The sequence below is a fragment of the Cervus canadensis genome, chromosome 17 (genome assembly GCF_019320065.1).
Source record: "Cervus canadensis isolate Bull #8, Minnesota chromosome 17, ASM1932006v1, whole genome shotgun sequence".
NCBI classification, from domain to species: domain Eukaryota; kingdom Metazoa; phylum Chordata; class Mammalia; order Artiodactyla; family Cervidae; genus Cervus; species Cervus canadensis.
In genome coordinates this window covers 38,845,568-38,986,190 of record NC_057402.1, presented here as the reverse complement: position 1 = coordinate 38,986,190, position 140,623 = coordinate 38,845,568, and the positions used below count along the sequence as shown (strand labels likewise).

Here is a 140,623-nt window from a genome sequence, read left to right as displayed (position 1 = left end):
CTTCACAGTGAAGCTTCGCCCACACTCCCTGAAAACATAGGGCTTCTCCCCTGTGTGTGCCCTCTGGTGTCTACTTAGATTTGACTTCACACTGAAGCTTCCTCACACTTCTGCAAACATAGGCCTTATCCCCTGTGTGTGCCCTCTGTTGTCTACTTAGGTTTGACTTGACACTGAAGCTTCGCCCACACTCCCTGCAAACATAGGGCTGCTCCGGTGTGTGCCCTCTGTTGTCTACTTAGATTTGACTTCACACTGAAGCTTCGCCCACACTCCCTGCAAACATAGGGCTGCTCCGCTGTGTGCCCTCTGTTGTCTACTTAGATTTGACTTCACACTGAAGCTTCGCCCACACTCCCTGCAACATAGGGCTTCTATATCTTTGTGCCTTCTGTTGTCTACTTAGATTTGACTTCACACTGAAGCTTCCTCACACTTCTGCAAACATAGGCCTTCTCCCCTGTGTGTGCCCTCTGATGTCTACTTAGATTTGACTCCACACTGAAGATTCGCCCACACTCCCAGCAAACATAGGGCTGCTCCGCTGTGTGCCCTCTGTTGTCTACTTAGATTTGACTTCACACTGAAGCTTCGCCCACACTCCCTGCAATCATAGGGCTTGTCCCCTGTGTGTGCCCTCTGTTGTCTACTTAGATTTGACTTCACACTGAAGCTTCGCCCACACTCCTGGCAAACATAGGGATTCTCCCCTGTGTGTGCCCTCTATTGTCTACTTAGATTTGATTTCAAAATGAACCTTCGCCCACACTCCCGGCAAACATAGGGCTTCTCCCCTGTGTGTGCCCTCTGGTGTCTACTTAGATTTGACTTCACACTGAAGCTTCGCCCACACTCCCTGCAAATATAGGGCTTCTCCCCTGTGTGTGCCCTCTCGTGTCTACTTAGATTTGATTTCACACTGAAGCTTGGCCCACACTCCCTGCAAATATAGGGCTTCACCCCTGTGTGTGCCCTCTGGTGTCTACTTAGATTTGACTTCACACTGAAGCTTCGCCCACACTGCCTGCAAAAATAGGGCTTCCTCCCTGTGTGTGCCCTCTGGTGTCTACTTAGATTTGACTTCACACTGAAGCTTCGCCCACACTCCCTGCAAACATACGGCTTCACCCCTGTGTGTGCCCTCTGTTGTCTACTTAGATTTGACTTGACACTGAAGCTTCGCCCACACTCCCTGCAAACATAGCACTTCTCCCCTGTGTGTGCACTCTCTTGTCTACTTAGATTTGATTTCACACTGAAGCTTGGCCCACACTCCCTGCAAATATAGGGCTTCAACCCTGTGTGTGCCCTCTGGTGTCTACTTAGATTTGACTTCACACTGAAGCTTCACTCACTCCTTGCAAACTTCTTGCTTCTCCCCTGTGTGTGCCCTCTGTTGTCTACTTAGATTTGACTTCACACTGAAGCTTCGCCCACACTCCCTGCAACATAGGGCTTCTATATCTTTGTGCCTTCTGGTGTCTACTTAGATTTGACTTCACACTGAAGCTTCGCCCACACTCTCTGCAAACATAGGCCTTCTCCCTCTGTGTGCCCTCTGTTGTCTACTTAGATTTGACTTCACACTGAAGCTTCGCTCACACTCCCTGCAAACATAGGGCTTCCCTGTGTGTGCCCTCTGTTGTCTACTTAGATTTGACTTCACACTGAAGCTTCCTCACATTTCTGCAAACATAGGCCTTCTCCCCTGTGTGTGCCCTCTGATGTCTACTTAGATTTGACTTCACACTGAAGCTTCGCCCACACTCCCTGCAAACATAGGCCTTCTCCCCTGTGTGTGCCCTCTGATGTCTACTTAGATTTGACTTCACACTGAAGATTCGCCCACACTCCCTGCAAACATAGGGCTGCTCCGCTGTGTGCCCTCTGTTGTCTACTTACATTTGACTTCACACTGAAGCTTCGCCGACACTCCCTGCAACATAGGGCTTCTCCTCTGTGTGCCATCTGGGGTATGATTCGATTTGAGTTCACACTGAAGCTTCGCCCACACTCCCTGCAAACATAGGGATTCTCCCCTGTGTGTGCCCTCTCTTGTCTGCTTAGATTTGACTTCACACTGAAGCTTGGCCCACACTCCCTGCAAATATAGGGCTTCTCCCCTGTGTGTGCCCTCTGGTGTCTACTTAGATTTGACTTCACACTGAAGCTTCGCCCACACTGCCTGCAAACATAGGGCTTCACCCCTGTGTCTGCCCTCTGTTGTCTACTTAGTTGTGACTTCACACTGAAGCTTCGCTCACACTCCCTGAAAACATAGGCCTTCTCCCCTGTGTGTGCCCTCTGTTGTTTAGTTAGATTTGACTTCACACTGAAGCTTCGCCCACACTCCCTGCAAACATAGCGCTTCTCCCCTGTGTGTGCACTCTCTTGTCTACTTAGATTTGATTTCACACTGAAGCTTAGCCCACACTCCCTGCAAATATAGGGCTTCACCCCTGTGTGTGCCCTCTGGTGTCTACTTAGACTTGACTTCACACTGAAGCTTCACTCACACTCCTTGCAAACTTCTTGCTTCGCCCCTGTGTGTGCCCTCTGTTGTCTACTTAGATTTGACTTCACAGTGAATCATTGCCCACATTCCGTGCAAGCACAGGGCTTGTACCTCGTGTCTGCCATCTGTTGTCTACTTAGATTTGACTTCACACTGAAGCTTTGCCCACACTCCCTGCACTCATAGGGATTCTCGCCTGTGTGTGCCTTCTGGTGTCTACTTAGATTTGACTTCACACTGAAAGTTCGCCCATACTCCCGGCAAACTTATTGCTTCTCCCCTGTGTGTGCCCTCTGTTGTCTACTTAGATTTGACTTCACACTGAAGCTTCGCCCATATTCCGTGCAATCACAGGGCTTCTCCCATGTGTGCCATCTGGTGTATGATTCGATTTGAGTTCACACTGAAGCTTCGCAATGAAGCTTCGCCCAGATCCATGCAAACATAGGGCTTCTCCCCTGTGTGTGGCCTCTGGTGTCTGAATCGATTTGACTTCACACTGATGCTTCGCCCACATACCTGCAAACATAGGGCTTCTCCCCTGTGTGTGCCCTCTGTTGTCTACTTACATTTGACTTCACAATGAATCTTCGCCGACACTCTGTACAAACATAGGGCTTTTCCTCTGTGTGTGCCCTCTGGTGTCTACTTAGATTTGACTTCACACTGAAGCATCGTCCACACTCCCTGCAAACATAGGGCTTCTCCCCTGTGTGTGCCCTCTAGTGTCGTGTTCGATTTGATTTAAGCTTCGCCCAAACTCCCTGCAAACATAGAGCTTCTCCCCTGTGTGTGCCCTCTGGGGTCTACTTAGATTTGACTTCACACTGAAGCTTTGCCCACACTCCATACAATCATAGGGCTTCTTCCCTGTCTGTGCTCTCTGTTGTCTCCTTAGATGTACTTCACACTGAAACTTCGCCCACACTCGCTGCAAACATACGGGATTCTCCCCTCTGTGTGCCCTCTGTTATCTACTTAGATTTGACTTCACAATGAAGCTTCGCCCACATTCCCTGAAAACAGAGTGCTTCTCCCCTGTGTGTGCCCTCTGGTGTCTACTTAGATATGACTTCACACTGAATCATCGCCAACACTCCCTGCAAACATAGGGCTTCTCCCCTGTGTGCCCTCTAGTGTCGCATTCGATTTGACTTCACAGTGAAGCTTCGCCCACACTCCCTGCAAACTTAGGGCTTCTCCCCTGTGTGCGCCCTTTTGTGTCTACTTAGATTTGACTTCACACTGAAGCTTCGCCCAGACTGCATGCAAACATAGGGCTTCTCCTCTGTGTGCCGTCTTGTGTCTGCTTAGATTTGACTTCACACTGAAGCTTCGCCCACACTCCCTGCAACATAGGGCTCCTCCCCACTGTGCCATCTGGTGTCTGATTAAATTTGAGTTCACACTTAAGCTTTGCCCACACTCCCTTCAAACATAGACCTTTTCCCCTGTGTGTGCCCTAAGTTGTCTACTTAGATTTGTCTTCACCTGAAGCTTCGCCCACACTCCCGGCAAACATACGGCTTCTCCCTTGCATCTGCCCTCCGTTGTCTACTTAGATTTGACTTCACAGTGAAGCTTAGCCCACACTCCCTGTAAACAGGGTTTCTCCCCTGTGTGTGCCCTCTGGTGTCTACTTAGATTTGACTTCACACTTAAGCTTCACCCACACTCCTTGCAGACATAGGGCTTCTCCCCTGTGTGTGCCCTCTATTGTCTACTTAGATTAGATTTCACACTGAAGCTTCGCCCACACGCCCTGCAATCACAGGGCTTCCCCCCTGTGTGTGCCCTCTGGTACTGCTTAGATTTCACTTCACACTGAAGGTTCGCCAACACTCCCTGCAAACATAGGGCTTCTCCCCTGTGTGTGCCTTCTGGTGTCTACTACGATTTGACTTCACACTGAACTTTCGCCCACATCCCTGCAAACATAGGGCTTCTCCCCTGTGTGCCCTCTGGTGTCGGATTCGATTTGAGTTCACACTGAAGCTTCGCCCACACTCCCTGCAACTAGGGCTCCTCCCCTATGTGCCATCTGATGTCTGATTCGATTTGAGTTCACACTTAAGCTTTGCCCACACTCCCTTCAAACATAGACCTTCTCCCCTGTGTGTGCCCTCTGTTGTCTACTTAGATTTGACTTCATACTGAAGCTTCGCCCCCATTCCCGGCAAACATACGGCTTCTCCCCTGTGTCTGCCCTCTGTTGTCTATTTAGATTTGACTTCACAGTGAAGCTTGGCCCACACTTCCTGTAAACATAGGGTTTCTCCACTTTGCGTGCCCTCTGGTGTCTACTTAGATTTGACTTCACAGTGAGCCTCGCCCACACTCCCTGTAAACATAGGACTTCTACCCTGTGTGTGCCCTCTCTTGTCTACTTAGATTTGACTTCACACTGAAGCTTTGCCCACACCCCGTGCAATCATAGGGCTTCTTCCCTGTGTGTGCCCTCTGTTATCTACTTAGATTTGAGTTCACACTAAAGCTTTGCCCATATTCCCTGCAAACATAAGGCTTCTCCCCTGTGTGTGCCCTCTGGTGTCTACTTAGATTTGACTTCACACTTAAGCTTCACCCACAATCCTTGCAAACATAGGGCTTCTCCCCTGTGTGTGCCCTCTATTGTCTACTTAGATTTGACTTCACACTGAAGCTTCGCCCACACGCCCTGCAATCACAGGGCTTGTACCCTGTGTGTGCCCTCTGTCGTCTACTTAGATTTGACTTCACAAGGAAGCTTAGCCCACATTCCCTGTAAACATAGGGCTTCTCCCCTTTGTGCACCCTCTGTTTTCTACTTAGATTTGACGTCACACTGACGCTTCACCCACACTCCCTGCAAACATAGGGCTTCTCCTCTGTGTGCCTTCTAGTGTCGAATTTGATTTCATCTCACAGTGAAGCTTGGCCCACACTCCCTGCAAACATAGGGCTTCTCCCCTGTGTGTGCGCTCTGGTGTCTGAGTCTATTTGACTTCACACTGAAGCTTCGCCAAAACTCCCTGCAAACATAGGCCTTCTCCCCTGTGTGTGCCCTCTGGTGTCTACTTAGCTTTGACTTCACAATGAAGCTTCGCCCACACTCCCAGCAAACATGGGGCTTCTCCCATGTGTGTGCCCTCTGTTGTCTACTTAGATTTGACTTCACACTGAAGCTTATACCACATTCCCTGTAAACATAGGGCTTCCCCGCTGTGTGCGCCCTCTTTGTCTACGTAGATTTGACTTCACACTGACGCTTCGCCCACACTCCCTGCAAACATAGGGCTTCACCCCTGTGTGTGCCCTCTAGTGTCTACTTAGGTTTGACTTCACACTGAAGCTTGGCCCACACTCCCTGCAAACATAGGGCTTCTCCCCTTTGTCTGTCCTCTGTTGTCTACTTAGATTTGACTTCACACTGAAGCTTGGCCCACACTCCCTGCAAACATAGGGCTTCTCCCCTTTGTCTGTCCTCTGTTGTCTACTTAGATTTGACTTCACACTGAAGCTTATCCCACATTCCCTGTAAACATAGGGCTTCCCCGCTGTGTGCGCCCTCTGTTGTCTACGTAGATTTGACTTCACACTGACGCTTCGCCCACACTCCCTGCAAACATAGGGCTTCTCCCCTGTCTGTGCCCTCTAGTGTCTACTTAGGTTTGACTTCACACTGAAGCTTTGCCCACACTCCCTGCAAATATAGGGCTTCTCCCCTGTGTGTGCCCTCTGGTGTCTACTTAGATTTGACTTCACACTGAAACTTCGCCCACACTCCCTGCAAACTTCTTGCTTCTCCCCTGTGTGTGCCCTCTGTTGTCTACTTAGATTTGACTTCACACTGAAGCTTTGCCCACACTCCCTGACTCATAGGGATTCTCCCCTGTGTGTGCCTTCTGGTGTTTACTTAGTTTTGACTTCACACTGAAACTTCGCCCACACTCCCCGCAAACTTATTGCTTCTCCACTGTGTGTGCCCTCTGTTGTATACTTAGCTTTGTCTTCACACTGAAGCATTACCCGCATTCCGTGCAATCACAGGGCTTCTACCCCGTGTCTGACATCTGTAGTCTACTTAGATTTGACTTCACACTGAAGCTTCGCTCCCACTCCCTGCAAACATAGGGCTTCTCCCGTGTGCGTATCCTCTGGTGTCTACTTAGATTTGACTTCACGCTGAAGCTTCGCCCACACTCCCTGCAAACATAGGGCTGCTCCGCTGTGTGCCCTCTGTTGTCTACTTAGATTTGACTTCACACTGAAGCTTCGCCCACACTCCCTGCAACATAGGGCTTCTATATCTTTGTGCCTTCTGTTGTCTACTTAGATTTGACTTCACACTGAAGCTTCCTCACACTTCTGCAAACATAGGCCTTCTCCCCTGTGTGTGCCCTCTGATGTCTACTTAGATTTGACTCCACACTGAAGATTCGCCCACACTCCCAGCAAACATAGGGCTGCTCCGCTGTGTGCCCTCTGTTGTCTACTTAGATTTGACTTCACACTGAAGCTTCGCCCACACTCCCTGCAATCATAGGGCTTGTCCCCTGTGTGTGCCCTCTGTTGTCTACTTAGATTTGACTTCACACTGAAGCTTCGCCCACACTCCTGGCAAACATAGGGATTCTCCCCTGTGTGTGCCCTCTATTGTCTACTTAGATTTGATTTCAAAATGAACCTTCGCCCACACTCCCGGCAAACATAGGGCTTCTCCCCTGTGTGTGCCCTCTGGTGTCTACTTAGATTTGACTTCACACTGAAGCTTCGCCCACACTCCCTGCAAATATAGGGCTTCTCCCCTGTGTGTGCCCTCTCGTGTCTACTTAGATTTGATTTCACACTGAAGCTTGGCCCACACTCCCTGCAAATATAGGGCTTCACCCCTGTGTGTGCCCTCTGGTGTCTACTTAGATTTGACTTCACACTGACGCTTCGCCCACACTCCCTGCAAACATAGGGCTTCTCCCCTGTGTGTGCCCTCTGTTGTCTACTTAGTTGTGACTTCACACTGAAGCTTCGCACACACTCCTGCAATCATAGGGTATCTCCCCTGTGTGCCATCTGGGGTCTGATTCGATTTGACTTCACAGTGAAGCTTCGCGCACAGTACTGCAACATAGGGCTTCTCCCCTGTTGTGCCCTCTAGTGTCAAATTCAATTTCACTTCACACTGAAGCTTCGCCCACACTCCCTGCAAACACAGGGCTTCTCCCCTGTGTGTGCCCTCTGTTGTCTACTTAGATATGACTTCACACTGAAGCTTCTCCCACATTCCCTGCAATCATAGGGCTTCTCCCCTGTGTGGCATCTGTTGTCTACTTAGATTTGACTTCACCCTGAAGCTTCACCCACAGTCCCTGCAAACATAGGGCTTCTCCCCTGTGTGTGCCCTCTGTTGTCTACTTAGTTTTGACTTCACACTGAAGCTTCGCCCAGACTCCCTGAAAACATACAGCTTCTCCCGTGAATATGCCCCCTGTTGTCTACTTAGATTTGACTTCACAAGGAAGCTCGCCCACACTCCCTGCTAAAATACGGTTGTTCCCCTGTGTGTACCCTCTTGTTTCTACTTAGATTTGACTTCACACTGAACCTTCGCCCACACTCCCTGCAAACATAGGGCTTCACCCCTGTGTGTGCCTTCTGTTGTCTACTTAGATTTGACTTCACAATGAAGCTTCGCCCACACTCCCTGCAAACATAGGCCCTCTCCCCTGTGTGTGCCCTCTGGTGTCTACTTAGATTTGACTTCACACTGAAGCTTGGCCCACACTCCCTGAAAACATAGGGCCTCTCACCTGTGTGTGCCTTCTGCTGTCTACTTCAATTTGACTTCACACTGAACTTTCTCCCACACTCCCTGCAAAGATAGGTCTTCTCCTCTGAGTGCCCTCTGGTGTCTGATTCGATTTGACTTCACACTGAAGCTTCGCCCACACTCCCTGCAAACATAGGGATTCTCCCCTGTGTGCGCCCTCTGGTGTCTGATTCGATTTGAATTTACACTGAGGCTTTGCCCACACTCCCTGCAAAATAGGGCTTCACCCTTTCTGTCCCCTCTGGTGTCTACTTAGATTTGACTTCACACTGAGAGTTCGCCCACACTCCCTGCAAACGTAGGGCTTCTCCCCTGTGTGCCCTCTAGAGTCTAATTCGTTTTGACTTCATAGTGAAGCTTCACCCACACTGCCTGCAAACATACGGCTTCTCCCCTGTGTGTGCCCTGTGGTGTCTACTTAGGTTTGACTTCGCACTGAAGCTTCGCCCACAGTCCATTTAAACATAGGGCTTCTTTCCTGAGTGCCATCTTGTGTCTACTTAGATTTGACTTCACACTGAAGCTTCGGCCACACCCGGCAAACATAGGGCTTCTCCCCTGTGTCTGCCCTCTGTTGTCTACTTAGGTTTGACTTCACAGTGAAGCCTGGCCTGTAATCCCTGTAAACATAGGGCCTCTCCCCTGTGTGTGCCCTCTGGTGTTTACTTAGATTTCACTTCACACTGAAGCTTCGCCCACACTCCCTGTAAACATAGAGCTTCTCCCCTGTGTATGCCCTCTGGTGTCTGAGTCTCTTTGACTTCACAGTGTAGCTTCGCCCATACTCCCTGCAAATATAGGCTTTCTCCCCAGTGTGAGCCCTCTGGTGTCTACTTAGATTTGACTTCACAGAAGCTTCGCCCACAGTCCCTGCAAACATAGGGCTTCTCCCCTGTGTGTGCCCTCTGTTGTCTACTTAGATTTGACTTCACACTGAAGCTTATCCCACACTCTCTGGAAATATAGGGCTTCACCCCTGTGTGTGCCCTCTGGTGTCTACTTAGATTTGACTTCACACTGAAGCTTCACCCACACTCCCTGCAAACATAGGGCTTCACCCCTGTGTGTGCCCTCTTGTGTCTACTTAGATTTGAGTTCAGACTGAAGCTTCACCCACACTCCATGCAAACATAGGGCTTCACCCCTGTGTGTGCCCTCTTGTGTCTACTTAGATTTGACTTCAGAGTGAAGCTTCGCCCACACTCCCTGTAAACATAGGGCTTCACCCCTGTGTTTCCTCTTGTGTCTATTTAGATTTGACTTCAGACTGAACCTTCGCCCACACTCCCGGCAAACATAGGGCGTCTCCCCAGTCTGTGCCCTCTGGTGTCTACTTAGTTTTGACTTCACACTGAAACTTCACCCACACTCCCTGCAAACTTATTGCTTCTCCCCTGTGTGTGCCCTCTGTTGTGTACTTAGCTTTGACTTCACACTGAAGCATTGCCCACATTCCGTGCAAGCCTAGGGTTTCTACCCTGTGTGTGCCATCTGTTGTCTACCTAGATTTGACTTCACACTGAGGCTTCGCCCACACTCCCTGCAAACATAGGCCTTCTCACCTGTGTGTGCCCTCTGGTGTCTACTTAGATTTGACTTCAGACTGAAGCTTCGCCCATACTCCCTGCAAACATGCGCCTTCTCCCCTGTGTGTGCCCTCTGGTGTCTACGTAGATTTGACTTCACACTGAAGCTTCGCCCACATTCCCTGCAAACATAGGGCTTCTCCCCTGTGTGTGCCCTCCTATGTCTGCTTAGATTTGATTCACAGTGAAGCTTCGCCCACATTCCCTGCAAACATAGGGATTCTCCCCTGCGTGTGCCCTCTGCTGTCTACTTAGATTTGACTTCACACTGAGGCTTTGCCCACACTCCTTGCAAACAAAGTGATTCTCCCCTGTGTGCCTTCTAGTGTCGAATTCGATTTGACTTCACACTGAAGCTTCACCATCACTCCCGGCAAACACAGGGCTTCTCCCCTGTGTGTGCCCTCTTGTGTCTACTTAGATTCGACTTCACACTGAAGCTTCGCCCACACTCCCTGCAAACATAGGGCTTCTCCCCTGTGTGCCATCTGTTGTCTACTTAGATTTGACTTCACACTGAAGCTTCACCCACAGTCCCTGCAATCATAGGGCTTCTCCCCTGTGTGTGCCCTCTGTTGTCTACTTAGTTTTGACTTCACACTGAAGCTTCGCCCAGACTCCCTGAAAACATACAGCTTCTCCCGTGAATGTGCCCCCTGTTGTCTACTTAGATTTGACTTCACAAGGAAGGTTCGCCCACACTCCCTGCTAAAATACGGTTGTTCCCCTGTGTGTACCCTCTTGTTTCTACTTAGATTTGACTTCACACTGAACCTTCGCCCACACTCCCTGCAAACATAGGGCTTCACCCCTGTGTGTGCCCTCTGTTGTCTACTTAGATTTGACTTCACAATGAAGCTTCGGCCACACTCCCTGCAAATATAGGGTTTCTCCCCTGTGTGTGCCCTCTGGTGTCTACTTAGATTTGACTTCACACTGAAATTCGCCCACACTCCCTGCAAACATAGGGCTTCTCCCCTGTGTGTGCCCTCTGGTGTCTACTTCGATTTGACTTCACAATGAAGCTTCCCCCACACTCCCTGCAAACATAGGGCTTCTCCCCTGTGTGCCTTCTATTGTCGAATTCGATTTGACTTCACAGTGAATCTTCGCCCACACTCCCTGCAAACATAGGCCTTCTCCCCTGTGTGTGCCCTCTGGTGTCTACTTAGATTTGACTTCACACTGAAGCTTCACCCACACTCCCTGCAAATATAGGTTTTCTCCCCTGTGTGCCATCTGGTGTCTCATTCGATTTGACTTCACACTGAAGCATCTACGACACTGCCTGCAAACATAGGGCTTCTCCCCTGTGTGTGTCCTCTGATGTCTACTTAGATTTGACTTCACACTGACGCTTCGCCCACACTCCCTGCAAACATAGGGCTCCTCCCCTGTGTGTGCCCTCTGTTGTCTACTTAGTTGTGACTTCACACTGAAGCTTCGCACACACTCCTGCAATCATAGGGTATCTCCCCTGTGTGCCATCTGGGGTCTGATTCGATTTGACTTCACAGTGAAGCTTCGCGCACAGTACTGCAACATAGGGCTTCTCCCCTGTTGTGCCCTCTAGTGTCAAATTCAATTTCACTTCACACTGAAGCTTCGCCCACACTCCCTGCAAACACAGGGCTTCTCCCCTGTGTGTGCCCTCTGTTGTCTACTTAGATATGACTTCACACTGAAGCTTCTCCCACATTCCCTGCAATCATAGGGCTTCTCCCCTGTGTGCCATCTGTTGTCTACTTAGATTTGACTTCACCCTGAAGCTTCGCCCACAGTCCCTGCAAACATAGGGCTTCTCCCCTGTGTGTGCCCTCTGTTGTCTACTTAGTTTTGACTTCACACTGAAGCTTCGCCCAGACTCCCTGAAAACATACAGCTTCTCCCGTGAATATGCCCCCTGTTGTCTACTTAGATTTGACTTCACAAGGAAGCTCGCCCACACTCCCTGCTGAAATACGGTTGTTCCCCTGTGTGTACCCTCTTGTTTCTACTTAGATTTGACTTCACACTGAACCTTCGCCCACACTCCCTGCAAACATAGGGCTTCACCCCTGTGTGTGCCTTCTGTTGTCTACTTAGATTTGACTTCACAATGAAGCTTCGCCCACACTCCCTGCAAACATAGGGCTTCTCCCCTGTGTGTGCATTCTGGTGTCTACTTCGATTTGACTTCACCATGAAGCTTCGCCCACACTCCCTGCAAACATAGGGCTTGTCCCCTGTGTGTTCCCTTTGTTGTCTACCTAGATTTGACTTCACGGTGAAGCTTGCCCACACTCCCTGCAAACATAGGGCTTCTTCTCTGTGTGTGTTCTGGTGTGATGAGACTTGATCTCTCCTTGGAGTCTTGCCCACACTCTGCATGCTTAACTCATAACTTTAAGACTCCTGCCCCTATGCATAATTTGCCTGTGTCCTCTGTATTCACCTTCTGGCCTGTGCTTGGCTTTTCCATCATTCTCTCACATACTCAGGAATCCCACATTTGTCATTTGGGTGAGTAGCAAGAGGCCCTTGATACCCTTCTAAGCCTTATGCTTTTCAGTAAAGGTTGGTTCATTTCCTTGACTTCGCAATCCTCAGATTTGTCACTTCAGCTGTGTGGATCAGAATTTTGCTGCTGTTGATTTTAATTGCCTGGGCAGGTATCCTTTGGTTGGAGGCGGTCTCTTGTAGGTGTTCTTAGGATGATCTGAGAGAGATGATTGCATTCAACATGTTGGCTGAGGAATTTCTGACTGGAGAAGGCCAGGGAGCAGGAGGCAGATGGGTGGATTTTGGGCTTTGGTTCTGCTGAAAGAGGAAACTTTTGGTCAGGTAGCTGGTTTGTCATGGTAAGGCCTGCCCCACTAACCATCTTAGTGCTGACATTGCAAGATCTGTCAACCACCAAGTGTGCCCTTCCAGTCCACTTTCCCACTCCATTCTTATGCTCTGCATCTTCTACAGACATCCAGGAAGCCTGTGTCAAGGACCTTTTCTACATATTGCCCAGACTAGGGACCTTCCAGTAGCATCAGAGGCAGTGTCTCTCCTGATAGAGGTGGACCTGCAGGGACCTTTCCTTGCATATAAGTATCTGAAAATTCATGTCACCGTGGTCACAGGTATTTTATCCTACTGAGAGATAAGACTCTTGATGACTTAGGTGGAATCATCCTGAGCGGCTCCCTGTGAGGGGAAAAGGTCTATTAAGTTAGGGGTGCCCAGCCTAGAAGTCTCTGAATATGGCAGGCAGCACAGGGGGTGATGCTCTAGTATGTGCAAGTAAAGCTGAATTTGAGGGTCCTCATTCAAAGAGCAGCCTTTGTGTCTGGGTCTCTGCCCAAAGTGGGATTCAGACGGGATGAGACCGAGTGGCCAAGGTCCTATGGACTAGAGGTCTCTGATTCCTGCTGCCCCCATTGGTTCATGAATTACTTCTCTCTGTTTCCCATAAATCATAAAATGAAGATGTGTTCTTTCTCAAGCCTCACAAGTATTCATACGTCATTTATTTCATTCAGTCTAGTCCATTTAAAATGCACTCGGAAGTCCTGTTTAAAAATACATCTCTATCCAGACTCTTCACACCCTGCTGCTGCTAACTCGCTTCAGTTGTCTCTGACTCTCTGTGACCCCATAGACGGCAGCCCACCAGGCTCCGCCGTCCCTGGGATTCTCCAGGCAAGAACGCTGGAGTGGGTTGCCATTTCCTTCTCCAATGCATGGAAGTGAAAAGTGAAAGTGAAGACTCTCAGTCGTGTCCGACTTTTAGCAACCCCATGGACTGCAGCCTACCAGGCTCCACCGCGCCTAGGATTTTCCAGGCAAGAGTACTGGAATGGGTTGCCATTCTTCACACCCTGACTCGCATGCATCTTTAACCAGCCCACTGTCCCCTCTCATCTGGCGATGAAATGACCTCTGAAGGGATTCGCCACTGCTGTCTCTTCCCAAAAATGAACCGAAGCATCGTCTTGGAACAGAGAACATGCCACTTGGAGCTGAAAGCTGCACGGTTGTTCCGTGTCACCCTGGGAGATTCCAGGTGCCTGCACATGGACATGGGCCCTGAGGCTCCCATGGTCCGTCCATCCATCCTTCATCTCCCTCTGTGCTTCCGCCTACAACCACTGGCATGGCTTCTCTTCCCAGCCCTGGGGCTATGGCACTGGCTGCTCCCCTGCCTTGAATCCTTTCCCACAAGTGTTACCTCTGGAGAGACCCTGCCCCACCATCCTCCACCACACCCCACCCTCTGTTCACACTGATCCAAGGCCCTTTTCCTGGACTGGTTTTCCTCATAGCACCAGCCCCTGTCTGGTATTAAGCACATGTTGCCCCAGAAGGTGGTTCTATTTCAGGGCATGGAGCCCAGTCTGGTACAGAGTAGAAACTTACATGACAATGAACTGAAACAGTGACTGACTGCAAATCAGTGTACACATGTCATTTAGAAATGTGGAGGAAATGAGGAAGAAATAGCTAAAGGTGAGAGAGCTGGTAGGTGCTAGAAAATTTGCTTTTGGCCTCTAAGCCTTTCAGCAGAAGGTGATGTCATATATTTTTTGCATAAAATATTAAAAATTAGAACAAAAATGTTTAATATAATTTTTTCCTAAAAGTCACATGGTACAAATCAATTTTTGAGGCATTTTAATTGAGACTTGACTGACTTTACACTGGATTGTACTGTGCTTCAGAGCCAGACCAGGGAAGCTCCCTAGGATGGGGTGGGGTGCTTGAAGAGCAGTAGCGCTCACCTCTGCTGGCAGTGAGCTCATTCTTCCACCTGCTGCCACACTTGATGCCAAGCTCCTAGCTGTACTTGTCCCCATAACAGACCAGCAGCTTGTAGCCCAGCCTGACCACCTGGCAGGTTCAGTAGAAGATCTGCCTGTGATTCAGGAGGGCTACCAGGTTCTGCTCCTTGTCGTCCCGGGCACAGTTCACATAAGTGGGGTTGAGGCCGGGAAAGGGAAGGAAACCACAAATGATGAGTCCCCTCCACCTGTCAGACCCAATCCCAGCTCCTAGCCTTCAGTCTCTGAGGCCACCACAGCCCGCACCACCCCTCCTGGGGACTTTCTGTTCACACTTTTGACCACACCATGTGAATTCCTATTTCCAGATCCTATTTCCAGTCCTCTTCCTGGCTGGAACGCTTTTCTCTCCTTACCTAATTAGCCATTTTCCAGAGCCCAGTTCCACATTTGTCTCCACCTGGACTGACCATAAGACTGGTGACGTCTAGCTCCTCTAAACTCAAAGTTCTCATTCCACAGAACTTGGTACGTCTAGGCTAGCATGCACTCCTTAGCTCTCACCCCAACCTGAATTCTTGTCCAAGGCCTTTCTCCAGTCTCCCCACTTGTATCCAGGGGTCCCATTCACTTGCTGACCCCTTCCCATGGAAACTTGGAGAGTGCTCTGACTTAGCTCAAGACACAGAACAGTAATATTCACTTTCTGCCTCCTCTGATGAAAGGCCCTCAGAGAAAGGTCCTGTCCCCCACTCCTTCCCAGGCCTCAGGGCCCACTTCTCACTGGAGCTTAGCCTGGGGAGGTTGCTGCCCTCATGGGCTCAAGGTCCCTCATGTTAGGTTATCCTGGTACAATTCTTCAAAAGTAGAAAAATTAAGGTTACATATTCCTAAAACCAGTTGGTTAATTTCTATCTGAAGTACGTCCTCCAAAAGGACACGGGTTGTGTGATCTGCTTCAGTAATGAATTCTACTGTCTAAACTGGAACACAGAAAGTGGTTGGTAAGGGTCAGTTAGGTGAGTTAAAGTGTCCCTGGTGAACCTACACTCCTCAAGTTGTTTTCAAGTACCCCAGTTTTGTTGAGCATAGAGACTTATATTTTGAGGGCATATACTACATTTTTACTTCTTTCATTCTATTGTCTTTTGAAATGAACATAGTATGATAGAAAAAGAGGAAAGATGTGAAATCTATTGAAGGAGGCTGGTTGAGAAGGAAAGGGGTGTGGGCTTGAGAGGAGCAACCTTTATAACTTGCAGACTCACTGCACTCATCTCATCCAGTTGGCCCAAGATATGTCCTTTCCGTCCACATACTCAAAGCAGTTTTTCCCTTTGGTGATCTGAGTGCCAAAAAAAGGGTTATAAACTTCTCTTTTTCTTTTTTGGTGGGAGGTAATAGAAGAGTTATTTCCCTCTGCTATCATCAGTGCTCTTCAGCCTGCATGAATTCAATTGCCAGTCGTGACCACGTGGTAAGCTCCTTAATCATCACCTCCATGTCTGAGTCTGTTGATGCACTCAGGGCAAGGACTCCACACGGGAGGAGCCACTTCTGTGTGCCTGTACCACTGTGCTTCCACCTCTTCTCTGGTCTTTAGATAGAAGTCCCGTGTTCATGCACAGTGCACAGAGTATACAGGGCTGACCATGTTATCCTCATCCACGTCCTCACATGTAGACGTGAGGTCCCCCGCCACATGCACAAGTGATTGGGGGTCAGAGGACAGGGGAAGAGGGGTGTTCTCACAAGCCAGGAGTATCCACTGTTGGCAGTCTCTTCATCATCTGTGATCTAGCCTTTGTAGAGCCAAAGTGCAGGCCCAGCGGCAGATCAGACACCTCGTTCCACACTCCAAGCCCAGCCTCGGGGATGCATGATGGTCTGATACTTAACCCAGAGGGAAGACTGAGGGCTGAGTGATTGGCATGCACTTTTTCCACTGCTGAGTCATTTATGAAAGTTGGGAGCCCATGAACAGCACAGCTGTCAATGAAGTTCTGACACTTCTCACAATCTGGAGGCGAGAGCAACGGGGATAAGGGGAGGTACAGTGATGTTGCTGGTCATAAAGAACTTCAGAATGAAGCGGGGTGCTCACGGCATTTGGCCTTGATCCTGTACCCCAAATCATAGAGCAAAGGGATGATTAGGGGACCAAATGGTGAGGTTATATTATTGTGCCAAGGCCTCATAACCCCTTCTCCGTGAATGGGCCCATGGGGTCACTCACACAGGTAGTTGTCGTCTTGGGGCTCGCTGACCTCTTGGTACACATGGCTCGCTCTTTTTCATAGGCTGTACATCTTCACTTCAGTCTCCTTTCGAATGGGCCCATGGGGTCACTCACAGAGGTAGTCGTCATCCTGGAGCTCGCTGACCTCTTGGTACACATGGCTTGCTCTTTCTCGTAGGCTGTACATCTTCACTTCAGTCTCCTTTCTTCTGAGTTCTGAGTTGGAGAAGAGAAGCTGAGCAAGGCTAGTGGGGTCTGGAGAGTTAGATCCTGTTTGATCAGAAACTGTGGTATCACCCACCTGTCGATCTATATACTTTGTTAAAAATTTTTTTACATTTATTTTTTAAAAATTTTATTTATGTATTTTTATTCGTTAATGTTATATTATTTATTTATTGGCCGCACTGCATGGCATGTGGGATCTTAGTTCCCTGACCCGGAACGGAACCCAGCATACTGCAGTGGAAGCACGGAGTCTTAAACCACTTAACCACCAGGAAAGTCACTTCTCTATACTTTGTTTTTTTCTCCCTTTAACTATTGGTTCAGAGAGACTGACACTACACACTGACTAAAGATGCCCAGTTTAATGTTAGCATCCTGTACTTCCTGTTAGTAGGTTTAATTTCCCAACCTTCTTATTTAGAAAATAGTTCACGACACATCTACTCAGAAAATATATGTTGAGGGCACATTACAGATAAGGCATTGTGCAGAAGCCTGGGCATAAACACTAACAAAACATAGCCCTATTATCACAGCTGGACTTATTAAACAACTTCAATGTGTCAACACTTTTATATTTAATTTAATGCTTTCAAACAGTTTACAGTGTGTTTGATGCTTTCAAACACTTTACAGTGTGTTTGAAAGCAATAAAAAGATTGCTTATCTTCACTTTACAGATGAGCAATCAGAACCTCAGAAAATTTGTAAGATTTTCCTTTCCAAAGGCCACAGTGCTAACTTCAGGTCTCAGATCAGTCCAGCTTAAACCCACACCTACCAAAAGTCTACCCTACATACCTGGGCCATAGTTATTAGCCTTTCCAGAGGAATTAGAGGAAGTGAAGTACCCAAATTATTTCCTCTTACCCACTTTTTGTCTGGGGTGCTGTTCAGAGGTACTTGCTTCTCTGGGAGGGGGCACTGGTATCCGGGCCTGCTTGGGGCCACTTGTCTTCAGCAATTTTGCTGCTCCTGGCAATTCCTTCTGGTCTAGATTCGTTTCTTACTAGTGCCCTGGACATTCCCTTCTGTGTGAGAGTCACATGGTAAAAAAGAACACACATTTCTTTAGTTCTTTAGGACTTTATGAAGTGTTTTCCCAAGCATGATTTTAGTTAATACTTTGACAATTCTTGGAAATATCCAGTGTTGCAGGCGGTGGAGGAGCGGAGAGGGGGTCTGAACACTGGAGTGTAAATAAAGGACCTAAGTGGGTAGTGAATCAAAACTAGAACTCATATCTTAAGGTTCTTTCCCTTCAACTTTCTCCATAAAAGAGCAAGGCAGGGAGAATAGCTGGAGAATCAACAAGGTCAGGAAAGAAGAGGGTAAGGGCTCAGAGAAAACCAGGGTAGGGGGTGGGATTTCTATTAAATAGTGCCCTTTGATGAATGAGGAAGTGTGGAAAATTACTGAGGGGAAAAAAACACATCTGGAAAATGAGGTGACAAAGCAGTGAGATTGGGAAGACAAAAGACGACTGGCAGAAACATATATAGACAAAGAAAATAAGCTGAAACTTGCAGATTGCCATGTTCTAAAGACAATGTTTGGAATTAAAGTAGCTGGTCCCATCAATTCTTCTTGAATAAGGTTGTACAACTAGCTGGTTTTCCTGAGTTTGCTGATCCATAAATTGGTATACATGCTAATTCTTAAATGTTATAGTGGACATGAAATTTAATAACATTCAACAAAATGTTCTGTTGTTATAGCTACACTTTCTGGGAAACAAACTCACTCAGAAGGACAATGCAGATAATGGAGTGCAGTTTATTACACTGGCGCCCAAGGCAGAGTCTCCTCTTAGCCAAGGACCCCGACCAGCATTTGGCCTCAGATGGAGTCCAGGCCCTATGAATTCCGTCTTCACTGTGAGCTATTTAATACAGTATGAATGTGAGAGTCCATCCCTACTATCAGTTTACCCCCTCAGCTGTCTGTATTTGAAGTCGTGCTCACAGATACTATCTTCAGCATTCCCAGCATTCCTTGACCTTCTTCCTACTAGATGAATGTTTAAATGTGGAGTCACTCATTCAGAAAACATTCAGGGGGCCCTCAGGGGCTTTTAGCTGGGACTGAGCTTCTAAGAATTAACAGATACGGGCTAGGCTCTCAAAGCTCACAACACAGGGGCAGGCTAAACAAATGATTCTGTTAGGTAGTTAGAATAGGAAAAAGGAGTCCAGAATGGCGGTGACTAAAAGACACGGAAGGGAAAAGCCCGTGAAAACAGAACAAACGAAGGTCCAAGGACTGGAGTGAGGACCAACACTCCTGGCTAGCCCAATTTACATAGGGTAGGCCTAGGGGGAGGAATCAACATGTAAAAAGAGGAGCTAAAGGGCTGGGGGTCTCTCTCTCCCCCAAGCGCTCGTTCTCTCTCTCTCTTTCTCTTTTCTTCGGTCTTTGGGTTGGTATGCCCTCACGCTTCGAGGATGTATTTTCCTCTTATTTTCTAAATAAAACTGAGCTGTAACATATAGCTATAACGCTGATGTGTCCAAGAACTATAACACGGTCTGTTCGAGACCCGAGACGTATAACATGGTCTGTCTGAGAGCTGTGACGTGCCGAAGCCTTAACGTCCATCGCTTCAAATTTTTGTTGAGATGAGACAGAACCAAGTCTCCTTGGTAATCTCTTACACTCCCCTGACATTTATGGTGCCGTGACTTGGGTTTAATCTGGCTGAAACAACCTGAGTGCAGTCCCCTTCAAGGAGGAGGCCAAGCACAGCAGGAGCCCAACTTGGTGAAAGCTCCTGAGGTAGAAGCAGAATGCGAAGAAAACCCAGCACAGGGGAAGTGACAAGAGACCCATCGTGCTGGAAACTGGGACAGGGAAAAACGAACTCAGCAGAAAGCTCACGCGACTCAGTCTCAGATTCCAGAAGACCTCCAGTTAAGGTAGGAGGTCCTCGCTCCTATGGCTGGAGGGACACATGCCTAACAAAATCTTAATTCCTTTACAGTCTCAACCCCCTGGAAACAGGTGGGTGGCAGTGGGTGCAGTTGAGGGACTCTGGAGAGGCTACTCTTCGGTATGTCCCAAAGGCACTACCTGCTGAGCCCCAGTAGCTATTACCCAAGCCGGTGGGGGTTCTTCTGTCCTTAATCTTCTTTGTGCCAAGGATCAGGCCAATGAAAGCTGGGAGCACAGGTCAGCTATTTAGCAGATTTTCCGGCAGGCTATGAAGGGGATTCCTTGGCACATTTTCCCCACTGCTTTTTCCTCTTGTCCTTTAGCTCTCTCTCCCGGGACTCAGAACCCAGCGAAAACCCAGGATGCCTGACTTCAGGACCTAATGAAGCTCAGGCTCTGATGTCTCATTGCAAAAATTCAGTGAGAGACACAGTGATAGGTAAGAGGTGGATTTGTTAGGATCCAGAGAGAAGCACACTGCAGGGTGTGGGCTATTGCAGAGGGCTCTGGACACGAATGAGGCCTGGCTAGGTTTTGCCAGCTGAGTGAATTAATATGTTGATGAGTGGGAGGATCATCCCAGCCATTGGGGAACCACCCACTCCTCTGTCTTTTGACAGTGCCTTGGAGCTGTCCTGCCAACTCTGGATGTGTCATTTAGCTTACAGATTGGGGATTAAGGTTTACTTGAATTTTACTTGTCATCTTGGACCCAATTGATTTTAACCAGTTTATGTTATGCTCTTGTGCTATGTCATTCTTTCAAAGGTTGTGTCCTGCCCCCTTCCCTCCTGTTTCATGCTTTTTTCCTGAGGCCCATCCAGGCCCACAGTGTGCCTCTACAATCTTCTGGAGGGAAAACTAGAAAATAGCTAACTCTTGGGAGGGAAATGCTGTATAGTATCCAATCCTTCTAGATATTCAGCACTTCATCTTCCATGTTTCCTACAACATGTGCAACATCAGCATCTCTCAGTGAACCTGCTGGGGTGGGAGACAGACACACAATGCCTGCTAGAAGTTCATCAGTTGGCATCCCTTCAAAGGCAATTGGGTTTCCAGGGATAATGTTTGCCACTTTGGGAGTTAGCCTTGCAGGCTGTTTGGGCCCAAACCCTTACCACCCTTCTCCTAAAGTTATAAACATACCACTGGATCAAATCTCTACTCCACTTTTATGGAACATCTGGTATGTTGCCTCTTAACAAATTTGTTCTTAAGCCAATTACTAACTCCTACAATCAAGATCCTGCCCCCTTGTAGGCAACCCTGCCCCCTTGTTGCTCCACCTAATCTATTATTAAAACACCTTAATGCCCCCTAATAAGGCCAGATAACCCACTCCTTTGTCATTACTTCTTTTAGTAAAGTGGGTCTATGACAACAATGCTTACAAGGGGAGACACCCTAACCTGCTCTTATGGAGGACTAAGGGAAGAAATCAATGACTTAAAGGACTAAGGGAAGAAATCAATGACTTAAATCCATTAGAGTAGTAAGAGGATAAGGCTTATGACTGTTTCACTGTTTCCCAGTCTCAGGGCATAGGCTTGGATTGCTTTACATCATGATACCTAGTCCCATCTGAACAAAATGAGTTAAAATTACAACCCCTTAATTCTACCCAGCACTGGTCATGCTGGAGACCTTGGGGACGCCCAACTTCAGTCCGTGGGTCCCAGGAGGTCGACCTGCCTAGGGATCTGGTCCTCGAAAGATTGTCATGCCTCAACCTGCTTGGGGTCCGCCAGTCCAGGGGTCCCAGGAGGTCGTCACACCTTGATCTGCCCAGGGACCCAATTCTCGGGAGGCCAACCTGCCTTGACCTGCCTGGGGATTCAATCTCCAGGAGACTGTCATGCCTGAGCCTGCCTGGGGATCTGCACCCTGACCCGGGGACGCCTGGCTGTCAGGTTGCAACAGTTCTGGGTAAGATAAGCTTCAGAAAGACTCACCCCTAAGGAAGTCCACCCATGGAAATAGAAGGAAGCCTATTACTTGTGGGACTGTGCCCAGTCTCAGCAATAAGTCAGGAGCCCAACGAAACCCTGTTGCCTTTCTGGAAAGACTAAAAGAGGCCCTCCAAAAGTTTACCAATCTGGACTTAGACTCTTAGGAGGGACAGGTGATTTTTAAAGGACATGTTCCTGTCCCAGTGTGCCATCAGATATCAGAATAAAATTACAACAGCTACAGCAGCAGGACCCTGCTTCCTCTTTAGATGAGATGGTCCAGACAGCCAGCAATACCTTTTATAACAGAGAACAGGAGAAGGAGGCCAAGGCCCAGGAGAGGGAGAGAAGGAAAGAGACAAGGCATGCCCAGATGCTGGCTGCCCTCCAGGGAAGCCCTGTGGCAAACCCTGAGTCCTTAAAGGACAAGGCATGAGGCAAATGCCTAATCTGTAGACAGGCGGGGCATTGGGCCAAAGAGTGTCCAAACCTGTACAAGTCTCCTAAAATGGCTTGCTACAAATGCCATCAACTGGGACATTGGGCGGCACTCTGCCCTTGGGACCCAAGAGCCTCAAGGTCAAGTGCCAAGCCTTCCCTCATGATGTTCAACAGGACTGAAGCGGCCCACTGCAGCCAGCCCACCTGTCATAGATAACCATCACAGGGCTAGAGCCAAGGGTGCAACTGGATGTGGCAGGTAGGTCTGAGAATTTCTTGGTTGACACGGGGGCTACCTACTCTCTCTTGATCTCCTACTCCAGAGCCTTCTCCTCCAAAACCTGTACCATTTTGGGTGCTACAGGAAAAACAACTACTAAAAGAGTCACCTGAGCACTTCGTTGTTGCTGGGATGGACAAATATTTTCCCACCAGTTTCTGGTGGTCCCTGAGTGCACTACTCCCTTATTGGGAAGAGAGATACTCACTAAGCTGGGGACCACCCTTGTGATGGGAAGCTTTTCAGCCTCTAGAGCCCTACAGCTTCTGGTTACTACTGAAGAACCCATTACACCCTCTCCAATAGAGAGGGACCAAAAACTATGAGAGGACAAAATTAACCCCCAGGTGTGGGACGAGGGGACTCCTGGATGAGCCCACCAAGCTGAACCGGTTATCATTGTCCTCCGAGATCTCACTCGGTTTCCCAACCAGAAACAATATTCCCTCAGAAGAGAGGCTCAGGAGGGACTACAGTCTTTAATAAATAAATTCCTTGCTTGTGGGTTATTGGTACCCACCAATCTGCCATGTAACACCCCAGTCCTCTCAGTAAAGAAGAAAGGTGGAACCTGGCGAATGGTTCAATATCTCCGAATCATAAATTAAGCTGTAGTCCCCCTCCATCCCACAGTATCCAATCTGTGTAATCTTGGGAGAAATCCCACCCAGTGCCAAGTTGTTTACAGTCTTGGATCTCAAAGATGCATTTTTTTTTTTTTATGCATACCACTGGCTAAAGAAGCCCAATATCTTTTTGCCTTTGAGAGACCCCAGGAGAAAAAACACCAACAGATGACTTGGACAGTATTACCTCAGGGGTTCAGAGATAGCTCCCACCTGTTTGGACAGGCCCTTAGCCAGGGTCTCCTAGATCTGGACCTGGGACCTAATGGGAAAATATTACAACACGTAAATGATCTACTAATCTGCTCTCCAGATGAGAAAAATGCCCAACAACATGCAATTCAGGTTTTAAACTTTTTGGCAGAGGATATAAAATCTCCCGTGCTAAGGCACAGATGGTCAAGACAAAAGTTGCTTACCTGGGAGTTCAGATTACACAGGGGTCCAGGAGGCTGTCATCTGATCGGGTACAAGGAATCCTCCAGTTGCCCTCCCCCACAACTCGAAAACAATTGCAATCTTTCCTGGGGCTAACTGGGTATTGTAGAATCTGGATTCCCAACTATGGGGTAATTGCCCAGCTTAAAGGGACAGGATGATTCAATCCCACTGATGTGGGGAACTCCTCAAAAGAAGGCAGAGGCTACACTAAAAGAAGCCTTAACTCAGGCACCTGCCTTGAGGTTGCCAGACCCAGAAAAAGCATTCCAACTTTATGTCCATGAAAGAAAGGGAATATCCTTGGGAGTATTAACTCGAAGGTTGGGATCTGAGCTCCAGCCTGTAGCTTACTTATCCAAGAGGCTCGACCCAACTGCTCGAGGCTGGCCCCCCTGCCTGCAAAATCTTGTAGCTATTGCAATCCTGATAGAAGATGCTTTAAAACTCTCTTTTGGGGGCAAACTATTTTTACCAGCCACCAAGTGAAACAACTCCTAAATAGGAGAGGCCATTATGGATGTCTGATCAAAGAATCCTCAGATACCAAGTAGTGCTAATGGAAAATCCAGGTCTCACTATATCCCCTTGTGAGGTTCTTAACCCAGCCACCCTCCTGCCTACCCCCGAGGGCTCTCTCCACGTTCACTTTTGCCTAGAAACCTTGGACCACTGGACAAAACCCCGAGAGGGATTGTTGGAAGATCCTCTGACCAATCCTGAGGAAATCTGGTTAACTGATGGAAGCAGCTTTGTCTTGGATGGAAAAAGAAGAGTCGGATATGCAGAAGTCTCCAGTTTTGAGACCGTAGAGGCTAAGCCTCTGCCACCAGGTACTTCAGCCCAATCAACTGAGCTCATAGCCCTGACTTGAGCTTTAGAACTGGGAAAAGGAAAAAGAGTAGCCATTTACACTGACTCCAAGTATGCCTTTCTGGTGCTACATGCACATGCTGCTGTTTGGAAAGAAAGGGGCCATTTGACCCACCCGAGGGTTCCCAATCAAATATGGTGATCAAATTCTTAGACTCTTGGAGGCAGTCCATCTGCCCACTGAGGTTTCAGTCTCCCACTTTAAAGGACACCAAAAAGGGAGCACAGAAGTGGCACGAGGAAACCAAGCAGTTGATCAGGCAGCGAAGAGAGCAGCATTACAGAACAATGACCTAATATGGGTTGCCACCTTAGTGCCACAGACTAAATTGCCAGAAACTCCTTCATATACTGAAGGTGAGACTCTTAAAGCTAAGAGTGAGGGCTTTCAAGAAGGTCATATGGGGTGGTTCCAAAAGGAGAGACTCTATTTCTGCCTGGAAACCTCCAATGGAAGTTGGTTAACTCTTACATGCCACCACTCATTTAAGGGAAAAGGCCCTCCAAAGATTACTAGAAAGGTCCTTCAGAGGAACAGACTTCCAAACAACTATAAGGCAAGTGGTCTCCTCTTATCTCACTTGTCAATTAAACAACCCCCAAGGAGCTTGAAGACCACAGCTGGCCCAGCCCATCTGACAACATGGGGCCTACCCAGGAGAGGACTGGCAGATGGACTTCACCCAGATGCCAGTTTCTCAAGGGTATAAATACTATTAGTTATGATAGATGCATTCACAGGATGGATTGAAGGCTTTCCTACCCATACTGAGAAGGCTGAAGAGGTGGTAAAAAGAAAAAAAAAAACTGCTCCATGAAATCATTCCATGATTTGATCTGCCCAGGTCATTACAAAGTGACAATGGGACATCATTTACTTCTAAGGTCACCCAAGGGGTCTCTAAAGCATTGAGCATTACTTATTATCTCCATTGTGCCTGGAGGCCTCAGTCTTCAGGAAAAGTAGAAAGAGCCAACCAATTCTTAAAATCAGTGATAAAAAAGATAACCCAGGAGACCTCCCTGGGATGGAAGCAATTTACCAATAGCTCTCCTCCACACCCGTATTACCATTAAGGAACAGGTTGGTCTTAGTCCTTATGAGATGCTATATGGGAGACCTTTTGTTTATGTCAATGACCTCTTTCTAGATCCAGAGGCTCAGACCCTCCAGTCTTATACCATGGCCATTGGGCAATTCCAACAGGATATACGCTCGTGGGGTGTGAACTCCAAAAGATTCTAAGGATTCACCACTATATGCTCCAGGGATTCACGTCCTAATTAAAGTCTGGAAAAATGGGTCCCCAAAGGCTCAACTCCAGCCACATGGATGGGCCCCTACCCAGTAATACTTTCTACCCCCACAGCAGCCAGGGTACCAGGACATGACTCCTGGATTCACTACTCACGAGTCAAGCTGTGGAAGAAAACAGAAGAGGACACTCAATACACCTGTGAGCCCCTGGGAGATCTCAGACACCTATTCAGAACTATAAATGAGTGCCATTCTAATGAACACCCCAAAATCTAGTTTCTGGGGATAAGATTTCTCAGGATAGCTCTAAAGAGCCAACACAGCTTGCCAGGGGTTGTACTCCAAAACAGACAGGAGATAGATCTTCTGATCCCTGAACAAGGAGGGACTTGAGCCATCCTGGCAATGTGAATTTGGAATTGGCTAATGCCCCTACTAGTCCTTGTTATGCCATATTGATGTTGCTTATGATTGTCCGTGTATTATCAATTGTCTAACCTGTTCTGTCTCTGCCCAGGTCAACAAGCTACAACATGCAGTGCCAGTTCAACAAAGATACAAAACCACAGCCGACCATGGAAAATATCACTCACCCTTAGATGGACACCGCTATAAGGACTCTGAGGGCTGAGACTAGCAAGAGGGGGAGGCCCAATACCCCTCGCCGTCCCAGTTCAGCAGGAAGTAGCCAGAAAGACCTCGACGCCCCTATTCCCAAAGAATTGGGCCTCCCATCTCTTGAGGGGGTAATGTTAGGTAGTTAGAATAGGAAAAAGGAGTCCAGAATGGTGGTGGTTAAAAGACAAGGAAGGGAAAAGCCTGCAAAAACAGAACAAAGGAAGGTCCAAGGACGAGAGTGAGGACCTTGGGTAGAACAAACAGCACTCCTGGCTAGCCCAATTTACATAGGGTAGGCCCAGGGGGAGGAAACAACATATAAAAAGAGGAGCCAAAGGGCCGGGGGTCCCTCTCTCCCTCGCGCGCTCATTCTCTCTCCTCTTCGCGTTTTTGGGTTGGCATGGCCTCACGCCTCAAGGATGTATTTTCCTGTTATTTTCTAAATAAAACTTGAGCTGTAACACAGAGCTGTAACGCTGATGTGTCCAAGAGTCATAACACGGTCTGTTCGAGACCTGAGAGCTATAACATGGTCTGTCTGAGAGCTGTGACACGCCGAGGGCTTTTATGTCTGTCACTTCAAATTTTTGTTGAGATGAGATGGAACCGAGGAGACTTAACTCCCCTGACAATTTCATGTATAAGAGTTGCCTAATCAGAGCTCAGAGGAAGGAGTTGTTACGTCCTTCTACAAGAATGAGCATTTGAAATCAGTTCCAGGTGATGTTTCTACTTCTACCTGTGTGAAATCCTTCAGTTATTTTCTTATATGTTGTTTTTCGGTCATAAAATCCGAGACTTGTCAGAGTTGGGAGTTGATTCCTCTTTCTTACTGAAGTAGGAGGCTCTGAGTTTGGGGATCCTGTCTCCTTCATCTTGGACCATCTGCTCTATAAATTTCACAATGTAAATGTAAGCTTCCCTTAGTTGGATATCTTAGTATATCCCTCACTTTAGCACAGCACAAAAGAACTGAGGTTGAAACCATCCCTCAAATGAATGATATAAAGATGTATGAATAAGACAGTGTAAACTTTATAGAGTTATGGATGTTTTAAGCAGCTGGTAAGGGGTTTAGAGAAGGTGCTTTGGATTAGATTGCATGCACTACCAGTGATACTGTGATCTCAGGCATATAGTCAAAACATTTCTTTACCACAGTTTCTTGATGTATAAATGGTGATAGTTATAGTATCTACCAATAAGTACTGTAGGATTGTTTTAAGGTTTAAGTAAGTGTATTCAAGTAAAATGCTTAAAGTTTGAAATACTGTGAAAATAATGTAACAGTGGACAGCCAATTATTGTTGCTATTCTTACTAACTATAAAAATGGTGATGATATCAGACATTGTGCAAAAGACACAGCACAGGGAGGCAGCAGTCTCTAGGATTTCTGTGTATTCTCCTATTCTTACCTGTGATTGGATCCATGAGGAAGATTTTCTTGTCAACAGGATTTGGGAAATACTCACCTTCTGGTGTTTACTGTGCTTCACTCTGAAGGTCATCCAAGAAGGTTTACCTTAAAAAATGATGAGAATCAGTGTTTTGGTTGGTAAATGTTTCCAAATTCTGGGCATTCTAATTAAGAACACAGAATTCTGAGCCAGAGAGTGACAAGGACAAGGATTACCAAAGGAGGATAGTAAGTGATTTCTGCACCATCAACTACTGAGACAGTTGGTTCCTAGGCAGGTTGATAAGAAGTCTAGGGGTCCCCATGGAGAGAGGGGTTTGGAATTCTCAAGGAGGAAGAAAGGACAAACTTTTTTCCCTCTACATTCCTTAGGATTATATAACAATAATGTATCAATAATATAACAATAATGCTTGAGGACAGTCTCTGGAAAAAACCTTCTGGCTAATTCTGTTATCTCAAAATGTAAATCATGGGAGTAGGTCTGGTGAGGTCTTTACAACCTCTAGACATTCTTTTGATTCACTGTAATAACTAATTTGAGAGTATATAATTCCAGTGCTAAGGCTAGCAAGGGGGTACTCTTTCTACCCCCTTCTGATGTCTATGTCAGAAGCTTTCTCTATCTCCTTTATACTTTAATAAAACTTTATTGCACAAAAGCTCTGAGTGATCCAGCCTTGTCTCTGGCCCCAGATTGAATTCTTCTCCTCCGGAGGCCAAGAACCCCGGCGTCTTCGTGTGATTCAGAAACAACCTTTCACTACTATGGTTCCACTAGGCGCATCACATAATTTTCTTAAAGTTAAAAAAGACAGAACTTCATCTGTGCTTCATCTGATGTTCATAAAGTATCTAATAAATTTACTAGCCTTTCATGACAAAAATACTCAACAAAGTAGGAATAGAAGGAAGTGACCACAATATAATAAAAGTCATATATGAAGAGTCTACATTCATCAGTGAAAAGCTGAAAACTTCTAAGATCAATAAAAAAGGCAAGGATGCCCATGCTCAACAATATTCAACATAATATTAGCAATCCTAGCCAGGGCATTAGATTAGAAAAGGAAACAAAATGCTTCCAATTTGGAAAGAAAGAAAGAAAATTACATCTGTTCACAGAGGACATGACTTTATGTGTAGGAAAGTTTAAAATTCCACAAAACACTTGCACAGAAAGTTGCAGGGTACAAAGTCAACATTCAAATATCTTTCCATGCATATTTGAATGGAAAATTCATTGTTCATTGACCATTCCAAATGGAAAATAAGCAAACAGTCCTATTTAATTTTTTTTAAAGCTATAGTCAAGAGCTAAGTTTAAATTTTTTTAAAAAAAAATTATTTTTATTTATTTATTTGTGCCAGGTCTTCATTGTGACATGTGGGGTCTTTAGTTGTGGCATGTGGGATCTAATTCTGTGACCAGGGATTGAACCCAGGTGCTCTGCATTGGGAGTGTGGAGTTTTAACCACTGGACCACCAGGGAAGTCTCAACAATCTTCTTTATAATGGCATCAAAAAGATGAAATAATTAGGGGCAAACTTAAGGAGATGACTTACTGAAAACTACAAAGTGTTGCTGAAAGAAATCTGACACAACTAAATAGAAAGGCATCCCATGTTTATGGATTTGGAGACTTAATGTTATTATTAAGCTGTTCATACTACCCAAAGAAATTTAAAGATTCAATATAATTCCTATAAAAATCCCAATGGATTTTTTTTTCAGATATAGATAAATCCATCCTACAGTTAATATGGAATCTCAGAGGACCCCCAGATAACCAAAACAATCTTAGAAAGAACAGCAAAGCTGGAGGCTGCTGATTTCAGAGCATATTACAAAGGTTCAGTAATCAAAAGAGTGTAGCAGTGGCATAATGTGTGTGCTAAGTTGTTCAGTCATGTCCAACTCTTTGTGACCCTTTGGACTGTAGCCCACCAGGCTTCTTTGTCCATGGTATTTTTCAGGCAGGAATACTGGAGTGGGTTGCCATTTCCTTCTCCAGAAGATCTTCCTAGCTCACAGATGGAATCTGTGTCTCCTGCATTGAAGGTGGATTCTTTACCTGCTGAGCCACTGGGGAAGCCCACTGGCATAAAGACAGACTTATCTATCAATGGAATGGAAGAGACAGCTGGAAGTAAATAAACTCTTGGATACATGATCTAATGATCTTCATCAAGGGTGTGAAGACAATGGGGAAAGCTTAATCCCTGTAATGAATGGCGCTGGGAAACAAAATATCCACATGTAAATAATGAAGCTCTTACATCATGTAGAAAAATCAACTCAAAAGTGTAAGACTTGATAAGACTCTTAGAAGAAAACAAGAGTGAAACGTCATGAATTTAATCAGTAATGATTTCTTAAATATGATACTAAGTGCACATGTATTAATAACAGTAAAATTAGACAAATGGACCTCATTTAACTTAAAACTTCTGTGCAGCAAAGGGGACGATGAACAGAGTGAAAAGGATGGCAGAAAATATTTGTAAAATATATATCTGATAAGGGGTTAATAAGCACATACCTATATCAAGGCTGCCTATGAGCCAGGAAGAGAACTTGATTAACCATGATGGCACCCTGAGATCAAACTTTCATGCTCCAGAATTTAAGAAAACAAATTGCTGCAGTTTAAGCCACGTGGTCTGTTTTGTTATGGCAGCCTGAGCTGACTAACACAGTGGGAGAAGGAATTAAATAGACATTTCTCCAAAGAAGATTTGCAAATGGCCAAAAAACATATGAAAATATGCTCAATATTACTAATCAATAGGGAAATACAGAATAAAAGTACAATGGAGATTACCTCATACAGTTTATGATGGCCAGTATGAAAAAAAAAAATAGCAAGTTTGGTAAGGATATGGAGAAATTTACACACTAACACACTATTGTTGGAAATGCAAAATGTTGCAACCTTTATAGAAAACAGTATGGAGTTTCCTCTGAATATTAGAAACAGAACTGCTATATGATCTAGCAATCCAACACCTGAGTATATATTTATAAAAAATTGAAAACGAGATCTTAAATAAAATATATGCACATCTATGGTCATTGCAGCATTATTCACAATTGGCAAGAAAACCTATACACATCCACCTTCATTCAGACTTACGTCAATACTCTGCCACAACCACTTCAGGTCTTTTAATTTCTATTTCAGAATTCAAAAATAAGATAAAAAAAAAACAAAAACCTAACCAACACACAGTGAAGCCACCTGCCAGCCCTTACTCCTCTGGTACTGAATTTGGTACTTCTTATTCACATTTAGATTTTTAAATATTTTCCATTTTTAATGTCTAAATAAGTATATATACATATGTCTATATATATAAAATTTGTTTCAAGAAAAGGTCTCATTTATTACTGAGCCAAAGCACCAGTGCAGAAACACTGACACAAAGAGAAATCATTTTTTCAGTGAAACAAATGGATGCATTAATGATGTTTTCAGAGTGATATGGTAAGATGCAAGTGACCTTGACAGCACAAATATGTGTGCCACTTCATGTGTGGCTCCTTATAGACCTATAGCTTTGTTTTTCTGCAGTGTCTTAGAGTTGTATCTGGTTTTATTACCAGTTTTCATTAGAATCCATTAGGGAATGGGATGATTGTGCTTTTGTTTCTTGGTCAGGTATCACTTGATCCTGAAAGTCTTGTGAGAAGACATGGTAAGGAGCAGAGTCAACTGCACATAAGATGGCAGAGAAGGGGAGGCTAGTTATTTTACATATTTAAAAACTTCATATGGATAGTCTCTTCCTGTATAATATACTGTTCGGCATCTTGCTAGTTTTCTGAAAATTATGTTTTCTTTGCTAATGCCTGAGATACAGCTAAGACATAAACCCAGGTTGGTTTCAGAAAGACACCTCTAAATCCTCCTGGCCCCTCACCTTGCTGCCTTGGTGTCCATTTTTCATCAGACTCCTCAATGTCATCTACCTGGGGTTTGATGACCTGCCTGCAGTGAAGCATGAATGCTGGTCGAGGGGCTCTGAGACCCAGAAAGAAGCAAAATTTTTGCTCTAAGAAGGAAGAACAATGCATAGAGGCAATGCCCCACTCCACCCCACCTGTTCCAGACAGGGCCAGGCACTCCCATCCTGTGTATATTCAGAGAAGTTCACTCAGCAGTGCGGGCAAGCAGTCTGCAGTCCTTAAGGGACCAGCTCTGCCTCCTTCCTGTAGACCTGGCTTAGAGCCTGGCTTTGCCACCTCACCTCTCACCATGGGCTTCCACTCTGTTCTCCCAGCATCTCCCTCAGTGCTCTCCTCTGGGGATCTGTAGGGGTTCATGGCCCTGGGTGCCTGTGCAAGAAGATGCTGAGATAGCCCAGACCACTGTCCAGAGCCAGGCCTGTCTTCCTTGGATGGAGTGTTCAGGGAAGGAAGGTGTGGGGAAAGTCAAAGTGGGGGGTCTTGGTGGGATCGATGAATTCTGACAGGCTGTGACAGACCTGCTTAAAGTGAGCTGGATTTGGTTTCTTTGATTCCCCTACAACTTGGCCTCTCTGAGGAAAGGCACCAGGAGAGACGTGTCTGTGGGTGACGGAGGGAGTCCTGAGGAGACCTGGAAGCCCCTAACTGCTGGACTGGCATCAGGCTGAAATCAGGGCTCTGTTCAGTGCAGGAGAGGGAATATTTTTCCAAGAAGGGTTTTGGTGACTCTTTGCCTGGGGACTCTGGGAAAATCTGAGCATAATGTGTCTTCTATGTCTAAGGGACAAATTGCTTGACTGGAGATCAGGGTCACAGGGTTGGGGTAACTGGGGTTCCTCAAAGGGGATTGGGGGGTCTTTTGGCTGATGTAGAATGTGCAGGTTGAGAGAACTTGGGATCTCTGAGGCTGAGGAAATCGGGGGTTTCTCATTAAGGAGCTTTAGGTTTCCCTCCTACAGGACAGTTGGGGTCTTGAGGATGAAGGGATTAAGAGTTCCCAGGCTGAGGTATTCATGGTCTCTGAGGTTAGGGAAATTTGGTCTCTCTGTGGGTGCTATTTTAAGGGTGCCTCAGGCTGAGGGGAATTGGGGTTACTTCAGGTATTTAGGGATCTCAGCACTAGGGCAGTTCTTGTTTCTGTGGGTGAAGGAACTTGTCACTGAAGCAGATGAAATGCGAGCTCCCTTCAGGTTAGGACCTGGGCTCCTCAAAGCTGATGGGATTTGGGGCCTTCAGCCTGGAATTTGAAGACGTCAGGCTAAGTGTTTACGAGGGTTTCACAGGGCGCGTTCCTGTCAGTCTCCCCGCTTTCCTCCGGCGCTGCCCACCCCGGTCTGGCGAGAGCTGGCCGATAGGCAGGGTTCAGTCCTCCCCGGCTGAGGCAAAGCGAAGGGTGAGCTGCTGGCTTGTACAGCCGCGTCAGGCACAAGCCACCAATCGGCGATGTGACCGAAGCAGTCCAGCCAATAGGAGCTGGGAGGGTGCGGAGCGCACAGAAGGTCCCGCCCCACCGGTAGGGGATTGGCTGCTCTGGGTCTCGCCCTTGTCTCCCGAGACCTTCAGCGTGCAGGCGCATCTTGGCAGGTTTCATAGCTTGTTTTCAGGCAATGCGTTTTATTTTTTTTTTTTTTTCCCATTTATTTTTATTCGTTGGAGGCTAATTACTTTACAGTATTGTAGTGGTTTTTGCTATACCTTGACATGAATCAGCCATGGATTTACATGTGTTCCCCATCCCGATCCCCCCTCCCGCCTCCCTCTCCATCCCATCCCTCTGGGTCTTCCCAGTGCACCAGCCCCGAGCACCCGTCTCCTGCATCTAACCTGGGCTGGTGATCTGTTTCACCCTTGATAGTATACTTGTTTCAATGCTGTTCTCTCTGAACATCCCACCCTCGCCTTCTCCCATAGAGTCTAAAAATTCTGTTCTGTACATCTGTGTCTCTTTTTCTGTTTTGCATATAGGGTTATCGTTACCATCTTTTAAAATTCCATATATATGTGTTAGTATGCTGTAATGTTCTTTATCTTTCTGGCTTACTTCACTCTGTATAATGGGCTCCAGTTTCATCCATCTCATTAGAACTGATTCAAATGAATTCTTTTTAATGGCTGAGTAATATTCCATAGTGTATATGTACCGCAGCTTCCTTATCCATTCGTCTGCTGATGGGCATCTAGGTTGCTTCCATGTCCTGGCTATTATAAACAGTGCTGCGATGAACATCAGGCAATGTGTTTTAATCTTGCACTTCAAGTGGGTGGTGCATCCTCAGGGTGGATGTTTTCGTCCAGTGCCCTGAATTAGAATCTTGGCTCCAGCAGACGGTAGTCGTGCTCCTGAACTTTCTCCTGGCCCACCTGTGCCCTGCCTTATAAAATCCAGTTTTGGCAAGAACTATATGTGATGAGTACTGCTTTATTCAGGCAACTGTGTAATTAACTAAATTCTGATGAAACACGAGAAAAACAGCATTTGGTCAAAGATTTAAACACAACGAATGGAATGGTAAGTATATTACAAAAAATTTGGAGGATTTTTAACCTCAAAGTAGAAGTGGCACTGATTAGTAATCTGTATGTTTAATGTAGGTATTAAAAGGCTTCAGAAATGAGATATAAATAAAACCCCAAAGCCCTGCCAGTGTTTACTATAGAACAAGGCATTGAATTGGATCTACAGAGGTGAGTTTGCTTGAGACCTACTGGCTTCAGAAGATAAAATAGGGACACTGTTTCTGGCCCTTACATATCTTTGCTCACAGAAAAATAACATGATTTCCATGTATTGGAAGCAAGATGACTGACTAGAAATTATCAAGTGGGGCTGTTGCAGGTAGGGGGACCACTTCTAGGGCTTGAAACTGGGCTCTTGTCTAACAGTCAGAAATTAATTGTGCTGACATGTGCTGACAAAACGAGGTTTTATTGGGAAGTGGCACCTGAATGGAGAGCAATAGGGTAATGGAACCCCAGAGAACAGCTCTGCCACGTGGCTTGCAGTCTCAGTTTTATGATGATGGGATTAGTTTCTGGGTTGTCTTTAGCCAATCATCCTGACTTAGAGTCCTTCCTGGTGGTGCACACCTTGTTCAGCCAAGATGGATGCCAGTGAGAAGGATTCTGGGAGGTGGTCAGACATGTGGTGTCTCCTTTTGACCTTTCTTGAACTCTTCTGGTTGGTAGTGGCCTATTAGTTCTGTGTTCCTTGCCAGGATCTCCTGTCCTAAAACAACTCATGCAAATAGTTAGTATGGTGCCTGGTCAGGATGGGCGGTTTTAGTCAGTGCACTTCCCCTAACAGGGCCACAAGTGCTGGTTGGAAATCTGGATGGAAAGATGTTACAAGAAAAGTGGGTTTGCCTCTGGGTGGTGTTGAGCCAGAAGATACAACCCAGCCAAAGCTCATGAGAAGGAAAGGTTTATTACTTGCAGAAGTATGGAGAATACCAGGGAGCTTCCCAGAGCAAATGGGAAAATTAGGGAAGTTTTAATCTATGGGAACAGGCATGTTAAGGCTTCCATTGTGGCTCAGACGGTAAAGAATCTGCCTGCAATGCAGGAGACCGGGGTTTGATCCCTGGGTCAGGAAGATCCCTTGGAGGAGGGCATGGCTATCCACTCCAGTATTCTTGCTTGGAGAATCCCATGGACAAAGGAGCCTGGTGGGCCATGGAGTCGCAAAGATTCAGACATGAGAGTGACTAAGATTTTCACTTTACAGGCATGTCCATGCAGGGCCTCTGCAGAGGGCAGAGTCCAAGCTTCAGTTGATTGCAGTCTTGAGAGTCAGAACCAAGTCACCATCAGCATGGGTTACATTCCAGCTGATCTGGTCTTGATATAGGTATAGATATCTGTTCTTCTTCATAATCTTTCCCCTTTCAAGTTATTACAAAATATTAAGTGTAGGTCCCTGTGCTATAGAGTAGTTCTTGTTGTTTATCTACTTTACTTTAATTTTTTTAAATGTTGATTTTATTTGTTTATTTTATTTATATTTTTGGTTGTGAAGGAGGAAGCAGACAGCTGGACTCCGTGTTAGGCCAGGCTGTGAACATTAGGCTACACGCATGGTCACCCTCCCAATGGACTCTGAACTTTGTGCCCGGTGTCTATAGAAATGGCATACCAATGGAAAACCAGACCCCCGGATAAAAGAGCTTCAGGACTTGTACTTGGACTCTCCATTGCCTAAAAGAATATGCTAATTATCTCTGTAACAGAACAAAGTGGTAGATTCCATTATGTTTATCGGGATATGACTACAGGCCTATTGATAAATATCCACTGTTTATCTAGTCTTGTGACACATGAATCATGGGTTAACTTTGATCAAATCTCTCTTTTACCTTGTCTAGACTAGTTTCGAGGAATTTGGGGAGGTGGGTTTGAACAAGTACACTTAGGGTTATAAGGTTTTCCCAAAAACTGGTTGGGGTCCTTGGCTAAGAGGATACTCTGCCTTGGGCCCGCCGGTGTTAATAAACTGCACTCCATTATCTGCATTGTCCTTCTGAGTGAGTTTGTTTCCCAGAACGCGTGGCTACAATGGTTGCACTGCGTCTTTGTTGCTGTGCATGGGTTTTCTCTAATTGCAGTGAGTGGGGGCTACTTTTCATTTTGTTTCGAGGATTTCTTACTGTTGTGGCTTCTCTTGCTGTGGAGCACATGCTTCAGGGCATGCGGGCTTCTGTATTTGCAGCACATGGACTCAGCAGTCGTGGCTTCCAGGCTCTAGAGCAAGGGCTCAATAGTTGAATGAGAAGCCCTCACACTGCAATGAGGAGAAGCCCCCGCCCTCCTCAACTTGAGAAAAGTCCACGCAGCATGAAGACCCAGCACAGCCAAAAATAGATAATAAATAAATAAAATTATAAAACAACAACAATAGAAACCCACAAAAGTCAGAGCTGGTATCAGATAGCCCGGTAATTAGGTCAGGTAGTCTCTGATTTATTGCACTGTTGCCTTCTTTCTGAAATGCAAAAAGAAAGAAAACTACAAGGGGTGGTCTCCTGTAAAGGTAAGCACCAGGATGTAAGTAGCATGGAGTTAAAGGATAATAGGTGGAGGATGTAGCTCATGCAGAGTTAGGGGACAGAAAAGCAAATTTATTTACAGACTACAGATTAGGAACAGTGAAGTAAAATCTAGGAGGGATCTGGCCTGCTCAATGTTCTCTTTATCTTCTTTATTCTCAGGAAAGAAAAGAAAATCATTCCTCTTTTTTTCTTTTCACTGCGACATTGATGGAAGCAGCTTAGACCAGAAGGAGTGGCCTTCAGGAGCCCAGCTTCATTTTCCCATTTCTTTATAAAAGCACTGTGGCAGAGTTTGAGACACCACCAGGAGAAAAACAGAAGTTTAATAACTTGCATATGTCATGTGTATAAGGGAGCTATCTAGGAAACCTGAGTCACTTCCTGAAATGTCCAAAGCCATCACCTCAAATACCATTTCAGATAAAAATAAAAGAAAGACCTTGGGGAAGGGGGGAAGCCCATTATGACAGGTTATCATGCAAAACACAGTAAAGAAGCATATGATTGTTGCAGATTTAAGTCAGGACCTCTCCATTGATAAGTTCCTTGAGTTTTAATTATCCTTCTATTTCTGGTGCAAAGAGAGTAAGCCCTTAAATATGGAGATTTCTCTTTCGTAAATGTCCTTCACAAAAGGGCAATCTCTTCTTAGTTTTCTGAGATTCCTGTTTTTTTTTTTTTTTTCATTAGACTGAATAATCCTTATGCCAGAGAGGCATATTTTGGGGTGGCATATTCTACTCACCTTGACATGGATATACCCTACTTTGCATATGCATTCATCTGTTGAAGGATATCCTGGTTTTTTTCAAGATTTTAGCTTTTATGAATAATGCTGCTGTGCATAATTCCATCCTCGTTTGAATTTGCGATAAATTTTCAAAGCAATTGAATCAATACTGAAAGCATGATTGTTGGATTCTATTGTTTAGCTTTAGAAAACACTGCCCAAATGTGTTATAAAGTGGCTGTGTGTACATACCAGCAGCAGTGAGGGAGACTTCTTTTTCCTCATCCTCCAGCAGTTCATATTGTTATATATATGGACTTTAACAGTCCTAAAAGGTGTGATGTGATATCTCATGATTTTAACTTGTTATTCCTTAATAGTATGTTTTTAAAATCTAATTCTTATATTTACTATCAATATATCTTTTATGGCCAGGTGTCTGTTCGGATCCTTACCCAATTTTTTATGGGGTTGTTTTAGCGATCTTTATCTGTTTTGAGTCCAGATGCTTTATTAGGTATGTAGTTTACAAATATTTTTCTCCCAGTTCGTGGTTTGTTTTTTGACCTTATGAATCAGGTCTTTCAGAGTAGAAATATTTAATTTTATAAAGTCCACAATATTTTTTTCTTTTATGCACTTGCGTTTTGTGGGCAAACCTCAAAGCTCATGATCTGCAGACCAACGCCAAGGTCATGAAGATTTTCTTCTTTGTTTTTCAGTAATTTTGATAGTTTTGTATTTTAAAGTTTGTGTTTATAGTCATTTCATTTCATATGGTTTCCAGTTTATTGTTCTGTAACAATTTTGGAAAAGTCATGGGCTGTTTGGTTCTGTTTCAGTTTGATTTTCCCCAGTTTCATGGAGGCAGCAGAACTGCCCTCAGAGGGCAGGGCCTCCGCTGAAGGTGAGGGCGGCTTGGTCTGTGCTTTCCCATTGGCTGGCAGGGAACGTGAGCCCGCCTCCTTGAGCTACTCTGGGGATGAGCGTTCTGCCTGAGGACTTGGTTCCCAGTATGCTGATGGGAGCCCCATCTCCTGAGAACCTGCCCTGGCTTTGGTTTCTGGAACTCGAGGGTGGGGGTGATCAAGTCCATGCTAATGGGAGCCGGGTCCCCTCAGGACCCACCAGGGCTTCAGCTTTGGGACATTGTGGGGTCCTGTTCACTCAGACAGGAGCCTGGTCTCCTCAGGACCTGCTGATAGGTGGTCCTGCTGAAGAAAAAGGTGAAGAAACGTGAGGAAAAGTGGGGAAAAGGTGTCTGTGTGTGGTTGACTGCTGAGGAGTGTCTGTCTTCAGAGGACCAGGTGAGGAAGGACTTGGTGTGGAGAACTCACTGTATAGCCAGTTTTGTGTGTGTGGTGTGGACAAAGTACAGTGCTGCTCTTCCGCATGTGGTGCCCAGCTTTCCCAGCACCGTTTATTGAGGGGACTTTCCTTTCCCTGGTGTATGTCCTTGACTCCTTAATTCTTGTGAATTAACAAGAGTACATGCCCTTAGAACTTTTCTGGGTTCTCTATCCTGGGCCTCTGGTCTGTGTGCCTGTTTTTGTGCCAAGTCCACACTTCTTGATGGTAGCTTTGTAATGTAATGTGAAGTCCGGAAGTGAGAGGCTTCCAGTTTGTTCTTTTTCACGTTTGCTTTGGCTATTCTGGGTCCTTTGTGGTTCCTCACCCATCTTAAGATTGTTCTGTTTCTGTGAAAAATGTCATTGGAATTTAGGTTGTTGTTGTTTAGTCACTCAGCCATGTCCAACTTTACAACCCCGTGGACTGGCCTGCCAGGCTCCTCTATGCATGGGATTTGCCAGGCAAGAACACTGGGGTGGGTTGCCTTGCTCTTCTCCAGGAATATCCCGCACCTATCACCCTCTACTTCTGCATGAGCTGCACTCTGCATCTATTATCTTTTAATTGTCTGCTAGTGACATCCTGATGCTTAACTTTACAGCACTTTCTCTATAAACACCCCTTGTAGTTTGTTTTTCCTTCTTTTTGAATTAAGGAAAGAAAGCTGTAGTGCAGTCCACAAAAGACAATGGACCTAACTACTGGGACAGAATGCCAGACCCAAGTTACCAGGCTACTTGAAGCCAGCCTATTGATTGTTTTGAAACAATGCAGAAATAAAGAATACAGGATCCTTACGCCTTTGCTCTTTATCTCCAGCCTCTGACTGAGCCCCAACTATATGATTTCCTTGATTCCCCGTGGCAGGGGCACAGTTCCTGAGGCACGAGCCTACTGTGTTCTCTACTCTGCCAGCTTGAGGATTAAAGGCATCTTTCTACTTCCTCCAAAAAAAAATTATTTCCACAAAGGTGTAAGGATCATGTATTCTTTTTCCTTTTTGTATTGTTTCAAAACAGTCAATAGGTTAGTCTTCTGAAAAGAAGAAAACGTAGTTATCAATTCAGACTGTAGATTAGGAACCATTAAAGTAGAAAGGGACTTGAAAGGCAAAAGAGAAAAAGAAACCTCTTATTTCACTGCAACATAAGCAGTATCTTTAAATTTGCTGTTGTAAGAAATGGCCACAAGGAGGCAGGATTTCTTCATGCCCTACTCCTGTTACTACAGTAACCAGAGCCTTAGGGTTACTCCTAGTTCAGGGTTATAAGTTAACAGTGGCATGTGCCAGAAGAAACCATCAAAAGTTGTGTCTTGTTAATCCCTGTTTTTTTGTTTTTCAGTTAATGTTTAGTTTTTTTTGGAGGATAGTTGACTTATGTTTATGTGATTAAAACAAGATATGATATTACTACACTACATAAGGGGCTTCCAAGGTGGCTCAGATGTTAAAGAATCTGCCTGCAATGCAGGAGATGCATGTTCCATCCCTGGGTAGGGAAGATACCCCTGGGGAAGGAAATGGCAACCCACTCCAGAATTCTTGCTTAGAGAATTCCATGGACAGAGGAGCCTGGTGTGCTACAGTCCATGGGTTCACAAAGAGTTGGACACAACTTAGCGACTAAGCAACAACAACAATCCTGACCTGGATTCTTACAAAAAACTGTGAATTGGTCTCTTCAGCCTTTGCATGTTCCAGTCCCCTACACTTAGATACCCTTGGATGCCTCTTCCCAAGTGTCATTTTCTGCTCAAATATCTATAATGGTGGGACTCTATTGTCCGCTGTTCAGCATTCCTTAAGGCCCAAATCTGCTCCCCTAAGAGTCTGTTATCCTCCAAAAAGCTGGCTCACTCATTATTTGTTAAGTACACATATTGCTTTCTCTTCTTTGGAGCTTTGTTTATGCCTGAAAATGTTCTCTGTTCTGCATTACTACTGTTAAAAACCTTACCTATCCATTTCAAACATTATCCACGTTCATAATTCTAATTTTCTCCTACCATCTCCCCACTCACACCAGACGGCTCTTACTTGAGTTCTCTTAACACAGTGCACTCCTTTGACCATTTCCTTCTTATTTGCCTTTAATTGTATGCTGCCTTCAACCATTTTTCCACTTTCAACTGGATTTTAACCCTACTTTTGAAAGGGGATTACATTGTCCTCAGTTTGGGACCATCCAAAACTTCCAGCACAATGCTTTGCAGGTCATACACATTCAGCAACCTTCACATTGGAGAGACAGTAACACCAAGTGGGAATGTATAAACTGTACAGTCAGGTGGTCAGGTGGACAGGGATTCCAGTCTCAGGGAAATCTCTCAGTAGCTATGAAATTTGGGCAAGATAGTTAACTTCTTAGAGACTCAGATTCATTTTCTATGGGCATAGCATTGTATCTGATACACAGGAAAATACGTGTAGAGTTCAACATTTATTAAGTATATAATATATGGCAGTGGCAAGTGTTTGATTCATAGAATTTTTCTTCTGGAATACCTTTAATTCCTTCTAACTAAAGACATTTTAACTCTCTCTTTTTTAGTCTTACTTATGCTTACAATTGGAGAAGGCAATGGCACCCCACTCCAGTACTCTTGCCTGGAAAATCCCACGGACGGAGGAGCCTGGTGCACTCCAGTCCACGGGGTCGCTAAGAGTCGGACACGACTGAGCGACTTCACTTTCACTTTTCACTTTCATGCATTGGAGAAGGAAATGGCAACCCACTCCAGTGTTTTTGCCTGGAGAATCCGAGGGACGGGGGACCCTGGTGGGCTGCCGTCTATGGGGTCCCACAGAGTCAGACACGACTGAAGTGACTTAGCAGCAGCAGCAGCAGCATGCTTACAATAATTTGCCAGCAAGGCAAAATTGGCACAAAGAAAGCCATTGATATTGTATTTACAATAAGATCTATGTTTATTTTGAAAATACTGTGAAGTGAAAGTCACTCGGTCATGTCCAACTCTTTGCAACCCTATACAGTTCATGGAATTCCACAGGCCAGAATACTGGAGTGGGTAGCAGTTCCCTTCTCTAGGGGATCTTCCCAACCCAGGGATCTAACCCAGGTCTCCTGCACTGCGGGAGGATTCTTTACTAGCTGAGCCACTAGGGAAGCCCTGAAAATACTGTAGTACTTGTCAATTAAATGGGCTTCCCTGGTGGCTCAGAGGTTAAAGTGTCTGCCTGCAATGCAGGACACCCTGGTTCGATCCCTGAGTCAGGAAGATCCCCTGGAGAAGGAAATGGCAACCCACTCCAGTATTCTTGGCTGGAGAATCCCATGGAGGGAGGAGCCTGGTAGGCTACAGTCCATGGGGTCGCAAAGAGTCAGACACGACTGAGCGACTTCACTTGTCAATGAAATACGTTTACGTATATTTATTGAGCACCTGTTATGCATCACTGTTGTAGGTATTGGGGATACTGCAGTGAATAAGATACAGCCATCGCTCTCTACTTTCATTCTAATGTGTACAGTGACTCCATAGACATCTAAGAAGCATTGTGAAAACCTTGTGTAAAAATGGGGCCAAACTTGCTTTTTAGAATCCCAAACTCCATTTCTAGGTCATAAAACTCAACTGTTTTGGCAGCTTTTGGGGAGTCCAAGAATGGTTACCCAGATTTTTATTAATATTTTTTCTTTTTCCTTTTGTAAATTGAAGTGTAGTTGATATACATTTGTTACTGAGCCTTACCACAGTAAAATCAACTACTGACACCTGGCTGTGGTAAAGGAAAGTGCAGCATTTATTGGAAGGCACCATACAAGGAGTCTGGGACAGCTACTGCTTAAAAAGCCTGCAATCACCAATGGGCAAGGTGAGGGAGGTAAGCCAAAGGGTACATGACCAGCCCGTGCACAATTCTCCGACTGGTTAATGGTGAGGTAACAGGGTGCATCACAGGAGTTAACCTTAGAATTAGGCATTGTCCTTAGGCATCATGGACTCAATGGACAGGAGTCTGAGCAAACTCTGGGAGATAGTGAAGGACAGGGAAGCCTGGTGTGCAGCAGTTCAAGGGGTCACAGAGAGTCAGACTTGACCAAGCAACTGAACAATATTAGGCTCCAGTAGACTTGGAGGCTATGTACTCTGGTCATGGAGTAGTGAACTAGTTAGCATCTTCCACTTGGGGGTTTTAGCATCTGTAAAACAACTCAGGAAATGTACATCAGCTGCTACTATCTAGGCACTTATCAGAGGAGCTAAAGCAGAGGATAAGGGTGAGGGGGTCTGTCCCTGGGAAGGCAGCATTTGGTTTTGCTTGGTTACACATTATATGTTACAGGTGTGCAATATCGAGATTCATAATGTTTAAAGGTATACTCCATTTATAGTCATAAAATATTGGCTATATTCCCCATGTTCTTGTAGTAGCTTATTTTACACATATAGTTTGTACCTCTTAATCTCCTACCCTATAATACGCCCCCCTCTTCCCACTGGTGACCACTAATTTATTCTCTAGATCTGTGAGTCTGCTTCTCTTTTGTTATATTCAGTAGCTCCTCATATTTTTTAGATTCCATGTACAAGTGATATCATGCAGTATTTGTCGTTGAACTGACTAATTTCACTTAGCATATGCACGGTGTTTTGTTACCGAGGCTTTTAAAAGCTAGGACTCAAAGAAGCAATGTCGTGGAGGCAAGCTGAATATGTTTTTTTTTTACTCTGGTCAAAACTAAGGGTAAATCTTTAAGTATTTGTGTGTGGCAGCTGGATCTGCGCCTTTTCTATTTCTATTCAACTAACCTAAAGTAGTTGTCAGGGAATGAAAGTTGTTCCTTGTTGGCACGTTGACAGGAGCTCCGAAAACACTGACACCCTTCCTTTGCAGCCACTTCGATGAGCCCTGTTGATGCACAAGGGTGCTTAGTCCTCTGCGCCATCCGCTTCCTGGGAGCCCAGGTCGAGTATGGGGGGCGCCCAGGTCGAGTGTGGGGGGCGCCCAGGTCGAGTGTGGGGGGCGCCCGGGGCGGGAGGAGCCCGGGGCGTGGAGGGCGTGGTTGGGGCGGAGCGCGGGGCGTAGAGGGCGTGCCCGGAGCGTGGTGGGGGGTGTAGTGGGCGTGGCCAGGGCGGAGCACTGGACGCAGAGTACCTGGCCAGGGTCCGGCGAGCCCCAGTTTGAGTGCTCCCTGGAGCCCCCAGCATCTGGCTCCGGAGATGGTCGACGTGCAGATTTCGAGGAGCCCGAGACGTCGGCTGGCGCAGCATAAGGCCAGCGCCGCCGCAGCTCGAGTCCAGGTAAACGCGAGGGGAGGTCCCGCATCCAGGTCCACTCCCCGGGCCGCCGCCTCCGCGCGCCTCCTCCACCCTCCTGCGCGGGGGTCCTTGGCTTTTGGAGCTGCAGGCCGTAGAACGCTTGCGGCAGCCCGATCCAGACCTTGGCCTCGGCGCCCTCCCCGGACTCCTGTGTGCTCCGCGGCGCCCGAAAGCGGCCAAAGCGCCCCTGAGGCAGCCCCCTGCTGTGGATCTCCCAGCTGAGCCAGGAAGCGAGCGCAGAGGAGGGAGAGAGAGAGTCATAGTGGCATCACCTGAGCGCCCACCTTCTGGGCTGGGTGGGGCGTCCCGGGCCGCACCCCTGCCAGCCACCAGCTAACTCGGAAAGGAAGGGGAATGGATGCTGTTTGAGTATTTTCAGTTGTCTGCAAAGCTGGTAGTTGCTGCTGTTACCCGCCAAGTCGAAGGGTATGCACTTCCAGCAAGGCATTAATTAAATCTGTTCTCTGGCTAAGAGCGTGGTTTTTTTTTGTTGTTAAAAGTTTTCAATTTTTAATTTTGGCCATGCAGCGCGCTTGTGGGATCTTCTGTTCCCCAACCAGGGATTGAACCCTGGCCTCTGGCAGTGAAAGCACTCAATCCCAACCACGGAACTACCGGGGAATTCCGTTCCCCGCCCCCCCCCCCCATTTTTTTTTTTTTTTTTTTTTAAGATTCAGATCATTTGCAGTGAACTTGGAGTGATGGTTTTAGTTATTGAATTAGGGTGGAATTAGTAGTGATGGGGAAAGAGTTCGCAGGGTAAAAAAAATAGGAATACTAATAATAATAGAAAAAGAGGAGGAGAAGAGATAACTTTTCTTTGGTGTTCATTACTTGCCAGGCACAGTTTTAAGCTCTTCTATTGATTCGTTTGCTTGGATGGTAAGGATGGGAGTTTACTGAACTCCAAGATAGGCTGAAACAGAAGTTGTGATAATTGAGACATCTGGGAGGATGGATGGAGATGAGTCATAGTGAAACAAGGGGATAAGGGTGAACCAGGGAAAAGAAGGAAATCAGGAGAGTGGAAATTTGAAAAAAGTTCTCAGGGTTGGGAATGGGGGTATAGAGTTCAGAGTACACGGAGTAGCTGATTTGAACTTTGAGATTTCTGTTGTCAGGTATGGGTAATTGGAGGATGACAAAAAAAGAAAAGATTTGAAGGGGGGTTGTACTCAGTGATAGTAAAGCTGGAAAACCACAGGAGAAAACTGCTAAGATGCAGAGGAGAGGAAGATGGATCAGGCAATGCAGATAGGTTTGAGGGGACGTCACTATTGGAAAACAAACTCAGAACATGGACTCTGTAGGGGGCAAACTAGGCAGACATCATGAAAGTGTATCTAATGACCTGGCCTGGATGGAGCTCTGGCAAGACCACTGTAAGTATTCCTAAGCCTGGATAGAGTTGAGCTGTGGTTGGTTGGTGGGAGGGAGAGTTGACAATCAGACAGGGAGAAGAAATACAGGTGGGTTTGATTTATCTGCTTTTAACCCCTTGCTAGTTGTAAATGAGAGACCAGCTTTTTATGTGTGTGAAATGAGTATTAATTAGCAGCAGGTAGCTCTGACTCTTATTTTCATAAACTGAGAGCATCAAAATTCCTTTTACAAATTCCTGCATTATCCCCAGGAAGCTACATAACTCATGTCCCCAAGCCTTGCTCCTTGTGCCAGGAGATTTAGTGAGGCTGACTGGCAAGCCCCTCAGGAAAGCCTATGGAGTTCAGCGCTGACACTGCATTTGGTGCCACTGTTTAAGCCATTCCATTGTACGTAAAGGTTCATTCATTTACTCTAATGTGTACTTTCCAAAGCTTTTATGAGGTGGTCTCTTGAGCTTTCCTATTCTCCAGGGGTTGGTGCAAAATAGTTTGGAATAGATCCAAAAATCAGTAAGTGGAAGAAACTCCATAGTCGTCAGTTTTTTACAGTCTTTTATTTTAAATTGGAGGATGATTACTTTATAATACTGCAACGGTTTCTGCCATACATCAACATGAATCCTCCATAGGTATACATATGTCCCCTCCCTCTTAAAAACCTCCCTCCCCATCCCATCCCTCTAGGTGTCACAGATTGGGTTCCCTGTGTCATACGGCGAATTCCCACTGGCTATCTATTTTACGTATGTACAATGCTACTCTCTCAATTCTTCCCACCCTCTCCTTCCCCAAATGTGTCCACAAGTCTGTTCTCTATGTCTGCGTCTGCACTGCTGCCCTACAAATAGGTTCATCAGTACCATCTCTCTAGATTCTTGCTGCTGCTGTTGCTAAGTTGCTTCAGTTGGTGCGACCCCATAGATGGCAAACACTGGAGTGGGTTGCCATTTCCTTCTCCAATGCATGAAAGTGAAAAGTGAAAGTGAGGTCGCTCAGTCATGTCCGACTCTTAGTGACCCCATGGACTGCAGCATGCCAGGTCTCCCTGTCCATCACCAACTCCCGGAGCCTAACCAAACTCATGTCCATTGAGTCGGTGATGCCATCCAACCATCTCATCCTCTGTCATCCCCTTCTCCTCCTGCCCTCAATCTTTCCCAGCATCAGAGTCTTCAAATGAGTCAGCTCTTCGAATCAGGTGGCCAAAGTATTGGAGTTTCAGCTTCAACATCAGTCCCTCCAATGAACAGCCAGGACTGATCTCCTGTAGGATGGACTGGTTGGATCTCCTTGAAGTCCAAGTGACTCTCAAGAGTCTTCTCCAACACCACAGTTCAAAAGCATAGATTCTTCGGCACTCAGCCTTCTTTATAGTCCAACTCTCACATCCATAGAAGACTACTGGAAAAACACCATAGCCTTGACTAGACGGACCTTTGTTGACAAAGTAATGTCTCTGCTTTTTAACATGCTGTCTAGGTGTCATAACTTTCCTTCCAAGGAGTAAGCGTCTTTCAATTTCATGGCTGCAATCACCATCTGCAGTGATTTTGGAGCCCAGAAAAATAAAGTCAGCCACTGTTTCCCCATCTGTTTGCCATGAAGTGATGGGACCAGATGCCATGATCTTAGTTTTCTGAATATTGAGCTTTAAGCCAATTTTTTCACTCTCCTCTTTCATTAAGAGGCCTTTTAGTTCTTCTTTGCTTTCTGCCATAAGGGTTTGGTGGTGTTGAATTCTGTTAGCTTTTGCTTTTCTGTAAAGCTTTTAATTTTTCCTTTGAATCTGAATGAGATCCTGGCTGGAAAAAGCAATCTTGGTTGTAGGTTTTCCCCTTTCATCACTTTAAGTATGTTCTGCCATTCCCTTCTAGCCTGTAGGGTTTTTGTTGAAAGATCAGCTGGTAGCCTTTTGGGCTTGTATTCCCTTGTATGTTATTTGTTGCTTTTCCCTTGCTGCTTTTAATATTTTTCTTTGTATTTAATTTTTCTTAGTTTGATATGTGTCTTGGCATGTTTTTCCTTGGGTTTATCCTATATGGGACTCCTGGGCTTTGTGGACTTGGGTGGCTATTTCCCTTCCCATTTTAGGGAAGTTTTCAACTATAATCTCCTCAAATATTTTCTCATGGCCTTTCCTTTTGTCTTTCTCTTCTGGGACCCTTATGACTTGAATGTTGTTGTGTTTAATCTTGTCCTGTAGGTCTCTGAGAGTGTCCTCATTATTTTTTATTCTTTTTTGTTTATTGTGCTCTGTTTCAGTTATTTCCACCATTTTGTCTTGCAGCTCACTTATGCATTCTTTTGCCTCAGTTACTCTCCTATTGGTTTCCTCCGGTGAATTTTTTTGCTTAATTTACTTATGTTTAGTTGAAAGATAATTGCTTTACAATATTGTGTTGTTTTTGCCATACATCAACATGAATCAGCCATAGGTAAACATATGCACCCTTCTGCTTAAAAACCTCCCTCCCACCCCTCATCCCATCCCACTCCTCCAGGTTGTCATAGAGCCCTGGTTTGGGTTTCCTGAGTCATTCAGCAAATTCCCACTGGCTGTCTGTTTTACATATAATAGTGTATATGTTTCCACACTACTCTCTCCACTCATTCCACCCTTTCCTTTCCCATGCCCCCGTGTCCTTCAGTCTGTTCTGTGTGTCTTTGTCTCCATTGCTGACCTGCAAATAGATTCTTCAGTATCATCTTTCTAGATTCCCTATGTATGCGTTAATACAGAGTATTTATTTTTCTCTTTCTTACTTTACTTTACTCAGTATAATAGGCTCTAGGTTTATCCACTTCATTAGCACTGACACAAATGCATTCCTTTTTTATGGCTGAGTAATATTCCATTGTATACATGTATCACAACTTCTTTATCCATGCCTCTGTTGATGGACGTTTAGGTTGCTTCCATATCCTAGTTGTTGTAAATAGTCCTGCAATGAACACTTGGGTACATGTGTCTTTTTCAACCATGGTTTCTTCAGTGTATTTTTTATTTCAGTTATTGCATTATTGATTGCTTATTCTTTAATTCTTCAAACTCCTTGTTAAACATTTCTTGTATCTTCTCTATCCATGCCTCCATTTTCTTTCCAAGATTTTGGATCATCTTTACTTTCATTCCTCTGAATTCTTTTTCTGGAAGATTGCCTATTTCCTATTCATTTGGGTTGGAGAAGGGTTCTTTATTTCTCAGTGCTTCCATTTGTTAGTTTCCAATTGAAAGCAGAAAAGAGACAAATATAATCACTGATCATTGACGAGAGTCTTTTCCAAACTCACTTTATTTGAAATTTCTGGTACCATCACCACTAGGATCATCCTCACCATTAAGATTAAAAAATCTCTTTCAGATAAATTTTCCCAAGAACATGTCATGGTGTTATCTCCTAGTTCATGTGTTCACAGACATCTTTTGCATTGAAAAGAGAAAGTACCAGGATAATCAATATTGCATTCATTATGCAAATAAAATTTTTATAGAGATAAGGTTGCATGGAGATGAAATTAACTGTGACAGTTCAGGAGGAGTTTTACAGGAAAAGAAGATTAACATGTTAGGTCTTCAGTGGCTATCTTCACTGATGTGTATAATGTTGGACAAAATGAAATCCCTATGTGCCCAAGCTCAGTGGAGGAATGTTTACTGAGCCATAGAAATTTGAGTAGGGCATGTCTCTAGAGTTTATGACAGCCCATTTTCTTTTCTCAGTGTGAGGATGACTGGGTCCCTTCTTGTCTAAATTGGAAATGATGATAATTGTTCTTTTTGATTCTTTTATTATTTACTTTTTGTATACTTGTTAAGAAACTTGTATAGAAAAATGTGTTCAGTTGCTCAGTCCTCTTCTAAAGTAAATTGATATTATTCTTCAGGCCAGAGTAGACTATAACATTGTATTTTTTTCAGATATTTATATGTATGAGAAAAGGGATCATTTTATATAGAGGGAGACCAGATCAAACTTAATTTACTGGATTCTTCAACAGAGGCTAGGATGTACAATCTTTTACTGCCCAAAAATTCTATTTTCAAGCTTGATTTCCTTTTGAATGATTTTTGCAATGATAATACAGAAAAGTTATTTTGTGTATTCACTTTTTTCTTCTTTTACTCAAAGGAAACAGATGTCTAACAAAAGTGAGTTAAAAGCTGAGCTACAGCGCAAAAAATAGCACTTAGCCACAGCAAAGGGGACATTGGAAACAGAAGAAAGAGGAGAGGAAAAAGGATGATGAGGAGTGGAAAATGAAGGAAAGGGAGTGGAGAAAGGAGGAAGAGGAGTTGAAAAAGAAGAACGAGGAGAGAGAAATGAAAGACATAAGTACCGGGTGCTGCAGTGTTGTAGGGGAAAGGAAAACCACTTGATTCCAAGAGGCTGGTCAGATGGATAAAGAGGAGCCTGTAAAAGAACGCTTTTATGATACCTGAATAAAATGAGTGATGTCTAACATACTCAGAGTAGTAAGGCCATTGCCATCTGCTGTGTACTGGTCAGGTACCACATAAATGGTAGATAGCCTTTGGTCTGGAGGTCCCCAACCCCAGGTTTACCCCAACCCCAGACTTGAACAGAACTCTGAAAATAGTCTGTGATATCTCTCCATTTCAGGGTCTCAGATCACTATGCTTGACTTGGGAATAGCAGTGTGCAGTCATGAGGTTTAAAGAAGTTAGTCTTATAAAACACTCAACAATACCTGGGATATAGTTGCTCCTTAGTAAGTGTAAAGAATCTGCCTGCAGTGTGGGAGACGTAGGCTCAATCCCTGGGTCAGGAAGATCCCCTGGAGGAGGAAATGACAACCCACTCCAGTATTCTTGCCTGAGGAATCCCACGGACAGGCAAGCCTGGCCGGCTACAGTCCGTGGTGTCGAAGAGAGTCAGACACGACTGAAGCGACTAACACTAGTAAGTGTTAGTGTTGTGGGAAGGTTTTAGAAAAATGACTGGCCAGAACATTTTAGGAGGAAAACAGAAAATGATGCAGTGGACTACCATTATTTCCTGAGTGTATATTTGTCAGAGTTAATAAGAAGCCTGGGTCTGCTGAAGGGAGAGCTCTATTTCCCTTAGTGAGAGTGGGGATAGTATAGCAGGCCCTGCCATAGGAGACATGACATCTAGAAGGAATGTTCGTGGTCTTCCTTTGAGGCCCCTCTTCATGCCAGTAAGGCAGTAGAGACCCGGAGTGGAAGTGGAGCTTTTCTGCCTGCGAGACCCGAAATCCAGGACTCTGCTTTTTTTTTTTTCTCTCATCTTTAGACAATTTAATAAGCACACTATAATGAAAAAGTCATTCTTTCTAAATCTTCTCTCAGTTGCTTTCACTGTTTCTAAAGAAATTATAAAGTATTCTTTTTCTGTTCTAAAATAGTTAAAAAAATTTTTATTGACATATGGTTGTTTTATAATGTTGTGCCAATCTCTGCTCTACAAAGTGACTAGTTATACACATATAGACATTCTTTTGTATATTCTTTTTCATTATGGTTTATCACAGGGTTTGCATTATAGTTCCCTGTGCTGTACCTTAGGACCTTGTTGTTTATCCATTCTGAATGTAGTCATTTGCATTTAGCAACCACAAGCTCCCAGTCCATCCCTTTCCCTCCCCTGTTCCTCCTAGCAATCACAGTCTGTTCTCTTATGAGTCTACTCTGCTTTGTAAATAGGTTCATTTGTGCCCTATTTTAGATACCGTATTATTTGTCTTTCTGACTTATTTAGTATGATAATCTCTAAGACCCTACATGTTGGTGCAAATGGAATTCTTTCATTTTTTTAATGATGGAGTAATATTCCATTGTGTATATGTACCACATCTTCTTTATCTATTCATTTGTTGATGGTCATTTAGGTTGTTTCCATGTCTTGGCTACTGTTAACAGTGCTGCTGTGACCATAGGGGTTCCTGTATTTTTCTGGATTATAGTTTTATCTTGGGTGTATTCCCAGGATTAGGATTGCTGGATCACATAGTAATTCTACTTTAGTTTTCTGGGCAAACTCTATACTGTTTTCCATGGCAGCTGCATCAGCTTACATTCCCACTAGCAGTGTGTTGGAGTGGAATCCAGGACTCTTGATTCCCAGTTCAGTGCCTTTCTGTCATACCATGTTTTTTTCCCTACTATCTCAATCCAAAAATAGTTTATTTTTTAATTCTGCAATTTGTTGTGGCAGTGTAGAAATAGCCTACATCTTGTACCAAAACCAGATGCCACATGAGTAGTTTTCTAAGGACAGTTTGTATAGTGTGATATGATATGTGTATAGACATCAGACCTGCTTCCCTCATCAAGAGTTTTTCTTTAAAGGATAAAAGAATGTAATTTGAAGACTTACAAGCTAAGTGCTGTTTCCACTGTAAGGCTGAGAGACCAAGGTAAAAAGATGTTTTCTAACAAATTATTTTTCAGTAAAGTAAAACATAATTGCATTGCCCTCTATCCTCCTGGCATTTTCTTGGTACATTACTCTTTGACTGATGCCATAGTTTATTTGCCCATGACAGTGAGCATAATGCTTTTCTTTGGAGATATTTGCTGTTGTCCATGCCATTTCCTTCTCCAGGAGATCTTACTGACCCATGGATCGAGTCCAAGTCTCCTGTATTGCAGGGAGATTCTTTATCATCTGAGCCACCTGTGCCTTTCTGCATAGGCCATACATGATAGAAAGTTACAGAAAGTTATAGATAATATGCCTTAAGTTTATTCAAAAGGAAACAACTAGACAGATCTTTTTCTGTTCCCTGTATATGAGCTTCATTAGAACTTCTCATGTTCATTACCACTAGCACCTGCTGTCCTTGAAAGGATGAAGAAAGGTCAGATTTTTGTTGTTGTTGTTGCTGGAATATAGAAATGGTTTTGTCATGAGCACTGGGTTGCCGGTAGTTTAGATGATGCTTTGTCAAGATGGTGTTTTAAAGGAGCTTTCTGAAGCGGGTATAGCTGGTGGGAATGTCCCAAAGGGTATATAATTCTTAGATTCGACAGCTATAGAATAACAATTTCCAAAGGCAGAACATTTATTCATTGAATACATTTCTTAATTGAGCATTGACTTCTAGATGTGAGGATCTAAGGGTAAACAAAGTAAACATGTATCTGGTCTCAGTGAAGCTGACAGTCCAGTTATGGCTTAATTCTTCACTGTCGCCTGCTAACTCTTCACATGCTATTCCATATTGGCTTCCTTGGGGTTTTTTTTTTTCTTTTGTATTCAGAGGTGACAGTGGTGATTCCCTTTTCTGTCATTCCCCTGCCCCCTTTTCAATCCTTCTTTCAACTTTACGATAGGTGAATGTTGATATAGATCCTTACTTCTTATTTTAGTTCTGTCTTTGCCTCTGTTGTATGCATAAACTTTGGAACTTTGTTAGTTTAAATGTTACATTTGGGAAAGTGAGCATTCATATCTTCCAAGATTAAACTGCCATTTCAGAATTCTCATGGGTTACATGAGAGAGCCTGCTTCTTCTACCTTATTGATCCCCATAAAGGGAGTTTCTCCTCTGATGACAGATATACTTAAATACCTGAGCGTATTCTAAGCCTGTGCTGCATAGTAACAGAGCCCAACACTATGTGCAAAGATGTGTTTTGCTTGTGGTCAGGGTATAGGTATACCATCTGAGAGTCAAAGTTGCGTCAACTCTTTCTGCTTTAGAGGCCACCATGGAAATTATGCTTCACTGCTTTACAACATACTTTGCACTCCCGAAAGAGATAATGTGTCTGTTAGGGAGTCCAGTTTGCCCCTGGGGAGGAAGGTGTGTCTAGTAAGTGGATAATTGGCTTTTGACCACAACACCCTCACTCCTGGAAACTCACAAAGCCTTGTTGTGAGGTGGCTGCATGTCAAATAGGATGTTACGTGTTTCAGATGTGGGGCAAATGCTTTAAGTCATAATTTGTTATGAAAAAGAAAAGAAACCTGAGTATTTAATTCCGCTCCCCTCCCCGACCCCGGAATTCCACTAGTAACCTTCTTTAACCTGTATTTTGACTTGTTTCTATCCTATAAAAAGACAAACCGAGCATAGGATGTTACTGTCAGAGGCTTACACACATGTGCTTTTAATGCAGTGTGTTCTTAGTGGAAAAGAATGTCTCTCTTCAAAATGACTTTTTGTTTTATATTTTTCTACATGTGTAATTTTCTCGTTTGAATTAATATGTGTAATGTAAGCCTAAGAAAATTAGAATTAAGTAATGTCACTTACATAAGTATTGTTCACATGCCTTAATAAACATAATTTGGATTTGGTATAATCCCAAATGTGAGCCATCAATATTATAAACACACCCTCATCACGAACTAGTAATATGTCTTCCCAGAACGGACATGGGATCTAAAAAATACCAGGCAGAATTTTTGTTTAAAATCCACATCCCAGTTAAAAAATTTTTATCTTGACTGTTTCTTCTGAAACTCAGTGAGGAAAACTCTGGTATCGGTGGTAGAGGCAGGAAAAAGCCTTCAACCCAAAGAAAAGTACTGGATTAGTAATTACTAAATGGAGCAGTTATAATGTTTTTCATCCTTTCTACCCATGATTATATCTCTTTAGGACTTTTGCCTGGTCTCTGCTGCCATGCATTTATCATTTTCAGTTTCATCCAGGAGAAGCATACATTTAGCTCTGTTATGCACTTTTCTCTCTGGCATCTACTTTTGTAGGCTGATACACAGCAGAAGAACCAGTTTAGGATGACTCTGACCTGGATTATAAACGCTGAGAGACAGAGGCCCTGCTTCAAAGTATGGCAGTCTGTCTGGAGCCACCTCTAGGTACTTCAGAATGCTTTGTGTTACTGTTTCTCAGATTTGATTTGCGTGTGATGTACCATGGGCTTCCCTGATAGCCCAGCTAGTAAAGAATATCCCTGCAATTCAGGAGACACCGGTTTGATTCCTGGGTTGGGAAGATCTGCTGGAGAAGGGGTGGGCTACCGTCTCCACTATTCTTGGGCTTCCCTTGTGGCTCAGTTGGTAAAGAATCCACCTGCAATGTTGGAGACCTGGGTTCGATCCCTAGGTTGGGAAGATGCCCTGGAGAAGGGAAAGGCTACCCACTCCAGTATTCTGGCCTGGAGAATTCCATGGACTGTACAGTCCATGAGGTCACAAAGAGTGATTGTACCATGCCCAGTGTTTACTATTCTTTTTCTTTTTTTTTTTAAATTGTCAAACCGAAGGTCAAGTTTAAATTTAATGACTTTGGTATTAACTATACACATACTAGTAAGTGCTAAGACTTAAAATCTTCCAGTTCAGTTGTGACTCCAGACAGGATCCAGAGAGGAGTTCTAAAAATCTCTTCTCTGGGTTTTATGGAGACTTTCTTTACCCTCCTGTGTTAGCCTCTTAAGGCACTGTCAGCCTTAAAAGGGCACTGGGAAGGGCGTGTTTACTATTCTTTTACATCTCTTTTTGTTTTTATATTTTAAGAAATACTTTGGCTTATGGTTCAGGTATATTTACTTTTGAATTTGAGTGGCCAGATGGAGATAGGAGGACAGATTGTAGAGTTGCTGGCAATTTGCTGCTTATTGGCAGTTGCCCTGGTCAGCCTTCTCTATTGTGTTACTATTAGAGTATCTTGTTAAATGAGTTGATGTTGTTGTTCAGTCGCCAACTCTGGTCCGACTCTTTGCGACCCCATGGACTGCAGCACACCAGGCTTCCCTGTCCTTCACCATCTCCCAGAGTTTGCCCAAGTTCATGTCCATTGCATTGGTGATACCATCCAGCCATCTCATTTTCTGATTCTCTCTTCTCCTTCTGCCCTCAATCTTTCCCAGCATCAGGGACTTTTCCAATGAATTGGCTATTCACATCAGATGATGTAAATAAATGAGCTACCCCATGGTAAATTCAAGAAATTTTGAAGGGAAAAAATGTTGTTTTTCATTTCCATTGCTGAATCCCAACCTCTCTCTGCCAATGTAAACCCTGTGAATCTGGTTATGAATTTCATAACCACCACAGGCACAGAGTGATGAAAAATAGAATGCTCAGTGGGAAATTTGAAGGAAAACTTAAAATGCTGACAGATTAGCGGCCAATTAACATGTTTAAATTTCTTTGTCCATGGCTGGTTCATGTCAATGTATGGCAAAAACCACTACAATATTGTAAAGTAATTAGCCTCTAATAAATATAAATGAAAAAAAATTATTGTAGAAGAAATTCCCCAGCCTTGATACCTAATAAAATTTCTAAACCTCAAAATAAATAAATAAATAAATAAATAAATAAATTTCTTTGACTCTGATGTATATCTTGGTTTCATGGGCATTTTTACTACAGCATCTTTCTTCCAACTCATTATCTATTTCCTTATTTTATCTAGAGTTTGGATATTGAGCTATTTGTTTTATTTATATTGAAGGTAACTTGTTCATAAAATGTTTCTTGTGTCACTTAGCCATATATCACTCATGGATAGGCTATTTTATTTTTCTTTATCTGTTTGCTTTCCATACATTTGAGAATAATCCTAGTATGTCTGTAAAACTACACAATATCCAATATAGTAAAACAAAAGCTTTAAAAGTAATACGTACAAATAAAAACAGTATCAGATTTTCTTTTATAAATGGTTCATCTTTTAATTCCATCATTGGCTTTTATATTAAAATAAATTTTCATTTATTTCCATAATTACTTAAATTAACAATAAAAATTACCCATCTACAATAAAATGGTATTTATATCAATATAAATAAAAAGCTATACATAATAATCATATAAATTATTTCTGAATATCATTCAATACATACACACAGAACTAAAACACCATGAAAAAGCATTTTAAACCTCCGTTTGTAGTAGGTAAAACCATATGTATAACAATGGTATCATAAACACCAATGAAATGTTGTTTGGTTCATTAGCTTCTTTGTGGTATGGAAGAGATAAGCTGTGGGATATTTGAGTGATGGAGCTTCTTTGAGGAGCTGACAAGCCTTTTTATTACTTAGTTGACAAGTGATATGTATTAGACACTGTTCAATTATCTTTTTGCCTCAAAATAGCCTTTGAAGTTCTGTTGCAGTGTGAACACTGGTTAAACACAACAGTAGAATATCTTCTCCCCTAACCTGCATAAAGCCAACAATTAAACCTTAAGAGCAAAACAGATGAAATATCCCTAAACCATGACCAAATTCTGAACTACCCCTGCATCTCTGCCAAAAGGCCTGGCAGACCCAATTTTCAATTTTTATCCGTCTCTCTGACCTACCTTCTGACTTACTGCAGAGGGTAATCAGTGGATTAATTGTAGAACCACATAAAAGTCTTGACAGATCTGCCATTGTATTAAAAGATTTGGACAGAATAGTTAAACCCTTTACCTTATGAAATAAAGGAAATTGCACATGATTGAAACCAAATGGGAATCTGTACTGTGTGCTGAGGTTTCTTTCTGCCCATATGTATTCTTTGGCATTTGTGATATTGAAAACCCGTTTTCCTCTGGCCTGGAGCCACCTTAGCTGTTGGGTGCAGCGTCTATCTGAAGGACATTGACTTGTATTTGAACGATAGAGAAAAAACTGTATTTGCATTTTCTTTAGTGTTTTCCTTTTCTTATGCTTGCTGTCAGATTTCCAGCCTGTGCTGGCCTTGATCTGTGAGCTTGTTTCTCCTGTCTGCAGAATGGCTGTTCATCTAGGTGCACACGACAGTACTTTCTAGAACTGCCAGATGTGAAGGAACACAATTCCCAAGCACAGTAAACAGTATAAGGGGATGAAACTACTAAGTGTAAAATAAAGCAGCTTGGCATTTTGCTTTGTTTTGAAAGAGATTTTTAAACGACTGGGTTCAATATTTACCCTTTTCTCTGTCACTTAGTCTCTCATAGCACATGCAGTTTACCCACGGACGATAGACTTTCCTCCAAATACAGACATAAAACAGATTAGCTGACTCTCCATGACTGTTTAAAATTGCTCATAATCACTTATTTCAAAATCTTTTAAAATTTTATAGACACCTCGTCTTATGTTTCTTACTAGGTCACATCTATACTAACAAAATAAAGTGAAGAGTTAGAATTATCTGGATAGTTGATGCTAGAGAGAGATTTGCCTTGAATTATCTGGGTAACTGCTTTGATTTGCCACTTTACTTTGCTAAGGTAGACATGGCCTTTGAATCTCTAAGTTAATTCCGTCTAAACTCATTTCAAATTTTAATTTCCAAAATATGAAAAATGCACTTGACTTCCTTTTCTTTCCTCTTTTTTTCTGTTATCTCAGTCTCTCCTGGCTACACAAGCACTTTAGTTTGGGCATGGCTGTTTTGCTTTGTCTCACACTGCTCTTTCCCCCAGTGTAGCCACTGAATTTTTTAACATGGAATTCCTGTTATTTTCATTATTTAGTCCAAATCCCTGCATCTGTATCCTCAAAATCAGCGATCACTCCCAGTGAAGCTGGAAGCCAGGACTCAGGAGGCTTGGGACCATTAACACGGTAAGAACTGTCCCTTCACAAGGCCATGGTGGGATAGTCAATAATACAGAATGCTCAAAAGGCCTGAAAAGCACACCATTCTGTTGTACATTGTTAACTGTGCATGCCTCTTCACCTGTCAGTCATTTATGGTTATATTTATGGCGGCCTGCTGTTTTTGGTGGCATAGCATCGTCTTTGAACCCTGGAAGTGATAAATTTATATATCATTCTCCCTTGAATGGGCTAATTAAACCCCATGTGTCTTGTTTGACAAACACAAACATACCTTTTAGCTTGGGTCTTAAAGAGAGCAGGGAAAGACCAAAGACGAATGGACTATATATTCAGATGCTCATTATTCTACTTTGGTTTTGGTTTCCATGTGAATCTTTATTATGAGAACACCAAGATGTTCTAACCCTAAATTTAATTTTTCAAAAGTCTTGATTATTTGCTCAGTGTGAAGTGAAGTGAAAGTCACTCAGTCGTGTTTGACTCTTTGCAACTCCATAGACTATACTGTCCATGGAATTCTCCAGGCCAGTATACTGGAGTGGGTAGCCTTTCCCTTCTTCAGGGCATCTTCCCAAGCCAGAGATAGAACCCAGGTCTCCCACATTGCAGGCGGATTCTTTACCAGCTGAGCCACAAGGGAAGCCTAAGAATACTGGAGTGGGCAGCCTATTCCTTCTCCAGCAGATCTACCAGATCCAGGAATTGAACCAGGGTCTCCTGCATTGCAGGTGGATTCTTTACCAACTGAGCTATCAGGGAAACCTATTTGCTTAATAGGGTTGGCTAATTTGAAAACTCAGTCCCCAAAGTGTTTTTATTGTCATTACTGATTGTTATCATCATCAAGATTGACTGCTCTGTTTTTGTCAGTTGCCAGATTTTTTATTATCGTAGGTATATTCTAGGATTATGTAATTCATTTCTCAAAGCAGGAATAGACATTCTCTAATTTGACCACTGAGGGGACATCCAAAGTGTAAAAATGTGATGAGAGAAAGGAGAAGGCTCATAAATAGGTGTGGAGTCATGGAAGCTTCCTTAATCCAGGTGCCTTCAGCAGGATCCCACGTGTTGTGCCCATGGGCGTGGAGTAGAGGTGAGTGGGCTGTGGAGCCTCTGGCAGTAGATTAGCAAGCACTCCCTTGATAAAGTCAGATGGTCTCCTCACTGCTCAGGCTGGTTGAGCTCAGGTGGGAACAGGGACCTAGTTTTTCCAAATCTTTGAATTTTTCATGAGAAGCTAGAAATTCAAGTATTTATGCAGTAGTCCCCTAAATGTTAAAGACTTGTTAGGAGTAGTAGTGGGTTAGATTTGGCTCATGAGCTGGCAATTTTTGGCCTCTCTCTTTGACTTTGAATTTTCAAAATATCTTAAAGTATTTTCATAAAGTTTCAATGAAAGAAGCATCATCACAGCCCCACCATTCTAACGAATCAGTCTTTGGCTTATCCATGTACCTTCCAACCTTTAGCTACCCATGTGCATTTCTTGCTACCATATATGTTTTTGGAGAAGAGGTATACAATTCTGCATTTTTCTCTTTTCACTTAACACATTATTGTAAGCATGCTCTTCTGTCTGTTGTTAGAAAAGTCTATGTGATTTGGGAAGAGAAGAATTTAGAAACAGGAGTAGTATTAGCCTGTGCTATAGGGATTTTTGCTTTCTGAAACCAGCATGTAAGACTGAAATGGTCATATCAGTATCTGCCTGTTGGTGTATTTCAGACTTGAGTCTTTGGTTTTGACAGGGCCTTTTGAAACCTGTGGACACTGCTTCCAATTTTATAAAAGTGAATGTAGAGGCTCTTGTGGGCACTAGGCTGGTTTATATTAGCAAGTCGGCTTTGTGATTTGGGGTAGCACACATTTTCTTTCATTTTTTTTTTTTCTTGAACAGTTCAGAAGGTCTTCGAGGGGGGAAAAGGCATAATAACACCATGAGTGATGCTTAGTGTCAAAGCTGCCATTGGTACATTAAGTGCTATTACTGACTTCATAGTTGATGAGCCCGTTGGGAGACTTCTAGAGAAAGCTGACTGGTGCTACTAGCACTCTAGGGACACAGCAGTTTTTCCTTCTGAGAGAACTTCATTTCTTTCCCCTTACATGATATTTTTACTTAACCACCTTAGAAGAGGTGCTGTCTACTCCCATCCTACTCAGACTCCACAAACTCACTTGAGTTCTTTGTAGGAGCGTTTTGGCAAGAGGAGGCAACTAGAAGTCAGTGAGTATATACCTTGCTAAGTGCAGGTTTCATAAGAATGCGAGGCAATTGATTTTGAGGAAATGATGATTTTTTAGAAAAACTGAGCACAAAGTTGGCTCAAGGAGAAGGCATTAGGAATAGCTTAGTAAATCTTTTCCTTGTTTTGAACTGAGGAACATTCCATGCAAATTTATGTTTTTGTTTCCATAATATATATCAATTCAGTTCAGTCGCTCAGTCGTGTCCGACTCTCTGCGACCCCATGAACTGCAGCATACCAGGCCTCCCTGTCCCTCACCAACTCCCGGAGTTTACCCAAACCCATGTCCATCGAGTCAGTGATGCTGTCCAACCATCTCATCCTCTTGTCGTCCCCTTCTCCTCCTGCCCTCAATCTCTCCCAGCATCAGGGTCTTTCCAAATGAGTCAGCTCTTCTCATCAGGTGGCCAAAGTATTAGAGTTTCAGCTTCAACATCAGTCCCTCCAGTGAATACCCAGGACTGATCTCCTTTAGGATGGATTGGTTGGATCTCCTTGCAGTCCAAGGGACTCTCAAGAGTCTTCTCCAACACCACAGTTCAAAAGCATCAATTCTTTGGTGCTCAACCTTCTTTTTAGTCCAACTCTCACATCCGTACATGACTACTGGAAAAACCATAGCCTTGACTAGACGGATCTTTGTTGGCAAAGTAATGTCTCTGCTTTTTAATATGCTGTCTAGGTTGGTCATAACTTTCCTTCCACGGAGCAAGTGTCTTAATTTCATGGCTGCAATCACCATCTGCAGTGATTTTGGAATCCGGAAAAATAAAGTCAGCCACTGTGTCCACTGTTTCCCCATCTATTTGCCATGAAGTGATGGGACCAGATGCCATGATGTTAGTTTTCTGAATGTTGAGCTTTAAGCCAACTTTTTCACTCTCCTCTTTCACTTTCATCAAGAGGCTCTTTAGTTCTTCCTCACTTTCTGCCATAAGGATGGTGTCATCTGCATATCTGAGATTATTGATCTTTTCCAGGCAATCTTGATTCTAGCTTGTGCTTCCTCCTGCCTAGCGTTTCTAATGATGTACTCTGCATATAAGTTAAATAAGCAGGGTGACAATATACAGTCTTGACATACTCCTTTTCCTATTTGGAACCAGTCTGTTGTTCCATGTCCAGTTCTAACTGTTGCTTCCTGACCTGCATACAGGTTTCTCAAGAGGCAGGTCAGGTGGTCTGGTATTCCCATCTCTTTCAGAATTTTCCACAGTTTATTGTGATCCACACAGTCAAAGGCTTTGGCATAGTCAATAAAACAGAAATAAATGTTTTTCTGGAACTCTCTTGCTTTTTTGATGATCCAGTGGATGTTGGCAGTTTGATCTCTGGTTCCTTTGCTTTTTATAAAACCAGCTTGAACATCTGGAAGTTCACGGTTCACATATTGCTAAAGCCTGGCTTGGAGAATTTTGAGCATTACTTTACTAGTGTGTGAGATGAGTGCAATTATGCGGTAGTTTGAGCATTCTTTGGGATTGCCTTTCTTTGGGATTGGAATGAAAACTGACCTTTTTCAGTCCTGTTGCCACTGCTGAGTTTTCCAAATTTGCTGGCATATTGAGTGCAGCACTTTCACAGCATCATCTTTCAGGATTTGAAATAGCTCAACTGGAATTCCATCACCTCCACTAGCTTTGTTAGTAGTGATACTTCCTAGGCCCACTTGACTTCACATTCTAGGATATCTGGCTCTAGGTGAGTGATCACACCATGGTGATTATCTAGGTCATGAAGATCTTTTTTGTACAGTTCTTCTGTGTATTTTTGCCACCTCTTCTTAATATCTTCTGCTTCTGTTAGGTCCCTACCATTTCTGTCCTTTATTGAGCCCATCTTTGCATGAAGTGTTGCCTTGATATCTCTAATTTTCTTGAAGAGATCTCTAGTCTTTCCCATTCTATTGTTTTCCTCTATTTCTTTGCATTGATCACAGAGGAAGGCTTTCTTATCTCTCCTTGCTATTCTTTGGAACTCTTTATTTAAATGGGTATATCTTTCCTTTTCTCCTTTGCTTTTCACTTCTTTTCTTTTCACAGCTATTTGTAAGGCCTCCTCAGAAAGCCATTTTATATATATGAGAGTTCAATTTCAGAAGAATGTTATATTTCAGTTTTTAAAATTCCACTTGAAATGCCTTTTTCTGTAAAAGAAACATCTTTGAAAACAGCTACTATTAACTCTAACATTTCATAAAACATGAGACTGAGAGAAGAGCTCGGTAATTCCTAAGAATATAACTCTGTCATCATAAATTTGCATATTTGTGTAGAATTTGGACTTTTTGAACAATGGACTATCTTTCAGATGATAACTCAGAACCAGATCAACACATCTGGTTCTACCTAAAGGGTACAGATAAATTCTATCATTCATTTGCCAAAGTTTAAAACCAAAACTGCAGTTTTCTTTTCCAAGCCAGAATTGCCAAACATTTCTCATATAACCCCTGTAAGTGGTGCATTTGGAAATTGTCATACTTAATATGCCCTTCTATTTAAAAAAAGGTTAACTAGTGCTTTAAAAATATCAAGTGTAACAAAAATTACTTTTATTGATTTTTAAGAGCAGTTAAGTAAATTTTCTAAATTGAGTGAATCAATAGTAGATATATTTAATAATTTTTCAATTATACTAGTATGATTTAATTTCTAAACTTGAGCATCATAATTTGTGTTCCAATTTCTGCTTCTGTTACAGCCTACTTCTCATTTATAATTTACACTTGTGATACTTTTCTCTTTCTTGTAATTAGTTTTGATAGAACCAGTTAATCATTTCTCATTGAAACATACTGAACAAAGAACAGTTCTTGGGTTTCAAAAAAGTCTATTAATAAAAACATTTTAAAGACTTGTCTTACATGTAAATATCGAAGAAAACATTCTAAACATACTATTTGCAACTGGAATCCAAAGCAATATTAAGAAGATAGAATGTTATGCTTAATTGGGATGGATTCAAAAATTCAAGGATATTTTTGTACAGGAAGATATGTTACCTGAATTCAGCACATAAAAAAGTCAAAGAGGGAAAATAAGCATTGCAGTTTATACTGAAATGATACTTTCAAAATATAAACATCTAGTCTCATATTTTAAAACTTAGTAAACTAAGAATAGAAATGTTTTTCTCAAAATGATAAAGAATATTAATTTCAAACCAGGAGCTTACATCTTTTATACATGAGAGTGAAGCATTGGCACTTTATAGATCTTAAAGAAAAATTGCTTATGTTTAGTATGATACATGTCTCTCTTCCTCGGGAAATGATAGGTTCCTTAAGAGCAGGGAGTGACATTTGTAGTTCTGTCCATAGAGTAGGTATTTGTTAAATGTTTGTTGAATGAATCAGGTATCACCCTATTTTTTACAGATGAGGGCACTGAGGCACAGAGTATAAGTAATTTTCTCAGGTTCACACAGGTTGTAGCTACAGTGCTAGGACTGAACCAGGGCAAGTTGATACAACTTTCCCCAGTTTATACTTTAGCCCTGCATCATCTCTAACAAAGACTGCCATATGATACATGACCTACTCCATATGGCTATTGCTTTAAACAAATTAATATCTGTAAAGCACCAGGAAAGGAGTCTGGTATATATTGAGAATATGTGAGTTTTAGCTGTTACTGTTTGATTTATCCCTACCCTTAATCCCTAACCTTCAGGTACTCGACCAGAAATGAATCTATTTAAGTGATAAGCATTCAGCCCACATTTATTCTTCTTATGCACAAGGATGCCACACTAGGGCTCTTCTCATGTTTGACGAGATTCCTTAGGCTTCCCAGTGACAGAGCTAAAGTAGAGACTGCACTGGCCTGTAGAAACTAGCAAAGTATTGACATCAGAAAGTTCACTGTACACCAGGGCATAGGCTATGCATTGTCCCAAACCTGATTCAAGAGGAAAACTTTCAAAGATAAAATATGTATTGATGTGATAACATATTGTGGAGTCTCTTATTACAATAACATCCATCCCATGATATCCTTAACATAGTAGTTAGAGGGAAGATGACTGATGTTTATCTTTTGTGACAAGGGGACTGGGTGGAAGGAGAGTAATACAGTGATACAATTTATTTCTATCTTCCTTTTGGACCATCTATGGCCTTAACACCATTCCTCAGTTCTACTTTCCGATCAGTCAGGGACACTCAAGCTCCCCTGCATTTTATTTGTAATAGTCTCTTACTATAGGAACAATATGAGTTCATTTTATACAATTAAAAAATATAGACAAGCAAAAATAAAAAAAATCATATTCCAACAGAGAATATGCATTAGCACTCTTAATACCTTAGTGTATATTCTTTCACACAATATATATGTCATCATGTAAATGACAATTGATATCATACTGTACAAACTGTTGAACTTGCTTTTCTATTCAGGTATCTCTATTTTTCATTTCAGTACATTTTCATCTTATCTAGTGTCTGTATCATCTACACATTTCCCCAGTTACTCCCAACATAATCCTATTATATTTAAAATTGATGCCTGTCCTCCCAGCTGTCAACATCTATCAACCAAAACCCTTCCATCCATAGATTTTCTCTGGAGAGGTGAGGCCCCTCTCCAGTGAGTGGATTGAGGGTCTTTCAGGCTTCCAACTTCACTCTAGATCAGAGTTGGAACAGATGTCTGCTATTCTCTGCTCTTCAATTTGAACATTAGGCCTCCATATAGTCAATATTAAGTCTCATGCAGACACAATACTTTGGGTAAAATTCAAATATTGGATAAACTCTGCCTTTCCCTGATCTCCTAACTGTCTAGTGAACTATGAACTCAAGAATAAGGCAATCAGAATAATGTATCCGTGATCAACTTGTACTGGCTGCACCTGTTCACCACTTTTGTCCCGTGATTTGAGGAGGAAAGTGTGCTCAGGGGCCACGTGGGCTTAGGGCCCAACAGAAATCCTCAGGACTTTCAACTTCATCCACAGTTGGGACTCCATTGGATTCTCTGGAACTACCTGAACCTCAGATTATTTTTGTCTCTTTTTGGTGAAAACATTGCTATCTTTTAAGGTGCTCTGATGAATCAGAGGCTAAAGGGAAGACCTTAAGGAGGTTATAATAAAGGTGCAAAGGTACGGTAATGCAAAACCTTGGGGGAAATTTAATAAGACTATTAAAATTTTGTATATATGGAATTGCTTAAATGATCTTTATGTAAAGAGCAGTTGACAGATGCTCCCAGCTAACTGGACTTCAGGGAGACTGAAATCAGTGGATTCAAGGCTGATTAGAAGCCAAGTCTCTTTGGAAATTAAAATAAAGTGTGTATTACTGGGTTTTCTCTTTATGTAGCATGTAGCACATGGACTGATGAGTTAAAAACTGTTGCTGTCCTGTCACTCTGTCTCAGGCAGAGAGCACTGTAGATACCCATAGGGTTACAGTAACAGTTGGCGCATCTGCTTTTAGCAAGGGGTTGCTGAGCTGCTCCTAGAGACACTGCTTGCTTGACCACAGGTCCTCTGTGGTCAAGATTGGGGGACATACATGCTTGCTCTCTGACAGGAAGTCTTATTTATTTATTTTTTTAATTCAGCTCAGATGGACTTCCTATATGGCTTAGTGTGGCCAATGTCTGAGCTCCAGGTTAGGGTTTTGCTGTTGGCCAATAGAGGGAAGTTTCTCACACAGTAAATTAAAAGAAAGAGGTTTTTAAAAAAGAGCCTGGTTTAAGTAAATACTGCACTGTTCCAGTTTTATTCCTGACATCAGAAAATCTTTATCATCATCACTGCCCATCCAAAGTAAGGAAATCCTTGAGGTTGGGAAGCAACATCAGTGATTCTGAGATTGATATGAATTTCTAAATGTCTTTATTATTCAATGTATTCCTTTTGGAAATGGCACTTAGAGAAAATTTGGGGCTGATAATCTGGAGATGATCTGTTTGGCATGATGCTCGCATCGGCCCAAACCATTTTGTCCAGTTAGTGACTAGTGATTTGTTTAACAGAGAAGACACAAGCAACAAGAATCCAGAAAAACTGTAGGACTGGGAGGAGCTCAGTACCCTACCCTGGGGGGGGGGGGGTCTTCTCCACCCTAAATAGAAAGAAGAAGAATGAAAATGGGCTCTGATGTGGTTGCTTCAGGGGCCAATAAGAGTTGCTAAGCTCATTTGCAGAGAAGGTTACTGGACTTCTTTTTTATTTCTCAGCACAAGCTAGCAGTGTGGTAGTCATGTTTTCTAGTTTAATGGAAAAATAATTGACATATATCACTCATGAATGTGCACAGCAGTCACTCTTCAGCGTGCACAGCATGATGGTTTGGTTTACACATATTGTGAAATGATTTTCACAGTAGGTTCAGCTAACATGCACCGTCTTGTGCGTGCTAAGTCACTTCAGTCACGTCCTACTGTTTGTGACCCTGTGGACTGTAGTCCGCCAGGCTCCTCTCGCCATGGGATTTCCCAAGCAATGCTGGAGTGGGTTGCAGTGCCCTTCTCCAGGGGATCTTCCTGACCCAGGGATCGAACCCACAGCTTTTACATCTCCTGCATTAGCAGGCAGGTTCTTTACCACTAGCGCCATTGTCTCATATGGATGCAATAAAAAGAAAAGAAAAAAGAAAAAACATTTTCTCCTTGCAGTGAGAACTCTTGGGCTTTACTTTCTTAGCACCTTTCCTGTATATCATATGACAGTGTCAGCTTTCATCATCATGTATAGCACAGCCCTAGTACCTAGTAGTAGAAGTAGTACATCTACTTCTGCTTTATTGACTATGCCAAAGCCTTTGACTGTGTGGATCACAGCAAACTGTGGAAAATTCTGAAGGAGATGGGAATACTAGACCACCTGACCTGCCTTCTGGGAAATCTGTATGCAGGTCAAGAAGCAACAGTTAGAACTGGACATGAAACAACAGACTGGTTCCAAGTTGGGAAAGGAGTATGTCAAGACTGTATATTGTCACCCTGCTTATTTAACTTATATGTAGAGTATATCATGTGAAATGCCAGGCTGGATGAAGCCCAAGCTGGAATCAAGAATGCCAGGAGGAATATCAATAACCTCAAGATACGCAGATGACACCACCCTTATAGCAGGAAGCAAAGAAGAACTAAAGAGCCTCTTGATGAAAGTGAAAGAAAAAAGTGAAAAAGCTGGCCTAAACCTCAACATTCAGAAAACTAAGATCATGGCATCCAGTCCCATCACTTCATGGCAAGTAGATGGGGAAGCAATGGAAACAGTGAGAGACTTTATTTTCTTGGGCTCCCAAGTCACTGCAGATGGTGACTGCAGCCTTGAAATTAAAAGACGCTTGCTCCTTGGAAGAAAAGCTATGACAAACCTAGACAGCATATTAAAAAGCAGAGATTACTTTGCCAAAAAGGTCTGTCTAGTCAAAGCTATGATTTTTCCAGTAGTCATGTATGGATGTGAGAGTTGGGCTATAAAGAAAGCTGAGCACCGAAGAATTGATGCTTTTGAACTGTGGTGTTGGAGAAGACTCTTGAGAGTCCCTTGGACTGCAAGGAGATCAAATGAGTTAATCCTAAAGGAAATAAGTCCTGAATATTCATTGGAAGGACTGATGCTGAAGTTGAAACTCCAATACTTTGGCCAGTTGATGCAAAGAACTGATTCCTTGGAAAAGACCCTGATGCTGGGAAAGATTGAAGGCAGGAGGAGAAGGGGAAAACAGAGGATAAGATGCTTGTATGGCATCACCAACTCTATGGACATGAGTTTGAGTAAGCTCCGGGAGTTGGTGATGGACAAGGAAGCCAGGTGTGCTGCAGTCCATGGGGTTGAAAAGAGTCGGACACGACTGAGCAAATGAACTGAGTACTTGATTATCTTACAACTTGATTTTGTATCTTTTGACCACCTTCATCCAGTTTCGCCTATCCCCACCCTTTGCCTTTAGTAACCAAAAGTCTGATCTATTTTTCTATAAGTTTGTTTTTTTGGATTCTACATATCATTGAGATTATACAGTTTTGTCTTTTTCTGTCTGATTTATTTCACTTACCATAATGTCTTCAAAGTCCATTCATGTTGTCCCAAAGAGGAGGATGTCCTCATTTTTTTGTGGTTGAATAATATTGTATATTTGTATGTGTACTACAATGTCTTTATCCATTCATGCATTGACATCAGCATATTCAACATAGGCTTTCTTCAATACGGAAGTGAGTCTGAAAATTCTTCTGGGACCATGTGATGGTGTCATGCCATCCAAGACTGAGTTCTTCACAAGTGGCTTGTAGAGGTGAAGAGAGTCGGGCAGAGATGCCCTGATTTTTTCTCTCATTTTTTTTTAAATAAAGAAAGTAAAAGTTATTTCTTAGAGAACCAACTTGCCCTCACACTTCTCACCCATCTTCAGAAAAGGCAAGTAGAGACTATTTATTTGTTCAGTTGTTCATCACATTCATTCAGTGAGTAGTGGGGAATTCATTGTACAGCACAATAAATGCTAGACGTGCAAGGAGGGCAAAGATCAAGGAATTCTTGTAAATTTCTAGTAAATTAACATATTTAACTTGAAGGCATCTAAGGAAATGTTTCTATGAAATTATAGTTGTCAAATATTTGTACTCAAAGGGGTGAGCAATAATGTAATAAAGCATTTTTCCAGGTCATCTACAATTAATTTGTATATTCCTATGGGAGAGGTGCTTTTGATTCACTACTACTGTACCTAGAGTCTTGACACATATTCGGTTCTTTGTAAATGGGGGAGGGGAAGAGGAGGCGTGTGGGGTGTAGACTGCATGTGAAGGGAAATGGAGGAGGTGGAGGTGAAGTGTGGGGTGTAGAAGCACGTGAAGGTGGCCATAGGAAAAGAGATCTGAATCTGGGTGGCAAGTATGGTCTTTTTAGCTGAGCTTCCTGACTCTTGTATCTGGTGGCTTCTATTGAGTTTACTTGGCAGCTTATTAGAAACACATATACCTAACACATAGGTCTGAGTTGAGGTCTGGTCACTGCATTTTTATGATGCTTTCAAGGTTTGAGGACATATTTGGGGGAACCATTGATCTGATAAAAAGGACAGTAGGTCTGAATGAGGATTGTTGCTATACAGAAGGAAAGACGGATGAGATGAGGAAGGGTGAAATGGCTTTGATGTTATATATGGATGTGTCCAAAAAGCACGTGAGAAGTTAGCACTTGGAGTTCAAGAATGTTGAGGACTTTGGAGTTATCTTTTGCAGAAGATATGTGGACATCTTTGGGATCACCTACAATTGGAGTATAGAGGTGAGAGGAGAAGAAATAACTCTGGTTGGGGGAATGTCTGTCTTTATGGGGATGGAAAGAATAAAGAGCCTTCCAAAATTATATTAAGAGGCAGAAATGACACAGAGTTTTAGGGTCAGGAACACTGAAAGAAATATCATGCTATGAAGGAGCCAGTGGTCACCACGATCATAGAGATCAAGGATGAGAAACATGAACAGACCTTGGGATTTGGTGACTTGGTCATCATTTTCATTATCATCTTTTCTGTTATTACTGCTTGTGCTATTTTATTAATATTTCCACAGGCTGAGTTCCTAGAAGTGAGGGGAGTTCTAGAGTAAATGTGTTTGATTCTTGTGCCATGTTGGCATACTGCTTTCCCAAGGAACTTACTCATTTAAAATGCCACCAGCAGTGGATGAGAGTACCTCAGCCACATTGAGTACTGGTATTACAAGTGACAGTTTTTAACTACTGCCTTCCAAGTATTTATCACTCATCTCTTTCTTATAACCAAAACCAAAACCAAAAAAAAAAAAGTTAAGAGCAAAGATGCTCTTTAAAGGAAGAATATTAAGGCAGTCTACTCTGGAGTCTAAAAACGATGGGAAGAAGAATGGAAACCACCACCGTGCTGCTGAACAAGAAATGAACCGCTCCTCTGAGAGCAAGGTTTCACAACACAGACATCATGTCTCTTATTCCAGGTTATACTTTGAACAGAGGGCCAGGGCTTGTTTTGTTTTGTTTGTTTGGTTTGATTTTCACTTCCCTCTATCTAGTCAAGTGAAGCTGAGCAAATAAACTTGAGCCAATGAGAATTTTATAGGAGACTGGATAGTGATGATTAGTAAAAGATTTAAAATAAACTTCTGTTTGTCTCTTGATAGGTCACTGCTAGTTTGACGAATTTTGATGTTTTGCCTATTCTTTTTCTTTAAAAGAAATATTGAAAAGCAGATGGTTCCCTAAATTATAAACTGTTACATGGTAGGCCTTTTTAGATGAGATGCCAGAAGCTGTAGTGTTTGGCATATTTAGGGTCAAATAAGTGAGTGATCATTTTCCATGGTGCGGTAAGCTTCTGTACCTAGAGTTTTGAAACTAAGTTGAGAAATGTGACCTTAAACAGTGTGTCCAGAACTGCCAATCCATTTATGGGAGCATGGACCTATGGTAATGTCGGATTAGCTAAGGAGTTACTGAGTTATTCAGGATTTGCGCAAAGAGCAGCCTCTGTATAAAAGAGACCCTTGTATAAATATTGTAGGGAAGTTGAAAGTCTCTATTCCAGTGTTGTATGAACGGATAGCGCTTGGAACCGCCAAGATATGCAGACACCAAGGCTGGCCCAGGAGAGACCCAGAAGTGGGGACATAGTTGGAGAACACACCTAAGGGGAAGGTCTTTGCCATGGAAGGGCCGCACCTTCTGGCCACACTTTCTGGAATAGCTGGGGTTGGGAACAGTTGTGCAGTATTCAAATCACTTCAAGCTAAGTTTTGAAAACTGAGAAGTTTCATGGTAACGATACTTTCAATTAAAGGAAGACCAAGTTATCTCTCCCAGGCAACCAAAACCTACCCAAGGGCCCATACAAAGGAATGAGGAGTGTAAGTCATGTTTTGTCAGAGATAATCTTCCAATCTGCTATTTTAGAGAATCAGTTTAGAACACTCATAAGTCTGCATTCCCTTGATTTTTTTGAAATAAATATCAGCTTTCTTATAATCAGTGAGAAAGGTAAAAAGTAGAGCCACCTACTACGTGCCAGGCACTGAATTAAGTACTTTATGAATATTAGCTTCATTTAATCTTCACAACCATTCAGTGATATGTACCCATTTTGCAGATGAGAAACATGAGGGGTTTGTCTCTTGTCCAAAGCTTTTACATCCCATGTGGCTGGTAAGGGACAATGCAGGGATTTGAACCCAGTTTCTCTGAGCATGTGGCTTAACCAGTATGCTGTGCTGCTTCACTTGCTGGTTTCAATTTTCCATGGTGGATTACCAGATGAAACTGGCTGGTCACCCAGCAAGACAGGCCAACAGCTTATGCTTGCATGTTATGAGCCAGAGGCGTGGAATCCCTGGCTGCAGGTGTAGGTTTCCCTTCACCAGACTTTGGAGATCTTTGGGTCTCACTGATGCCCTTGGATGTCTAAACTCCAGGGTGATCTCTCCATGCCAAGTGTGAGCCCAATTTGAAGGGATGAGGGAGCATCACCAGCCCATGCTTCCTTTCCGTCTCTTTGCCTGAGATGAAGATCAGCCTCTTGGGGCCTCAGAAAGATGCTCTGGGCTATTAGACAGCAGGAGAGACTTTGCCTCAAGCGGTCCTGGGGTGTCTTCAGATGCTTCAAGAAAGACCCATTTCAAGAAGAAAAGCCTACTTCTCTGATCCAGGGAGAATTTTAAATAATACTGAATTTCTTCCTCTGAAACCTTGAGCCTTTTGCCTCGTTGGGTAATTTTGTTTCTAGTACCTTTCGTGTGTTTTCCCCTAATGCTGCATGAGAAGGTTGCGAGGGAGTTCTGGTTCCCCAGCCTGACCCTCCTGTACGCTCTGTGGTCCAGACATCTGAGTGAGTGAGGGCACGTGGCCCACGCCTGTGTGGAGCGTAGTGGGGCTGCAGAGACAACCCGATGGGCTTGTTCTCTAAACCAGCCTTTGTTTGTTTTTCTTCTACCCTGTGCTCATCTCAGGTTTCACTTCAGTTATTTTAGTGATTCATAGAAAAGAAGAAATTTTTGTTTTCCTAGAATGCTTGGAAAATTGTACATGAAAATCCCTAGCTGTGGTATGTATTTTCATTTATTTTATTATTACTATGTACTGGAAAAAATACAATGTCTGTGCCATTACTAGTAATAATTTAAAAAATAATACAAGGTGTGCCTCTATCGATTCTAGAAAGCTAGGGAATGTGGGATTTTGGCTAAACGGTTATGTAGCCTTTCTTTCTCTCTCAGAGAGACACACACAGTCTATTTCCTGGAAATCTTAAAGAAATATAGTCAAATATGTCCAATGCTGATACTAAATCTATATACTAAAATGATGTTTCAGAAACTATTTAAAAACATACGTGTGTGTGTAAATTGTGTATGTATGTGTATATAATATATATATGGCATATGCATTGTATGTATGTGGCACACATACATTATCCATAATAATCCTAGTACTGAGTACTAGTAATAATATGTCCATTTTACAGAAGGAAACTGAGGCCCAGAGAACTTAGTTAGCTTAAGCAGGGTCACACACGGAGCTGGTGAGTTGGAGGGCTGGTCTGTGTGCTTAACTGCCAGAATCTACTGCCTCCATGAGTGGATGTTTCCTGGGTGATGCAGGAGGCACTTCAAATTTGGGGGGTAACTCAGAACTCACCATTAAGAGCCTCAGGTAGGAGTTTGAGTGGTGGCAAAAGCTCCGGACCAGGACTCAGGCCAACAGAATTTTAGCCCTAGTTCTACCATTTGTGAGTTGAATATACTTGAGCATGTCTCCTACTGAATCTCACTTTTCTTATCTACAAAATGGATATGGTGATAATCTGCCCAGAAGCTTCATTGAATGGTCGTGAAGACAGTTTATGTCATGGATGTGAAAGACATCAGAAAACACTTGACATGTTCTATAAATATTCAGAAAGGAGTTTTTACATGGCACAACTAATTTCAGAATTATAAACTAAAACTTTATCATTCTTAGCCCAGTACTTTCTGCACTCCTCTGTTCTATACCAACTTATCTTTATACAGATTCAAATGCTGTTCGTATTAGTTCCTTTTCTGAAGAAACAGGAGATGATATAGTGGTAAAGAACCCACCTGCCAATGCAGGAGACACAAGGGATGCAGGTTTGATCCCTGGGTTGGGAAGAGCCCTGGAGTAGGAAATGACAACCTGCTCTAGTATTCTTGCCTGGGAAATCCCATGGACAGAGGAGCCTGGTGGGCTACAGTCCATGGGATTGCAAAGAATCAGACACAACTGAACAACTGTGCACACCACACACACATACTTCCCCTTGGAATATAATCCTCTTGTTACTGTCATAGAGAATGTTTACTCCACTCAGCAATCATCTCTTTTTTTCTTCAGATTTGAGAAGTGTTACTCTTTTTTTCATCCCTCTTGCCTAAGAGACTAGACTTCTGTCTCAAAAATGAAAATTCCTTTGTAAATCTTAATTGAAAAAAGTCAGACCTGCTCAGAATGGAAGGGAGTCTCATTTGACGTGGGGAAGGCCTGAGGGTCAGCTTGAGGAGGCCTACCTGGCACCACCCAGCAACAATGCAGTAACATGGCCAGAACCTCAAGTGTCCAGACTTGCAGCCCAGGGCCAGTTCTGCTTTCAGTGCTGCCACTTGCATGGAGATGCTGTGGATCTTTGGGGTTTATTTGTTTTAGATTTTTTTTTTAGATGTTTTGTTTTATTCCTGATAGATCTTCTATAAGGAATGCCTTCCTTCTCTGTTTGTCCTCTGTTACTTCCAGAGAAGACTGCCTAAGCTGGGCATGTCAAAGTTTACCCAAGTGGATTTCCTGCCCAGGGAGCTAGTGTCCTATTCCAGGGAGACCCAGACTCCTCTGGCTACACATCAGTCCACAGGTAAACTATTTTTGTTTACTTTCCTCATGATCTTTGGAGAAATTGCCAGGGACCTCCGTCTTTCTTGTTGTATCATATCTTACCATAAGATGTCTTCACAGGACACAAATGTAATGATATACCAAGAGCTGAATCTCCTTTGGCCTTGGTTTTGGAAACACTGGTGAGGAATCTAGTGCTACTCCTCCAGAGGACCTATGAACTTTAAAATGGGTCACTTAGTGAGGTCAGACTTTGTCAACATGGTATGAGGACAGGGAAAATCACCAAAGGAAAATGCAACAGAAACTACTCAGAATTTTATTGACTAGAAGAGTATGTACATGAGACTTATCATTTGCAGGAGTCAGCAAACTACAGCCCGCCCCCGTCCTGTTCCTTGAGATAAAGTATTTGGGATCCAGCCACACTTGGTTCTGCATGTTGGAATGACTGCTTTCTCACTCAGTAGAGCTGAGTACTTATGACCCGCATGGCCTAAAATCTTAACTGTTATCTGGTACTTTTCAGAAAAACTTTGCCAGTCAGTCAGAAAAACTGACTTGCTTTGCCAATTCATATGGCAATACACTAGAGTTTCTTACCACAGTTTAAAAAGACTTTCCATGCAGGGGGCTTCCCTGGTGGCTCAGACATCATAGAATCCTCCTGCATTGTGGGAGACCTGGGTTTGATCCCTGGGTTGGGAAGATCCCCCAGAGGAGGGCATGGCAACCCACTCCAATATTCTTACTTGGAGAATCCCCATGGACAGAGGAACCTGGTGGGCTACAGTCCATGGGGTCACAAAGAATCTGACAGGACTGATTGACTAAGCATAGCACAGCATGTGTGAGCTCCATGTAGGGGAATGGGAATTGACCTTCAGGCCTCCTTCGTGTGTATCTGAGAACATCAAGTGAAAAATGTACATGCAAATCCAAGTATGTTGTAAGAATACACTAATAAGAGAAGTTGAAGGTAATCAGTGAAAATGCTTTCTAGAAGTAAAAAATGACACCAAAGCTAAATTAATCCAAGGCAGAAGCAGGAGGTGTGTACACTTAAAATAGGATAAGTGAAGATTGCGTTGTTAGAGGATAGCACTGTCGTTACAGCTGAGCAGATTCTCTTTTACTCTGTTGTTTTATTGCCTGGCGCATTGAAGAGGATGTTAGCATTCTAGGTTCATTGTTGTTGTGTAGTAAAAACAAAAGCCATGAAGATGAAAACTCATTCGCAGTCCCTGCTTCAGTCAGTTCAGTTCAGTCACTCAGTCATGTGTGACTAGACTAGTCAGTCTTTGTGACCCTGTGGACTGCAGCACGCCTGGCTTCCCTGACCATCATCAACTCCCAGAGCTTGCTCAAACTCATTTCCATTGAGTCGGTGATGCCATCCAACCTTCTCACCCTCTGTCATCCCCTTCTTCTCCTGCCTTCCGTCTTTCCCAGCATCAGGGTCTTTTCTAATGAGTCAGTTCTTCCCATCAGGTGGCCAAAGTATTGGCGCTTCAGCATCAGTCCTTCCAATAAATATTCAGGACTGATTTCCTTTAGGATTGACTCGTTTGATCTCCTTGCAGTCCACAGGACTCTCAAGAGTCTTCTCCAACACCACAGTTCAAAAGCATCAATTCTTTGGCGCTCAGCCTTCTTTATGGTCCAACTCTCACATCCGTACATGACTACTGGAAAAACCATGGCTTTGACTAGATGGACCTTTGTCAGCAAAGTAATGTCTACTTTCTAATACGCTGTCTAGGTTTGTCATAGCTGTTCTTCCAAGGAGCAAGCATCTTTTAATTTCATGGCTACAGTCACCATCTGCAGTGATTTTGGAGCCCAAGAAAATAGTCTCTCACTGTTTCCATTGTTTCCCCACCTATTTGCCATGAACTGATGGGACCAGATGCCATGATCTTAGTTTTTTGAATGTTATGAGTTTTAAGCCAGCTTTTTCACTCTCCTCTTCCATCAAGAGGCTTTTTAGTTCTTTTTCACTTTCTGCCATAAGGGTGGTATCATCTGCATATCTGAGGTTATTGACACTTTTCCTGGCAATCTTGATTCTAGCTTGTGCTTTATCCAGCCCGGCATTTCACATGATGTACTCTGCATATAAGTTAAATAAGCAGGGTGACAGTATACAGCTTTGACATACTCTTTTCCCGATTTGAAACTAATATGTTGTTCCATGTCCGGTTCTAACTGTTGCTTCTTGACCTGCATATAGATTTATCAGGAGGCAGGTAAGGTGATCTGGTACTCCCATCTCTTTAAGAATTTTCCAGTTTGTTGTGATCCTCACAGTCAAAGGCTGTGTAGCATAGTCAATAGCATAGTCAATAAAGCAGAAGTAGATGTTTTTCTGAAACTGTCTTGCTTTTTTGATGATCCAGTAGATGTTGGCAATGATCTCTGGTTTCTCTGCCTTTTCTAAATCCAAGTTGAACATCTGGAAGTTCTCAGTTCATGTACTGTTGAAGCCTAGCTTGGAGAATTTTGAGCATTACTTTGCTAGCGTGTGATATGAGTGCAATCATGTGGTAGTTTGAACATTCTTTGGCATTGCCTTTCTATGATATTAGAATGAAAATTGACCTTTTCCAGACCTGTCACCACTGCTGAGTTTTCCAAATTGCTGGCCTATTGAATGCAGCACTTTCACAGCCTCATCTTTTAGGATTTGAAATAGCTGAGCTGGAAATCCATCACCTCTACTAGCTTTGTTCATGTGATGCTTCCTAAGGCCTACTTGAGTTCACATTCCCTGCTTAGTTTATAGCATGTCGATTGGTACACTTTGGTTTGTGCAAGTTACAAAACTTTTCAATTTTGGTTTCAAACACCTAAGGTCAGAAGTCAGGTGAAATCTGATTCCTGAAAGTAGAGTGCTGCCTCCAGGCCTCCTGCAAACCTTCCCCGGTGATGCTGGCAGGTGGGCTGAGGGTTCCTTGGCAGCAGGACCTCCATTTTTCATGTGTGAAAATGAAATGAACTTTAAAACCAACTGTCCCTCTGGTGGTGAAATGTTAAACCACGTATTTCAATGAACCAGAGAACCTTACAGGACTGTGGCAGAAAATACAGTTAGGAAAGCCTTTGTGAGTTCACCAAGTCTCTTTGGACCTCCAGGCAGGTCAGAAAGATCACTAAAACCCACCTCACTACCAACCCAAATGTTTGTTTGCGTTAATTTGCTGCCAGAGGTATTTGCAGACCTGTAGCCTGAGGTATGTTTATTTAGCCCCAGATTTGACCCATAGTATAAAGTTATAAAACTGAAATAGGATGAGTGAATTTTTTTTTAAATATATAGAAGCAATGGCAAACCTAGATGGCGTATTAAAAAGCAAAGACATCACATTGCCAACCAAGGTCTGTCAGAGCACCAAAGAATTGATGTTTTTGAACTGTGGTGTTTGAGAAGACTCTTGAGAGTCCCTTGGACAGCAAGGAGATCAAATTAGTCAATCCTAAAGGAAATCAACCCTGAATATTCATTGAAAGAATTGATGCTGAAGTTGAAGCTCCAGTACTCTGGCCACCTGATGTGAAGATCTGACTCACTGGAAAAAGACTCTGATGCTGGGAAAGAATGAAAGCAAAAGGAGAAGAAGGGGACAACAGAGGACAAGATACTTGTATGGTATCACTGACTCAGTGGACAAGAGTTTGAGCAAATTCCGGGAGATGGTGAAGGACAGAGAGGCCTGGCATGCTGCAGTCCATGGGGTCCCAAAGAGTTGGATACGACTGAGCAACTGAACAACAACAAGGCTGGATTTGCTCCAGGGGAAAGAGAGGGTGGGAGGCTCAGCCCTGCTAATGCCCCGCCCCTCAAGCAGCTCATCCCTCCCTCACAAGGACCCCCTGGAGCTCACCTCTCTTGCTTATGGATAATCAGGTAGGAAGAAGTTTCCTTCCTTTTGCTTCACACCTGCCTTTTGGGGCACCATCCTCCCCTGACCAGAGGGCCCAGACGTGGTGTGGTTGTGGGGGAGGGGCCATGCAGTGGTTTCCTCCAGGCCCCGCCCACTAGCACCCAGCTATCAGTGAGCTGCCATGAGTGGTCCTGCTCACCCATTGGTCCTGCCTCAGTCCTCTCCCACCGACTGTCAACCAGCTGTTAATGAGCTGCCATCAGTGGTCCTGTTCAGACATTGGACAGCACAGCAGTAGGCCCTTCTACAAACAACCAACTGTTAAGGAGTGACAGTGAGAGGAATCAGACAGCAGTGGAGTGGCGATCATGAGGTGGAGAGTGAGGTAAGGGGCAGATTCCAGTCTTCTCCCCGAGGCTCTCCCACTCAACCGGCCTTGGGCCAGCAGGTGAGCTGGGGGTCCAGGGACCAGGCTGGGGACTGTGTCCTGCAGGACTCCAGAGCCCTCCCCAAGGCCACCCCCTAGCAGTGGCCCAGGCCTTGAGGAGTAGTGAACCTCACCCCCATCCCGGTCTCTTTGACCCAATAGTAGTGGCAGTCTACCTGTGTCACAGTCTGTGAGACCTGCTCTGTCCCGCTTTGGGCGGCCTGAGGAGCATGACGGCCGGTTGGCTTGGGTGCCTGACTCCTTCAGTGATAACAGCTGGGCAGCGTGTGGGGACCTGGGTCTGAGGGAGCCACCAGCTGAGCTCTGCCTCCTCTTTGCCAGGACCAGGACCTTGGAGGGTGACAGCTATGCCCTGGGCCCTTGCCCTTTCCTGTCAGGTTAGAGAATAACTTTCGTTTGTTGGAGATTTATAGGAGCTTCATTACCAGACCAAGACCTGACCTCAAGAACAAAGGATCTGACACCAAGAATCTACAACAGCTAACCATGCCCCCCCCCCACCCCCCGCTCACCTTTTGCTTTAAAAAGGGCTTTGCTGAAAGCTTTCAGTAACTTTGGGGTTCTTAGGGCATGACCCACCCATCTCTTGCATGAACCTATAATAAACCCTGCTCTGTTCCAGAGTCTAATGGTTTAATATTGTTGGCCTCACTGTGTGTCATGCACAGGGACTAAGCTAAGGGAGGCCCAGAAAGCTGGTAAAACTGTTTCTGGATGTGTCTGTCATGGTGTTTCCAGAAGAGATTGGCATTTGAAACCAGAGACTGGAAACAGGATAGTCCTCTAAAGGTCCAGATAGAGGAAAATGGTGTGTGGTGGAAGGGGTCGTTGGGGACTGGGGAGAATGGGGGTGGAGGACGGAACTTGTTTTCTGAGCCTGGACTTCTGTCTCCTACCATTGGCTTTGGTCCTCCTCATTCTCAGGCCTTCGAACTGGGACTGATGCTGTTGGCTCTCCTCACTCTTGGGCATCCAGATTTGGAGAGGAACCACACCACTGGCTTTCCTGGGCCTTCAGCTTGCAGACAGCAGAGCAGCTCTGGGACTTCTCAGCATCCATCATGTGAGCCAGTCCCACCTAAAAAAATCTCTTTCTAGCTATCTATATGTATCATATGGTTTTTTCCCTCTGGTTGATACTAACGAATAGAAATGCTCTTTTATTTTAAATTAGAGGATAGTTGCTTTACAGTATTATGTTGGTTTCTGCCATAACATGAATCAGCCATAGGTAGACACATGCCCCCTCCTTCTTGGACCTCCCTCCTTTCAGGTTGGTTTATTTATCATCCTTGGTTCTTATCTCGTTACAACAAAAATTTGGAGCAATGGACCAAAATGTATAGAACAACAGACAAGTGAAAGCTCAGTCCACCTTAAGCATACAGATCTTTTATTAGACTAACACTCCCAAAAGAGTCCTTCTCATCCTTCCTGTCAAGCTCTCTTGGCTTCCTCCAGTCCCCCTCCTTTTGGTTATGCCTGGTGCACAGCTGGGCTTGTAACCCACACCGGTCAATGAAAGGGAATACAAATGGGCATACGCTCAAGGCAAATTGACAATTTCAAGTTGTATAACTGCAGGCTGTGTTGTTTATGTCTTCCCATAATTCCATCTTATATAATTAGATGTAAAATATCCATGAGCCCTTGATGCACTCCTAACTGTCTAACTGCCTAAGGTTATTTGGAGAAGCTCCTGTGGTCATTTTGTATCCACTGTGTTCCTAGGGCACGTGTTCAGGAGTTGAAAGGCTTCTGTGGTTATTTTATAGCATATTTGTGAGCTCTCCTGGGTGCATCTGGGATGGAGTTTAGAGATCAGCTTGCATCCTTTCAGCCAGGCCTCCTCTAGGTGCTCATGTCTAACTTTCTACCTGACACTCTCACCTCCAATCCCATCCCACCCCTCTAGGCTGTCACAGCACCGGGTTAGAGGTCCCTGTGTCTTACTGCTAATCCCCATTGGCTATCTGTTTTACATATGGTAGTGTGTATGTTTCGGTGTCACTCTTTCAATTCATCCCTCCCTCTTCTTACCCCACTGTGTCCACTAGTCTGTTCTCTGTGTCTGCGTCTCCATTGCTGCCCTGCAAATAGGTTCATCAGTACCATCTTTCTAGATTCCATATACATGCTTTAATATATACTTGTTTTTCTCCGTCTTACTTCACTCTGTATGACAGACTCTAGGTTCATCCACACAACTGACTCAAATTCATTCCTTTTTGTGGCTGAGTAATGTTCCATTGTATATATGTATTAATACCAGAACTTCTTTATCCATTCATCTTTTGATGGACATCTAGGTTGCTTCCATGTCCCAGCTGTTGTAAATAGTGCTGCAGTGAACATTGGGGTACATGTGTCTCTTTTTTTGTGTGTGTGTCTCTTTCAATTATGGTTTTCTTAGGGTATGTGACCAGTAGTGGGATTGTTGTGTCATATGGTGGTTTATGGAGCTTTCCAAGTGCCAATGCAGGAGACAGAAGAGACGTGGATTTGATCCCTGAGTTGGGAAGATCCTCTGGAGGAGTGCATAGCAACCCACTCCAGTATGCTTACCTTGGAGAATCCCATGGACAAAGGAGCGTGGTGCCCCAGTCCATAGGGTCACAGAGTCGAACATGACTGAAACAACCTAACACTCACACCTGGTAGTTTTATTCTCAGTTTTTAAAGGGATTTCCATGCTGTTCTCCATTGTGGCTGTATCAATTTACATTCCCACCAACAGTGCAAGAGGATTCCTTTTATTCCATGCTAGCTCCAGCACTTATTGTTTGTGGATTTTTTGATGATGGCCATCCTGACTGGTGTGCGGTGATGCCTCATTGTAGTTTTGATTTGCATTTCTCTAATAATGAGCAGTGTTGAGCATCTTTTCATGTGTTCATTGGTCATCTCTATGTCTTCTTTGGAGAAATGTCTATTTAGGTCTTCTGCCCACACTGATTGAGTTGGTTGTTTTTCCAGTATTGAGCTGCATGAACTACTTATATATTTTGAAGATTAATCCTAGAGATGCTTTTTAAATTTTCAAGTTTCTAAATTACTTTCCCCTTAAATTTATTTTGTCAAATTGAGATTGAGGTCGCAATGCTTTTTTAGTCTAACATAGACAGACTGAAATATTCTTTGGTGTTTGGCAATTTTACACTACTTTATTATATATTTGGTAAGAATACTGATGTATTTTCTATTAATAGATAAAACCTAGCTTAAGTAATTAATCTAACATTCCACAGATTGTCTTTCTGGTGTCACCTGTTAAATGGGTGGGCTATAAACTAAAATCTCTGATGAAGTGTTTTCTCCTCAAGTTCTCTTTGTCTTTTCTCAGCAGACATTGAAGGATAGGGTGGAATGATATGGAGGTTTAATCCAGTGGAGATTATCTGCTCATGGTGAATAAATTGCTCAGAATTATTTCCATTGCTAACCCTCTTTAATTTTTCCACTGTCAGTAATTGGGTCTTTTTAGTGTCAACTGAAAAAAAATGCACAACTTGAAAGTTGAGAGTTATGTTTCATCTGGTGGGCAAAACTGAGGACTGCAGATAACTGAGAGACTGCTCCAAAGAGGGAAGGAGGGAGCCAGGGTATATACAAGTTTCTGCAATAAAGACCACTTAGTTAGTTGGAACATGAAAAGAGTGCTGTTAATAAAAGAAAACCAGATGTCTGAAGTTAAGAAATTTAGCACTTTTCTGTGTATGGGATGATGCTCTCTGAAAACATTCCATTAATATGCACCTCAGCCATCTAGGGCCAGTATACTGTGTTTGTCATCCTAAGTCTCCTCCAGGTACACCATTGTAGTGCTGGTGGCTATAGCCGCTGTTAGACAGCGGGCATTCTGTTCTACCCTGAGTTCCCTCAGGGCTCACCATCGGGGTTGTGTAGTGTGATGACTTGGTGGCTGGAACATCCTTTGTTTACTGGTAGGGCAGCCAGTAGTTTTCATTTGCATTAGTTGTTGTGGTCCATGCACTGGCTGGAAAAGAATTTCTAGACATGAGGCAGAATAAGAGGGGAATAAAGTTTATGAGAGTAGGAGACACTATTAGGACGGTGGTCTGGCTCAAGGGAGGGCCGAATGCTTGCACAGGCTAGTAGCCAATTTTTATAACCTCAAGATAGAGAAAATTTTTATGGGAAGTGTGGCATTAGTTGATTGGTTAAGATGCTATAGAGTGGGTAATAAGGTGGGTATTTTACCTAATATGGGGTGAGGGAACTGGCAGGTTTAGATCCGGAGCCGCATGGCAACAGTTGCTATTTGGTCAGTTACAAAGGTTTTTGTCCTGTGCCCTTCCTACAGGGCTCCACATCCCCCCCCCCCTTTTTATTTATTGCCAAATCTTTGGCCGCTTAACACCCTGCTCATGACTGCCTGTCTACCTATCCCTGTCTTGGGCCATGGGGACCCAGATCCTTGGGGAAAGGGGTGGTGACTGCTCTGGCTTCTTCAGGCTTCAGAAGGTTAAAGATACATGGCCACAGAGATTAATAGAAGTAGAAAAGCTGCTGAGGGGCTAGCCAGGAGAACCAGGGCCATTGTTCTGTGATGTTAGTGTTTCTCTAGGTATGAGAAGATACAAGAATTTGGACTCATAAAAGTCTTTACCTGAAAACACTTGACCATCTGTAGGCCTGTTCTTCCAGTTTGTCCCAGAGCACAGAGTGCCATATTTCTGATCTCCAACCTGAACTCCTTTCAGGGGGTGTTGAATGTCAGCTTGCAGTGGTTGTGATTTAATCTTTGTAGAGGCAGATGTCAAGTGCCAATTTCCAGTTGGCAGAGCCCCTTCAGAGTCATAAATTTGACCATGGTTTGGAGGCATTTCATGGCCTTTATGTCCTGTGGTGCTGGGAATGCTCATTTCCAGTTCTGGCAAAGATTCCGTTGATAGGTCACTCAGTGTGCTGTACTGGACCAGGCCCTGTGAATAGCAGATGTCTCTGGATCACACCTGTCTTCCTAGCCTCTTGGTCCAGGAAAATATTCCCTCTTGTTGCTTTTTCCCATAACTCAAGTTATACTGTTAGAATCACTGATCTCTTATGGAACTGCATATCATCATTTTATCAGAGGCTCAGTCACATATTTGGTAATGTCAGAAACAGGTGACATAGAAAATATAGCTAGAAGTTATTAGTAAGGTAATAAGTAAGAATTTAAGTCAAGAACTTCCATTAGATGTAGCCCGGTATATCCCCAGGTCATCTGACTTCTTTGCAACCCCATGGGCTGTAGCCTGCAAGGCTTCTCTGTCCATAGGATTTCCTAGGTAGGAATACTTGAGTGGGTTTTTACTGAGAAGTGCCATTCCCTTCTCCAGGGCTTCTTCCCAGATCAGAGATTGAACATGTGTCTCCTGCATTGGCAGGCGGGTTCTTTACCACTGAGCCACCAAATCTGGGGACTGAGCCACCGGGCTTACAGAAATCATTTTACAGATATAAGTCTATTACATGCTGATGATAACTTAATTTTTAACCCCTACCTTCCCTCTCACTTTTTATGTTTTTTATGTCAGAGTTTACCTTTTTATATCATGTATTAAGAAATTTTATAGCTATAGTTACTTTTACTACCTTTGTCCTTTAACATTTATATTAAGTGATTAACACACAACCATGTTCAGTACTAGAATACCCTGAATTAGGCTACATGCTTATCTTTATCTTCTTTATCTATCTGCATCCTTTGTTTTCATATGAGTATAATGCCCTTTCATGGCAACTTGAAGAACTCCTTTCAGTGTTTAGTGCTAATGAACTCCCTTTGCTTTTGTTTGTTTGGAAAAGTCTTTACCTTATCTCATTTCTGAGAGAAAAATTTACCAGGTTAAGTGTTCCTTGTTGGCATTTTCTTTTTTAAGAGTGTTTATTCATATTACATCCTCCCATTCTCTTCAGCTGAAAGCTTCCTGCTGAGAACTCAGCTTCTAGGAGTACCCTTGTATGAGATAGACTTTTTTTCTGTCTTGTTGCTTTAAAATTCTCCCTTTATCTTTTATTTTAGACAGTATTATCAAAAAAATGGGACAAGATTGTTTTGTATTGAAAATTTCGGGTGACTTTTTAGCTTTATAAACTTGGATATCAAAATTTCTCCCCAGATTTGAGACATTTTCATTCATTATTTCTTTAAATATGCTTTCTGACTCTTGTCTCTCTTCTTCTGAGACCCTAATACTTGTTAGAATGTTTTTTAATCTAAGGGATTTTTAATCTAAAATCTAATTTTTATTTTTTTAATCTAATTTTTAATCTAATGTTCCTAGTCTAAGGAAATTATAGAATAATTCACAGAATTTTCACTCTTCATCATTCTTTTATCTTTTTTTTCTTTGAATGAATGATTTCAAGGTCCTATCTACTACTTCACAGGTTCTTCCCCTTGACCCATTCTGCTGTTGATGCTGTCTATTGCATTTTTAATTTCATCCATTGTATTCTTCAGCCTAAGAATTTCTATATTTTTTTTTTCAATGTTTTCTTTCTCCCTACAGAACTTCTCATTTGTTCATGTATCATTTTCCTGATTTTGGTGAATTGTTCTATGTTTTTGTGTAGCTTATTGAGCTTCCTTAAAACAGCTATTTTGAATTATTTATTGGGTAAATTGCTGATTTCCATTCATTTCGGGTCAGTTATTAGACACTTATTGTGTTCCACTGATGGTCATGTTTCCTTCAAGTTTCTTTTTTAAAAAGATTTTTTTACTGAAGTATAGTTAACATACAGTATTATATTAGTTTGGGGTGTACAGCATAGTGATCCAACATTTTCATGTATTATGAATTGATCACCATTAAGTCCAGGAGCCTTCTGTCATCATACAAAGTTACTGCAGTTTTATTGACTGTATTCTCTATGCTGTACATTACATCCCAGTGACTTATATATTTTACAACTGGACCTCAATTTTTCATATTCCTTGAAGTCCTGTGTTGCTGTTTTCACATCTGAAGAGGAGTGACCACTTCTGGTCCTTACTGGCTGACTTCTGGAGAGAAACACCCTCTGTGGGCTGTGCTAGGAATTCTCACATCTTTACTGTGGGGATGCCTGCTCCACACCTCCTCTTGTGGCAGAATGCTGAAGCACACATACCCTCTCTGGATCCTGCAAAGCCTGGCTGAGTGCTGACAGAATCCCTTTGCTTTCTCTAGAGGGATGCTGAATGGTCCAGCAGGTGGTTTCTCCCGGGCCTGCAGACTCAGGCAGCTTTCTGCTCAGGCTCCCTTACTGCCTGAGTGCATTCTCACAGCTGTCAGCGCATGCACAGGGAGGCAGGGGGTATTAGGTGGGTGCTCTCCAAGAGACGAGGTGTTGAGGCAAGGAAGAGATTTTAACTGGGGAGCTAGCTGACCGGGAAGGTGACAGCCTTGTGCCTCAAAATAGCCATTTTGCCTGGGCCTGGTTGCCAGGATCTTTTATGGATCAGAGATGAGGGGGAGGTGAGGAAACAAAGTAAAAAGACTATTCAGTCTTTGCAAATGTCCCCTAGAATGGCAACCCTCAGGCAGGGGAATGTGTTAGTTTCACTTCCTTACAGTCCTTCACTGGTGGGCAGCTCAGGTTATCTCCCTGAGGCTGGCCATTGTGTATAACAAAAAAGGGTTAAAGTTACAGAAGCAGATCCAGTGTAAATTTTAAATTAACCCTTCTCCATTACCCTTGGTCCTGAAGTCACCCTGGGGATTGTGGGGGCAACAGGAAAAATCAGACCATTTCTCTTACCCTCCTCAATGCATCCAGCATCTGATTTTCTGTCCAGCAGTGTGCTGGCACCCACTGCTGGACTCCAGGCCTCCCACACAGTGTGCTGGAACACATTGCTGGACTCTGGGCCTCCCGCAAAGGCTGTCTAGTCTGTGGGCGTTTGTCCAAATCAGTTTTCTTTCAGGGAAGATAGTAACCTGTTCCACCATTTTGATGATGTTGCTCCTCTGCCTTCTGATTTTTGTGTTGAAAACTGGACATTTGAGTGCAGTAATGTGGTAACTCTGGAAATAAGGGTCCCACTCTTCCCCAGGGTTTGTTGTTTACTGATACTGGTTTTGTTCTTCTAATTGTTCCTCCGTGCTGAGGACCAACCTGAGATGTAAGCTTAAGATCTTCTCAGGTCTTTTTTAAGACTTTGGCTCGTGTGGTCACTTACTATTTTCCCCATATATACACTTGTTTTTGAGTTACTGCCCAGTGTCCTTTATGCAGGGCAGGCCTAGTGCTAAACAACTCTCTGTTTTGCCATCTACAGGATTCTTAGTTGATGTGTTTTCCCTTCAGTGCTTTGAATAAATCAACCCACTGTCTCCTGGTTCAAACTTGGGAAAGGAGTATGTCAAGGCTGTATATTGTCACCCTGCTTATTTAACTTATATGCAGAGTACATCATGTGAAATGCCAGGCTGGATGAAGCACAAGCTGGAATCAAGATTGCTGGGAGAAATGTCAATAATCTCAGATATGCAGATGACACCACCCTTATGGCAGAAAGCGAAGAACTAAAGAGCCTCTTGATGAAGGTGAAAGGGGAGAGTGAAAAAGCAAGCTAAAACTCACCATTTAAAGAATGAAGATCATGGCATCCGGTCCTGAAGGAGGAAACAGACAGAACAGGTTCCATCTTGAAAGCAGGACTCCATCTTGGGCCGGACTGTGGACTTTGAGCTATATGCCCTATATCTATGGAAACGACATACAAACTGGAAAATCAGACCCCCCGGATGGAAGAGCCCCAGCAGTCGTACCTAGACTCTCCGTCACCTAAAAAAAATACTCTAATTATCTGTGTAACCAAATAGAATCATAAATTCTATTATGCTTATTGGGGTATGACCACAGGCCTATTGATAATTTTCCACTGTTAACTACCTAGTGTAAGGTATAGTTCAGGCCGAGGCAGAAAAGGAGAGATGACCTCAATGGAAGTAGGTTACCTTTATTCAGGCAAGGAGGAGTGACAGTCGGCCTAACGACCAGGCTGAGCGCAAGAGGGATCAGGGAGGCTTCATATTTAAAGGGAGGTTTGTGGAAGCGATAAGGGAAGTATTAGTCAGGCAGGATGTTTTGGGTATTCTTTAGTTGAGGTGGCATTTGTAGTTGGGCAAGGGGTGATAAGTCTCTGGCAGATGTAGCAGGAGGAAGGTTTCTGGACAAGGGGTGATAGGTCTCAGATAGATACAACTGGCCTGGAGCATCAGGGCGGGACCTAAAGTTCGGTTTTGTTTTCTCCAAAGTTAGATGATTCAGCAAGGGCCTTTGAGACTGTTGTTTTCATTTCTAGACCCAAACACTCCTTCACCTAGGCTTAAGGCATACGAACCATGGGTTTAAGGCATACGAGTAATGGGTTAACTTTGATTGTATCTTTTCTTTTGTTCAGACTAGTTTCAGAGAATTTGGGGAGGTGGGTTTGAGCATGTACACTTAGGATATATAAGGTTTCACAAAAACTGGTCGGGGTCCTTGGCTAAGAGGAGACTCTGCCTTGGGACCGCCGGTGTAATAAACTGCACTCCACTATCTGCATCGTCCTTTTGAGTGAGTTTGTTTCCCGAAATGCATGGCTACAACATTTAGTGCATTGGCTGGGAAACTCCTCACTTGAGGAGACAAGGCCCATTTGGGACTACTCCGAGGCCTTGTGGCTTGAATCTTCTAGAATGGGGGAAGGAGCCTTGCCCTTCTGGAAGGATTCTGCTTCTCAACTGCCGGACCTTTCACATTAGCAAGTAGTGGATGGCAGCAGGGGAACTGAGTGCTCGGGTGAGGAGGAACCCACCCGGCAGGGTGGAAGAGGGGGCCTGATCACCCCCCTGGGGGGGACTAGAAGGGGCATAGACCCACAGGAGCCTGGAATAGGCAGGTGGCAGCAATTGCTTGGTACACAGGTCGACGAGCGTGTTAGGGCTTAGGAAGGAAATTTGTGAAGGTCATTTAGGAGGTGGTGTCCACGCCGTCTTGGGGAAATTATTACCAAGCAATTGCCCAGGGAGTTTTAGGAGAAGAAACTTTGTCCTTGTGTGCTTGTATTCTCCCCTCCCCCAGGAGGTGCCCTATCTGCTGCGAAACCCCCAATCCCTCAAACTAGTTAGATGGAAAGAAAAAAGTATATCAGTGAGTATGAATTGGCCTTTCCGGGAGAAGCCTGGGATGTGGGGTATCTAATCCATCTGTGTTTTCATCCTCACCCAATTAAGCCCACGGGGACAAGAAAGGCATCTAAAGCAAAGGGGAGAAGAGGTGGACACTGTGGTGTTCTGGTTTAAACGAATAAGGCTGCAAGAAAAACAATGCCTGACTCCCCACCCACCCCCACCCTGGGACTTAGCAGGTAAAGCCCTCCTTGACCCTATTAGACAAGGGGCAGACCGGCAGTTTAAGTGTTTCATCGAGTGGAAATACCAAAAATACCTGGGATACCAAGTGCTTCTCGGGCCAAAAAAAAGGAAACATCAACGAGAAGGTAGGAAAAATGGGAGGAAGAGGATCTAAGGCAACTGTACTAGAAAACATGGTCAAAAACTTCGAAAAGGGATTTGACGGAGACTATGGGACAAAGATGACGCCCAGCCGGCTCCGCACTCTTTGCAAGGTCGAATGGCCCACAGTGGGAGTTGGTTGGCCACCAAAGGGTACCATGGACTTAAATTTAATACAGTCAGTCTATGCCATAGTTACAGGAAAATCTGGACACCCTGATCAGTTCCCATACATAGACTCTTGGCTAGGGATAGCCCAGGATCCCCCCAGATGGGCCTGATTTTATATCCAAAATGGGGAGGGGAAGATATTAATGGCTCAAAAAGTAACCAAAGATGAAAAGGAGATCTTACAGGATCCAGAGAGGGAAGAACTTCCCCTGCCACCGTACTGGATGATGATTCAACCAGCCAGCGTTCCCGCGGTACTGAGAGCCTCCCCACAGGGAATTGACCAGAGGCTGGTAAGCATCCCAGAACCTCCACCTTCACCTGTCCTCCCGACAGCCCCACAGGTTGTAGAGCTGCCATTCTGGCAAGCTCCTACCTTAGTTGAAGGGACAACAGGTTACAACCCACTGGATTCAACCACTGCTGACATCATACACCCCAAGCTGTATCCTCCCCTCCCGATAAGTACTTCCTTACAAGGGGAGGGAGATGTTGGAATTAAGCAGAGACTGCGCTCTGCCAGAGAGCCGGAGGGAAAGGCACCACTACAGATGCCTCTTAGAGACGTCCAACAACCCCCCTTGTAAGGGAAGGACGGTAATTACCATCAAGCTCCTATAGCTTATTACTACCAGCCTTTCTCATCAACTGACATACTAAATTGGCAAAAGCATACCCCCCTTACTCATAAGAACCACAAGGTATGACTAGATTGATGGAAACCATCTTTTACACCCATCGACCAACATGGGGTGATGTCATGCAATTATAGACATCTCTCTTCAGTACTGAGGAAAGGTATAGGATTAATACGGAAGCAAAAAAATGGTTATAAGAGATGGTTCCAGAAGGTGTTGCAAACCCAAAAAGGTGGATAGAGCAAGCCTTCCCCGCTGATAAACCTAGGACTGTAACACAGAAGAAGGGAGGATTCAACTAGACAGATACCGGACAGCCATTACACAAGTGCTGAAGAGGGGAGCCTATAAGCCAATGGACATGTCAAAACCTGCTGGGGTAATTCAGAAGGGGAATGAATCACCTTCTGAATTTTATGAGAGGCTCTGTGAAGCCTATAGACTTCATACACCTATAGACCCAGAAGCTGCAGGCTCTCAGATTGTGGTAAACTCGGCATTCATTTCACAGGCATGCCCTGATATTAAGCGAAAGCTTCAAAAGACAGAAGGGGTGCTGTCCATGTTCAGCTCCCAGTTAGTTGAAATAGCAGACAAAGTGTTCCAGAACAGGGACATAGAAAAGAAATATGAAAAGAGGTATAAAGAGGAACAAAAGAGAACAGACCAGAGATTTGCAATGCTAGCTGCTGCTCTGGGAAAGTCTATCTCGGGCTCTCCAGAAAAACCTCCTCCTGCTCCAGGGACAAGACTGTCCTTCAGCCGGTACCAATGGAGGCCCCAGGCCCCATTACAGCCAAACCAGTGTGCCTGGTGCTGAGGTTTTGGCCATTGGAAGAATGAATTCCCTAAGACAAGGAGGGAAGACAAAGCTCCCACAGTTGTGGGACTTGCTGACTTGGAAATTAAATAGGGCTGCCGGGGCTCAGAGATACCACGTCCCCGAGAGCCTGTGGTAACCTTAAAAATGGGGGACCAAAACATTGACTTCATGGTGGATACAGGAGCAGAACTGTTGGTAGTAACAAAATCTGTGGCACCATTATCCAAAAAGACTACTGCTGTAGCTGGGGTATCAGGAGAAGAGATGATTAAATCATTTTGCCAGCCCAGAAGATGCCAGATGGGGGGACACCAAGTGATTGATGAATTCCTCTACATTCCTGAGTGCCCAGTACCCCTGTTGGGAAGAGACTTGCTCTCCAAACTAGGAGCACAAGTGAGTTTCTCCCCTGAGGAGAGGCCCACCTTCCGGGTAGGCACTATGATTTATTGCGCTCTCTCTCTCTCAATACCCCACCAAGATGTGTGGAGGTTGCATGAGCCTCCGAAGGAAAAACCAGGTGGGCTGGAAGAACTTGAGAGAGAACTAACTCAATTATTCCCCGAGGTCTGGGCGGAAGACAACGCCCCTGGGCTGGCTAAATATCAAGCTCCAGTGATAATAGAACTCAAGCCAGGCACCATCCCAGTTAGAAAGCACCAGTACCCACTACCGATAGAGGCCTGGGCCAGCATACTACCCCACATCAATAGATTGAAACAAGCAGGTGGGCGTTCTAGTAGAGTGCCAGTCGGCTTGGAATATGCCGACCCTGCCGGTCAAAAGAGGAGGACAGGACTCTAGGCCTGTACAAGATCTCAGGCTAGTCAACCAGGCTACTATGACTTTATACCCCACTGTTCTAAACCCCTATACCTTACTTAGCCTCCTCCCGCCGAGGACTAAAGTTTATACTCGCCTAGATCTTAAGGATGCCTTCTTCTGCTTATGCCTCGCCCCAGCGTCACAGCCCATCTTTGCCTTGGAATGGGAAGATCCAGTCAGGGGCACCAAACAACAGCTCACCTGGACCCTCTCCCCCCCACAAGGGTTTAAGAACTCCCCAGCCATCTTTGGGGAAGCCTTGGCTTCTGACCTGGACTCATTCTAGCTGGAAGAGTATGGATGTTGGCTCCTACAATACGTGGATGACCTGCTACTGGCTGCTGAGACCAAGGAAAAATGTTGGGAAGGGACAAAAGCACTGCTCCAACTACTGGTGGGAGCAGGCTACCGGGTGTCGAAGAAGAAGGCACAGATCTGCAAGGAGGAGGTAAGGTATCTGGGGTTTGTTTTAAAGAAGGGTACAAGGTTATTAGACCAGTCCAGAAAAGAGGTGATCCTGAGAATCCCAACACCAAAGACTCGTTGGCAGGTCCGGGAGTTTTGGGGAGCTGCTGGGTTTTGCAGAATCTGGATTCCAGGATATTCTCAAATGGCCCAGCCTTTATATGAACTCCTGACAAGGCCTGAGGAGAATCCGCTAAATTGGACTGAAAAACAACAAAAAGCCTTTGATCAACTAAGGTTGGCAATTATATCAGCCCCCTCTTTAGGGCTGCCAGACCTTGCCAAGCCATTTACTCTGTATGTAACTGAAAAAGACAAAACAGCAATGGGAGTGTTAACTCAGACTGTGAGAATGTGGAACAGGCCTGTAGCCTGTCTCTTAAGGCGGCTTGACAGTGTTGCTACTGGGTGGCCCAGATGCTTGCAAGCAATTGCCGCAGTTGCCCTACTAGTACAAGAAGCTACTAAATTGACTTCAGGCCAAGATCTGGTCGTAAGAGTCCCACATGAGGTCACCACACTCTTACAAGGAGGTTCCCCACAAATGGCTGTCAAACTCCCGGATTATTCAGTATCAAGGGCTGTTATGTGAAAACCCTCACCTCCGTATTGAGCCTTGCCAGACTTTAATCCCAGCCACACTCCTTCCAGTGGGAGAGGGTGGACCTTCTCATGACTGCGGGGAAGTCTTGGAAGAGGTCTACGCTAGCGGACCCGGCCTCCAAGACCAACCGATTCCAGACCCTGATTGGGTCCTATGTACTGATGGCACTAGCCTGATAAAACAAGGACAGTGGCTGTCGGATTACACCATAGTCACAGAAAAGACTATTGAAGCTGGCTCCTTGCCACAACACCGGTCTGTCTGCTCAGTGAGCTGAGTTATGGGCCTTGATTTGCGCACTCCACCTGTCAAAAAGCAAGACACTAAACATCTTCACCGACTCCAGGTATGCTTTTGCCACGCTACATATACATGGGGCTCTGTATAAGGAGAGAGGCCTTTTGACAGCTAGTGAAAAAGATATCAAAAATAAGGAATAAATTCTGACCCTATTAGATGCTGTCTGGGAACCAGAAAGAGTTACAGTCATACACTGCCGAGGACATCAAAAAGAGGATACCCCCGGGCTCGGGGAAACAGACTGGCAGATAAGACTGCTAAACAGGCAGATGAGGGCGTGGGGGTGACAAGTGATGGCCCTATTAAAGCTTTCATACTGGTGGAGCTGCCTAAGCTAATGCTGGACTCTCCAAAATACACTGAATCCCAAAACCAACTAGCCAAAGCAGACGGGGCTATCAAGACTGAAAAGGAAAAAAAAAAAAAGAAAAAAAAAAAAAGACTGAAAAGGGATGGTGGGAATTGCCAAGTGGCAAATTATTGGTACCAGAGGAGCTGGCACCCACTCTAGTAAGCCAAACACACCAAGTGACCCACCTAGGCCATGATAAACTGGAAGAGCTAATTTGAAAATATTTCTTGGTTCCCCGCCTCTCTCCCGTATGCAGAACAGAATCTCAAAACTGCACTGCCTGCTCACAGGTCAGTGTTGCCTATCGGCACAGATAGAAACCTCCAGGTGTTCACTTAAAAGGCAGGCTGCCCTTTGAACACCTGGAAGTGGACTTCACTGAAATGAAACCTCACCGACACTACTGTTACCTGCTGGTCATGGTACGTACGTTCTCAGGATGGGTAGAAGCTTTTCCTGCCCTGACTGAAAGAGCATCAGAAGTAGCCTGGTGCCTGCTTAGGGAGATAGTTCGCAGATTTGGATTTCCTACCAGCATTGGATCGGACAATGGCCTGGCTTTCGTAGCTGATTTAGTACAAGAAGTAAGCAAAACTTTAAACATCAAATGGAAAGTACACACTGCATATAGGCCCCAGAATTCTGGGATGGTGGAACGGACCAACCGGACACTTAAAAGAGACACCCTCCAAATGGACCATAGAGACTGACTGCTCCTGGGTGGACTTGCTTCCGATGGCTCTACTCAGACTCAGGATGACTCCACAGTCCCATGGCTACTCTCCATACGAAATTGTATTTGGGAGACCCTCTCCCATAATAAAACAGGTGTCAACCAATTTGCCTTAGGTAACGGGGGATGGGATTTGGCAGCAGATGGAACTGGGTAAGGTAATAAATCAGGTAACTAAGTTTGTACAAGAAAGAGTGCCATTCCCCTTGGGGAACAGATTCATAAGTTTATGCCTGGTGACCAGGTATGGGTCAAAGATTGGAAACATGATTCACTAGCCCCTCGGTGGAAGGGCCCTTATACTGTTATTCTAACTACCCCTACTGCAGTTAAAGTTGCAGGTATTGCCCCTTGAATCCATCATACGAGGGTGAAGAGAGCATACCACACAGACCCAGAAAACTGAGTGGACTACATAGAGGGACCCCACTGACCCTCGAGAGACTAAGATCATCCTTAAGAAGAAGAAAGAAGAGAAGATCCCAGATGAGCCCCTTCAGGATGAGGCCACATAATTAACTCCTGCCACTTGGCCTCATCAACATGATTTTGAATTTAACTTCCATTTCAACTCAGGACAATCCTTTCATCTCATGGACACATTCCTACACGGACTTCCACAACACCTACAACTGCTGGGTATGTGGGGCTATGCCTCTGTCTGTGATGGATGGACTTCCTTGGTGGGTGTCACTGCTCTGCCAAGGAGATTTTAAACCACTCTGCTCTCTTCTGGGACGACAGAAAGAGACTTTCCTTTCTCTTGTTTATCATAATCTCTCCCTGCTCTCTTGGTGTAAGCCAGACCTACAGTCAATAGACTCAGGTCATGGGGTTACATTTGATGTAAACACCAGTTTCATAAAAGTAACAAAAGCCTATACCTCATATTTAAAGAAAGGAAAAAACAAAACAAAACAAAAAAAACACCTCCCTGACCAGCAAGGGAGGACAGGCCTCTAGGTATGTTGAACAATTCTACCAAGTTTGGGATGAATATTTCTGGATGACCCCAGAAAAGGGTCAATTAATTACTCCTGCCGATATATGCTGGGAACAAAAAGAACAGGGTAGGGTTTGGTGACTGTCCCTTAGACCCGAAAGAACTAAAATGTATGGGGTACCTATGCCCCGAACAATGTAAATGAACATTTGAGGTCACATACCACCCCAACCAGTCCATCCACTGGCCAGGCTCTGATTGGAAACATAACCCTGGAATCCGCTGGGTGGAGCCCAACGGAACCCAATGGCTTTGGGAGCCTAACCTTTGGCCTTGGTTACCAGTTGGCTGGGTAGGTCATTGCACAGTGGGATTCGCTTTTGCCCATGGCAGCATAAAAGCCTAACCTACAGCAAGCCCCGGTAAATCTACCTTATTTACATGCTAGGTGGACAAGGTCTGTATTTCAGTGGTGTGAGTATATTGCTGCCTTATTCGTACCTTCCATAGGGACAAATAGATATGATTAAAGTAGAGGCCTTGACTAATTTCACAAAACAGGCCCTCCTAGATAGTGCTAAAGCCATCCAAGCCTTAAATGAAGAACAAATCCAAATGAGAAAAGTGGTAATTCAGAATAGAATGGCTTTGGACATGCTCACAGCCGCTCAAGGAGGGACCTGTGCTATAATTAAAGTTGAATGTTGTGTATATATTCCTGATTTATCTGGCAGTGTATCAGCTGCTTTAGATGACATGAAAAACCACGTAAAAGCAATGTCAAATGAAAACATTCCTTTCTGGACTTTGGTCCTATCTTGGGTGAAGGGTGATTGGTGGAAAACTATATTTACCATTTTCATAGTTGCCTTGATAGTTCTGCTTTGTGGACCCTGCATTTTACAATGTATTATGAACTTCGTAACCCAAAGGTTGGTGTCATTCTCTCAAATTGGTGGTCAGAGAACCAGGATGCAATATATCCCTATGAGTGATGCTCATACTATGAGTTAAGAGCATCAAGAAGGGGGAATGGGGGAGGAAACAGACAGAACAGGTTCCATCTTGAAAGTGGGACTCCATCTTGGGCCAGACTGTGGACTTTGACCTGCATGCCCTATATCTATGGAAACGACATACAAACTGGGAAATCAGACCCCCCTGGACGGAAGAGCCGCAGGGCTCGTACCTAGACTCTCCGTCGCCTAAAAAAACCCCTAATTATCTGTGTAACCAAATAGAATCATAAATTCTATTATGCTTATTGGGGTATGACCACAGGCCTATTGATAATTGTCCACCGTTAACTACCTAGGCTTAAGGCATACAAATCATGGGTTTAAGGCATACGAATCACGGGTTAACTTTGATTGTATCTTTCTTTTCCTTTGTTCAGACTAGTTTCAGAGAGTTTGGGGAGGTAGGTTTGAGCACGTACGCCTAGGGTATATAAGGTTTTCACAAAAACTGGTCGGGATCCTTGGCTAAGAGGAGACTCTGCCTTGAGCCCGCCGGTGTAATAAACTGCACTCCACCAACTGCATTGTCCTTTTAAGTGAGTTTGTTTCCCAGGAAGCGTGGCTACAACAGTCCCATTACTTTAGGGCAAATAGATGGGGAAACAATGGAAACAGTGACAGACTTAATTTTGTGGGGCTCCAAAATCACTGTAGATGGTGACTGCAGCCATGAAATTAAAAGATGTTTGCTTCTTGGAAGAAAAGCTATGACCAACCTAGTCTGTATATTAAAAAGCAGAGACATTACTTTGCCAAGAAAAATCTGTCTAGTCAAAGCTATGGTTTTTCTAGTAGTCATGTATGGATGTGAGAGTTGTAATATAAAGAAAGCTGAGCACTGAAAATTGATGCTTTTGAACTGTGATGTTGGAAAAGACTCTTGAGAGTCCCTTGGACTGCAAGGAGATCAAACCAGTCCATCCTAAAGAAAATCAGTCCTGAATATTCATTGGGAGTACTGATGCTGAAGCTGAAACTCCAGTACTTTGGCCACCTGATGCAAAGAACTGACTCATTGGAAAAGACCCTGATGCTGGAAAAGATTGAAGTCAGGAGGAAAAGGGGACAAGAGAGGATGAGATGGTTGGATGGCATCACCAACTTAATGGACATGAGTTTGAGTAGGCTCTGGGAGTTGATGATGGACAGGGAGGCCTGGTGTGCTACAGTCCATGGGGTCGCAAAGAGTTGGATGTGGCTGAGCAACTGAACTGAACATTTTGTAATGAGACGAACACCACATTTTTCCTGAATAGTATCAGCTACTTCCTTCTTTACTTTCAGAATGCTACTAACGTATTAATGTACTAATTAGTACATTAACATACTAATGTACACAGAGGAGTACTACTATGTACGATTTGATGCTGAGCAGCCTTTCAGAGGAACACAAGTGTAATACTTGGTGATGGTTGTCACTGACGTACTCATTTCATAAAACCTTTATCAATATCCTGAGGGATTCTGAAGGAAATATATACCAACCTAATATCACACTTGAAAAACAAAAAACTTGACCAAAAAGGATAATTAATCATTAAGTATTCTAAACTCACCTTTCCAAACTTAGAACTTTTACATAGAAGAGCTTTAAATTACAATGTCAGCCATGGCTGAGATAGTGCTTTCAATGGGGGTATATTATTTTGAGATAATGAAAGTAGGCCAGCACTAATGATGGTGATTTTTCCTCTTGCTCTAAGCCAAACCCTGTGGTTATCTGCCCTCTTTTCTCTAAGACACGCACTCTAGTAATTCCGTCTTAAGGATACCCCAATGAGCTGTGCGCGATACTCTGTGGATCTTACTTGCAGCTTACTGATCCAGTCAGCCTGACTGGAACCATCACTTTGCTGTTGAGAATTTTCTTTGCACAGCCCCGTTTCTTTTATTTTTTTTTAGCCCCGTTTCTTTTTAATCTAACAAATAACAGCTTGCTTTAACAAGTAATCTTTTTCTCATGATGATGAGCTTATTGTCAGAAAAAACAATTTGCCTCACAAAATAATTTTAATCACAAGCAAAATTCCCATACAACTAATGAGAAAAGTCCATGTGTAAGTGATGTTTCAGCAACAGTCATTCATTTCAGAGTTATGGCTACACTATATTTTTGTGGATAAAAATAAACAGCCTCTTAATTGTCTGTAGTCAGTAGGTAAACTGAAAAAAAAAAAAGTGGTATCTTTAAGTGGATACTAACTCAAGGTAGTTTGAAAGGCAACTCTAATGCAAAACTTGTCTAAGAAACAAAAACAAATTGTTTTTCCCATTAAAATCGAAGCCCCCGGGACTTCTCTGGTGGTCCAGTGGCTAAGACTCCATGCTCCAGTGGGGGCCCGGGTTTGATTCCTGGTCAGAGAACTAGATCCCACATGCCACATGGCACAACTAAGACCCAGCACAGCCAAACAAATAAATAAAAATGAATAAATACTAAGAAAATTGAAGCCGCCCCACCACTTGCCCCGCCCCTCCCCCCCAAATCAGAATGGGAGAAAGTGCAAGTCATGTGTCTATTCAGGGTCTTGTATCCAGAATATGTAAACTCTTAATGGCTAAATAGTATGTAGGCAGATAAAATAACTAAAACACTGGCAACCAATTTGAATACACATTTCTCCAAAGACATAAAAATGACCCACAAGCAAATGAAAAGATGCTCAATATCATTAATCATTAGGGAAACACAAATCAAAACCACTTCAGAACCTCTAAGATGGGTCAGACCATAATGACAAGAAACAAGTAGAGGCAAAGATGTGCAGGAATTGGGACACTTGTCCTGTGTTGGTGGGGAAGTAAAGATGGTAAGGCTGCTGCAGAAAACAGCCCGGCAGTTGTCCATCGGGTAGTTGAAACATGGGGTTACCACAAGGTTCAGCAATTCTACTCCAACATATGGGCAACAGAACTAAAAAAGACATGTTCACACATAAATCTGTACATGAGTGTTTATACCAGCATTATTCCCAACTGTCCAAATGTGGAAACAACCCAAATGTCCATCAACTAGTGAAGAGACCAACAAAGTGTGGTGCATTCATACAATGGGATATTATCTTGAAAACATGCTAAATACAAGAAGCCATTCACCAAAAGACACATATTGAATGATTCTATTTATATGCATTGTCCAGAGCAGCCAAATTTATAGAGAGAGTAGAGTAGTGGTTGCCTAAAGCTGGAGGCTGGGGTGAGGAGGAGGAGTGATTGCTGAGGGGCCCCATTTAATTTTAGGGGCAATAGCAGTGCTCTAACATAGACTGTGGTGATCACTGCTGCATCACCTCCCCCCGCCCCCCCCCCCGTTTTTAATAGAAAAAAGAAAAACCCTTGACTTATATGCATGCATTAAAATGGTGAATTCTGTGAGTTCTAGCTCACTCTCATTCTTAAGCATAACTGAGAAAATAATTGCACACTGCATCTGATCTAGGGCAGCAGCAGTGGTAATAATGTGCAGAAGGGGGGCAGTGAGAGGCAAGGATGGAGGTGGGGGTGGGAGGGAGGGAGACGGGACACAGCAGCCCTGTGCCCATCACAGGGACCTGAATGGAGGTCAGCCTGGACCTGAACCTCCAGCTCTATTTAAAATAAGCAACCTCAAAAAAAAAAAAAAATTAAAAAAATAAGTAACCTCAGTTAATCTGTATGTTGGCATCTTTCATTTTGATCCAATTTAAAATAAAAGCCTTCAAAAACATTCAGTAGTATCCAGTACCTAATATATTTAATAGTAACAGAGTGATAACTGTGATCTGTTTTTTTAAAAATTTATTGAGGTACAGTTGACTTAAAATGTGTTGATTTCTTCATACAGTGACTCAGTTACATAAATGTATATTCTTTTTCGTATTATTTTCCATTATGATTTATTACAGGACATTCAATATTGTTCCCTGTGCTATACAGTAGGACTTTGCAGTTTATCCATCTTGTATATAATTTGTATCTGCTAATCACAAACTGCCAATCCTTCTTTTTCCTACCCCCTAAAGAATATGTTTTTGACAAAGAATTATTATAATGAGGAAAAGTTTTCCCTTAGATTTTTAGAACTTAACAGTTTGTACCAATTATATTTTAATTTTCTTTCTAAATGCCTTAATGGAAAAAACATGGAAATCATCAACAACTATGAAACAATAAGCCTGTATACATAATTTGGGGAATTTATTTTTTTTTAGGTGAATTATAAAAATGAATATGTTTTGGTAGTTATTGCATTTGAAGCTCTCTTGGGGGCTAACAGGCAAAATATTTCTTTTTTTAAACTTATTATTTAGAGGAGACTTTAAAAATAAAACTTTTTCTTAAATGTGTTTTCCTACTGACATTTCACTCTGAATATTAGATTAAAATGCACATTTAAAAATTCATACTAAGTAAATAATTATTGCTTTCTGTCTCCCTTAAAAATAAATTTCCTCATGACACACATGCATATGTAAGGTTTGCCAGCCTTCTGACATCTGCTCTCCCCACCAGTTGAGGCCATTTTAAAATTCTTTAAATAATTATTTCTGATTATTCCTGACATACCTGAACAAACCAATCAAGAGACCCAGCAAAGCTATACTGTTAGAGTCTTGATCACTACATTTTAGGCTGAATGTATCCACTTGGTACTGTAGTCAAACTGTATATGTACTTCATTTTATATCACTAATGTCAGGGAAATCTTTAGTTGAAATTATTAGAAAATTATCCTTTGAGGACCCACCTCTACTTGCCAGTATCACCTTTTGTCCTGAGCATTCAAATACTTCAACTGGAGTTGAAATCCAGTTGTAGTCTAATAGCTGTGTGTCTTTGGGGGTTTACATCAACTCTGTTCATCTCAGTGTCCTATGCAACTGTGTTGCTACACCCCCTTCCCCACGAGGGCTTCATTACAGGAGACGAGATGACGTGAAAAGACCAGCCATGGGCTCTCCATTCATCCTCCTCAAGTCTAGTGTCACTCTGCTTTTTCAATCTTAATACATATTGTCACTACAAAAATTAAACAGGCGGGCTTAGTACTTTCTAGGGGTGTGTGTGTGTGTCTGACTCTTTGTGATCCCATGGGCTGTAGCCCACCAGGTTTCCCTGTCCCTGGAATTTTCCAGACAAGAATACTGGAGTGGGTTGCCATGCCCTCCCCTCCATGGGATCTTCCGACCCAAGGATTAAACCTGGGTCTCCCACATTGCAGGGAGATACCATTTGAGCCACAATTTACATTTTATTGAAGAGCTTGAAAAGTAGTGATGAAGTCCAGGTGGGTGAAACTATGATGGTGGAAAGAAAAGAGGGAAACACACCTGGGAACAGAGTGCTTGTGCTGTGACCTGAGCCATCTCTAATCATTCGGCACAGTCAGGAGACAAACACAGGCGTTGCTTGTAGTTGGACCACGGCTTTTGAATGTAATTTTATCCTAAAGGTAAGCTCCATGGATGTAACAAAACAACAATAAGCCAAAACTGCATTTTAACTATATTCCTTCAGGAAATTATGAAAGTTCAGAATTAAAAACCTTACCTTGTTTGTATAGCAACTAAGGACCTTCAGCTGCACTGGGTTTTACTCTTAAAGATGGGAACAGGGGTTTCACTCCTGGCTGGTTTGGTACAACACTCACCAGCGCTCAGAGGGGAGTCTGAAACACTTTAAACAGCAGATCATTTTCTCAAACAAGTTTCTGCCTGTAAGCAGTTCCTGCCGTTCTGTTCCCCACAACAGGATGGGGAGTTGGATAGCTACTGAGGGCCACAGAGTCCCACAGAGACCTCCATACACGATGGAAACCAGGCTGTGATCCGACAGCCAGGAGAGCACAATCATTCCTTTAAATTTGCCCCACAGTCTTCTGTTATGAGGATAAAGTCAAATATGAATTGTCATCCTCTTAGGGTCCTAGACTGACAATCTGGTCCACTCTCCCCAACTCCCCACCTGCCATCTCCTCATTAATTGTTCATCAGGGAAGTTAGGAAACACAGCCCTTCCGAGTTCACAGAAATACCCTAGAGTGAAAGTTTTATATTCTGTGTTACTTTGTAAGCTGGAATCAATTTTGGCTTTCAACTGAATGTGAGAATTGCAAAATATAAAATCTTTAAAAATCCAGTTAAATTCTGCCTAATTTACTCATTATGTGGTGGTGGAACATAACATTTTATGGCAAAGGAGGAAGCAAATTTCCTTTCCAAAACTTTATGTGGTAAAACACTTAAATCAGTCAAAACAAGTGGATATAAAAACCCAACTCAACCCAATCCAACAAAAGTCATTTGTTCTATCTCCAAACTTAGAAATTGATCTCTATATACTTGAAATCATTATGTGAAAAATGTAAGCTATGGAGCCAAAAGTCAAAATGGTGTCTTAATCTCCCTGGTATTTTCAGAATGCTAAAACCAAAACCGTGGTGCTGGAGAAGACTCTTGAGAGTCCCTTGGACAGCAAGAAGATCAAACCAGACAATCCTAAAGGAAATCACCCCTGAATATTTATTGGAAGGTCTGATGCTGAAACTGAAGCTTTGACCACCTGATGAGAAGAGCTGACTCATTGGAAAAGATTCTGATGCTGGAAAAATTGAAGGCAGGAGAAGTGGGTGACAGAGGATGAGATGGTTGGATGACATCACAGACTCAATGGACATGAGTTTGAGCAAACTTCAGGAGACAGTGACGGGCAGGGAAGCCTGGCATGCTACAGTCCATGAGGTCACAAAGAGTTTGACACAACTAAGCAACTGTACAACAACAACTATATATATATATTTATTTATTTATTGTCATCCAAAAGCATAATACACACTCTTTTCAAGTGTGCATGGAACATTCTCTAGGATACATAACATGCTTGGCCTCAATACAAGCCTTGATAAGTCAGAAAATGAAAATAATATCAATGATCTCTTCTAACGACAACACTATGAGACTAGAAATCAAAAAGAAAACTGAAAAAGGTACAAATCCTTGGAGGTTAAACAATATGCTACTAAACAGCCAATGGGTCACTGAAGAAGTTAAAAAAGTAATAAAATTAATAAAAATACTTGGAGACAAATGAAAATGAAATGATCCAAAAATCTATGGGTTGCAGCAAAGGCAGTTCTAAGAGGGAACTTGTGGTGATACAAGTTTGCCTCAAAAAACAAGAAGAACCTCTAACAATCTAACCTTATGCCCAAAGGAATAGAAAAAGAATAAAGGAAATCCAAGTTGAGAAGAAAACTATCAGATGAGATAAGTGAATAAAAAATTGAAAAACAGATAAGCTCAAGGAAACAAACAGCTGGTTTTTTGAAGAGTGAAACAAAACTGATAAACCTTTAAACAGACAGCATCATGAAAAAAAGGAAGAGGGCCTTAATTGATTAAAAAACAGAAATGAAAAAGAAGTTATAAATGGCACCACTGAAATACAAAGGATCATGAGAGACTACTATGAGTAACTATACAGGTGCTGCTAGAGCTGGACGCTTCCAGTGGAAGAAAAACACTAGAAGAAAATTTTAGTCCTTCTTGATTTGGCTTTACACAGATGCCCCAATCAAAAAAAGCTGCTGAAACTTAGAAGCTGATTTTGTCACAGTGTAAGATGCCTATGGAAAATTCTGTATTCCTCTTAGATGAATCTTTACAACTTGTAGTCTTGTGTGAGGAGATACCCCATGTCCAAGGGCAGAGAAGCCCCAGCAAGACAGTAGGTGCTGGAGCGGTGCCTGTGCTGTGCTGGAGTGTCTTTGAGGAGATGCCCTACATCCAAGGGCAAAGAAGAAGCCCCAGCAAGATGGCAGGAGGGGCAAAGTCACATTTAGAACCAAACCCCATACCTGCAAGAGATGCTCAGAGGGCACAAACAAACCTTGTGTGCACCAGTACCCAGAGACCCCACAGAGACTGAGACAGAACTGTGTTTGAGTATCTCCTGTGGAGGTATGGGTCAGCAGTGGACTGCCACAGGGGCTGGGGCTCTGGGTGCAGCAGACTTGGGTATGGCATAAGCCCTCTTGGAGGAGGTTGCCATTAACCCCGCCATAGAGCTGCCAGAACTTACACAGGACTGGGAAATAGATTCTTGGAGGGCACAAACAGAACCTTGTGTGCACCAGGACCCAGGAGAAAGGAGCAGTGACCCCACAAGAGACTGACCCAGACTTGCTCATGAGTGTCCAGGAGTCTCCGGTGGAGGTGTGGGTTGGTGGTGGCCTGCGGCAGGGTTGTGGGCACTGAGTGTAGCAGTGTGTGCATGGGATCTTTTGAAGGAGGTCACCATTATCCTCATTACATCCACCATAGTGTGACCCCAGGTAAATAACAGGGAAGGAACACAGCCCTACCCATCAACAGAAAATTGGATTAAAGATTTACTGAGCATGGCCCCACCTATCGGAACAAGACAAGTTTTCACCTCAGTCTCTCCCATCAGGAAGCTTCCATAAGCTTCTTAACCTTCTCCATCAGAGGGCAGACAGACTGAAAACCACAATTACAGAAAACTAACCAAACTGATCACAGGGACCACAGCCTTGTTTAGCTCAATGAAACTATAAGCCATGGTGTGTAGGTCCACCCAAGATGGACGGGTCATGGTGGAGAGTTCTGACAATACGTGGTCCACTGGAAAAGGGAAGGGCAAACCACTTCAGTTTTTTTGCCTTGAGAACCCCATGAACAGTATGAAAAGGCACTGAACTCCCCATACATAAACAGTATGAAAAGATGAACTCCCCAGCTCAGTAGGTGCCCAACATGCTTCTGGAGATCAATGGAGAAATAACTCCAGAAAGAATGAAGAGGCGGGGCCAAAGCAAAAACACTCAGTTGTGAACATGACTGGTGATGGAAGTAAAGTCTGATGCTGTAAAGAGCAATATTGCATAGGAACCTGGAATGTCCATGAATCAAGGCAAATTGCAAGTGGTCAAACAGGAGATGGCAAGAGTGAATATTGACATTTTAGGAGTCAGAGAACCAAGATGGACTGGAATGGGTGAATTTAACTCAGATGACCATTATATCTACTACTGTGGGCAAAAATCCCTTAGAAGAAATGGAGTAGCCATCATAGTCAACACAAGAGTCTGAAGTACTTGGATGCAATCTCAAAAATGACAGAATGATCTCTCTTCATTTCCAAGGCAAACCATTCAGTGTCAGAGTAATCCAAGTATATGCCCTGACCAGTAACTCTGAAGAAGCTGAAGTTGAATGGTTCTATGAAGCCCTACAAGACCTTTTAGAACACCCCAAAAAGATGTCCTTTTCATTATAGAGGACTGGAACGCAAAAGTAGAAAGTCAAGAAATAACTGGAGTAACAGGCAAATTTGACCTTGGAGTACAGAATGAAGCAGGGCAAAGGCTAATAGAGTTTTGCCAAGAAAACACACTGGTCATAGCAATCACCCTCTTCCAACAATACAAGAAAAGACTCTACACATGGACATCAACAGATGGTCAATAGTGAAATCAGATTGATTATATTCTTTGCAGCCAAAGACAGAGAAGCTCTATATAGTCAACAAAAACAAGACTGGGAGCTGACTGTGGCTCAGATCATGAACTCCTTATTGCTAAATTCAGACTTAAATTGAAGAAAGTGGGGAATACCACTAGACCATTCAGGTATGACATAAATCAAATCCTTTATGATTATACAGTAGAAGTGACAAATAGATTCAAGGGATTAGATCTGATAGAGTGCCTGAAGAACTATGGACAGAGGTTTGTGACATTGTATAGGAAACAGGGATCAAGACCATTCCCAAGAAAAAGAAATGCAGAAAGGTAAAATGGTTGTCTGAGGAGGCCTTACAAATAGCTGAGAAAAGAAGAGAAGCTAAAGGCAAAGGAGAAAAGAAAAGATATACCCATTTGAGTGCTGAGTTCCAAACAATAGCAAGGAGATATAAGAAAGCCATCCTCAGTGATCAATGCAAAGAAATAGAGGAAAACAATAAAATGGAAAAGACTAGAGATCTCTTCAAGAAAATCAGAGATACCAAGGAAACATTTCATGCAAAGATGGGCACAATAAAGGATAGAAATGGTATGGACCTAAGAGAAGCAGAAGTTATTAAGAAGAGGTGACAAGAATACACAGAACAACTGTACAAAAAAGATCTTCACAACCCAGATGATCACAATGGTGTGATCACTCACCTAGAGCCAGACATCCTAGAATGTGAAGTCAAGTGGGCCTTAGGAAGCATCACTACGAATAAAGCTAGTGGGAGTGATGGAATTCCAGTTGAGCTATTTCAAATCCTGAAAGATGATGCTGCGAAGGTGTTGCACTCAATATGCCAGCACATTTGGAAAACTCAGCAGTGGCCACAGGACTGGAAAAGGGCAGTTTTCATTCCAATGCCAAAGAAAGGTAATGCCAAAGAATGCTCAAAGTACTGCACAATTGCACTCATCTCACGCTAGTAAAGTAATGTTCAAAATTCTCCAACCCAGGCTTCAACTTTACATGAACCGTGACCTTCCAGATGTTCAAGCTGGATTTAGAAAAGGCAGAGGAACCCGAGATCAAATTGACAACATCCGTTGGATCATCGAAAAAGCAAGAGAAAAACATCTATTTCTGCTTTATTGACTATGGTAAAGCCTTTGACTGTGTGAATCACAATAAACTGTGGAAAATTCTTAAAGAGATGGGAATACCAGACCACCTGACCTGACTCTTGAGAAATCTGCATGCAGGTCAGGAAGCAACAGTTAGAACTGGACATGGACCAACAGACTGGTTCCAAATTGGGAAAGGAGTGTCAAGGCTGTATATTGTCACCCTGCTTATTTAACTTATATGCAGAGTACATCATGTGAAATGCCGGGCTGGAAGAAGCACAAGCTGGAATCAAGATTGCTGGGAGAAATATCAATAACTTCAGATATGCAGATGATACCACCCTTATGGCAGAAAGTAAAGAACTAAAGAGCCTCTTGATGAAAGTGAAAGAGGAGAGTGAAATAGTTGGCTTAAAACTCAACATTCAGAAAACTAAGATCTTGGCATCTGGTCCCATCACTTCATGGCAAATTGATGGGGAAACAGTGGAAACAGTGACAGACTTTATTTTTCTGGGCTCCAAAATCACTGCAGATGGTGACTGCAGCCATGAAATTAAAAGATGCTTGCTCCTTGGAAGAAAACTATGACCAACCTAGACAGCATGTTAAAAAGCAGAGACATCACTTTGGCAACAAAGGTCTATCTCGTCAAAGCTATGGTTTTTCCGATAGTCATGTATGGATGTGAGAGTTGGACTATAAAGAAAGCTGAGTACTGAAGAATTGATGCTTTTGAACTGTGATGTTGGAGAAGACTCTTGAGAGTCTCTTGGACAGCAAGGATATCCAACCAGTCCATCCTAAAGGAAATCAGTCCTGAATATTCATTGGAAGGACTGATACTGAAGCTGAAACTCCAATACTTTGGCCACCTGATTCGAAGAACTGACTCATTTGAAAAGACCCTGATCCTGGGAAAGATTGAAGGTGAGAAGATAAGGGGACTACAGAGGATGAGATGGTTGGATGGCATCATTGACTCAATGGACACGAGTTTGAGTAAACTCTGGGAGTTGGTGATGGACAGGGAGGCCTGGAGTGCTGCAGTCCACGGGGTCACAAAGAGTCGGACACGACTGAGTGAACTGAATTGAACTGATACATCAATTAAGGAGACAAGCTTGTAGAAACACACAAATCATCTGAAATGTACAATCTCCCAAGATTATATCAGAAGAAATAGAAAATACTGACAGACCAATTACCAGTACTGAGATTTAACCAGGACTTTAAAACTCCCAACAAACAGAAGTCCAGGACCAGATGGCTTCATGGGTGAATTCTACTAGACCTTCAGAGAAGAGTTAATACTGACCCTTCTGAAAGCATTCCACAAACACTGCAGAGGAAGGAATACTTCTGAACTCATTCTGAGGCCAGCATCACCCTGCGGGTAAAACCAGACAAATAAATCTCAGAAACAAAAATGTTGCAGGCCAGTAACATGGATAAACATAGATGTAAAACCCTCAGTGAATTAGCAAGGAAACCCAGGGATTCACTAAAAGGACCACATATCATGATCAAGTGAGATTTATCCCAGGGATGGAAGGATGGCTCAGAATCCACCTATCAATGTGATACAACACAGTAACAAATCAAATCAAAACCATATTATCATCTCAGTAAATGCAAAGAAAGCTTTTGACAAAGGTCGATAGCCGTTTATGATAAAACCTGAAAGTAAGTATAGAGGAAACATACTTCAGCATAAAGACCATGTGCATAAGTGCACAGCTAACAGACTCAGCAGTAAAAAGATGAAACATTTCTTCTAAGATCAGAAACAAGATAAGAATGGCCACCTTTGCCACTATTATTCAACACAGTTTTGAAAATCCTAGTGACAGCAATCAAAGAGAAAGCAGTAAAAAGAATCTAAATTGGAAATCATGTATCATCCATCTAAAAGTGAAAGTCACTCAGTCATTTCTGACTCTTTGCAATCCCATGGACCATGGCATTCTCTGGGCCAGAATACAGAATACTGGACTTTCCTCATAGCTCAGTTGGTAAAGAATATGCTTGCATTGCAGGAGAGCCAGGTTCGATTCCTGGGTTGGGAAGATCTGCTCGAGAAGGGATAGGCTACCCACTCCAGTTTTCTTGGGCTTCCCTTGTGGTTCAGCTGGTAAAGAATCTGCTTGCAATGCGGTACACCTGGGTTTGATCCCTGGGTTGGGAAGATCACCTGGAGAAGGCTACTCACTCCAGTATTCTGGCCTGGAAAATTCCATGGACTGTACAGTCCATGGGGTCAGACATGACTGAGCTACTTTCACTTTCACTTCAAATTGGAAATTAAACTGTCACTGTTTTCAGGTAAAATGATACTACACACAGAAAATCCCAAATGACTACTAGAGCTCAATGAATTTGATGTTTGCAGGATACAAAATTAATATACAGAAATCTGTTGCATTTCTGTACACTAACAAGCTATCAGAGAAATTAATGAAACAATCCCATTTAACATCATATAAAAATAAAAAAAGAAATAACTAGGAATAACCTCACCTAAGATGGTTCAACATGTGTACTGAGAAAGCTATAAAGATTCTGGTGAAAGAAATTGAAACCACCACAACTATATGGAAACACAGAACATGTTCTTGGCTTGGAATAGTCAATATTGTTAAGCTGACCATACTACCCAGTGTCACCTGAGATTCAATGCAATCCCTATCAAATATCAATGGCAGTTTTCAATGACTGGAACAAACAATTTTGAGATTTTTGTGGAAAAATGAGAACTTGAATAGCCACAACAACTTTAAAACTGAAGATATCCCATTCCCTGACTAAAGACAGTACTACAAAGCTGGTCGAAGCATATAATACTGGCCCCAATAGAACACACAGACCAATGGAACAGGACAGAGTCTAGATAGAAACCCATGCGCTTACAATCAATAAAGGACACAAGAGTATACAACAGGGAAAGACCATTTCTTCAATAACTGGAGGGAAAATTAGACAGACATGTAAAAGAATGTAATCAGAATATTCTATAAGAACATGTACAAAAATAAAATCAAAGTGGATTAAAGACCTAAGCTTAAGACTAGAAACCACAAAATTCCTCAATGAAAACATAGGCAGAACATTTACTATAAATCATAGCAATATTATTTTATCTGTCTCCTAAGCAAAAGCAAAACAGAAACATATGGGAACTAATTAAACATAAAAGCTTTTGCACATCAAAGGATAACATGAAAAAATGAAGCAACAACATGCTGAAAGAGAGAAAATATTTGCTAATTATATGACCAGTAAGGGTTTAATATCCAAAGTACATAAAACAGCTCACACAACTCAGTATCAGATGAACAACCAGATTAAAAACTGGACAGAGGTCCTGTTGCTGTCGTTCTACTGAACAACTCAGTCATATCTGACTCTTTTCGATCCCATGAACTGCAGCATGCAAGGCTTCCCTGTCCTTCATTATCTTCCTGAATTTGTTCAGACTTCTGTATTGAGTCAGTGATGTCATGGAACCATCTCATTCTCTGTCGAGCCCCTTCTTATCTTGCCCTCAGTCTTTCCCAGCATTAGGGTCTTTTCCAATGAGTCAGGTCTTCCTATCAGGTGGCCAAAGTACTGGAGCTTCAGCTTCAGCATCAGTCTTTCCAATGAATATTCAGGGTTTATTTCCATCAGGATTGACTGCTTTGATCTCCCTGCTGTCCAAGGAATTCTTGATAGTTTTCTCCAACACCACAGTTACAAAGCATCAATTTTTCAGTGCTCAGCCTTCTTTATGGTCTAACTCTAACATCTGTACATGACTACTGGAAAAACCATAGCTTTGACTATTCAGAACCTTGTTGGCAAAGTGATGTCTCTGCTTTTCGATACTCTTCTAAGTTTGTGATAGCTTTCCTTCAGAGGAGCAAGTGTCTTTTAATTTCATGGCTGTAGTCGCTGTCCCCAGTGACTTTGAAGCCCAAGAAAATAAGGTCTTTTACTCTTTCCATTTTTAGCTATCTATTTGCCACTGGCATCTCAACTCAAAAGGCCTGGGGTTTCATTAAGGACAGCTGCCCTCAGGAAATGTCCTGTGGCCAGAACTGGAGAAAAAAATTGCAAAAAGAGCTGACATTCAGGAAGCCAAGTGCAAAAGATGACTTGTCCTCACAACTTCTAAGGAAAAAATAAAAAAAAAGGAATAATCACACTCAAATCTCCCCACCAAACAAGATGCTCAGCGCCCTCAAAGCTTCAGGAATTCCAATCAAAAGGACAATAGGGAAGTAAATCCCAGCACTCACAATGGCCAACGTCACATGGCAGGCGATACATGTGGGAGAGAGGCTGGAGGAAAAGGAATCCCCTTAGGCTGTCAATGTGAATAGACATTGGCAGCAGCCAATAGAATGGACACTCTCTGAGTGCCTGAAAAACTATCAAGTCAGGCTAAGATTAGGATCTGACATTCCCACACCTTGGTCTATATCTTGAAAATACCATTGATCAAAAAGCACAGGCACCCCAACAAACCTCCAGAACTTCTTCCTTCCAGTAGCCAAGATACATAACTACCAAAATCCTCAATGAGAGATTAAAACTTAAACAAGATATAGTACATATATCCAGTAGACTATTTCTCACTCATAAAAAACAGACATTGAAATTAGGGAATTATAACACTAGAAGACACAGCAATAGACCTTGAAGGATCATAGACAAAGGGAGTTCAGTCAGGCAGAGGAAGATCCTGGTATATGAGGATTCACTAGGGCAAATGAGAGCAGACATACAAGTTAACAAATTGACACCCCAGAAAGAGACTCTGAGAATTCAGTCATACAAATAGTTTTGGAATAAATAAATAGAGGGGCCTGGAACCAATTAGGGGGTAAGTAACCTAAAGCTTCAACAAATCTGTAATGTAATAGATCATCCACATGGATCGTCCTACTCCTTCCTTTCTTCTATTCACATAGATGCAGAAATCTGTACCTCTAAGAGACAATCCACAAAAATTATCTCCTGTCTCAGTTCAGTCGCTCAGTCATGTCCAACTCTTTGTGACCCCATGGACTGCAGCAAATCAAGCTTCCCTGTCCATCACAAAATCCGGGAGCTTGATTAAACTCATGAACATCAAATCAGTGATTCCATCCAACCATCTTGTCCCCTTCTCCTCCTGGCTTCTGTCTTTCCCAGCATCAGGGTCTTTTCCAATGAGTCAGTTCTTCTCATCAGGTGGCCAAAGTATTGGAGCTTCAGCTTCAGCATCAGTCCTTCCAATAAATATTCAGGACTGATTTCCTTTAGGATTGACTGGCTTGATCTCCTTGCTGTCCAAGGGACTCCCAAGAGTCTTCTTCAACACCACAGTTTAAAAGCATCAATTCTTCGGTGCTCAGCCTTATTTATGGTCTAACTCTCACATCCATGCATGACTACTGAAAAAACCATAGCTTTGACTATATAGATCTTTGTTGGCAAAGTAATGTCTCTGCTTTTTAATATGCTATCTAGGTTGGTCATAACTTTTCTTCCAAGGAGCAAGCATCTTTTAATTTCATGACTGCAGTCACCATCTGCAGTGATTTTGGAGCCCAAGAAAATAAAATCTCTCCCTGTTTCCATGGTTTCTCCATTTATTTGCCATGAAGTGATGGGACCAGATGCCATGATCTTCATTTTTTGAATGTTGGGTTTTAAGCCAGCTTTTTTACTCTCCTCTTTCACTTTGATCAAGAGGCTCCTTAGTTTCTCTTTGCTTTCTGCCATAAGAATGGTGTCATCTACCTATCTGAGGTGATTGATATTTCTCCTGGCAATCTTGATTCCAGCTTGTGCTTCATCCACCCTGGCATTTACTATGATGTACTCTGCATATAAATTAAGTAAAAAGGGTGACAATATACAGCCTTGACATACTCCTTTCCCAATTTGGAACCAGTCCACTCTTCCATGTCCAGTTCTAACTGTTGCTCCTTGACCTGCATACAGAATTCTCAGGAGACAGATAAGGTGGTCTGCTATTCCCATCTCTTGAAGAATTTTCCAGTTTGTTGTGATCCACACAATCAAAGGTTTTAGCATAATCAATGAAGAATGACAATCACAATTACAGAAACTAACCAAAACTAATCACTTTGATTACAGCCTTGTCTAACTCAGTCTCCTATCTACCTGCTTTCTAATCACAGAAAAGTGTATCTGAGTTAGAAAATGCACTAGGACATGATGCTTACCACTCTACTCAACCTTATTAGGCAAAGCATCACAAAAAACCATAAAGATACCCCCATAGATGGGTTAATATCTGTCTGAATCAGGCAGCTGTGCTGTGACAAAAATCACACTATGGCAAATGGATGACACTGCAGGTAGTATTGGCAAGATATTAAAGAAAATGGAAGGAAAGCAGTGCCTACTGTAGTCTGTGCAACCTGCCTGATTTGGGATGCTGTCTCATCCATGGAGGATGAGCAGGCTTGGGTCCCACTGCTGAACCAGGGTGCCCTTCATTAAACACTTTTAAAAGTTCTGTGTCTGGCTGGAACAAGAGTCCTGAGTGGCATCAAAACCCCAAGGAATTTCAAGGCAAATTTAGCTAGTTCAATATCTGCTGGAGCTGGGGATCCCAGCTCAAGCCTCCTCCCTAGGAGTGCCACCTTCTAGCACCTAAAAGCCTCAGTAGTGTACCATGGACCCTGAAGTGATTAGTCTGCATGGTTCTTTTGTGAGAAGCTTTAGGTTGGGAAGTGGTGAGGCTCAATCCCTTTCCTGTATCCTCAGGCAACTTTCCCTGTATTTCACAGCCCAGGAAGCCAACTTGCCCACACTCTGCTTTGCCCCAGGAACCAAAGGTGGGCATGGGAAAGTACTGCCACTATATGGACATTTTCTGTTACTACAGCTTGATAAACCTTGCACACAGTCACCTCAATTCACAAGGACTGGGGCTCTGATAATGACAGCTGTCCTCAAAAAGTGTCCTGTAGCTGGCGCCTGAGAAATAAATCCCCAACACAGCTGAAGTTCAGGAAGCCAACTGCCAAAGGTAAATTGTCCATACACAGTTTAAGGAGAAGATGAAAATAACAAAAGAACAGACACATCAAAACCTCCCCTGTCAAGCAAGAGGTTTAGCATCCTTCAAAGCTGCAGGAATGCCAGTGAAAAGGACAATGAAAAATTAAATCACAACACTCACAGTGGCCAATGTCACAAGTCTACAGGCAATAAATACAGGAGAGTCTGGAGGAAAAAGAATCCCCCAAGGCTGTTGGTGGCAATGCACATTGGCAACAGCAAGCAGAATGGACAGTCTCTGAATGCCTGAAAAACTATCAAGTTGGTAGGCAAAAATGCCTATCAAGTTGGGCTACGTCTATGATCTGACATTCCCGCACCGTGGCCTATATCCCAAGAACACCATTGATTAAAAGACACAGGCAACCCAACAAACCTCCAGCACTGCTTCCTTCCAGTAGCCAAGATGGGCAGCCTGCAAAATCCCCAATGAGAGATTAAAATTAAACAATGTGTGGTACATACATCTGGGATTATTTCTCACTCATAAAATAAACACTAAAATTAGGGAATTATAACAATGGGAGACACAGGGATGGATCTTGAAGGATCATACATAAAGGGAAGTCAGTCAGGCAAAGGAATATCCTGGTATATGAAGTCTCATTTAGGCCAAATGAGAGCAGACATACAAGGCAACAAACTGACATCCAAGGAAGAGAATCTGAGAATTCAGTGTCAAACAAAAGTTTCCAGAAAAATAAATAAGTAAATAAACAAAGTGAAGGGCTGGGTCCAACTAGGGGTAATTATCTAAAGTGACAACAAATCTGTACCTGTAATAAATCATCCACATGGATTCTCCTTGTTCATCCTTCTTTCCATTCATCCAGACAGACAAACATGTAACTTTAAGAGATAAGGCACCTATATATAGAAAACTATAAAACACTGATGAAAGAAGTCAAAGAAGACACAAATAGATGGAAAATACCATGTTCATAGATCAGAGGAATCAATATAGTGAAAATGAACATACTACCCAAAGCAAACTATAGATTCAGTGCAATCCCTATCAAGCTACCAATGGTATTTTTCATAGAACTAGAATAAATAATTTCACAATTTCTATGGAAATACAAAAAACCTCAAATAGCCAAAGCAATCTTGAGAAAGAAGAATGGAACTGGAGGAATCAACTTGCCTGACTTCAGACTATACTACAAAGCTACAGTCATCAAGACAGTATGGTACTGGCACAAAGACAGAAATATAGATCAATGGAACAAAACAGAAAGCCCAGAGATAAATCCACAAACCTATGGACACCTTATCTTTGACAAAGGAGGCAAGAATACACAATGGAGAAAAGACAATCTCTTTAACAAGTGGTGCTGGGAAAAGTGGTCATCCACTTGTAAAAGAATGAAACTAGAACACTAACACCACACACAAAAATAAACTCAAAATGGATTAAAGATCTAAATGTAAGACCAGAAACTATAAAACTCCTAGAGGAGAACATAGGCAAAACACTCTCTGACATAAATCACAGCAGGATCCTCTATGAGTCACCTCCCAGAGTACTGGAAATAAAAGCAAAAATAAACAAATGGGACCTAATGAAACTTAAAAGCTTTTGCACAATGAAAGAAACTATGAGCAAGGTGAAAAGACAGCCTTCAGAATGGGAGAAAATAATAGCAAACAAAGCAACTGACAATCTAAAAAATATACAAGCAGCTCATGCAGCTCAATACTAGAAAAATAAATGACCCAATAAAAAAATGGGCCAAAGAACTAAGCAGACATTTCTCCAAAGAAGACATACAGATGGCTAACACATGAAAAGATGCTCAACATTACTCATTATCAGAGAAATGCAAATCAAAACCACAATGAGGTACCATCTCACACCAGTCAGAATGGCTGCTATCAGAAAGTCTACAAACAATAAATGCTGGCGAGGGTGTGGAGAAAAAGGAACCCTCTTACACTGTTGGTGGGAATGCAAACTAGTAGAGCCACTATGGAGAAGAGTGTGAAGATTCCTTAAAAAAGTGGAAATAGAACTGCCATATGACCCAGCAATCCCACTGTTGGGCATACACACCGAGGAAACCAGAATTGAAAGAGATACGTTTACCTCAATATTCATTGCAGCACTGTTTGCAATAGCCAGGACATGGAAGCAACCTAGATGTCCATGGGCAGACAAATGGGTAAGAAAGGTAGATGAAACTGGGCCCTGTTTTACAGAGTGAAGTAAGTCAGAAAGACAAACACCAATACAATGTATTAACACATATATATGGAATTTAGAAAGATGGTAAAGATGACCCTATATGTGAGACAGCAAAAGAGACACAGATAAAGAACAGACTTTTGGACTCTGTGGGGGAAATCGAGGGTGGGATGATTTGAGAGAATAGCATTGAAACATATATATTACCATATGTGAAATAGATCACCAGTCCAGGTTCAACGCATGAAGACAGGGTGCTCAGGGCTGGTCCACTGGGATGACCCTGAGGATGGGATGGGGAGGGAGGTGGGAGGGGGGTTCAGGATGGGGAACACATGTACATCCATGGTTGATTCATGTGAATGTATGGCAAAAACCACTACAATATTGTAAATTAATTAGCCTCCAATTAAACTAAATAAATAAATTTTAAAAAGATAAGGCACAAAAATTATATCCCATCTACCTGCTATTCCCAGAAAAGTGTATCCGAGTTAGAAAATGCATTAGGACCTGATGCTAACCACTCTGCTTGACCTTCTTAGGTAAAGAATCCCCCCAAACCATAGAGATAGCCCCAGAGATGACTTAGTACCCGAATGGGTGGCTGTGCTTGACAAAATCACACTCTGGCAAATGGACGATGCTGCAGGTATTATTGGCAAGATGTTAAAGAAAACAGAAGGAAATGGTGCCTACTGTATTCTGGGCTGTCTCCTGACTTGGGATGCTATCCCATCCCTGGAGGCTGAGCAGGCTTGGGTCCCAGTTGTGAACTCGCATGGGGTAGACACAGCCTGTCAGGGCTTCACTGAACACCTTTTAAAGTTCTCCTGTGTACTTCGTCAGTCTGGGACAAGAGTCCCATATGGAATCAAGACCCCGAGGAATTTCATGGCAAAATTCAGCTGGCCTCAGTCTCTGCTGGTGCTGGGGATTCCAGCCCAAGTCTCCTCCCTGGGAGTGCTGCCTCCTAGCACTTAAGCAGCCTCTGCAGTGTACTGTGGATACTGAAGGGATTACTCTGCATGGTCCCGTTGTGTGTGAAGCTTTAGAGGAAAAAGCAGTGAGGCTCAAGCTCTTTCCTGTTTGCTCGGGTTAATTTCACTCTATATCACAGCCCAGGAAGCCAACTTGCCCTCAGGCTCTGTTGTCCCCTAGGAATCAAAGGTGGACATGAAAAGTACTGCCGCCTTGTGGACATTTTGTGTAACTACAACTTGGTCACCCTTGCGCACACGCACCTCAATTCACAAGGCCTGGGGTTCCGTTAATGACAGCTGCCCTCAAGAAATGTCCTATCGCCAGCACCTGCAAAATAAATTGAAAACAAGGCCAACGTCTAGGAAGCCAACCGCCAAAGGTAAATTGTCCTGACACCCTTCGAGAGGAAAAAAAAAAAATGAAGAACAGACACACCCAAAATCTCTTCTCAAAGAAGATGCTCAGCATCTCTCAAAGCTGCAGTAATGCCAGTCAAAAGGACAGTAGAAAATTAAACATTCACCCAGCCAACATCAGAAGTCTGCAGGCAATATATACAGGAGAGATTCTGGAGGAAAGGAATCCCCCAAGGCTGTCAATTTTAAAGCACATTGGCTGCAGCCAGTAGAATGATCAGTGTCCGATTGCCTGAAAGACTATGAAGTAAGGCTAAGTCTAGGATCTGACATTCCCTCACCTTAGCCTGTATCCTGAGAACACCAACAATTAAAAGGCACATGCACCCCAACAAACCTCCAGCGCTGTTTCTTTCCTGCAGCCAAGACACAGGCTGAAAAATTCCCGGTGAGAGAGCAACCTTCAACAAGATGTCATACATACATCCTGTAGACTATTTCTCACTCATAAAAAACAGACACTAAAATTAGGGAATTATAACACTGGGAGACACAGGGATGGACCTTGAAAGATCAAAGGGAAAGCGAAGTCAGTCAAGAGGAGAAAAATCCTGGCATATGACGTCTTATCTAGATCAAATGAGAACTTCATACAAGTCAACAAATGAACATATCTGAAAAAGGCTCTGAGAATTCAAACTTAAAAAAGCTGTTTCAGAAAAGTAAATAAAGTGCAGGGACTGGAACAAATTAGGGGGTAAGCACTTAAAGGGACAACAAATCTGTACCTGTAATAAATCATCCATGGATTATCCTCATTCTTCCTACCTTCCATCCACATAGACTCAGAAATCTATAACACTAAGAGATAGTGCACAAAAATTCTTTTCTATATTACTGCATTCTATTCCCAGAAAAGTGTATTTGAGTTAGAAAATGCACAAGGACATTATGCTCACCACTCTAATTGAAATTCTATGGCTAAAAAGCCCCCCAAACCATAGAGATACCCCAAAGATGACTTAATACCTGAATCAGGTGACTGTGCGGTGACAAAAATCACACTGGGGCAAATGGATGATGCTGCAGGAAGTATTGGCAAGATGGAAAAAAAAAAAAAAAAAGGAAAAATGGAAGGAAAGCAGTGCCTACTGTATTCTGTGAGACCTCCCTGACTTGGGATGCTATCCCATCCCTGGAGGCTGAGCAAGCTTGGGTCCCACTGCGGAACCGGGGTAGGGTATACACAGGTGTGCCCTTCATTAAACATATTTTAAAAGTTCTACCGTGTGCTACATCTGGCTAGGATAAGAGTCCTGCATGGCATCAAAACCCTGAGGAATTCCAAGGCAAAATTCAGCTGGCCTCAATCTCTGCTGGTGCTGGGGACCCCAGCTCAAGCCTCCTCCTCCCTGGGAGTGCTGCCTCCTAGCACCTAAGCAGCCTCTGTAGTGTTACTGTAGACCCTGAAGGGATTAACCTGCATGGTCCCTTTGTGAGAAACTAGGTGGAAAAAGTAGAGTCTCAAGCCCTTTCCTGTTTGCTCAGGCCAATTTCATAGCCCAGGAAGGTAACGCCCTCAGGCTCTGCTTTCCCCCAGTAACCAATAGCTCTCATGAAAAAGTGCTGCCTCCTTGTGGACATATTCTGTAACTACAACTTGATCACCCTTGCGCACACGCACCTCAATTCACAAGGCCTGGGGTTCCAATAATGACAGCTGCCCTCAAGAAATGTCCTGTTTGGCACCTGAGAAATAAATTCCCAACACAGCCGATGCACAGGAAGCCTACCGCCAATGGTAAATTGTCCTCAGGCCCTTTAAGGAGAAGAAAAGAAAAAAAAAAAAAAAAGAACAGACACACCCAAACCTCCCCTCTCATACAAGATATGCTCAGCATCCCTCAAAGTTGCAACAATGCCAGTCAAAAGGACAATATAAAATTAAACTGCAACACTCACATGGCAAGCCTCAGGAGTCTGAAGACAATATATACAGGAGAGAGTCTGGAGGAAAAAGAATCCCCCAAGGCTGTCAGATTTAAAGCACATTGGCTGCAGCCAGGAGAATGATCAGTGTCCGATTGCCTGAAAAACTATGAAGTGAGGCTAAGTCTAGGATCTGACATATCTGAACTTTGGCCTATATCCTGAGAACACCATCAATTAAAAGGTACATATACCACAACAAACCTCCAGCACTGCTTCCTTCCTGTAGCCAAGACACGCAGTCTGCAAAATCCCCGGTGAGAGATTAAACCTTAAACAAGATGTGGTGGATACATCTGGTAGACAATTTCTCACTCATAGAATATAGACACTAAATTTAGAGAATTATAACACTGGGAGAAACAGGGATGGACCTTGAAGGGTCATAGGGAAAGCCAAGTCAGTCAGGAGGGAAAAATCCTGGCATATGTGGTCTTATCTAGGTCAAATGAGAACTTCACACAAGTCAACAAATGAACATACGTGAAAAAGACTCTGAGAATTCAAACTCAGAAAAAACTGTTTCAGAAAAATAAATTAAGTGAAAGGACTGGAACTGTTGCAGGAAGGGGAACCCCTTCCGGGGCCTGAAGCTGGACTCTTGTCTAACACTCCGAAATGAATTGTCGGAGGAGACACATGTGCTGACAAAGCAAGAGATTTTACTAGGAGGGAGCACCCGGGTGGAGAGCAGCAGGATAAGGGAACCCAGGAGAACTGCTCTGCTGGGTGGCTCAGCAGCCTTGGGATTTACGGTAATAGGATTAGTTTCAGGGTTGTCTTTAGCCAATCATTCTGCCTCAGAGTCCTTCCTGGTGGTGCACGCCTTGTTAAGCCAAGATGGATGCCAGAGAGAAGGATTCTGGGAGGTGGTCAGACATGTGGTGTCTCCTTTTGACCTTTCCCGAACTCTTCCGGTTGGTGGTTTCATATTAGTTTCATGTTCCTTACCTCTTGTCCTAAAACAACTCATGCAAATAGTTACTATGGTGCCTGGTTAGGGTGGGTGGTTTCAGTCAGTGTGCTTCTCCTAACAGAATGAATTAAAGAGTAAGCACTTAAAGGGACAACAAATATGTGCCTGTAATAAATCATCCATGAATTATTCTCATTCTTCCTACCTTCCATCCACATAGACTCAGAAATCTATAGCACTAAGAGATAATGCACAAAAATTATTTTCTATGTTCTTGTTTTCTAGTTCCAGAAAAGTGTATCTGAGTTAGAAATGCACGAGGATGTGATGCTCACCTCTCTAATTGAACTTCTAAGGCAAAAAGCCCCCAAATACTATAGAGATACCCCAAAGATGACTTAGTACCTGAATCAGGGGGCTGTGTGGCGAAAAACCATACTGTGCTAAATGCAGGATGCTGCAGGGAGTATTAGCAAGATGAAAAAACAAAACAACAACAGAAGGAAAGCAGTGCCCACTGTATTCTGTGAGACCTCCCTACTTGGGATGCTATCTTGTCCCTGGAGGCTAAGCAGGCTTGGGTCCCACTGCTGATCTGGGGTGGGTAGATACAGCCTTGCAGGGTGCCCTTCATTAAACCCTTTTTAAAGTTCTACTGTGTGCTACATCTGCGGATACAAGAGTCCCGCACTGAATGAAAACACAGAAAATTTCAAGGCAAAATTTGGCTGGCCTCAATCTCTGCTGGTTCTGGGGATCCCAGCTCAAGCCTCCTCCTCCCCAGGAGTGCCACCACCTAGCACCTAAGCACTCTCTGCAGTGTACTGTGGATCCAGAAGGGAATAGTCTGCATGGTCTCTTTGTGAGAAGCTTTAGGGGGAAAAAGTAGTGAGGCTCAAGCCCTTTACTGTTTGCTGAGTAAAATTTTATTCTATTGCACATCCAGGAAACTAACTTACCCTCAGGCTCTGTTTGCCCACAGGAACCAAAGGTGGGCATGAAAATATAGATGTTTTCTGTAACTACAACTTGATCACTCTTGCTTACAGGCACCTCAGTTCACAAGATCTGGGGTTCCGTAAATGACAGCCACCCTCAAGTAATGTCCTGTGGCTGGCACCTGAGAAATAAATGCCAAACACATCGTTGGTTCGGGAAGCCAACCAACAAAGGTAATTGTCCTCACATCCTTTAAGGAAAAGAAAGAAAAAACAAAGAACAGACACATGCTACCTCTCCTTTCAAACAAGATGCTCAGCATCCCTCAAAGTTGCAGGAAAGCAAATCAAAAGGTTAATTAGAAAATTAAATCGCAACACGAACACAGCCAATGTCAGAAGTCTACAGGCAATAAATACAAGACAGTGTGGAGGAAAAAGAATCCCCCAAGGCTATTGGTCGCAATGCACATTGGCATCAGCCACTAGAATGGACATTTTTCAAATGCTTGAAAAACTATGAAGTGAGGCTATGTCTAGGATCTGACATTCCTGCACCTTGGCCTATATCCTGAGAACACCATCAATTAAAAGGCAAATGCACCCCCAACAAACCACCAGCACTGCTTCCTTCCTGTAGCCAAGACAGGCAGTCTGCAAAATCCCCAGTGAGAGATTAAACCTTAAACAAGATGTGGTACATATATCTGGCAGACTATTTCTCACTCATAAAAAACAGACACTAAAATTAGGAAATTATAACATGGAGACACAGCGAGGGACATTGAAGGTTCATAGGGAAAGTGAAGATAATCAGGAGGAGAAAAATCCTGGGATATGAGGTCTCATCTAGGTCAAATGAGAACTTCATGCAAGTCAACAAATGAACATATCTGAAATAGACTGAGAATTCAAACTAAAAAAAAAAAACTGTTTTGGGAAAATAAATAAAGTACAGAGACTGGAACAAATTAGGGGGTAAGCAGCAACAGGCGCAACAGATCTGTACCTATAATAAATCATCTGTGGTTTATCCTCATTCTTCCTTCCCTCCATCCATATAGACTCAGAAATCTAGAGCACTAAGAGTAAATCCAGGGAAACTCTTTTCTATGTTACTGCATTCTATTCCCAGAAAAGTGTATTTGAGTTAGAAAATGCACGAGGATGTGATGCTCACCCCTCTAATCAAAATTCAAAGGCAAAAAGCCCCCGCCACAAACCATAGAGATACCCCAAAGATGACTTAGTACCTGAATCAGGCCTCTGTGTGGTGACCAAAATCACACTATGGCAAATGGACGATGCTGCAGGGAGTATTGACAAGATGTTAAAAAAAAAAAAAAGAAAGCCAGAAGGAAAGCAGTGCCTACTGTATTCTGTGAGACCTCCCTAACTGGGTTGCTATCCCACCCCTGGAGGCTGAGCAGGCTTGGGTCCCACTGCAGAACCTGGCTGGGGTATGCACAGCCTGGCAGGGTGCCCTTCATTAAACAATTTAAAAAGTTCTACTGTGTGCTACGTGTGGCCGGGTCAAGAGTCCCGTGTGGCATCAAAACCCTGAGGAATTTCAAGGAAAATTCAGCTGGCCTCAATCTCTGCTGGAGCTGGGGATCTCAGTTTAAAATTCCTCCCTCCTGGCAGTGCCGCCTTCTGGCACCTAAGCACCCTCAGCGGTGTACAGTAGACCCTGAAGGGATTAGTCTGCATGGTCCCTTTGTGAAAAGGTTTAGGTGGAAAAAGTAGTGAGGCTCAAGCCCTTTCCTGTTTGCTCATGCAAATTTCACTCAATTTTACAGCAAGGAAGCGAACATGCCCTGACTCCGCGGGATCCCAGGAAACAAGGGCGGGCATGAAAAAGTGCTGCCGCCTTGTGGACATTTTCTGTAACTACAACTTGTCACAGGAACCTCAATTCACAAGGCCTAGGGTTCTGTTAATGACAGCTGCCCTCAAGAAATGTCCTGTGGCCGTCACCTGAGAAACAAATTCCAAACACAGCCAACATTCAGGAAGCCAATCGCTAAAGGTGTCCTCACAGTATAACTGGGGAAAAATAAATAAATAAAGAAGAACAGACACACCCAAACCTCCCCTCTCAAACCAGAGGCTCAGGATCCTTCAAGCTGCAGGAATGCCTGTCAAAAGGACAAAAGAAAATTATATCACAACACTCACATGGCCAACCTCAGAAGTCTACGGGCAATAAATACAGAAAAGAGGCTGGAGGAAAAGAACCCCCCAAGGCTTTGGTGGCAATGCACATTGGCAGCAGCCACTAGAATGGACAGTCTCCGAATGCCTGAAAAACTGTGAAGTCAGGCTAAGTCTAGGATCTGACATTCCTGCATCTTGTCCTATATCCTGAGAACACCATCGATTAAAAGGCACATGCACCCCAACAAACCGCCAGCACTGCTGCCTTCCTGTAGCCAAGACAGGCAGCCTGCAAAATCCCCGGTGAGAGATTAAACCTTAAACAAGATGTCATACTTACATACGATATACTATTTCTCACTCCTAAAAACTGACTCTGAAATTACAAAATTATAATACTGGGAGACATAGGGATGGATCTTGAAGGATTATAGGCAAAGAGAAGTCAGGCAGGCAGAGGAAGATCCTGGTCTAAATGAGGTCTCATTTAGACCAAATGAGAGCAGATGTAACAAGGCAACACACTGACATCTCAGAAAGAGACTCTGAGAATTCAAAGTCAAACAAGAGGTTCCAGAAAAATAAATAAATAAATAAATAAATAAATAAAGTGAAGGGCAGGGTGTAACTAGGGGGTGAGTACCTAAAGTGACAACAAATCTGTACCTGTAATAAATCATCCACATGGATTCTCCTCGTTCATCCTTCCTTCCATTCAGACTAATAGATAAACATGTAGCCTTAAGAGATAAGCCACCAAAAATTACCTCCCATCTACCTGGTTTCTATTCCCAGAAAAAGTGTATCTGAGTTAGAAAATGCTCGAGGATGTGATGCTCACCACTCTGCTCCACCTTCTCAGGCAAAAAGTCCCCAGCAAGAGATACCTTGGAGATGACTTAATACCTGAATGGGGTGGCTGTGCTTGACAAAGTCACACTATGGCAAATGGACGATGCTGCAGGTAGTATTGGCAAGATGTTAATGAAAATGGAAGGAAAGCAGTTCCTACTGTATTCTGGGCTACCTCCATGACTTAGGATGCTATCCCATCCCTGGAGGCTGAGCAGGTGTTGGTCCCAATTTTGAACTTGCGTCGGGTAGACACAGCTTGGCAAGGTACCCTTCATTGAACAGTTTTTAAAGTTTTCTTGTGTGCTCTGTCTGGCTGGGACAAGAGTCCCACATAGAATCAAGGACCTGAGGAATTTCATGGCAAAATTCAGCTGGCCTCAATCTGCTGGAGCTGGGGATCCCAGCTCAAGCCTCCTCCTCCCTGGGAAGTGCTGCCTCCTAGCACCTAAGCAGCCTCTGCAGTGTACTGTGGATACTGAAGGGATTACTCTGCATGGTCCCTTTGTGTGTGAAGCTTTAGGGGGAAAGAGTAGTGAGGCTCAAGCCCTTTCCTGTTTGCTCAGGCCAATTTCACAGCCCAGGAAGGTAATTTGCTCTCAGGCTCCGCTTTCCCCCAGGAACCAAAGGGTCTCATGAAAAAGTGCTACCACCTTGTGGACATTTTCTGTAACTACAACTTAGTCACCCTTGCACACACGCACCTGAATTCACAAGGCCTGGGGTTCCGATAATGACAGCTGCCCTCAAGACATGTCCTGTGCATGGAAGCAACCTAGATGCCCATCAGCAGACGAATGGATAAGAAAGCTATGGTACATATACACAATGGAATATTACTCAGCCATTAAAAAGATTTAATCAGTTCTAATGAGGTGAATGAAACTGGAGCCTATTATACAGAGTGAAGTAAGCCAGAAAGAAAAACACCAATACAGTATACTAATGCACATATATGGAATTTAGAAAGATGGTAACGATAACCCTGTGTGCGAGATAGCAAAAGAGACACAGATGTATAGAACAGTCTTTTGGACTCTGAGGGAGCAGGCGAGGGTGGGATGATTTGGGAGAATGGTGTTGAAACATGTATATTATCATATGCGAAACGAATCGCCAGCCAGGTTCGATGCATGAGACAGGGTGCTCGGGGCTGCTGCTCTGGGATGACCCAGAGGGATGGGATGTGGAGAGAGGTGGGAGGGGGGTTCAGGATGGGGAACATATGTATACCCATGGTGGATTCATGTCAATGTATGGCAAAACCAATACAATATTATAAAGTAATTGCCCTCCAGTCAAAAAAAAAAAAAAGAAAAAGAAAAAGAAATGCCCTGTGGCTGGCACCTGAGAAATAAATTTCCAACATAGCCGACGTTCAGGAAGCCTATGGCCAAAGGTAAATTGTCCTCACACCCTTTAAGGAGAAGTAAAAAAAAAAAAATAGACACACCCAAACCTCCCCTCTCAAACCAGATGCTTAGAATCCCTCAAAGCTGCAGGAATGCCAGTCAAAAGGACAATAGAAAATTAAATAGAAACTCTCACATGGCCAACCTCAGAAGTCTGAAGGCAATAAATACAGGAGAGAGTCTGGAGGAAAAAGGATCCCCTAAGGCTGTCAGTTTTAAAGCACATTGGCTGCAACCAGAAGAATGGACAGTCTCTGAATGCCTGAAAAACTATGAAGTGAGGCTAAGTCTAGGATGTGACATTCCCGCACCTTAGCCTGTATCCTGAGAACAACATCAATTAAAAGGCACATGCACCCCAACAAACCTCTAGCATTGCTTCCTTCCAGTAGCCAAGACATGCAGTCTGTAAAATCCCTGGTGAGAGATTAAACCTTAAATAAGATGTGGTACATACATCTGGTAGACTATTTCTCACCCATAAAATATAGACACAAAAATTAGGGAATTGTAACACTGGGAGACACAGGGAGGGACCTTGAAGGATCATAGGGAAAGCGATCAGTCAGGAGGAGTAAAATCCTGGGATATGAGGTCTCATCCAGGTGCCATGAGAACTTCATACAAGTCAGCAAATGAACATATCTGCAAAAGACTCTGAGAATTCAAACTCACAAAAAACTGTTTCAGAAAAATAAAGTATAGGCACTAGAACAAATTAGGGGGTAAGTACCAAAAGGGACAAGAAATCTGTATGTGTAATAAATCGTCCACGGATTATCCTCATTCTTCCTACCTTCCATCCACATAGACTCAGAAATCTATAGCACTAAGTGATAATCCACAAAAATTCTTTTCTATGTTCCTGCATTCTATTCCCAAACATGTGTATCTGAGTCAGAAAATGGACACGGACGTGTTGCTCACCTCTCTAATAGAATGTCTATGGCAAAAAGCCCCCTAAAACCAGAGATACCCCAAAGAGGACTAAACACCTGAATCAGGTGGCTATGTGGTGACAAAAATCACACGATGGCAAATGGACAGTGCTGCTGGTAGTACTGGCAAGATGGGGGGGAAAAAACCCAGAAAGAAAGTGCCTACGGGATTCTGGGCTACCTCCCTGACTTGGGATGTTATCCCATCCATGGAGGCTGAGCTGTCTTGGGCCCCAATTCAGAACTCAGGCTGGGTAGACACAGCTTGGCAGGGTGCCCTTCATTGAACACTTTATAAAGTTCTCTTGTGTGCTCTGTGAGGCTGGACAAGAGTCTTACGTGGCATCAAGGCCCCAAGCAATTTCATGGCAAAATTCAGCTGGCTTCAATCTGTGCTGGAGCTGAGGATCTCAGCTCAAGCCTCCTCCTCCCTGGGAGTGCTTCCTCCTAGCACCTAAGCAGCCTCTGCAGTGTACTATGGATCCTGAAGGGATTACTCTGCATGTCGCTCCGTGTGTGAAGCTTTAGGGGAAAAAGGTAGTGAGGCTCAAGCCCTTTCTGGTTTGCTCAGGCAAATTTCACACTATTTCAGAGCCCAGGAAGCCAACTTGCCCTCAGGCTCTTCTGTCCCCCAGCAACCAAAGGTGGGCCTGAAAAAGTGCTGCCACCTTGTGGACATTTTCTGTAACTACAACTTGATCACCCTTGCTTACAGGCACCTCAATTCACAAGGCCTGGGGTTCCGATAATGACAGATGTCCTCAAGAAATATCCTATGACCGGCACTTGAGAAATAAATTTCCAACACACCTGACATTCAGGAAGCCAACTGCCAAAGGTAAATTGTCCTCACACCCTTTAAGGGTGGGGTGGGGGGGCGAAGTACAGGCACACCCAAAACTCCCCTCTCAAACAAGTCCCTCAAAGCTGCATGACAATCAAAAGGAGAATAGAAAATTAAGTGGCAACAGTTAAAAGGCCAACGGCAGAAGTATACCCGCAATAAATACAGGAGAGAGTCTGGAGGAAAAAGAATCATCCCAGGCTATTGGTGGCAATGCACATTGGCAGCAGCCAGCAGAATGGACAGTCTTGAAATGCCTGAAAAACTATGAAGTCAGGATAAGTCTAGGATCTGACATTCCCACACCTTGGCTTGTATTCTGAGAACACCATTGATTAAAAGGCACAGGCACCCCAACAAACCTCCAGCACTACTTCCTTCTAGTAGCCAAGACACAGTCTGCAAAATCCCCAGTGAGAGGTTCAACCCTCAACAAGATATGGTACATATGTCTGGTAGACAATTTCTCACTCATAAAATATAGACACTAAAATTAGGGAATTGTAACACTGGGAGATACATGGAGGGACCTTGAAGGATCATAGGGAAAGTGATCAGTCAGGAGGAGAAAAATCCTGGGATATGAAGTGTCATCCAGGTCAAACGAGAACTTCATATAAGTCAGCAAATGAACATATCAGACAAAGACTCTGAGAATTCAAACTCAAAAAACTTTCAGAAAATAAAGTGCAGAGACCGGAATGAATTGGGGGGTAAGCACTTAAAGGGACAACAAATCTGTACCTGTAATAAATTATCCATGGATGATCTGCATTCTTCCTACCTTCCATCCACATAGACTCAGAAATCTATAAAACTAAGAGATAATGCACAAAAATTCTTTTCTATGTTATTGCATTCTTTTCTAGAAAAGTGTGTCTGAGTTAGAAAATGCACAAGGACATGTTGCTCACCACTCTAATCGAACTTCAAAGGCAAAAAGCACCACAAACCAAAAAGATATCCCAAAGATGACTTAACACCTGAATCAGGGGACTGTGTGGTGACAAAAATCACATGATGGCATTGACAATGCTGCAGGGAGTACTGGCAAGATGTTTTTTTTTTAAAAAAAAAAAAAAAAAAGGAAGGAAAGCAGTGCCTACTGTATTCTGTGAGACCTCCCTGACTTGGGAAGCTATCCCATCCCTGGAAGCGCAGATGGCTTGGGTCCTACTTCTGAACCAGGGTAGGGTATACACAGGTGTGCCCTTCATTAAACACATTTTAAGTTTTACTGTGTGCTACAACTGGCTGGCACAAAAGTCCTACATGGCATCAAAACCCCGAGTAATTTCAAGGCAAAATTCAGCTGGCCTCAGTTTCTGCTGGTGCTGGGGATTCCAACTCAAACCTCCTCCTCCCTGGGAGTGCCACCCCCTAGCATGTAAGCAGCCTCTGCAGTGTACTGTAGACCCTGAAGGAGTTAGTCTGCATGGTCTCTTTGTGAGGAGTTTTAAGGGGAAAAAGTAGTGTGGCTCAAGCCCTTTCCTGTTTGCTCAGTCCAATTTCACACTATTTCACAGCCCAGGAAGCTAACTTGCCCTCAGGCTCTTCTTTTCCCTAGGAACCAAAGGTGGACATGAAAAAGTGGACATTTTCTGTTACTACCACTTTATCCCCCTTGCACACAAGCACCTCAATTCACAAGGCCTGGGGTTCCATTAATGACAGCTATTCTCAAGAAATGTCCTGTGTCCAGCACCTGAGAAATCAATTCCAAACTCAGCTGACGTTGAGGAATCCAACCACCAAATGCAAGTGGTCCTTACACTCTTTAAGGAAAAGAAAAAGAAAAAGAACACCCAAACCTCCTCCTCAAAACAAGATGCTCAGAATCTCTAACTGCTGAATGGATGCAATGAAAAGGACTTTGGAAAATCAAATCACAACACTCACATGGCCAACATCACGAGTCCATAGGCCGTAAGTGTGGGAGAAGTTAAGGAGTAGAAATAATTCACCTGGGCCATCCTTGAGATTACACTGGCAGCAGCCAGTAGAATGGACAGTCTCTGAATACCTGAATTAAACTGTCAAATTGGCCTAAGCCTAGGATCTGACATCCCTGAACCTTGGCCTATATCCCGAGATCACCATTGACCAAAAGGCACCTGCACCCCAACAAACCTCCAGCACGGCTTTGTTCCAGTAGCCAAGACACGCAGGCTGCAGAATCTCCAACTAGAGATTAAAGCTTAAAGAATATGTGGTACATATATTTGGTAGACTATTTCTCAGTCATTAAGATTTGTCCCTGAAATGAGGGAATTACGACACTGGGAGCCACAGGCATGGAGCTTGAAGGATCACACACAAAGGGAATTCGGTCAGGAAGAGGAAGATGATGGTATGTGAGGTCTCATCCAGGGCAAATGAAAATAGACTTACAAGTCCACAGACTGATAACCCAGAAAGAAACTCTGAGAATTCAAAGTGAAACAAATGGTTTTGGAAAATAAATAAGTAAAGTGAAGGGCCTGGAGTGAACTAGGAGTTCTTTACCTAAAGTGACAATGAATTTACACCTGTAATGAATAATCTCTGGAGCCTGAACAGGCTTGGCTCCCATTGTGAACTGGAGTGGGATTGAGACAGCCTGGCAGGGTGGCCTTCACTGAGCCCTTTTTATTAAAATTTTATTTATTTATTTATTTTCACTGAGCCCTTTTTAAACCTCTACTGTCTGCTTCACTCTGGCTGGGACAAGATCAGAGTTGGATCAAGTCCTTGAAGATCTTGGAGGCAATAGTCACCTTGCTTCCACTTTTCCCGTTGCTGGGGTTCCCAGCTCGTCTCCTTACTCACACCGTAGCCTCCTAGGCACCTGAGCCCACTCAGCTGGGTGCTATGGCCCCCACTGGGATTAGTCTAGTTAAGGTTAAGGGTGTGAAGCTTTAGAAGGAGGAAGTACTGGGACACAAACCCTTTCGTGTTTGCTCAGGCACATTCCGCTCTACATCACAGCCCAGGAAGCCAACTTTTCCTATGGCTCAGTCTGCCGCAGGGACCAGAGGTGGGTTTGAAAAAGTGCTGCCTCCTTGTGGACATTTCCTGTAACTACAACTTGATCACTCAATCATGCTGCTGCTGCAGCTAAGTTGCTTCAGTCATATCTGACTCTGTGCGACCCCATAGACAGCGGCCCACCACGCTCCCCTGTCCCTGGGATTCTCCAGGCAAGAACACTGGAGTGGGTTGCCATTTCCTTCTCCAATGCATGAAAGGAAAAGTGAAAGTGTCCGACTCTTAGCGACCCCATGGACTGCACCCTACCAGGCTCCTCTGTTCCTGGGATTTTCCAGGCGAGAGTACTGGAGTGGGGTGCCATTGCCTTCTCCATCTCATAGGCACCTCAATTCACAAGGCCTGGGGTTCCATTAATGACAGCTGCCTTCAGGAAAGGTCCTGGGGCAGGGATTGCCGAAATAAATTCCCAACACTCCCAACTATCTAAAAGCCACTCACCACTGGCAAATTTTTCTCACAATCTTTAAATAGAAATTTATGTAAAATACCACATTGTCTCACAGGATAAGATGCTCTACAGTAATTAGGAATGCTAATTCCCACTGTTAGTTGGGAATCTACATTGGCAACATTCTCTATAAGAGATTGTCTCCACGTGCCAGAAAAAAAAACCTATCAAGAGAGCTAAACCTAGAATCTGAACTCATATTTTCATAAATGAAATATGGAAAATAATGTTTTCACACCTGGAAATACATACCCTTATTTCTCACAGGAAATACAAAAATTTGATTTTCTTATATGGAAATATACACCTATATTTTAAACAGGTAAAATAGAAAATTTGATTTTCGTGTATGAAAATATGCACCCATAGTTTCATGTAGGAAATATAGAAAATTAGATTTTCTTACATGGAAATATGCACCTATATTTTCATACAGGAAACACAGAAAATTCAATTTTCATATATGGATATATGCACCCATGTTTTCTTACATGATATACAGAAAATTCTATTTTCATGTATAGAAATATCCACCCATATTTCATATAGGAAATATAGAAAAGATTGAAATAATGCCATTTTCAGCAACATAATCCTGGAGGTAATCAAAGTGAAGTCAAACACAAAACCAAATACCGTATGATATCACTTACATGTGGAAATTAAAATACGACACAAATGACCTTATCTATGAAAGAGAAACAGATGCACAGATATAGAGCGCTAATGGGGAAAGTGACATGGGAGAGCCAAGGCAGGGGTAGAGGATTAAGAGACACAAATCACTACGTATAAAATAAATTAGCTGCAAGTTTATAGTATACAGCAGAGGGAAACATACACATTATTTTGTAATAACTTTCAATGGAGTAGGATTCGTAAAAACATTGAATCACTAGGTTGTACACTCAAGGCAAGTACAGTAATGTAAATTAACTATATGTCATTTAAGAAAATAGTTGATGGCTAGCTAGAAACAAAAAAACAATCAACAGGGAAAAATAAGCAATATAAAGATGGGAATTTTTCAAAACTAAAACATTACATCAATAAATTAATTTTGATGAGATTTTTAAAAATCACATAAAGTAGATTTACTCTTCATTTTTGCTTCACAAAGGAACAATTAGTCAAGTTAATTAGTCTAACTACAGGGTAAATATATATATATTTTTAAAGTTAAGTTGTTTTCAATGTTCTCTGAGAAAATACTTTTTTAAACATCATTTTTGATACTTATATTCTGATTTCAGTTCACAGTACCCTAAAATAGCAGTCATTGAACAATCTTTTTGTTTCAAATGAAGATTTTTGCATACTAAGATGCAAGACAGTACACTTGGGAGAAACATCAATAACCTCAGATATGCAGATGACACCACCCTTATGGCAGAAAGTGAAGAGGAACTAAAAAGCCTCTTGATGAAAGTGAAAGAGGAGAGTGAAAAAAAGTTGGCTTAAAGCTCAACATTCAGAAAACTAAGATCATGGTATCCTGTCCCATCACTTCATGGCAAATAGATGGGGAAACAGTGGCTGACTATTTTTTTGGTCTCCAAAGTCACTGCAGATGGTGATTGCAGCCATGAAATTAAAAGATGCTTACTCCTTGGAAGGAAAGTTATGACCAACCTAGATAGCATATTAAAAAGCAGAGACATTACTTTGCCAACAAAGGTCCGTGTAGTCAAGGCTATGGTTTTTCCAGTGGTCATGTATGGATGTGCGAGTTGGACTATAAAGAAAGCTGAGAGCCAAATTGATGCTTTTGAACTGTGGTGTTGGAGAAGACTCTCGAGAGTCCCTTGGACTGCAAGGAGATCCAACCAGTCCATCCTACAGGAGATCAGTCCTGGGTGTTCATTGGAAGGACTGATGCTGAAGCTGAAACTCCAGTACTTTGGCCACCTGATGCGAAGAGCTGACTCATTTGAAAAGACCCTGCTGTTGGGAAAGATTGAAGGCAAGAGGAGAAGGGGATGACAGAGGATGAGATGGTTGGGTGGCATCACCGACTCAATGAACATGGGTTTGGGTAAACTCCGGGAGTTGGTGATGGACAGGGAGGCCTGGTGTGCTGCGGTTCATGGGGTCGCAAAGAGTCAGACACAACTGAGCAACTGAACTGAACTGAACACTTGGGTTACAAAAGTTAAGTCTTTAAGAGCGTTACTCAAAGGCACAACAATTTCCATTATGGTCCCTGGACTGGTATCTGCAAATCTACTAAATCAGAAGCTCTGGAACTGCAGTCTGACAATTGCAGTTAATAACTATCCAGGTGAATCTGAGGCAATGAAGCACACAATGAAGTCTGAGAGCTATTGCCCTACAAGTCCAGGTGAAAGTCACGATTTGCCAACACAAAGTTGTAAGAATTTGTGTTAGTTATAGTAAAATGCTGATTCTTTAGTTTAAAGAACAATAGCAAAGGAGTTCACACTACAAACATGTATATTCATCTTTCATATGTAAAATATGGAAAATTCTATTTGTAAATATGAAATATGTACCCATATTTTCATATATTAAAGAGAAAATTGTTTCATATGTTAATCTGCCCCATATTTCCATACATGAAATACAGAAATGATTAAAATAATGCCATTTTCAGGAACAGGAACCTAGATATTATCATATTAAGTGAAGAGAGAAAGACAAAGGCAAATACCATATCACTTATATGTGGGATATAACATGTGACACAAAAGAACTTATCTATGAAACAGATACAGAGCACTAATGCTCACCAGTGGGCAGAGGGAGGAGAGGGGGGCAAGAAAGGGGCAGAGGATGAAGAGATACAAACCACTATGTATAAAATAAATAAGAAACAAGGATACACTATATAGCAGAGGGAAATATGGCCAGTATTTTGTAATACCGTTAAACAGAGTATATTACATAAAAATATTCAATCACTATGTTGTATCCCAAAACAAATATAGTAATGTTAATCAACTGTACTTCAATTTTTAAAAAATTGTTGCTGGCTATCTATAAACACAAAAAATAATCAACAAGAAACAAAGTTAGCAAAATAAAAATGAGAAATTTTTAAAAATAGACTTCATCAAGAAACTATATAAAGTAGGTTTACTATTTTTATTTTTGCTTCACAAAGAATTGATTAGTTAAATCAAAGCAATTAATCTAACTGTAGGATAAAGTTTTTTTAACTTGCTTTTGTTTATGTTCTCTGAGAGAGCACTTTAATGTTATTCCTGATGCTTACATTTTGAGTTCAGTTCAGAATGCTCTAATGAAGAAGTCACTTACCAATCTTCTTATTTCATAGGAATACTTTTGTGCGTATTAAAATGTAAGACAGTATACTTGGGTTAGAAAAGATACATTAAATAAGTCATAATGATTTTCATTATGATCCCTGGACTGGTATGTGCAAATCTACTAAATCAGAACCTCTGGTTCTACAGTCTGACAATGTGAATTAATAAGCTGTCGACTAAAAAATAAAGTCACAACCTGAAAGCAGAGAGTTATTTTATTTGGTGGGAATGTTTAGGACTCCAAGCCCCAGAGACAGCATCTCAGTAGCTCTGAGGAAACTGCTCTAAGGAGGCTATAGAAAAGTTCGCAACAAAGGGAGCTGGCAGTCTGAACTGAACCTGAAGATCAGGTATCAAGGAATTTAGCATTCTATGTATGGAAAGATGCAAGCCTCTGGGTTCACTGAATTCATTCCCTTCATATGCACCTCAGCTGTCTGGGGCCAATCCTGTCTCCTTGTTCAGCTTGCTTCTTGCTTTCCCCCAATTCCTCTACAATCACGGTGGAGGATGGCACCATTCACTGGATCGAAGTTTGGGGAGCTCTTATTGGAGGCCAGAAATCACTGGTGGCTATGACGTTACTTGTTTATTAACATGGCAGGAGATATTTTCATTTCACAAAACCATCCAGGTGATTCTGAAGCACATTGAAGTTAGAGAGCTATTGCCCTGCAAGTCCAGGTGAAACTCATGATTTACCAATACAAAGTTATAAGAATTAATATCATTAGAAGTTAGAGTAAAATGTTGCTTCTTTTCTTGAAGAAAAAAAATAGCAAAGGAATTCACTCCACAAATGTATATACCCATATTTTCATATATGAAATACTACACGCATGTATGAAAATATGCTCCCATATTTCCATACATGAACTATAGGAAGTCTACTTTCACATGTAAAATATGCCATACATGAAATATAGGAAATTCTACATGCATGTATGAAATAACCCCCTATATTTTCATACATGAAATATAGAAAATTCTTCCTTCATGTATGAAATGTGTCCCTATATTTTCATACATGAAATACAGGAAATTCTATTTTCATGTATGAAATATGCCCCTACATTTTCATAGATGAAACAGAAAATTCTATTGCCATAGATGGAAATCTGCCCCCATATTTCCATATATGAAATTGAAAAGCCTATATTATCATACATGAAATATAGAAAATTCTGTCTTAGTATATGAAATACGCACCTGGCTTGGGCTTCTGTTTTATCCCTGGGGGCTGGGGAGTCTTGGTTTTCATGGCTGGACTGCGGTGGGTTTGAAACGACCAGACAGGGTGCCTTTCATTAAGTGATTAAACCTCTACTGCCTGGTTTGATCTGACTGGGACCACAGTTCCTAGTGCATCCAGAGAATGGTGTCCTGACCGTCTGACTTTGAGGGCCTTGGAAAAGTCACCTAGCCTCTAGGTCTCCTGGTGTTGGGGTTCCCCCCTCAAGCTTCCTTACTGAGTGTAGCCTCCTAGGCACCTTAGTATCCCCGGCTGGGTGCAGTGGCCCTGGTTGGGACTAGTCTGGGGTTGGGGTGTGAAGCTTTAGGGGAAGAAGCAGTGAGACACAAGCCCTAGGTGTTCGCTCAGGCACATTCCACATGAACTCACAGCCCAGGAGCCCACTTTGCCTAAAGCTCTGGTTGCCTCAGGAACCAGAGATGGGCGTGAAAAGTGTTGCCACCTGTAGAAATTTCCTTTAACTACAACCTAACCACCGGGGCTTACTGGCACCTCTAATTCACAACACTTGAGGTTCTGTTAATGACAGCTGCCCTCAGGAAAGAGCACTGAAGAAACAAATTCCAAACAAAACATTCAAGTCGGTTTCAAGTAAATCTCAGCGTATTTACAGAAACCTGTAGCTGTAACAGATAATCCAAAAGGATTACCTCCTTCCTTCCATATACACAGAAATCTGTAGCTGTAACAGATACTCAAGAAAGACCTGATGTTCCAGATGTGGAACTGTGCTCAACCTTCTGCAATAACCTCTATGGCAAAATAATCCAAAAAAGAACAGATATGCTGTATATAGATGTCATAACTGAATCAGGCAACTGTACACTCACAGCAAGCACAAATCAGCAAGCACAAATTGACTATACTCCAACATAGCATTGACAGGAGATTAAAGAAAAGGAAAAAAAGCAATGCCTAGTTTATTCCCTGCAACCTCCCCAATTAGGCTGCTATCCCATCCCTGGAGCCTGAGCAGATGTGTGCCTCATGTCTGGACTGGGGTGGTTGAGACAGTCAGGTCGAGACAACATTTTAAAAGAGATGTGTAAAAAAAAAAAAAAAAGATGTGTAACCCTGAGATTTCAGCCCCACTACACACAATAGCCAAGACAGGGAATCAAGCTAATTGTAGAAACACAGATGAGTGTACACAGACGATAGGTTACATATACACAGTGCAGTATTTCTCAACCTTAAAGAAATAGGAAATAAGGCCACGCATGGCCACAGGAAAGAAAGTAGAGATGACCATTCCGAGTGAAGTAAGGGAGACAGGGAGAGACAAGTATCATATGCTATCACTTCTAGGTGTAAGCTAAAAGATGGATAAAAATGAACTTCTTGCCTGGAGATACAGCCTCACAGACTTAGAAAATAAGCTTTCGGTCACTAACATTATAAGGATGTGTGGCGTGGAGAAGTGAGCCGCTTCAGACTAGTGTATCCATACTAGTATTGATAAAATAAATGTCCAGGACCATCTGTAGGACACAAGGAAACTTACTCCACACTCTGTAGTAACTTATATGGAAAAAAATACATCTATGTATTAAGAAAAGTGAAACAAGTTGTGTCAGAAGGAAAAGGGAAAAAACCCCACAAGACTGTAACTCACCTATATGAGTGCTAAGTTGCTCAGCTGTGTCCGGCTCTTTGTGACCCTATGGACTGTAACCCTCCCACCTCTGCTGTCCATGGGATTCTCCAGGCAAGAATACTGGAGTGGGATTCCCTTCTCTGGAGGATATTCTCAATCCAGGGATCAAACTCACATCTCTATATCTCCTGCATTGGCAGGAAGATTCTTTACCATTAGTGCCACCTGACTCCAATTTAAATAATGGGATAGAAACAGAAAAAATGAAAAAGAAATGCTAACTCTACATCCCTCAGGACACAGTGACCTAGGCTGGTGTCACAAACCTGGAGACTTATTGGCTTGGTTCCCAAGTCTGGAGTGTCCTGGGGCTGAGGGAGCTGGGAGCATGGGGCAGGCGGTGTGCCTCCACAATGGACCTGGAGTGCCGCCTGTTGCCCTCAGCAGAGTGCTGACCCTCCAAATACAGGTGGAATAAATTAAGAGATTGGAATTAACATATACACATTACTATATCGGAGAAGGCAATGGCAACCCACTGCAGTACTCTTGCCTGGAAACTCCCATGGACAGAGGAGCCTGGTGGGCTGCAGTCCATGGGGTCACTAAAAGTCAGACACGACTGAGTGTCTTCACTTTCACTTTTCACTTTCATGCATTGGAGAAGGAAATGGCAACCCACTCCAGTGTTCTTGCCTGGAGAATCCCAGGGATAGGGGAGCCTGGTGGGCTGCCGTCTATGGGATCACACAGAGTTGGACACGACTGAAGTGACTTAGCAGCAGCAGCATTACTATATATCAAATAGGTAATCAAAAAGTACCTACTGAATAGCATAGGGAAGTTTATGAACACACTCTAATCATCTGTAGGCAAAAAAGAATCCAAAATAGAATAAACATCTATGTATTAACATAACTGAACTGGGTTCCTATAAACCTGAAACACACACAGCATCAGAAATCAACTATATTCCAATAAAAAATAACAAGGAAATTGCAGGGGGAGAAAAGCAATGCAGCATGAAGTTCTGCTGCCTTGTGGCCATTTTCTGTAAAAACACCATGAAGAGCTGAACTGCTGGGCATTTAATATTCAGGAGGATCCAGGTTTTTGTAGTCGTTCAGTGGCGACTGCGTGGACTGCAGTACGCCAGCCTTCCCTGTCCTTCACTAAGCAAACTTCACCGGGAGTTTGCTCAAACTCACGTCTGTTGAGTGGGTGCAAACCACTAGTACAACTCAATTTAAAAAACAAAAACCCAACCCAATAAAAAATCAGCCAAAGACCTAAATGCATATTTCTCTAAAGATGTCATAGAGATGCTCATAAAGAACATGAAAAGATGCTCAGCATCACTAGCTCTTCGGTGGTTTGTAGTTTAGTCGCTAAGTCTTGCCCGACTGTTGTGACCCCACGGACTGTAGCCCGCCAGGCTCCTCTGTCCATGGGGTTTTCCAGGCAAGAATACTGGAGTGGGTTACCATTTCATTCTCCAGGATATCTTCCAGACCCAGGAATTGAACCCAGGCCTCCTGCATTGCAGGCCAATTCTTTAACCGACTGAGCTATGAAGGAAGGTTCCAGTTCTCTAAGAAAGGCAAATCAAATGATCACACTGATCAGAATGGCCACATCAAAAACCCACAACAATAAATTCTGCAGAGGGTGTGGAGAGAAAGGAACCCTCCTACCCTGTTGGTGGGAATGTAAATCGGTATATCCACTAGGGAGAACATTATGGAGGTTCTTTTAAAAACTAAACGGAGAAGAATCCAGTGACAGAGTGACCCAGAAATCCCAAACCTAGGAGTAGATCCAGAAAAAAACAAAATTTTAAGACACCTGCACCCCAAAGATCATGGTAAGACTAGGTACAATGGCCAAGATAGGGAAGCAACTTATGTGTACAAGTACAGATGAATGGATACAGAAAATGGGGTAAATATACACAATGCAATATTGCTCAGACATAAAGAAGGATGAAATAATGCCATTTCCAGTTAGAGGGAAGAAACTAGAGGCGATATACTAAGTGAAGTAAGTGAGACAGGGAAAGACAGATAATATAGAATATCACTTCAATGGATAAAATGAACTTCATTACAAAAGACAAACAGATTTATAGACTTAGAAACTTACAGTTAGCAAAATGGAAAAGTTGGGGGGCAGGAAGTAATTAGCTTGTACAGCTCAGTATTCACACCTTAAAACAGGCGCTGTTGTTGTTGCTTAGTTGCTCAGTTATGTCCTAACTCTTTTTGACTCCATGGACTGTAGCCTGCCAGGCTCCTTTGTCCATGGGACTCTCCAGGCAAGAATATTGGAGTGAGTTGCCATTTCCTCCGCCAAGGGATCTTCCCAACCCAGGGATCGAACCTGTGTCTCCTGAAAGTCCCCTGCATTGCAGGTGGATTTTCTACCACTGAGCCAGCAGGGAAGCCATAAAACAGGTGCTGAAGGGCTGTTAATAGTCACAGGTTTGACAGGGCTTTAAATGACACCTGCCCTCAAGAAATATCCTTGGGTAAATCATCAGAAAAGAATACTAAACAGGGCCAAGTTTCAAGAGCCAGTTTCAAGACGTACACTATACTCACAAGGTATAAAATAATAAAAGCACACGGAAAGATACTCCACATCAATAATTATTAAATCAATGTCAATCAAAACTACAATAAGGTATCACCTCACACTGGTCACAATAGCCATCATTGAAAAGATCTACAAAGAATAAAGATAAAATAAGTAACTAAAAGATCTGCAAAGAATGTATGGAAAATGAAATCCTCCTACAATCTTGGTGGGAATGTAAATGGTGAAGCCACTATGGAAGACAACATGGAAGTTCCAAGAAGCACAAGACATAGAGGTATCATATGATCCTGCAATCCCATTCGTGGGCTTAGGTCCAGAGAAAATCACCATTCAAAATGACATGTGCACCTTGATTTTCAGGGCAGCAATATTTATAATAAGCAAGCCCTAAAATCCACCAAAATGTCCACTGACAGGAAAATGAGGACTATGAGGACATCTATACCCTAGAATACTACTCATCCATAAAACAGAACGAAATAAGGATACTGCCAGCAGCACAGATGGACTAAGAAATTATCCTACTAAATAAGGTAAGACAGAAAGAAAAAGATAAATATCATGAGTTATCACATACAGGTGGAATCTATAAATTCATACCAATGTCCTAATGTACAAAACAGACTCACAGCCTGAGAAAATCAAATTATGATTATCCAAAGAAAGCTAGAAAGGAGGGATAAATTAAGAGTTTAGGGTTTAAATACACACACTAATATCGATCCAACTGATCATCAAATAGGACCTAGTGAATAGAACAGGGAACTCTACTGAAGAAACTGTAATAATCTATATGAGGAAAAAAACAGAAAAAGAATAGATACACCTCTATGTAAAATCAAGTTCCTGTACAACTAAAACTAACAAAACAATGAAAATCAACTCGACTCCAATATAAAATAAAAATTAAATTACAAATTAAATTACCTGAGATCCATCTAGTGGACACCAGACAGCCGTGACCCTATGAATCAGCATGTGATATGCAATGGCATTAATATGACACCACCAAAGGTTTTCACTCAGCAGAACACAGAGCAGCAACCTACTCAGAGGTACCTGGCCTCATGTGAATGTGACAAGATGAAGAGAAGAAAAAGGACCACAGGTCCAACACCCTCAATTCCCAGATGTTGGGAATCTCCGAGGGGACCAGGCACAC

General features: G+C 43.1%; 1 long non-coding RNA gene and 1 other non-coding gene across 2 annotated transcripts; one reads left to right on the top strand and one right to left on the bottom strand.

Moving 5' to 3' along the window:
• Positions 1-44,160: 44,160 nt before the first annotated feature.
• LOC122419716 lies at positions 44,161-87,518 on the top strand. Its single transcript, XR_006262966.1, has 4 exons — positions 44,161-44,325; positions 58,146-58,236; positions 74,235-74,349; positions 86,938-87,518. It is a non-coding gene; the product is annotated as an uncharacterized LOC122419716 (long non-coding RNA).
• Positions 55,026-55,146, bottom strand: LOC122419911. Its single transcript, XR_006263117.1, has one exon. It is a non-coding gene; the product is annotated as a small nucleolar RNA SNORA26 (small nucleolar RNA).
• Positions 87,519-140,623: the final 53,105 nt, after the last annotated feature.